Here is a 143,544-nt window from a genome sequence, read left to right as displayed (position 1 = left end):
GGTGGCCTGTTGGCAACCTAGAACCGATCCCTTCTTCCTTCTCCAGTTTATTCTGATTTAAATGGTTAACAACAGTTTCTACCAATGAATTTACTTTAATTCAATCTACTAGCGCAGTCTCTTGATGACAGCATCGAGTGTTGGATCATACACATGACTACATTAACACTAATCTTAAATGTCTGCTTAGTCTTATCCACAGGACCTGTATGTTGCTACATTGACACTACTCTTAAGCTAGCATGTCGTTTTCCTCATTCAAAGGTGATTGACTGATTGTACCTCATCACTTAATTTCCATGTACAACCAGCCTGTGTTTATATGCATACAAAGGTTAATCGACTTCCCAGAGCTATACTGCATACTTTTTAGTTCATCTTTGGCTGCATTTGTGAATATGATATATGTATACCTGTTCCTAAATGTTGACTTTTGCTCCAAATTTTAGTTCAAAATTTCACAACCTTGCAACGCCTGTTACAAGGAAAGTTCTCACTCCTTATTGTAATTTTCTACTAAACTAGAGCACCATAATTGCCACCTCATTTATCTCCTGCACAAAACAAGGCTGGGGATTCTTTTTTGATGTACCAAAATTTATTTCCATCTAAAATTGGGGTTAGGAAACCACTGATTTTTCTGTACGTTGGTATTAAACTATTAATTCTTAACTTCTTTGTGTTCTACAGGATAACAGTGAATGTTGGAGAACATCAGCTACTTTGTCTCTCTCACAAAGGCATAATCCCTCATCTCCTTTGCTTTCTGATTCATTGCCAGATCTGAGGTTTGCAAAGGCAAGATCAGAGTCAACCTCCTGGTGTGGATCTAGACCCGCTGGTTCATCTGACGGAGCAAGGACGAGTGGTGGAACTTGTGCCAAACTTCCCTAAGATGCAAGTAAAATCTTTGCTTCAGTTTTGTTTCACATAAGCAATGTCACTCAAATACAGCTTTGTTTTTTCTCCTTCCCAGTCTTTGACAAGGCACAACCTCCCTCCTCAGAATGCACCACTCCAGCCTACAGGTTCTACTCGAATTATTAGTACCCAGTGAAGTTTTATTGGTACTCGAATTATCACTAGCAATGACTGACAAGACACTGAATAAGTAGGTGGCAGTGCAGATTAAAAGCATGTTAATCAAATTGATTATATTCAGCTTTGAATATATTCTATCAATCATGTCCACATATTTGTTAGCTTCCTCAACCGAGGATTGAAAAAAAAGAAATATCTTATCAGGCATGCTTTGAATATAATCTATCAAATCATTTCCACACATTTGACCAACCTTTTAACAAAAATAGTACATATGGTATTGTATAATCCATACTACTTCATACTTAACATTTTTATTGCCTTTATTTTTTTATGTGCTATCAAGTTGTGTTGGAGCTGCTAGATGATGAAATGTCTGAGCCGCAAGTAATGTCTGAAGGCATAGGTGCTTACATGGCCTCCCATCATATGCAGCATGGAGAAGGGCTGCACCGGAGAACGCGAACCCCTGATAACCTGCCTACCTCACTTTGAACAGATTTCCACGCAAGAAGTGCATACATTGCCTCCCATGATGCTCCTGGCATTGCTTGAACGGTTTGGAACAGAGTAGGTAATTATCTTCTTTGGGGCGTTGTGGCTACAGGAATCAGCTCTGAATTGGTTGTGCTCATGTAGGATTATGCATAGAAGTAGTGCTACTGCTAGAGAAAGAAATTCTTGCACTACTTTGTATTCCTCTTGTGACATGGAGTGTTCCCTTTTGAATGGCGTGTGTGCAGGAAGGAGCTAGAACGTGGTGTGCTTTTTTAAGGCAAGATAGCTCCTCTGAGTTTTCCTCTTCCTAACCATGTACTACTTCACTCTGAACTTCCTAACCAGTTGCTGACAGAGTCCTGCATCACTTTCTTTTGTTATTTGACTATGATATGGTTCTCATTTTGGACATGACAGGATGGCTTACTGGCTGCTGCAGTTCATGGCTTTGAGAGTCTGAATCAAAATGCTAGTAAAGTAGTATTAGTTCAGCTTAGTAAGACCATGCTGATGTTATGTATGTTGCAAGTAATTTAGTCTATGTGATATATCTGTTAACTTGTTAATGGAATTTTTGCTATTGTGTGGGTGCACGTGCATTATATATATTACTTATGATTTTTTTAGTTGTGCCTCACTAGTCACTGCATTGTATGTATACTCTACTGAACGTGACACCTTCATGTTTTGGAACCACTTGAAAGCTAAGCACCACTAGAACAATGAGGTGAGCCAACCTGAGGAAATGCAAATAAATTAATGATGATATGACTGGTCTATTTATGTTCTGTGACTGTGACTGCCCAAAAATGTGTCTGTGCCATGTGCTGCTTCTTTTAAGTACTTTGAGTTGGAATTTGGGCTTTTTTGGAGCGATCAAATGATTACTTTAAGTGATACATATGCATGTTGTTTTACTTGATATCTGAAAAGATATTTGTTACCAACATTATCCGCACCTGACTGGTTCCATAGCAATCGAGACAATCCATAGCCATATAGCAATCGAGACAATCCGTAGCCGTATATGTATGTACCGAAGGAAAATATAAAAACATATGTGCAATGGTGTTCTACCCATTGCAACCAAATTGGTAGAATTGCAACGGTGCCTCTTCGTGATCGAGCGAAGAAGGGTTGCTCACGTATGTGCTAATGTTGCTGGGCCTTAGGCTGTCTCCAACGGGAGACCTATCAGGAGACCCAAACCAAAAATGAGTGTCCAAAAGAATACCTATAACTTCCAACAGAGTATTTATATGGAAGATCCATTTTAGGTATCAGGAGAGGTATAATCCAAATCTGAGTATCCTCTCTCCTAGAGGCCCATTTGTAGAAAATGGTTCTCTTTTGGGTCTCGTTGTTGGAGAAGACAAAAAATGGGTATTGAACATTTTACCTGTAGCGCTACCCAAACGTGAAATGGGTCTTGTATTTTAGGTAACGGTTGTTGGAGACCGTCTTAGACACCGAACAGCGGTGTCTCGTGGCTATCGAGCAAAGAAGGGATGCTCGCGTACGTGTTAACGTTGTTGGGCCCTAGATAAAGAAAGGCCCACCAAATACATTAGTCTATAGCAACACAAAAAAACCGTGGCAATAGTAACATGATATTGCATCAACTTAGAATTGTAGTTGCAATAAGTACCTAACAATTACAACCTATACAGTGGTAGGTTAGTGGGTTCGCGCAACAACATAAAAAATATCAATATTACACACATTTATTTACACATTTTTGTTTTTCAGTTTTTCCCTTCTCTGTTGTACTTGTTCTTCTTGTGATCTGGCATCTAGAGTGTCTTGAGCTTGGCCTAATAAAGTTACAACAGACTCTGGCATCGGACTAACCTTTTTAATCGCTTACTCATTGCTACTTAGTTCTCATGTGATGACCACGATGTGATTGCCTAACAGCCTTGATGACACCTAGGTGCGATGTTTGTGTCGCCTATGAATAGGAAGGTCCACATGTATATGTTTCTTTGTAACACTTGGACTGTAACATTATTTCGTGTTACTACATGACATATATTTGTAACATATTTTATATGTTTCATTTATGTGTTACAACATAGTACGCTTTTGTAACATTTTGCTTGTAACATTAATTTTGTGTTATTGTAATTATTGTTAGTAACACATTTTTATAAAAAAAGTATTTTGTGTTACAACCGAAGTCTGTAACACACTATTTTATGTCACTATAAAATTTCACTAGAACACGTTGATGAATATGTTACAAGAAAGTGATACAATATCCTTGTTTTGCGTCCTTTGTTTACTTGCGTTCAGCTCAACCGCCATCAGTTCGAGAAAAAATAATTAAATATATAATGGAATTGTGAGGCGAAACTGATGGTTGGGAGGTACGCGTTGCTTGCCTTCGTTTTTAGCGATTTCGCGTGAAGCATAGTAACATCGTGATCGTGTGACTACAGAACAGCACTTGTGCGCACACAACAGACACGATGCGATGACAAGGACAACATCTTTTCAGGGCATATGTTTTCCATGACTGTATGGTATACTGTGCCAGCCTAATTCATCTTCCAAGTGTAGGGTGCAGGTGCTTCACATGGTAGCATAGTTCAGTTACCAAGTTCATCTTTTATCGAGTATATATGTGTCAACGTGTGCAGTTCAAGCTACTCCTGCCAATCCAAAACAAAAAAAATAGTTGTCAGGAGACTATAAAAATGATTTAGGGCATGTTTGGTCGGCCTCGTCTTGTGCCACTTCTTCGCCGGAGGGCAGCCAAACACGTCCTTAGATTAGTGAATGCTGAATCGTCTTATATTCTTATGTACTCAGAGGTCAATGTAGGATATATTTGTGTTTCCTCATCCTCCATGAGGTTCAGAAAATTCGTAAGTAACACGGCTTAATAATGACAGAGAACATGAGCGTATGGGCACAAGTACCTTGGGGCAAAGTGACTATAGTTGCATTAGTCCATTAGTGCTATATACACACACATGCTTAGCACACCAGGGCATTGAATATATTTATTCAACACACCAACCAACCATGTGTCACTCAGTAACGGTAAATAAAATCTTACATTAGAATCACTGCAGTACTAAATAGGAGCCAACTCGTGAGAATCAAAATAATCACTGCAGTACTAAATGAAGGATCGAGCAGGCGATCTAATGGGGTGAATAGGAGCCAACTAAAATTTCTCCAATAAAAAACTGGCCACCGTCCCAAATCTGTCATGGAGCTCTCTCAAACCCCAAACCCTTCATGACAAGTACACATAGGCTAACCGGTGACTAGATACACTCAAGACAGTCCATGTAACACAGCGGAAAAGACAGAAAACAAAAACAGCGAAAGACGCAGCAAGGGAGGCGAAAACGTACACAGTGTAGTGACAATACCTCCTAGGAAAACCAACCTAGCCGGTTTTCGAATTGGCTTGGCCGGTTCTGCAGCTGCCAAACTGGTTTGGCTGATTTTATTACGGCCCGAAAACCTCTGCGAAAAAGCCTAGAAATGTCGGATTTGATCCAAACAAACTCCAATTGACCCCAAAATTTGTGGAGATGATTCTAATGGTGTTTTGAAGGTAACCATGGAAGATCAAAACCAAACTCCCTTAGAATCAAAGCTGGTCTCAAAATACATCTACCGGAGCGGGGTTTTCTCAAATTTTCCTCCAAAACTCAATCTATGTGCTCGTGAGGAATCTGCCAAATCTGGTTGGTAGAAAGGTTCTTCAGGGGTCATAGCACATATTGATCCAGCCCAAACACCTGGAAGAACTCAGAACAAAGAAATCAAAGAAAAGCTACAAAAACCGGGCACCGGAAAGGGAAACCAAGAGATGCAAACCAATAACTCATATTTTCAGAGGACAACTTAGCTTTATTTCTCGCAAGATCTAGTTCTTACAAGGAGTCTTCTCTCAGATGGGAAAACATAGACAATGACGTGTGCGCTGGCTTCCGCAGAAAGGTGAGGAAGAGAAAAGCGAGGCACGTGAGAAGATCAGAAAGGGGCTGATGCATGGCTGAGGAAGAGAGAGAGAGTGGGGATTGTGGGGTGGGCCAGGGTTTCATTCTATTTATATACTATATTACCTGATTTTCGGGCTGATGACTTTTCTAAACACTAGTGGGCTCGGCCACATTAACATAGACGGGCCTTTTAGGAGGTCTACCTCCGAAAATGGGCTCCATTTTTCGAGGCGGACCACTTAAGAGGGCCACCTCCGTAAATCTATTTTAGGAGGCGAGCACTGTTTGACCACCTCCATAAATCCATTTAAGGAGGCGGGCTGTTGTTGACCGACTGCATAAATAAAACGCCCGTCTCCAAAAATTCTCAGATATTTTAGGAGACGGTTGAATTTGTGATTGCCTCCGTTAATGATTGTGCAGTGTCTTCGAAATCATTGATTTAGCAGTGAATGTTGACCTGCATGAAGGACTCGGAGTTAGGCAAGCAAAGAGCATAACATGTGAAAGGTCCTAATGACTAGAGGGGGGTGAATAGCCTATTAAAATTTTCTACAACAACACTTAGCAAACCGGTTAGACAAATATGAGGCGAAGCGAGTGTTACGCTAGCCCACTAAAAATATAAGCCACCTAACACAATTCTAGTTTCTATAGTCTCTATCCACACAATGAAGTTAGTGTGCTCTCAAAGGCTAACTAAAGAGCCATACTAACCAAACTAACAAGCTCTCACGACTAGCTACACTAAAGAGCTTGACAACTAGTCTACGGTAATGTAAAGAGAGAGAGAGCAAGATGGTTATACCGTCGAGTTGAGGAATGAACCAATCAATCACAAGAATGAAGACCAATCATCTCAGAATCAAATGATGACACAATGATTTTTTACCGAGGTTCACTTGCTTGCCGTCAAGCTAGTCCTCGTTGTGGTGATTCACTCACTTGGAGGTTCACGCGCTAATTGGCATCACACGCCAAACCCTCAATAGGGTGCCGCACAACCAACACAAAATGAGGATCACACAAGCCACGAGCAATCCACTAGAGTACCTTTTGGCTCTCTGTCGGGGAAAGATCAAGAACCCCTCACAATCACCATGATCGGAGCCGGAGACAATCACCAACATCCGCTCGATGATCCTCGCTGCTCCAAGCCATCTAGGTGGCGGCAACCACTAAGAGTAACAAATGAATCCCGCAGCGAAACACGAACACCAAGTGAAACGACCTGATTTCCGCGAAGGGAAATCCATAGAGTCAAAGTGTAATAAGACCGTTGAAGATCATATTACCCAAATTCCAGTCGAATACCACATCCATACAACGATAATATCAGAGTGCAAATAGTGTGGAATTACATAATTTATTACATCGCCGCATTGGCGGAATCAAAAGTAGCATTCATTCAGAACAGCTTGAAGATAAGATCGCCAAACTCGAGCGTAGGCACGAACCCCTTATCCGTCAAACTCCTCGGAGCTATACTCCTCCGCAGAACCTGTGTGCCAAAATTTATCAGTACGATTTGTACTGGCCACTCCCACCCTATGAGCATTGCTTTGAGGAAATTGGATGCAAGTTGGATATAATCAAAAGGAACCTATAAGACTGGAGTTTTCCTATGTTTTAGCCTATCAAGTATATAATAATAGTTGGTCAAGTTTTAACACCATTTCCACACACATTACACCCCATCCCCTTTCTAGAGCCAGGTTTCGATCCTGGGATCGATACACCATCTCCACATCATCACCACATCACCACCATATCATCGCTCAGTCGATAGGCCAACTCCCTCTTGGCACTGTCTCATGGCCCGTAGCCCCTGGCTACGACCGACACTCTCTCACGGGGAAGGAAGAGAAAGACTCATCTCACTATCTAGTTTAAGCGAAACCCATATCGATCGATCAACCATACACTCTGTAGAGGTTTTATATAACCACCAGATCTGCCTTCCTCGCTGACAATCGTCAACTGGGCTGATTCCGGCCGCTTGCTAGCCTAGGATAATGCCACTCTACCATTCAGCCCTGGTACACCCCAAGTCTAGTCTGGGGTGGCTGAAACTGTGAGTCATGAGCCGGGTCCACAAGGTCTCCATGAAGTCTTGGAAGGGTGTGGGGGAAATCCTCTGTGCCCCATACCTCCTTACACTGTCTGCTATCAACCTAGCAGTAGTGGCAATATCCTACCAAGTAGTCCGGCCGTCCCGCACCATATAGGGCGAGTGGTATGTAAGGCTTCCCGGTGAATCTGAGTACTAGTAAGTCCTTAGGGTTGACCAAGCCAGAATGTCTCCATGAGGGTTTCCATTTACCGTGCCACCACAACGCCTCCATCCCGAGCTCCTCCCATCACAGGTTCACACCCAAGACCACCTCATATACCATTTACCCACCACAGGTATCCATTCCAGGGGTGCCCAGGTAGCACCACACAGCAAGACTTGCCCCAGGCTTGTCATATACTCCAACTTGGTCGACACAACCCTCACCCTCCACACACCCAAGTCACACACGCAGCACCCTCCCCGTAGTCCAGATAACACGAGTTTCCACCACGCATTAAAGTAGTATAAGCGTAGTAGAAGTATAAGCAATGAAATTTAGCAGCAAGCGTGTGTCTAGACTAATAGCAGGGTATGCAGGGGTAAGGTTGCGTCAAGGTAAAGGCCATCAAGTAAGCATACTACCATGCAAGTCCTATCATAGTATGTTTATAACAGTAAAGTAAAGCAATAGCAGTTCTATATTAGCCATGCGTAATAGGTGCTACGAGATTGGGTGGGATGTGGCACCTTCAGTGTAGTCGTCTCCATTCTCCTCACGGTACTCACGATCCTCATCCGTTAGGTTCTCCTCCGAGTCTGCAACGTTCTCATTTTAGTTACGTTAGCGACGTCTATAGAATAGCACAAAGAAGCAATAAAAATTCAAAAGAGCCAAATGCACTCAAACATGGGTTCATTGCATAAAGCACTATTTTAGATGAATTTTGGTCCTGGTTTCGTATTTTTTCGAGGTCGTATGAATTAGTTATGAATTTCTGAAGTTTAAATCATTTTTGAAAATGGAAAAGGCCGAATTAATCCTAGGCTGACTCATGTCACGCTGTGACTGGTCCACGTGGCATGCTGACGTCAGCATGATGTCATCATCTCGGTTCTGAGCTGATAGGTGGGGGGTCCAGCTAACGTCAGCATGACGTCAGCAACGTCATCAGTTCCGCCAGGTGGGTCTAGGGACTCTTGGGTCACTGACATGTGGGTCCGATCAAAGTCAACATCAGTCAATGGGCGAGTCAACAGTCAACGGTCGATGGTTAATGGTTAGGGTCACTGACATGTGGGGCCAGGGCTGCTGACATCAGCAGTTGATGTCATCATGACGTCACCCCGACTGTGTTGGCTTCTGACATGTGGGTCCCATGTGATGTCAGCATGACGTCATTATCTGACATGTGGGTCCAGAGTGTCTGTGCCACTGACATGTGGGGCTAGGTCAATAGTCAACATTGATCGGTCAACGGTCAACACAGGCTGGGTCTCAAACGGGCTCTGGTGGGCTCGGGTTGGACCGGTCTGGGTCGGGCCAGCCTGGACACGTGGCAGGCTGTGATGTAGCCACGTCACAACCTTGGGCCTCCACTGGGCTGTGGTCTACGGCTGTGGGCGTGAGCGTGGCTCACGGTGGTCCAAGAGGCGCTGGTCTATGGACCTAAGGCAGGGTGCATGGTGGACCAAGTCTACCTCTCTTTCCTCAAGCATGGTCTATGAGCACCGGGTTCATGCACAGGAGGGCCGGCGAGGAAGAATCCTCTGTTTCCTCCCTGGCGTGCTCCTGCCGGCGATGAGCGCCCGGCGAGCCTTGCCAGCGGCGCTGGTACCCAATTGAGGAGGGGAAAAGCTCCCCCTTGCCATGGCGACTGCGACGGTGGGGTCAACATGGTGGCCAAAGCTTCCTAGGTCTCTGGCCACGGCGAACGGCGGCTTGGCGTGGCAGTGCTCGTTGGCGAGCCCCTTCTAGCGGCGTGGGTGTTCAACTAATGTGGGTAATAGCTCGGCCTTAGCATGGCGGGTGCCCTGGTGAAGCTAGCAAGGTGGCTGGACGGCTCCAGTTGGCTGGCCACGGTGGCGGTGCATGGTGGAGCTCCGGCCAAGGTCTGGTGCTCGTGGCCAGGGCGCTGTGGCCGGCTATTGGGGTCTTGGTCTACGCAGCAGTCCTCTGGGCGTCATGATATTCCTCTATGGCTGCGTCCTAGTCCAGCGAGGCAGCTGGGTGCACCAGTGGTGGCCGCGCCATGGTGGCGGCGCCATGAGCGCGGTGTGCGCATGCTCTGCTTCGGCGTCTGTGGGGCTAGGAGGGGTCTACGGTGTGGTCGTGCGCATGAGTGTGCTATGCTTGTGTAACCTAGAGGCTGGGGATGGCCTTGGCCTACGTGCTCACGGTATGGAGCTCCATGGCCAGAGTAGCAGAGTCCGGCGGCAAGCAGGGGAGAGTCGGGCGCTCACCGTAGGTGTCGTGGAAGATTGGATGGTGACGCAGTGGCGAGTTGCAGCCATGTAGCTCCAAAAGTAGCGTAGTGCCGTCCAGCGTCATGGCGTCGGCTCCTGCTCCAACGACATCGGAGGTGTTCCAATGGCGCCTTCTTCTTCCTCCTCCCTCTCCCTTCCTTCTTCCTCGCTTTTCTCTGGCTCGGGTGTGCACGGGATGGCCACAAAGTGGCGGCGGGGCGTTGAGAGCTCAGGGCACCAGGGCCGGGGCTTTATAGCCGAACTCCAAGCTCCAATGGCGGACGGCTGGTGATGCGCTGTTGGCATCGAACGACATTGCGGGCTGGGGTGGTTGGCGCGGAGGTTGCGTGGGCGCGGCGCCAAGGGGGAGACAGGGTCATGCTCCCGGCGTGACCCCTGGCCTGCACCTGCCAGCGCTATCGGGGCTTGGTCGGAGGCGTGAGCGATCGGGGGAGGAAGACGACACTGTGGCTGTCGTGTGGCTAACATGCGGGGCCCGTGTGGCAGCGGCTGCAGGCGAGGTGAGAGCGGCATGCGGGCGTGAGCGGCGTGCAGGCTGGCTGCTGGGCCTACGTGAGCTCGTGGGCCGGCCTGCTGTGGCTGTGCGCGAGTTGGGCCAGCTGCGCGTGAAGCAGGGCTGGCCAGTGAGCTGAGCAGGCTTCTTCTTCTTTTCTTTTTCTTTTTTCTGTTTTCTTTTTCTTCTTCTTTATTTTGAATTCAAATTTGGTTTGAAATTTGATTTCCAAATTGGTGTACCTTTTAGATTTGATGCCCATATCATTTATATATATATATATATATTAGGAATTTATTTATCTATTTTGTATAACAAAAATAGGTGTAGTTTTGTTATACAAAAATAGAAATAGTTTTCTTTTTAAACATTTATCCTTTGGTTTGAATAATAATTACTTTTATGGTGTGTTTCTTTAAAGGAGTTGTTAAACATAACATAAAGCAAATGGAAATCCAAATCACAATTTGAGTTAACAATGTATGCAACACTTTATTTATCAGTATTTAAATAAACAAGATAACAAATGACATGCCATGCTCATGAAATTGTCTGGTTGGGTTACTTCTAATGCAACACTTAGGGTTGGCTCCTACAATGTCACTCATAATCTCATGGGAGTTTTTAAGAAAAAAATTTGTAGTTGGTATTTTTAGTGTATGAATTTTTGGGTTGTTACAGTCCTACCCCCTTAATAGAATCTCGTCCCCGAGATTAAAGCATGACGTACTCTTCGAAAAGGTAAGGATAGTGTAGCCAGAGGTCAGACTCTTTCTCCCATGTTGCTTCTCTTTCTATGTGATTGCTCCATTGGATCTTGCACATAGGAATAGTCTTGCTTCGGGTGTCTTTGGTATCTCTGCCTAGAATTCTGATGGAATGTTCTTTATACTCAAGTGTATCTTGTATGTCAAGTGTATCAGTTGGAACTACTTCATCGGGCACTCTCAAACACTTGCATAGCTATGAGACATGGAACACGGGATGTACACCCATCAATTCCTCGGGTAGCTCAAGTTTGTAGGCGAGCTTTCCAATCCTCTTGCAAATCTTGTATGGGCCAACAAATCTAGGGGCAAGCTTTCCTTTCACATGGAATCTGATAGTTCCACGTAGTGGGATACCTTGAGATAGATAAGATCTCCCACATTGAACTCAAGTTCTCTTCTCCTTTTGTCAGCATAACTCTTGTATCGACTTTGAGCAATTCTCAAATTCTCCTTTACTTGCGCAACTCCTTAATCTGCATCTTGAATCTTAGCGGAATCAAAGAACGATCTTTCTCCCAGTTGGGACCACATCAAAGGTGTCTTACAAGGTCTACCATACAGGGCTTCAAATGGCGACATCTTGATACTGGCTTGGTAGCTGTTGTTGTAAGAGAACTCTGCATAGGGTAGGCATTTCTCCCAATCAGAGCCATAATTTAGTACACTAGCGCGAAGCATGTCTTCTAAAATCTGGTTTACTCGTTCTGTCTGTCCATCTGTCTGTGGGTGATAAGCGGTACTGAAATCAAGTTTGGTTCCAATGGACTTGTGCAGGGCTTCCTAGAATCGGGACACAAACTGAGGACCACAATCAGATACAATACTAGAGGGAGCTCCATGCAGTCTGAGAATATGCTCAACATATAGATCTGCTAATTTTTCGGCATCAGTGTTGGTCTTAACTGGTACAAAGTGAGCAATCTTGGTCAAACGATCAACAATCATCCAGATAGAATCATTGCCTTTCTGTGAACGGGGCAATCCAACTATGAAATCCATGGATATGCTCTCCCACTTCCACTTGGGAACGTCAAGAGGCTTAAGCAATCCTGCAGGCCTTTGATGTTCGGCCTTGACTCTATTGCAGGTGTCACATCATGCCACATGTCCTGCAAAGTCTGTCTTCATGCCTTTCCACCAGAAGTGTTTCTTCAAGTCTTGGTACATCTTTGAACCTCCAGGGTGAATATAGTACTTGGAATCATGAGCTTCTGACAGAATTTCCTCTCGTAGTACTGGGTTAGATGGAACACAGATTCTGTTCTTGAACCAGATGGTTCCTTGTTCATCTTCTTGGTGGTTGGTCTTGTAGCCTAGTTTCATTAGACCACAGAGATACTCAATCTCTTCACAACTTTTCTGAGCTTGACGGATGCGATCTGTCAGATCATACTGTATGCGGAGCTCATTCAACAAGTCATGCGGTAGTATCTCAAGTTGGAAAACATCAATCTCTTCCTTGAGCTCAGGTGGTATGGATTTAGTGATCAAAGTGTGACAGTAACTCTTACGACTGAGAGCATCTGCGACTACATTAGCTTTTCCCGGATGATAGTGAATTTATAGGTCATAGTCCTTGATCAACTCTAGCCATCGGCGTTGCCTCATATTTAGATCTTCCTGAGTGAAAAAGTACTTCAAGCTCTTGTGATCCGTATAGATATCACACTTGTTGCCTATCAAGTAGTGTCTCCAGATGTTCAAGGCATGCTCAACGGCTGCTAACTCAAGATTATGGGTTGGGTAATGGTTCTCATGTTCTTTCAACTATCAAGACGCATATGCTATCACTCTTCCATCTTGCATCAGTACACAACCAAGTCCTTGACGGGATGCATCATAATAGACTACGAAATCTTTACTGATATCAGGCAATGCTAGCACAGGAGTTGTGGTAAGCTTCTATTTTAGTTCCTGGAAGCTTTGTTCGCACGTGGGCGTCCATTCAAACTCCTTAGTCTTCTTCAAAAGGCTGGTCATTGGACGGGCTATCTTGGAGAAGTTTTTGATGAATCGGCAATAATATCCAACCAATCCCAAGAAACTTCTGATTTCTGTCACATTACGGGGTTGATCCCACTCTTTCACAGCCTCAATCTTGGCCGGGTCAACTGTGACACCTTCAGCTGATAGTACATGGCCCAAGAAGGCAACTTTCTGTAGCCAAAATTCGCATTTGCTGAACTTTGCATAGAGCTGATGTTGGGCTAGTTTCTCAAGCACCGTTCTCAGATGATGTTCATGTTCTTCAGCGATGGGTGAATAGACAAGGATGTCATCAATGAATACTACCACAAACTTATCCAGTTCATCCATGAAAACCTTATTCATCATGTTCATGAAGTATGCTAGAGCATTCGTGAGTCCAAAGGACACCACGGTGAACTCAAACTGCCCATACCTAGTCACGAAAGCTATCTTCGGGATGTCACTCTCTCGAATCTTCATCTGATTATAGCCGAATCTGAGATCAATCTTGGAGAAATACTTAGCACCTCGAAGCTGATCATCAATCCTTGGTAGGGGGTACTTGTTCTTGATGGTGACTACGTTCAAGTTTTGGTAATCAATGCACATTCTCATTGAGCCATCCTTCTTCTTAACAAATAGAATAGGGGATCCCTAGGGTGAAGCACTGGGTCTGATATATCCCTTCGAGATGAGCTCATCAAGCTGTTTCTTGAGCTCGGCTAGTTCATCAACTAACATGCGATAGGGTCTCTTGGCAATGGGTCCTGTTCTCGGCAAAAGATCAATGATGAACTCTACATCACGGTCTGGTGGCATACCCGGTAATTCTTCAAGGAACACATCGGGATAGTCTCTGACCATAGGTACATCATGAACTGTCTTCTCCTCTTTCTGTGATTCTGAACTCGCTTTATGGGCACACAAGATAAAGGTGGACTTTCCGGACTGGGGTTCACATCTAATGGCTTGGCCTGATGGGTGGGTCACTTGGACATATCTAGGTGAACATGATATGATACCTCGGTGAATGGTTAACCAATCCATACCTAAGATGACATCTAGGTTAGTGGAAGGTAGCAGGGTTAGGTCGGCTTTAAAGATAAGATCCTCAATGGTAAGACTCACTCCCTTACAGATGTGGGTGCATTTTAGGTCTCCTAAAGGTGAACTGGTGATGATAGGCTTTTCACGTGGGGTTACAGGCAGGTCATGCTCTCGTGCAAACTTAGATGATATGTAAGAACAAGTTGCTCTAGAGTCAAATAGAACTGATGCAGTATTGCCATTAACTAAAAACATACCATACATAATGTTAGGGGCAGCCTATGCTTCCTCGGCATCCAGATGGTTGAGACATCCATGGATAGCAGATCCCTTGAACTGAGACCTCTGAGCAGCTAAGTTCTGTGGGCACTCAGTGACTTTGTGACCTAGTTGGCCATAAGCAAAGCAGGTGAAAGGCGTACCGCCTATAAGGGTTGGCGTGGGTGCCTTCCAGTTTCTAGTGCTTGGTGCAGAGCAGTTCTGTGCTGGGCGTTCATTCACAGAGTGGGGACGGTTGAAACGGTCCTAAGCATAACAGTCTCGGGTGTAACAATCCTGAGCAGGGCGGGAGTATTTAGCGGTGTAGCCTCCACTACCCCTACTTGATCCAGGGTTGTCATCCCTGTTGTGGTGAGAGTGTTCCCTAGATGGTGCATCTCTGCGGAACCTCTTGCGATCACGACCACGGAAAGACTCCTTAGGCTTACGCTTCCTCTCCCTATACTCTTCTCTAGCTTCAACACGGTCCTTCTCTATCTGGATGCAGCGATCCACTAGAGCACGTAATGTGTTACTCTCAATACCGCCAAACTTTAGCTTGATGTGCGGGTTAAGTCCCTTGCGGTAATAGTACAACGTCTCCTTCTCAGAGTTCACAACATAGGAAGGTGCATAGCGAAGAAGATTGGTGAAACGAGTAGTGTACTCAGTCACCCTGTCCTTTCCCATCTTGATGTTGCGAAACTCCTCAGCTTTGGCCTCCATGATACCCTTGGGAATGTGATACTCAGTGAATGCTTCGGCGAACTCATCCCACGAGATGTTGGTAGGGTCTTCATTGGAATCACTAAAACTGTCCCACCAGGCGCGTGCTGCACCTATGAGCTAGTGTGCGGCTGCTCCAACACACTCATCATCGGTGAAAGTAGTGAGGTCAAGCTTCTTCTCCATCTCCTTGAGCCAGTCATCGGCTACAAGCGGGTCAGGGTCGGTGCCATCATAGATAGGTGGCCTTAGCTTTAGAAATCCTTCCAGCTTCCTCTGGAAGAAATTCTGCTGACCTCCCTAGCATCGGTTTGCTCCGTCAACAATAGCTGCGAGAAGCTGAGTCTGCTACGCCATCACTTCTGCCAGGTTTGGTGGTGGTGGTGGAGGTAGGTTCTCCTCAGGCGGTGGGGTATTCTCTAGGTTGAAGGGTATCCCTCCTCGTCCACGGCCACGGCCATAGTGGTTGCCACCATGCCCCCCATTTGGTTCAACTGGTTTAGGGGTGGGCGCACATCCACGGTTCATTAGGCGATTAGATCGACGGTTCGGCATCTGCAACACGGATCATAGAGAATTTTAGTGTTTGTGCCATAAGTGCTTATAATTCCATATGATTACATGATTTCAACGATTTAAAGAAAACATTTATTCTATCCAACACTCATCACAAAGAAGCAATAAGGTCCATAAAATGCAGTATGATCCAAAACATTCATTACATGGGTTTTATTACATAGCATCATCTTCAGTAGTTACACTAGAAGACGTGCGAGAATCGTACTACGCATTAGTGTCTCATAATACATCTCATAAGGGGTACATCATGGGGTACAACTTATGGAAGCTACTGTCATGACTCATGACCATGCATGGTCATTCTACTCTAACTCATACACCGCAGCTGGGATACGACTGTTCTCGATCTCAATCTCCTCGTCAGACTTGTGAAGTCGGGACACATACTTCAAGGCCTCGACGAGCTCCTTAGTAGGCTTGGCTCTAGGTAGGGTAGGGCAGGCATCTAGGTTGAGGCAAGTCGGGGCTAACTCAAACTCCTCTATCCTAGGCTTCATCTTGCTGCGAATCTCCTTGGGTAGCTGATCCCACATTCCCTTCATCTCCCTGAGGCGCTTCCTGTCAGACTTCTGCCAAGCCTACCATGTCCTCTCACACTTGTCCTGTAGGTACTTGGTCTGCCTGAGTGCCTCGATCAGGTGACCCTAGTTATGAACGGCCTTCTTCCTGAACTCCTCTAGCTCTTGAGTCATGGTCTTGTTCCGAGATTGGATCTTCAGCATATCAATCCCCTTGGATCTCTCTCTGTCTCCTCTGTGGTTGAACTCGGCCTTCTTGTCGTCCAACTCTCTCTGCAACTCCAAGACCTTGCTGTCGGGGTAGCAGTTCCTGTTGCCTAGGTCAGCGGCTTTGTCCTATAAGTCTGTGACCTTGGTTCTGTGGACTTCTTCATGACGGTTGAGCTCGTCCTATAGCTTGGCAACTGTCTCAAGTAGACTAGCTCGCTCCTATGCTCCCTGCAAGTCTCACTCCTAGTACTCCCATAGAAGGGCCTGGTCCTGATGTCTCCTCTGCTCCAGCTAGGTCACGTACCTATCCTGCTCCAGTAGGTGGATAGCTGAGATGTGAAGGCATCGGTCCTCCTCAGCAAGGATAACTCTACCGGCTACGAAACTCTGCTCACTAGGGGTAAGGCTAAGGTCAAGGGCCTAGGGAAGTAGATGGAACTCTATCATCATCAGGTGCTTGTAGTGGTCCCTCATCACTCTGCAAAGTGCCTTGTGTGAGATAGCTTGCAGTCCCTCCTCGACTGTGTCCTCTATAGTTAACTCGGTGAAAGCTGGGATAGAGGGTAAGATAGTGCTAGCTAGGAACTCGACTGAGGTGACAATCGGTCCTTCGATTCCTCCTTCCTGAGCTAGCTTCCCGGTGTAGGTGACCTTGACAAGCTCGTCGGGGACACCTAACGTGACGAGAACTCGGCAGAGGGTCTATGCAAAACCCCTGAGCTCACGTAGGTTGAAGGTAAGCTTGGCGTGGTCTAGAGGTAGCGGTCCTAGAGGCGGTCAGTCGACGTTCGTTGCCATCTGCATGTTTTAAGGAACATGTGTTAGCAGGTCAATAATAGATAAGCCTTGCATAAAACTAAATGCAGGGTCGGTATATAACCGAAAGAAGGGCTGTTCACGTCCTATTCTATCGTCTATTTCTAAGGGTTTCGTCCTATGGTCAAGTATGGCTCTGATACCAATTGAAACGACCTGATTTCTGCGAAGGAAAATCCACAGAGTCAAAGTGTAATAAGACCGTTGAAGATCATATTACCCAAATTCCAATCGAATACCACATCCATACAACGATAATATAAGAGTGCAAATAGTGCGGAATTACATAATTTATTACATCACCGCATTAGCGGAATCAAAAGTAGCATTCATTTAGAACAGCTTGAAGATAAGATCACCAAACTCGAGCATAGGCACAAACCCCTTATCCGTCAAACTCCTCGGAGCTATACTCCTCTGCAGAACCTGTGTGCCAAAAGTTATCAGTACGATTTGTACTGGCCACTCCCACCCTATGAGCATTGCTTTGAGGAAATTGGATGCAAGTTGGATATAATCAAAAGGAACCTATAAGACTAGAGTTTTCCTATGTTTTAGCCTATCAAGTATATAATAATAGTTGGTCAAGTTTTAACACCATTTGCACACACATTCCACCCCATCCCCTTTCTAGAGCCATGTTTCAATCCTGGGATCAATATACCACCATCTCCACATCATCACCACATCACCACCATACCATCGCTCAGTCGACAGGCCAACTCCCTCTTGGCACTGTCTCATGGCCCGTAGCCCCTGGCTACGACCGACACTCTCTCACGGGGAAGGAAGAGAAGGACTCATCTCACTATCTAGTTTAAGCGAAACCCAGGAAAGGTCCATAGCCGACAAGTCGGCATATGTATCGATCGATCAACCATACACTCTGTAGAGGTTTTACATAACCACCAGATCCGCCTTCCTCGCTGACCATCATCAACTGGGCTGATTCCGGCCGCTTGCTAGCCTAGGATAATGCCACTCTACCATTCAGCCCTGGTACACCCCAAGTCTAGTCTAGGGTGGCTGAAACTGTGAGTCATGAGCTGGGTCCACAAGGTCTCCATGAAGTCTTGGAAGGGTGTGGGGGAAATCCTCCGTGCCCCATACCTCCTTACACTGTCCGCTATCAACCTAGTAGTAGTGGAAATATCCTACCAAGTAGTCCGGCCGTCCCGCACCATATAGGGCGAGTGGTACGTAAGGCTTCCCGGTGAATCTGAGTACTAGTAAGTCCTTAGGGTTGACCAAGCCAGAATGTCTCCATCAAGGTTTCTATTTACCGTGCCACCACAGCGCCTCCATCCTGGGCTCCTCCCATCACAGGTTCACACCCAGGACCACCTCATATACCATTTACCCACCACAGGTATCCATTCCAAGGGTGCCTAGGTAGCACCACATGGCAAAACATGCCCCAGGCTCGTCGTATACTCCAACTTGGTCGACACAACCCTTACCCTTCACACACCCAAGTCACACACGCAGCACCCTCCCTGTTTTCCAGATAACACCAGTTTCCACCACGCATTAAAGTAGTATAAGCGTAGTAGAAGTATAAGCAATGAAATTTAGCAGCAAGCGTGTGGCTAGCCTAATAGGAGGGTATGCAGGGGTAAGGTTGCGTCAAGGTAAAGGCCATCAAGTAAGCATACTATCCTGCAAGTCCTATCATAGTATGTTTATAACAGTAAAGTAAAGCAATAGCAGTTCTATATTAGCCATGCGTAATAGGTGCTACGAGATTGGGTGGGATGTGGCACCTTTAGTGTAGTCGTCTCCGTTCTCCTCACGGTACTCACGATCCTCGTCCGTCAGGTTCTCCTCCGAGTCTGCAACGTTCGCATTTTAGTCGTGTTAGCGACGTCTATAGAATAGCACAAAGAAGCAATGAAAATTCAAAAGAGCCAAATGCACTCAAACATGGGTTCATTGCGTAAAGCTCAATTTTAGATGAATTTTGGTCCTAGTTTCGTATTTTTCCGAGGTCGTATGAATTAGTTATGAATTTCTGAAGTTTAAATCATTTCTAAAAATGGAAAAGGCTGAATTAATCCTGGGCTGACACGTGTCACGCTGTGACTGGTCCACGTGGCATGCTGACATCAGCATGATGTCATCATCTCAGTTCCGAGCTGACAGGTGGGGTCCAGCTGACGTCAGCAACATCATCAGTTCCGACAGGTGGGTCCAGGGACTCTTGGGTCACAGACATGTGGGTCCGGTCAAGTCAACGTCAGTCAACAGGGCGAGTCAACGGCCAATGGTTGACGGTCAATGGTCAGGGTCACTAACTTGTGGGGCCAGGGCTGCTGACGTCAGCAGCTGATGTCATCGTGATGTCAGCATGACGTCACCCCGGCTGTGTTGGCTTCTAACATGTGGGTCCCGTGTGATGTCAGCATGACATCATTATCTGACATGTGGGTCTAGAGTGTCTGTGCCACTGACATGTGGGGCCAGGTCAACAGTCAACGTTGACCGGTCAACGGTCCACACGGGCTGCGTCTCAAACATGCTCTGGTGGGCTCGGGTTGGGCCAGGCCGGCCCGGACACGTGGCAGGCTGTGACACAGCCACATCACAACCTTGGGCCTCCACAGGACTGTGGTCTACGGTTGTGGGCGTGAGCGTGGCTCACGGTGGTCCAAGAGGCGCTGGTCTATGGACCTAAGGCAGGGTGCATGGTGGACCAAGTCTACCTCTCTTTCCTCGGGCTTGGTCTACGAGCACCGGGTTCATGCGCAGGAGGGCCGGCGAGGAAGAATCCTCTGTTTCCTCCCCGGCGTGCTCCCACCGGCGACGAGCGCCCAGCGACGCTAGTACCCAATTGAGGAGGGGAAAAGCTCCCCCTCGCCATGGCGACTGTGTCCTAGTCCGACGAGGCGGCTGGGTGCACCAGCGGTGGCCACGCCATGGGGGCGGTGTCGTGAGTGCGGTGTGCGCATGCTCTGCTTCGGCGTCCGTGGGGCTAGGAGGGGACTACGGCGTGGTCGTGCGCGTGAGTGTGCTGTGCTTGTGTAACCCAGAGGCCGGGGATGGCCTTGGCCTACGCGCTCACGGTATGGAGCGCCATGGCCGGAGTAGCAGAGTCCGGCGACAAGCATGGGAGAGTCGGGCACTCACCGTAGGTGTCGTGGAAGATTGGATGGTGACGCAGTGGCGAGTTGCAGCCGTATAGCTCCGGAAGCAGCGCAGTGCCGTGCAATGTCGTGGCGTCGGCTCCTGCTCCGGCGGCTTCGGAGGTGTTTCGATGGCGCCTTCTTCTTCCTCCTCCCTCTCCCTTCCTTCTTCCTCGCTTTTCTCTAGCTCGGGTGTGCACGGGATGGCCACAAAGTGGCGGCCGGGCGTTGAGAGCTCAGGGCACCAGGGCCGGGGCTTTCTAGCCGAACTCCAAGCTCCAATGGTGAATGGCTAGTGATGCGCCATTGGCATCGAACGACATCGCGGGCTGGGGTGGTTGGCGCGGAGGTTGCATGGGCGCGGCGCCAAGGGTGAGACATGGTCATGCTCCCGGCGTGACCCCTGGCCCGCACCTGCCAGCGCTGTCGGGGCTTGGTCGGAGGCGTGAGCGGTCGGGGGAGGAAGACGACACTATGGCTGTCGTGTGGCTGACATGCGGGACCCATGTGGCAGCGGTTGCAGGCGAGGTGAGAGCGGCGTGCGGGCATGTGCGGCATGCGGGCTGGCTGCTGGGCCTACGTGAGCTCGTGGGCCGGCCTGCTGTGGCTGTGCGCGAGTTGGGCCGGCTGCGCGCGAAGCAGGGCTGGCCAGTGGGCTGAGCAGGCTTCTTCTTCTTTTCTTTTTCTTTTTTCTGTTTTCTTTTTCTTCTTCTTTATTTTGAATTCAAATTTGGTTTGAAATTTGATTTCCAAATTGGTGTACCTTTTAGATTTTATGCCCATATCATTTATATATATATATTAGGAATTTATTTATCTATTTTGTATAACAAAAAATAGGTGTAGTTTTGTTATACAAAAATAGAAATAGTTTTCTTTTTAAACATTTATCCTTTGGTTTGAATAATAATTACTTTTATGGTGTGTTTCTTTAAAGGAGTTGTTAAACATAACATAAAGCAAATGGAAATCCAAATCACAATTTGAGTTAACAATGTATGCAACACTTTATTTGTCAGTATTTAAATAAACAAGATAACAAATGACATGCCATACTCATGAAATTGTCTGGTTGGGTTACTTCTATTGCAACACTTAGGGTTGGCTCCTACAATGTCACTCATAATCTCATGGGAGTTTTTAAGAAAAAATTTTGTAGTTGGTATTTTTAGTGTATGGATTTTTGGGTTGTTACACCAAGTGCCTCTAGATGCAAACACTCAAGCAATGCACTTGGATTCTCTCCCAATCTCACAAAGATGATGAATCAATGATGTAGATGAGTGGGAGGGCTTTGGCTAAGCTCACATGGTTGCTATGTCAATGCAAATGGCCAAACTTCAGAGCTAGAGCTGGCCACACACCTTAAATAGGACCCCAACAAAATAGAGCCGTTGGCTCCTCAGTCCTCTGAAATTCGGGCTGACCGAACGCGCCAGTCAGATTGACCAGTGCACTTAAGTTGTGACCGGATGCACAGGCAAGCTGACCGGACGCACCACGCCCGTGTCATGTCCTCACGTGCCTACGCAACAACACCCGGCGACCGGACGCACCGATGGAATGACCGGACGCTCCAATAACATGGAGTCCGGTCACTTCCAGAGAGCATCTAGAGCCGCATTTTCTCGATCGGACACGTTCGATCATAGGCGACCGGACGCGGACCAGAGTCCGGTCCTTACTGGCCTGTTCAGATGCTTTCGTCAGCGTACGTCATCACCTGATCGAACGCACCTCCTGCGTGTCCGATCCTCTTTCTTCTCACCGCCCAGTTAAAGGACCGAGGGCGGCCTTCACTGCGTGCTACTGACCGGACGCGGGGTCAGAGTCCGGTCACCGCCCAAGGCAGAGTCCGGTCAATACGAAACTCCTCCTTTTGACCCAAACTTTACCACCCTTGATCAAATGTGCTAACCACCAAGTGTATCATCTTGTGCACGTGTGTTAGCATATTTTCACAAACATTTTCAAGGGTGTTGGATTTCCACTAGATCCTAAATGCATATGTAATGAGTTAGAGCATCTAGTGTCACTTTGATAACCACATTTCGATACGAGTTTCACCCCTCTTAATAGTACGACTATCGATCCTAAATGTGATCACACTCACTAAGTGTCTCGATCACCAAAACGAAAAAGCTCCTATCAAGTTTTTATTTGCCTTGAGCTTTTTGTTTTTCTCTTTCTTCTTTTCAAAGTCCAAGCACTTGATCATCACCATGGCATCACCATCATCATGATCTTCACCGTTGCTTCACCACTTGGAATAATGCTACATATCACATGATCACTTAAATGAACTAGGTTAGCACTTAGGGTTTCATCAATTCACCAAAACTAAACTAGAGCTTTCTAACATGTTGTGGAGAACCATGAGTCAGAAAATTCCTTCAAGAACCTATGACTTGATCAAGATGCCGCTGCTGGGGCTGGTGACTGAGTCTAACTCTGTGAGTGTGAGACCAGTGTGATTCAGTGAGTGTGAGAGTGATGTGGCTGTGTGTGTGAGTTTGAGTTTGAGTGTGATTCAGTGAGAGTGAAAGTGAGTGTGAGAGTCATTCTAAACTATGGTTAAGTTTGTAATAACTTTGAACATTTGAATTTGTGAATGAGTTGGCCGTACTCATTTTTCCTTTCTAGGGTTTCTTACGAGGCGTAAGTTTTACCTAGAAAGGTTTTTAATAAGGTTGCAATGCACAAACAGCTCAAAATTTGCTTCATCTTGGCTGCTTCCTGCTTGGTTTGATGGTTTAATTTCCTTTTGTTTTAATAACTTGGCAGTTGGCACATTGTGTTGAGGCTTTCATCTTTGAAATATTGATCTGGTGTCTTGGTGATCTGGTCGCATTGTGTTATTGAAGAATTGTAGTTCGCACTTGTGCTGTTGTAGTTGTAGTGTTGTAGCCTTCTAGACTTACATATTTGTATGATCATTTGATCTGTGGCTGAATGAGGGGTTTTTATGACTACGGGCCTGACCTTGTATTTTGCCCGTTTTTTTTGGGCTGGCCCGGTCTGGAAAACGGTCATCCGTTTAATAACTATAAAGTAAAGACTTTATGATCCTCCCAAAAAACCCCATCCTTGGATTCAATACAATTAAAAGCTTGTGACGACGAAGTTATAAGAAACCCATTTCGTCCAAACACTTCTTCAGAGTAAACGCGGTGACTGCCGGAGATCCTTGGCGACACCTATCGCCTAGCGCTGCATCTGCATCAGCGGGCCATCTTCCGGATGCTCAGATCGTCCAGAGCGCATCCGCAGGGCAACGGCGGCTCATCAGTGGACAAATTCTACTAGCAAAGCTACCAGTGAGTTTGTAGCGTGGCGCGGTGCACGAAAAGGAAAATAACAAATGGTGGTCTTACCAGTTTCTACAGGGACACGAAGGGCGCGTGAAAATTGTAGCACAAATTCAAAAAAAAAATGCCTGGTAGAAAAGCTTTGTTGAGCTCATTGTTGAGTGGGCACGCGCATGACCAGTTCAGATGTCGTTCTGTCGATTGTTCGCATCGCCCACATAAACAGATTTGCTCTCACATTATACTACTACTGTAATAAAGTCCTTTATATTGCTGTAAAAGAGGATTGGCTAACCGCTAACGGTCCATGTGGTGGAAATGGATGTCTCAAAATCATAATTATCCAAATCTGTATCCATTAAAATATGAAATATAGATATATGTATTGGTATTCATTTCTAATGGGATACATATATTCGAAACCATTTTTTTCATTCTCTGACTAATTCCACATCCGTATTCAGGAAAATAGATGTATATTTATCTGTATCCATCAAGAATGTGGTACTAAGTGAAAGTTTGTAAACCTTATTCATATACATGACTAATGATTAAATATACTAATTTTAGTATTAATTATGTGCACAATGAAGCTATTTAAAAGTAATTATTAATGACATTAATTTTAATACTACTAATTATGTACCCATTAAAAATATTTAAAAATTAATGATTAATTATATTAACTCTAATATTATTAATGATAAATACTACACAATTAATTAATTTTAATATAATCAATTCATTAGTGTTAATATGGAAAATTTTATTAACTTTAGTTCTCTTTGAAATAAAAGATAACTTTAATTAACATGACAATGTTATATAATTTTGTTTTCCAATAACTTTCATTCTCAACGTTTAAAAGTTGAAGAACAATTTAAATACAACTCAAATTTTAACTTCTTCCAGTTAAAAAATACAATCACTGGTGCATACAAAAGGCTAGAAACTGAGTCAATTGAAACCAGGATTGAGGCGCTTTACGCGCCTAGTTTAAAAGGGAGAATCGTTTCTCCTGGATTGGATTATAGAACGAAATGCTCAGCCTAAATTCGTTTGGCAACGAAATTCTTGCATTCTAGAGAGGAACCCGAACTGTTTCACCTTACCAAACGACCCCTAAATTGAATATATATTCAAATGTGAATCTGAATCCGAGCTATTCTTTTTATATTCGTATCGAAAATATTTATATTTTTATTCATATATAGGACAAGAAATAATGATAAGTACTGATATTTGTATCTGATTACATGCGTATTCATCAGTCCGTTTTCCACACCTGTGTCTGTGTGTAGCCGGTTGGATGATGGTTGGTGGCAGCCGGGGCAATTGCACGCCATGAGAATAGTAACAGCATTGGTGGATGTTATTAGCAGAGACACTTGGTAGTTGGGGGCAGTCATGATCGATGGCGAGATAGCAACAGCAGAGGTAGTCAGCCTCAAAACTGAGAAGCATAGCAGGAAGGAACACGGAGAAAGACAGCGCTTCTGCTGAGTTGTGAGGATGACACAACAGGCGCCGCCACCGCCCGCTTGGTTCTTCCTGTTGCTCGCTTTCGTTGGCGGCGCCTACTCGGCGTCGCTGTCGTTCCGCCTCCTCTCCTACCTCGCGCTTTCCATGCGCCGCCCGAGGGACCTACACCGCCGGCACGGCGCGTGGGCCGTGGTCACCGGCCCGACGTCAGGCATATAGGCCGGTCCGTGGCTCTGGAGCTCGCGCGCCGTGGCCTAAACCTCGTCCTCCTCGACCTCGACGCCGCCAACCTCGAGGAGACCTCCGACATGCTCGTGTCTCGCCACGGCGTGGAGACCAAGTTGTGGCGTTCGACCTCTCACTCGTGGGCACCCCTCAAGGTAACGACACCTCTCAGTACGTAGCGCGAGTGCCTGAGCGTTTGGGGCCAAAGGGCATTTGCATCAGCTTCATTCTCTTGGTTGTTGTCAGGCGACGAGTCCGCGAGGCGGCTCCGAGCGGCGATCGAGGGGCTGACGTCGGGGTGCTGGTGAACAACGCCAGGGTGTCGAGGCCGTCCTTGGTGTACCTGCACGAGGCCGACGTGGAGGCGTTGGTGCGTGTGAACCTGTGGGCCCTGACGGAGGTGACGGCCGCTGTCCTGCCCGGGATGCTGGAGCGCCGGCGGGGAGCCTGTTGGGGTTTAGTCCCACATCGTGTAGCGATGGTGGGAGAGCACAACATATAAGGCGGAAGAAGCCCCCACCTATAAGGCTAGTCTTTTGGGTTGAGAAGGCCCAAGGCCTTATATGTTGTAACTCCGGTGGACCTAGGACCTGTGGGAGCGCAGGCTCGTGGTAATGAGCCGGGCCGACTGTAAACCAGCTCCATGATCGAGAACTTGGTGGTGACCACCGGTTCCAACAATTGGTATCAGAGCCGGTACCCATGGTCAGAAAAAGCTAAACCTGATAAAAAAATCTCGAGCATCACATATTTTCGCTGCGACAAGGATGCAGTCACACGTCAAAGTTTCGTACTACCTCCATCCCATAAAACAGTGTGAAGTTTTAGAACTTAAGTTTGACCAATTATATAGATAAAAAATTATCAATGTTTGTAATACCAAGTAAATACCATTAGATTAATTACGAAATGCATTTTCATAATAAATTTTAGACTCTGTTCGTTTCGTTAAATTTGTCTTATGCTGATTTGTTGCGAGAGAAAAACACTGTTTGTGCGCTGAAAAATTCTGCTGAAAAGTTCTGCGGCTAAGAGTGGTGATACAGCGAATGTGGGCGGCGAGGGCGTCGAAAACTGTTAGGCAATGCGGTAGATAATCATAGATTATACTTTCGCTCGTCACGCGTCGTAGCGGAAGTCTTGATGAAGCATGAGTAGTCGATCCGATCAACATCGAGGAAGTAGTCGTACGATCTGACGAAGTGCGCAACCTAGCGACACCTCTACGACAGTCCACACGTACGGGATGGGACGACGAACCGGAGCGTGCTAGCACTCCACGACACGTACTCGAAGATCCTCACGATCAACCTTTGATCGGGGGGAAGACTGCAGGTGCGACGGCGGCGGCAGGAACCTTGGCCGACAGCTGCACTGGCAGGAGCCCTGCGGCAGCAAGCCAAGCGGCGTGCGTCAGCAGGGATAAAATTCTAGGGTTAAAAGCTGATTAGCATTTATAGACTTGCTAATTGGGCCAGCACTAATTGGGCCAGGCCCCTCTTGGGCATTACCAGCAGTCTTCCACTTGCACGAGAGTTAATTATGCAAGTATCCATGTGTTCCAATCCCTTAAGTGTGTGACCCCGTAGGTTCATGCAACCTACGGACATGACTCGGAAACCATTTCCGATCAATAGCGTGCATTGGCCTCTAGCAAGGCGTACTGACTCCCGAAGGTTCATGAAGATCAAATCTTGCATAACCTATAACACTTGCCAATATTATATCCTTCTGCCGCACGACACCTAGCCAAGTGTAAGGCGAATGAAGTGCTACCCTTATTCTTAGCCATTTCTCGCTCAGTGAAGAACTTTTCTGATCGACTAACCTTTAGTCGAGGCATGACCATGCGCTTCTAGTTCATCACATCGAGAGGGCCCAGAGGAGTCTCTCCCTGAAACGGGAGGGGCAGATTCCTTCTTGACTCGGTACACTCTGCGGCTTGCTTCAACCACATCCGAAAGCTGCTTTTATAACTACCCAGTTACGGAATGGCGTTTAGCAACCCCAAAATATGATGCTCCACAATCCGGGACTCTGTACCGATCTCAGGTCTAAGGACATAATATGCGTGTCGTTACGAGATTCACCGATAGCAGTGTATTCGCAGTGTCTCGTTGTGGGTCCATCCGGCACCGTGTTCCTAACACGTGCCTACATTGTTGGCGCAATATCCCATATTGCCAGGACCTGTGAAACAAGATCATCCACCCAACACTTGTACCAGCTTATCTCTATGTCACAATCCCGCATGACGGATGGAAGCTAGGGACCATTTTTAGTACAATGTCAATGTTGTATCATGGAGTTTCACTAACGAATCACGTATTCGCTAATCACATATAATGACAAAGTCATGGAACATATCACTGAAAAATGCAGATTACAAACGTTGACATGATGTCATCATCTTATGACTACCTTTATGGAATACATCATCATAAGCCTCCCACTAGTGCTAGTCAGTTATCCTAGCATCTCATACCCATTGACTTCGTATGCATCTCATGCTTTGCTTATCGGAGTGGCTTAGTCAACGGATCTGCAATGTTCAGGTCGGTGTGCACCTTGCATATCTTCACATCTCCTCGATCGATGATTTCTCGAATCAGGTGATATCGCCGTAGTATGTGTTTGGACTTCTGGTGCGACCTAGGCTCCTTTGCCTCTGCGATAGCACCACTATTGTCACAATAGAGTATAGATGAAAATGGTACGGATATTTATCCGACCGTCCGTTCGACCGAATAAATATGAACACTTAAATGGATAATTATGTGGATATTCGGAATTTTTTCCGGATATGGATACTTAAATGGATAGTTTACACGGATATCAAATACAAATATGATATCGTCGGTATCCGGCGGATACGGATAATCCGAGTAAAAAAACGGATATATCCGTCCGGATACTATCCGTTTAAGTTGAAACGACCTTGGATGGAGAAATGATCAAAATAAAAATTGTAGATCTTGATGATCTGAACAAACTTGGTATTCAAAACTTTTCAATTTGAGACAATCTAGGGTTCCGAAAACTAGTTTGTAGGCATCGAAATTTAAAAATCACAAATTTGAACCGTCCAAACTATCTCAAATGGAAAGTTGACCAAAACAACAATTGTAGGTCTTGATGAGTTTAACAAACTTGGTATTCAAAACTTTTCAATTTGAAGTCATTTAAAGTTCATAATACTAGAGTCAAAGTGTTTTTTTTTCATTTGACCAAATTTGACTTGGTCAAACTTGCTCAAATAAGACACTAAATGACCTCAGATGAAAAATCTCTGAATACCAAGTTTGATCATCTCAGCAAGATCTACAATTGTTACAAAACTCATTTTCCCATTTGAGAAAGTTTTATCAAATACTAGTCACAAATTCTTGAATCTCATATAGACTTTCTAAAACTATGTCACACACTTGTGAAATTTGAACTATATTTTATTCAAACTTTCTCAAATAAAAAAATGGCCTATATAATGATTGTATATCTTGATGAGATGAACAAACTTGGTATTCAAAACTTTTCAATTTGAGACAATCTAGGGTTCCGAAAACTAGTTTATAGGCGTCAAAATTTAACAATCATAAATTTGAACATTCCAAACTATCTCAAATGGAAAGTTGACCAAAACAACAATTGTAGATCTTAATGAGTTGAACAAACTTGGTATTCAAAACATTTCAATTTGAAGTCATTTAGAGTTCATAATACTAGAGTCAAAGTGTTATTTTTTCATTTGACCAAATTTGACTTGGTCAAACTTGCTCAAATGAGACACTAAATGACCTCAGATGAAAAAACTCTGAATACCAAGTTTGATCATCTCAGCAAGATCTACAATTATTACATAGCTCATTTTCTCATTTGAGAAAGTTTTATCAAACACTAGTCACAAATTCTTGAATCTCATATAGACTTTCTAAAACCATGTCACACACTTGTGAAATTTGAACTACATTTTATTCAAACTTTCTCAAATAAAAAATGGCCTATATAAGTATTGTAGATCTTGATGATCTGAACAAACTTGGTATTCAAAACTTCTCAATTTGAGACAATCTAGGGTTCTGAAAACTAGTTTGTAGGCGTCGAAATTTAAAAATCACAAATTTGAACCGTCCAAACTATCTCAAATGGAAAGTTGACCAAAACAACAATTGTAGATCTTGATGAGTTGAACAAACTTGGTATTCAAAATGTTTCAATTTGAAGTCATTTAGAGTTCATAATACTAGAGTCAAAGTGTTGTTTTTTTTATTTGACCAAATTTGACTTGGTCAAACTTGCTCAAATGAGACACTAAATGACCTCAGATGAAAAAACTCTGAATACCAAGTTTGATCATCTCAGCAAGATCTACAATTGTTACATAGCTCATTTTCTCATTTGAGAAAGTTTTATCAAACACTAGTCACAAATTCTTGAATCTCATATAGACTTTTTGAAACCATGTCACACACTTGTGAAATTTGAACTACATTTTGTTCAAACTTTCTCAAATGAAAAAATGTCCTATATAAGGATTGTAGATCTTGATGAGCTTAACAAACTTGGTATTCAAAACTTTTCAATTTGAGACAATCTAGGCTTTCGAAAACTAGTTTGTAGGCGTCAAAATTTAAAAATCACAAATTTGAACCATACAAACTATCTCAAATGGAAAGTTGACCAAAACAACAATTGTAGATCTTAATGAGTTGAACAAACTTGGTATTAAAAATGTTTCATTTTGAAGTCATTTAGAGTTCATAATACTAGAGTCAAAGTGTTGTTTTTTTTATTTGACCAAATTTGACTTGGTCAAACTTGCTCAAATGAGACACTAAATGACCTCAGATGAAAAAACTCTGAATACCAAGTTTGATCATCTCAGCAAGATCTACAATTGTTACATAGCTCATTTTATCATTTGAGAAAGTTTTATCAAACACTAGTCACAAATTCTTGAATCTTATATAGACTTTCTAAAACTATGTCACACACTTGTGAAATTTGAACTACATTTTATTCAAACTTTCTCAAATGAAAAAATGGCCTATATAAGGATTGTAGATCTTGATGATCTGAACAAACTTGGTATTCAAAACTTTTCAATTTGAGACAATCTAGGGTTCTGAAAACTAGTTTGTAGGCGTCGAAATTTAAAAATCATAAATTTGAACCATCCAAACTATCTCAAATGGAAAGTTGACCAAAACAACAATTGTAGATCTTGAGGAGTTGAACAAACTTGGTATTCAAAACTTTTCAATTTGAAGTCATTTAGAGTTCATAATACTAGAGTCAAAGTGTTGTTTTTTCATTTGACCAAATTTAACTTGGTCAAACTTGCTCAAATGAGACACTAAATGACCTCAGATGAAAAAACTCTAAATACCAAGTTTGATCATCTCAGCAAGATCTACAATTGTTACATAGCTCATTTTCCCATTTGAGAAAGTTTTATCAAACACTAGTCACAAATTCTTGAATCTCATATAGACTTTCTGAAACCATGTCACACACTTGTGAAATTTGAACTACATTTTGTTCAAACTTTCTCAAATGAAAAAATGAACTATATATATGCTGCTTTTACTCAATATCTGAATAGATATTTGTATCCGACCTTCTCCGAATCCGATTCATACCGTATTCGATACTCATTATTCATATCCGTAACCGAGTCAATCCGTATTCGTATATGTATCCGAACGCTATCCGTGTCCGAATCCGAATCCGAACAAAAATATGAAAACAAATATAATATGAGTGATATCCGTTCATATCCGATCCGTTTTCATCCCTACAATAGAGGTCTATCGGACTGGAGCAACTAGGGACCACGCCCAACTCAGAAATAAATTTTCTGATCCATACAGCTTCCTTTGCAGCTTTTGAAAGCTGCAATATACTCGGCTTCTGTTGTCGAATCTATAACTGTCTCTTGCTTGGAACTTTTCCAGCTTACTGCACCACCATTGAGGCAGAAGACATATCCTGATTGAGATTTGCTATCGTCTTGGTCAGTTTGGAAACTAGCATCGGTGTAACCCTTTACAACGAGCTCCTCCAAACCTCCATAGACTAGGAACATATCCTTAGTTCTTCGGAAGTACTTTAGGATATTTTTTACTACAACCCAGTGACCATCACCCGGGTTGGATTGGTACCTGCTCGTAACACTTAGAGCATACGAAATGTCTGGGTGCGTGCACAACATGGCATACATGATCGAGCCAATAGCTAAAGCGTATGGCACCCGACTGATCCTTTCTTGCTCATCAAGCGACGACGCACACTAGGTCTTGCTCAAGGTTACACCATGTGACATAGGTATGAATCCTTTCTTGGAATCATTCATGTTGAACCTATTCAACACCTTGTCAAGGTACATGCTCTGGCTTAATCCAATTAAGCGTTTGGACCTATCTCTATAGATCTTTATCCCCAATATGTAGGCTGCTTCTCCAAGGTCCTTCATAGAGAAACTCTTTCTCAATGAGGCTTTGACATCCTCCATAAAGAGGAATATCATTTCCAATCAATAGTATGTCATCCACATACAAGATTAGAAATACGAGTGTGCTCCCACTAGCCTTCTTGTAAACACATGACTCTTCTTTATTCTGTGAGAAGCCAAACGATTTGACTACCTCGTCAAAACAAAGATTCCAGTTCTGGGATGCTTGCTTTAGCCCGTATATAGACTTCCTAACTCTACACACTTTTCTAGCATTTTGCTGGTCGACAAAACCTTCAGGCTGTGTCATGTACACATGCTCACTTAGGTTTCCATTAAGGAAAGCTGTTGTTGACACAAAATGTGACGTACTGTGCCTCACACACAGCAAGCCGAAAAAGCGTGGCTTCAATCGGGTTCCCGGGCGTTTCGTGATCCGGAAGCGTGCCAGTCAGTTTGACCTGAAAAAACTAACAAGGGATAAAACAATTAAATGCCAAACCGGAACATGTCGGGTAATACCGGATAGTTCCACATATACGGCCCTGAAGCCACTTACAACGACATACGGCTATAGAGAGCTGTCTGCCAACAAGTTCATAAACCATTCAGCTAATCGTAGGGTAAATGCACGTAAAGACCTAATTGCCGAATGCATGTGCATGGGAAGACATGTTTGAACAAGTGAAATTAATTATGAGTTAATGCATAACCAAGCTCGGCAATCCAGCCGAATTGGGATCCATGAAGAAGGAACGTGCAAATAAAAGCGATTAAACTAAACTAAAACCTGCATCTGCCGCACGACACCTAGTTTCGTTAAAGCTTAAACGTGATTAACATGCATGAACCCGCAACATGTGACAATCTAGATCAAGACAATTCAGCCACTATGAGTATGTTATCTATTTTGCAAGGGCAATATAAAAATAAACAATGATCGTTGAAGCACGAATAAAACCACAAGAGAAAGAAGGCCGAACAATATCAATCTAGATTGGGCAGAAGTGTGTTACAAATATATAAGAGGTTTAAAACATGCAACACTGGATAACTTAATGAATCTATTTAGATTTTCCATATCTAATATAGAGCCGATAACTATCTCGCTTTCACTAAGCATATGAGTAAACGCCTGCCGCACGGTATCTACTCATAAACGAAGCATAAGCAAAGACTTCTTGATTGTCAAGCAAAGATCCGCCGCACGACCATTGAAAACAAACAAGACTACTTGCACCATGTCTAAATCCACCGCATGATACTAAACATGATAATAAGGTTGTCGGAACTTACGGAGGTCGACGGATCGATGATTCCTCTCGAAGAACTCGACGACACGACAAGAGGACTCGAAAGTTGGCACGGGGCCGGTTGTATTGATTTGGTTGTGAACCCTTATTACAATGGTCGAGGGTCAATATTTATACCCTAGACAAAATGTGAGTCCTAAAGGACTACGATTTACAAAGGAACTTCTAAACAAACTTGGAAACTTACGATTCCTTACCCTAAACTTATAGATTCCTTTATTAATACAACTCTCATCTTTCCGATCGGTCTTGCCTGCCATCTTCTGTTTTCCCGAATGGAGTTACCGCCTTCCAGAATAACCGACCGCACAAGCATTTAGCCGACCGCTTGCGTTGTTTGCCGAACACCCTTCTTCCCGCATGTGGGTCTACCTGTCATCTTCCAGAATCGACCAAAATCTAGTGTTAACACATGCCCCCTCAATTTCGGGATAAAAGTTGTTTTATTCTGAAATTGACCACAAGCTCTTTCATCCTCCTAGGTCATCACCGTTCAAAACCGCAGCCGCTGCCCAAAAATTCAAACTTTCATCGCAACCTCGGACCTCCTTCAAATCTTCAATGGCGACCCAGGATGAAATTCCAGAGGTAAACTTTATTTATATTCGGCAACTTTCATCTCATCTTTCCGCTCCTCTTTTGATTTACTCCCCTCTGATTTCAATCATCTTCTAAAGGAGTACAAGAGCCAGATTTTGATCCCTTATGCTGCCAACCCCGACTCCTATTTCCTCGGCCCAATGGGAAATCCTGACCCTTCCAAAATCATTGAGAAGGAAACCCAAAGAATTCCTTTCAAGTCTGGGATTACCTCACCAAACCGTTGGCCAAACACGTTCAAGAATTGGCCATCCCCCCCAATCACCGGATGGCGCAACTGGTACAGGAGAATGTTGGAGAAGAGCAGCAGCCACTGGGAAAGTCAGGACATCAGTCATTGTCTGGAGTTATCTTTAGCAGAGACACCCAGGAATGATTCCCTTCTGATAGCAGCTTCTCATTTTTGGTCTGACGCTACCAATGCCTTTATCTTTGGTCATGGTATTATGACCATCACTCTAGCCGACGTATTCATGATGACTGGTTTGAATGTGTCATTGCCAGTATATCCTTATAAGTACAAGAGCAAGAGTAATCAAAGAGCCGTCAGTTCTGGATGTGGATGGGTCAAACATATCCAGAACTATATGAATGCATCTGGCACCGTTTCTGACAAAGAGTTGAAAGCCTTCATGAATATGTGGCTATGCAGATTCATCTTCTGTGGAAAATCCAATGAACCAACCCTGAATCACATGGTAATGGCTGAAGACTTAGCTGCAGGCACCCAGATCCCATTAGGCAAATATCTTTTAGGGTCTGCTTATCATATGATGCATCAGATCACCCTTCAGATGTGCCAAGGTGGAGAAATTTCTTGTGTGAATGGTCCCTGGTGGCTAATTCAAATGTGGCTCCTGCTATATATGCATTAGATAACCCCTATGAGCCTCTTCAACCTAAGTTTCCCCTTAGTTAACTATGCTGAAGGCAGCACAACAAAGGTTAAGGCTTGTCAGACTTATGGGGAAGCAGCAGCATCTATAAGCATTGATATAGACATTGGTCATCTCTTCAAGCTATTTTTCAAAGGATTCGGCAATGTGCTCTGGTTTCCTTACAGAGAAAATGAAGATCTGACTTTGCCCTGCAAGTTTAGCTATGAAATTGGTTGTTCAGGCGAAGAATCCATAGAGATTTTCAACTCCTTTATCAAACCTTGCACTTTGCCAGCCGAATTTCATCATGGGAGATTAGTACAATCCACCTATGAATTCTATTATCCAAACATGGTGGCTAGACAATTAGGATGCGGCCAACTGCCTCCAAAATTCCTCTTCTCAACAATCATAAAATCAAGGGAAGTAATAACAGAAGGAATGGAAGTTAAGAAGGTCTTTGAATTAGGATGGGAATTACCAATATATGAACCATCTCCATTTGGGCTAATAGATGCTGCTCATCCCCTCTTTGTCTCTTGGTGGCAAGAATGGCATGCTCATATCTTCAATATATCAGTTCATTCTTTATGCAAAAACTTGCAACCCGATTTTGCTTCTGACAGTGAGGTAATTTCATTATACCCATCATTTCTTGTTCTTGAATCCACTTCTTATTTTAACATCTGGTCATGCACAGGATCTTGAGTTTACTCCCCCTGCCAAAGCAATTCAGTACTATCCGGCTGGTCCCAAACCTGCTCTGGGGTTTGATGCTCCAAACTTAAAGGAATTCATGAAAACTTCCGCAACCTTGGATTCAGCACCTCTAAAGGCACTCATGAGAACTCCTGCTACTTCAGCTGCTGCATCTTCTAGAGGAAAAAGCAAAAGGAAAACACCTGAAAGTTTTCTCTTACCCAAGAAACCAAGGACCAAGAAAGCCAGATTATCCCTTAAGGCATGAACCTTTTGTTTTCTTATCAGGTTAACCATCTCATTTAGCAGTAAGCCTGACTACCTCTACATTCACTTCTTCCATTGCAGCCACAAGTCGAAATTCCCATACTGGGTAATACCTCAGCGCCTGCAGAACCAACCCCTGAAGTTTCTACTGAAGATGAAGAAATCCATGATAGCGAAATTTCAGAGACCCATGAAGCTGAAGGTTCAAAGGCTCATAAACCTGATGAGACTATAGGTAACATTGTTCAACCAATTCTCCTCTCCTTTCTCTTTAACAACATCTATCTCTTATGCTCATTATCATTTACTTTACTGAGAATAGATGAGATCTTAGATGAACTGGCAAGGGAAACTTCTCCTGATCAATCTCCAGACCCGTCTCTTCTGAACCTTCAATCAAGTCCTCCAGCAAGCCAGGGTATAACCCATCCTGATGACCAATCAGCCCAACAGGTAATGCCTTGTCTCATACTATATTTTAGCAAAATTACCCAATCGGCTAACACCTTCTTTCTTCCTCTTTGTCTAGAAGAACATCACTAAACCGACCACCAATTACTCCTTCTCTATTGAGGACTACATTATTGAGAAAGGTGAAGAGATCACTTCTCATCAAACTTTATCACTGGAGAATCAGGCTCGACTAAAAGAAGTGATTATTCTGCTGAATAAGGATACCATTAGTCTGGTTCAGGATGCAGACCAGATAAAAGACCTTCTTGAACTCATTGATCAAGATATCCCTTCTGCTCTCAAGGCTCCCCTAGAATCTGCAGCCCATCTTGATGATCACTTTGCTATGGTGAGAAGGGCAACCAAGAACATATCTTCGAGGGCCGCTCTGCAGAAGGATAGATCTTTGAAAAAGCTGGAGATTAAAGATCTTCACTCTCATATCCAGACTACGAGAAATTCCTTGGCAACCTTGGAGCCTGAACTGAAATCCATGGAGGATGAAAAAATCAGACTAGAAGCTCAACTAGCCGAACTGAATGCCAAAATTCAGTCTCACAGGGCCCATATAGCCAATCTGCCGAAGAACATAGAAGCAACTTCACTAAAGATAGCTTCGACCATCAAAGAAGACCAGCAGATCAAAAATAAGTTATCCAGCATCCAGAGTTCTGAAGATGAAGATCAAAAAGTGCTAGATAATGTTAGCCGAATCAGGACCGAGGCCATAGAAGCAATCAATCATCTTCTGAACCAGTAGACATTAGGCTTGTAATAAACTTTAAGTGTGATACCCTTTTTTCCTTGATTAAACAACTTTATGTTCACTTATTTTCATTCGTTCGGAAAAAAGCAATCGGCCATTTTCCCTTAAATTACTCGATTAGAATGTAGCCGATTGTCTCCATTCTTCCGATAGCCGAACGAATCCAATCCAAATACTGTGAGGGTATAGCCGAACAATGTTGGCTCCAATAAATCATGGAGATATTCAAGCGACGTTCGACTTAACTCAGGCCTGGCCCAATCCAGTAACGGCCCAGCCGAAAGGGAACAAACCTACTCCGCCGTTCGGGATTCTTGTCCCACAACCCCGTGGAATTCGCCACGATCTTTCGCTTCGGCTTATAAATAGACCTTTCCATTGGCCTTCATCACTATCTTTGCCTCAGCGTTCTCACATCCGTCTCTTCCACTTCCTTCATTCGATTCATTCCAGAAGGAAACCCTAACCTCCATCAAAGCAAATGACGAACAGTGGCAACCGTGGCAAGCGTCCTGCCGACGGAGAGGCTGAAGGAAGCAGAGCATCGCGCTGCCGGCGTCGTGGGTATGATTCGGTTCTTTGCCCCCTTTGCAATTTCCTCGTTCATCTATTAATTCTGATTTCTCCTTCCTCATTCATCAGGATAAGAGTCATCAGCTCCAGCCAATACCATCTCCTTCCTCCGGTGTCGGCAGCTCAACCAGGAACTCCATCATCCGGCTCCTCCGGGTCTTCCAGCTCCTCAAGCTCTTACCATTCCAACCCTTGGGGTTCGGCAGAGCCAGCAGATGCACACCATCCATACTCCCACGAGGAGGCGCTCAAGTTTCGCCAGGAGAGGGATGAAGCCCGGGAGGAGCTAGGCGACGTCTCCAAGAAGTTCGGCATTGATCAAGCCAAATGGGAGGATCATCGGAAACAATTCTGCGACGCCATCACCGGTTTGATATCTTCATTTAGTTTTATCATCCTGACTTCCTTTGCTTGCCGACCCATTTTTTCTTTCATGCCCAGCTCTTTCCGCGGAGAATGACCGCTTGAAGACGGCGGCGAACAAGATTGCCGACAAGGTGAATGCTCAGGGGGAGACATCCGAGGCACGCCTTGATGCTGTGGACGGCCGCATTGATCAGGCCGTCATCCAAGGTGTGCACCTCGGCGCTTCTCTCGGGCTGGCGGCAATGACCTCCCAAACCAACGAGGACTACTCCTCCCAGCCAGTTGGCTTCGTTGGAGGACGCCCGGACGAAGTCGACGACATCGATGAGCGTCTGGAGGCCTACGACGATCATGCTGCTGCCCTTGCCGAAATCACAAACCCTCAATCCGTCCTCAACAAGTTATTTGAGGAGTAGTTTGTATTAGGATGAACTTTTATAAATAATCTCGTCCTTTGGAATAATATTTACTTCTTTGATTCTTTTCGGTAAAATTCCACTTGCGACTGTCAGAAAAAATGCTGAAAACAACCCAGTTTCAGATAAACATTTTTGTGCTAGAGGCGATGCAAACTGCATCGGCTATTTTGTGCTAAAGGTGATATAAATGATATCGGCTATTCTCAGTCTTGTATCTGATTTTTAGGCTAAAGGCGATATGAACAATATCGGCTATTCCCAATCTTGTATTCGATCTTTAGGCTAAAGGCAATTTTTTCCTTGTCGTTTTTTCTGATCTACATTCACGAACCAACCTCAACACTGGGGTAGTATTTCTTAAGAAATCTTCCATTGATAGCTCTGGTAAACTCTTCCCCAAATAAAGTCTTCAATATGTATGCATTGCCAGGTACACACTCTACTATTCGGAAAGGACCTTCCCAATTTGGAGACCATTTGCCGAACGCTCTATCCTTTGTTCCAACCGGCAATACAGTTTTCCAAACCAAATCTCCTTTTGCGAATTGCTTCAGCCTAACCCTTTTGTTATAATACTTGGCGACGCGTAATTTATTTTTCTCAATATTTTCTAATGCCTTAAGACGAATCAAATGTAAATCTTCCAATTCATCCATCATCTGATTCTTATAGTTTTCTTCTGCTAATTCTTTCTGTAAAATAACTCGCCTTGACCCTGACCGCAGTTCCCATGGTAACACAGCATGATGTCCATAAACCAGTTCATAGGGAGACGTTTGAGTGGACCCATGACAAGCCATTCGGTAAGCCCACAATGCTTCATTAAGAACCAAGTGCCATTTCCTTGGTTTTTCATCAATCTTCTTCTGGATAATTTTAATCATAATCTTATTTGATGCTTCTGCCTGACCATTAGCTTGTGCATAATAAGGAGAAGAATTATACAACTTAATCCCCATACTTTTGGCAAAATCATAGAATTCTGAAGAAGTAAATTGAGTTCCTTGATCAGTTGTTATAGTCTGAGGAATCCCAAATCTGTGAACTATATGTTCCTTAACAAAACTGATCATATTCTCTGACGTTACCTTCTTCAAAGGGATAGCTTCAACCCACTTGGTGAAATAATCCGTGGCCAAGAGTACAAATTTGTGTCCCTTACTAGAAGGAGGATTGATCTGACCAATTAAATCCATACCCCATCCTCTGAACGGCCAAGGCTTGATTATAGGATTCATAGCAGACGCTGGAACTTTTTGAATATTGCCGAATTTTTGACAATTGTGACACCCTTTGTAATATTCAAAACAATCTTCCAACATAGTTGGCCAAAAATAACCAGTTCTCCTAATTATCCACTTCATCCGATAAGCCGACTGATGTGCACCACACAATCCTTCGTGAACCTCATACATCACTTTCTTGGCCTCTTCTTGACTTAAACATTTGAGCAATACTCCATCGATGGACTTGTAATATAACTGATCATCAAGAAACACAAATCTGATAGCTTTATACCTGAGTTTTCGGGAAACCTTTTGAGATGGGTCTTTCAAATAATTGGTAACTTCGCATCTCCAATCACCATTTACTTGATCAGTATTTAAAACACCTTCTTCTATAGCAAAAATTTCCCGACTCTCTCGATATCCAGAAGCAGCTTGAGCTAACTTATTTGCTTCTTCATTGCACTCTCTAGGGACATGATGCAAGGTTACTACCAGAAAATTCTTCAAAAGTTCTCTACACTCCTCATAATATTCTCTTAACACATTGTTCTTGCATTCATACTGACCATTCAATTGATTAATCACCAACTCAGAATCCCCAAAGATTTCGACAGCAGCGGCCTTTACTTCTATAAGAAGCCGAAGCCCTCTAATCAATGCTTCATACTCTGCCTGATTATTAGTAACATGAAATTCAATAGGAACCGCGTATTCAAAAGTTTTTCCTTGTGGGGAAATCAAGAGAATACCAGCACCACCACCTTTGTTACAAGATGATCCATCGAAGAACAAAGCCCAAGGCACAATGCTTACCACTTCAACAGAAAGATCCCGATGTTGGGTAATAAAATCGGCAACAATTTGACCCTTTACCGCCTTTGCCGATTCATATCTTAAATTAAATTCCGACAACGCTAAAATCCATTTGCCAATTCTTCCATTCAAAATCGGCATTGATAACATATGTTTGATTACATCAAAACTAGAAACCACCACGCATTCGGAATTCAACAAATAGTGCCGAGATTTGGTACATGAGTAATATACACATAAGCAAAGTTTTTCTGCAGCCGAATACCTTGTTTCCGGGTCTAACAACTTTCGGCTAAGATAAGCTATGACTCTTTCTTTTCCTTCAAACTCTTGCATAAGGGCCGATCCTATCGTTAGGCTATCGGCCGCCACATACAACTTAAAAGGCTTGTCAAGTTGTGGAGGTACCAGCACAGGTGGTGCTTTCATATATTGTTTGATCTCATCAAAAGCCTTTTGTTGTATGTCACCCCATACAAATTTTTGATCTTTCTTGAGCTTCAATAAAGGGGAAAAGGGTAAAACTCTTTCTGATAGATTGGATATGAATCTTCTTACAAAGTTGATTTTGCCTAACAATGATTGCAATTCTGTGAGATTAGTTGGCGGTACAACTTTGTCTATTGCTTCCATGCTCTTCTTACCAACTTCAATTCCTCCTTTATGAACTAAAAATCCCAAAAACTCACCAGCCGAAACTCCAAAGGCACATTTGTTTGGATTCATCTTCAAGCCATGCTTTCTTGTGCACTCCAGAGTCTTTCTTAAATCGGCTAAATGTCTTTCATGATTTCTAGACTTGACTACTACATCATCGATGTAGATTTCTACAATCTTGCCGATCAGCTCGTGAAAAATATAATTCATAGCTCTTTGATAAGTTGCACCGGCATTCTTTAACCCAAACGTCATGACTATCCACTCGAACAAACCAATATGACCAGGACATCTGAAAGCTGTTTTCGAAATATCTTCTATTGCCATAAAAATTTGGTTATAGCCAGCATTACCATCCATAAAACTAATGACCTCATAACCTGCTGCTGCATCTACCAGCAAATCGGCAACTGGCATTGGGTAACCATCCATGGGAGTTGCCTTATTAAGATTTCTGAAATCTATACAAACTCTCATTTTTCCATTTTTCTTGTATACCGGTACTATATTCGAAATCCACTCTGTATACTTGCATGGCCGAATGAAGTTTGCTTCTATTAATCTTTCAACTTCCTTCTTTACATCGGCCAATACCTCCTCTTTGTATATCTTCCGTGGAGGTTGTTTGTAAGGACGAAATCCAGGTTTAATGGGTAATCGATGCTCAACAATGGAACGATCCAATCCAGGCATTTCCGTATAATCCTAAGCAAAACAATCTTTAAACTCTTTCAACAGGTTTATCAACTTTGATTTATATTCTGGGTCTAACTTCGCACTAATATACATCGGCCTTGGCTTAGAATCATCACCAACAACATCAATTTCTTCCAATTTATCAGCCGACATAAAACCACGTCCCAACTTTCCTTTGTTGCCATCGACAGGATTTCCCATTAAAAATTACTATGAGAACCGACTGCTTGGATCGGCTGTTGGTCCTCGCTGAAAACATTCATAGGACCTTCTTTCCACACTTTTCCGAAGAAACAATCAACGCCTTCATATTCCCAATAGGTAGACTCTGTGGCAGCAACACTTACCGAATCATCAGCATGTACAATTTCAACATCATCTCCAATCCATTGAATGAGAATTTGATGCATGGTTGAAGGAATGCAACAATTAGCATGGATCCAATCTCTGCCCAAGAGTAGACTATATGCCCCCTTGCCATCAATGACAAAAAGGTAGTAATCAGAGTTTTCGATCCAATGGTCAACTTGACATGGATAGCACCTCGGGTATCGGAAGGATTGCCAGCAAAGTCTCTGAGCACCATGTCAGTTTTCAACAATTCTTCATTAGTCATCCCAAGTTTCCTGAAGGTAGTATAAGGCATGATATTGATAGCAGCCCCTCCATCGACAAACATCTTAGTTAAAGGCTTGCCATTGACATATCCCTTCAAATAGAGTGGTCTCAAGTGACGATTCTTGATTGGTTTATCAAAAACAGCCTGCTGTGTTAATACAAGCTGAGCCATCAAATCCTGACATTCACTTTCATCAAAATCAGAGTACACCTCTTCTTGGACATCTTGGCTTTCGGGAGCTATAAACTCTGATGGGAGGAAGAAAGCCATGCAAGCATTAGCCGAAGGACCACATCCATCAGGCTTCTTTTTAGGACGCCATATTTGCTTTGTTTCGGCAACTTCCAATTCCAGCTCCCTATTCCTCAACCGTTGCACTCTTCTTTTCTGACTTTTCCTCAGGCCTGGAGGACACCACTGTCCTTTTTGCCATACGTATTTATAGAAGTCAGCTTCCTCATCATGCACTCTATTATGAATCCAACCCGAACCTGCAACTCTTTTCCTTTGCTGATTCTCAAAGCCACCTATCTTTAAGCGCCGATCATCTTCAGGAACCTTCGTTCCAAGTCTTTCATAGACGGGACGGCGGTTGACTCGAGATTGCCTATACTCGGAGTACTGAACACTACACTCCGGACAATTATTTCTTGCAGGCAACCTCAAACCTTCATTCCAACAATGCCTAAAGAACGAACAACCCCAATGAGACTGCTCCTGTTCTGTCATGTATTCTTCTTGCTCCCTTCGGTATACTTCTTCCTCATACCTCCGGCATTCTTGCATAAACCATTGCTTCTTACAATATTCCTTCTCTTGTTCCCTCTGCCACTTGTTTAGCAAAATACGTGATGTAACTCTGGGTTTGGAAGTTTGACCTTTCTCGGTTTGGCTATTCTGAAACCGAACTCGTTGCTGCAGCTCTCTACTGGTGACTTGCCGATCCGGATCAACAGCACCACTCTCCTTTGCTCTATCAGAAGTCAACACCTTCACCTTGCCCTTACCCTTGAGATCATTGGCAGAGACCATATTCACAGAGAAAGAAATCATATTTTGTGGAAAAGGTTGATCATCAATTTTCATCTTACCATCAAACCTCAAATGTCCCTCTTGGATAGCTTTCTGGATTCGTATTCTGAACACTCGGCAATCATTAATAGAATGAGAATTAGTGTTATGAAAACCATAATACTTTTTGTCCTTCACTCCTTCAGGACGTAGCATAGGATGTCCTTCTGGTAGCTTGATGCGTCCTTCCTTTATCAACAATGCAAAAAGTCTGTCTGCCTTAGTAACATCAAAATCATAGGTTCCCTTTTGTTGTTTCAACCAGCGTTGACTAACTTGAGTGGGTTCCTTTGCCCAATTTAACTCAGCTGCAGCTATCTCATCTTCATCAATATACTCAGTCGCTTCATCCAGAAAGCCTTGATACACCTCATTAGTGGCACTGTTCTTCTGAAAGCGATTATCTCTCCTGAATCCTTGGGCTTGATTACTCATAGCTGCTAAACGCTGTGCAAGTTGACCAAGATCATCAAACTCTAAACTGAACAACTTCTCCCTGATATTCGGCAACATTCCTGCTATAGCTATTCCAGGTAGTTGATCATCTGGTAAATTTAGAGAATAACACATATTCTTGGTCTCCCTAAACCTGCGAAGATACTCCAATGGTGTCTCATTTGTTCTCATCCTCAGACTCATGAGATCAACCAACTTCTTCTCATTAGTACCCGTATAGAAATATGAATGAAACTTCTGCTCTAGTTCTGCCCACGTACCAATGGAATGAGCTGGTAGAGACGTGAACCATGTGAAAGCTGGTCCTGTAAGAGACAAAGGAAAATATCGAATCCTCCAAGCTTCATCTGAAGCAGCTTCTCCAAGCTGCATTAAGTATCGACTGACGTGCTCTATGGTACTAGTATCATCTTGACCAGAAAACTTAGTTAAATCTGTTGGAGGCTTCACCCTTGGAGGTAACGCCACTCTGTTGTACCATTCTGGATAAGGAGACTTGTATGAATAGGATTGATTCTTTGGCTTCAAGCCGAACTGATTTTGCATCATATCAGCCATCCTGTGCATCAAAACATCAATGCCTGGATCCTGATTTCCTTGTACTTGCACTCTAGAAGGCAATCCTGAAACACTTCTATACCCTGGATTTGGCACAGCATTGATAGCACTGTAATCAGTAAATTCTTGATACCCATCACCATACATATTCTTTTGCAATCTATTTGATATTGGAGAAACTCTATAAGCTGAAGGTGGCACTTCCCCTGTGGTACCAAATGTCATCTGGCCATAGGTGGGATGTGATTGCTTTTCAGTATGAGTCAATCCACCTATATTTGAAGGTGACGCTACTTCTTTCCCAACAGGCTTCTCTTGATGCTTTGGAACATTGAAAAGCGTCGGCCCACTGAGTGGTCCAATATTTTCTTCGAAGTATTTATCAACCATTGGACCAAAAGTACTGATCATGATCGCCCGAAAGGTATTCAGAAAAGCTGTGTGATGGTTTGTCATGGTTTCTCCCATGGCTTTATAGACCAGGGCTGCCATCTTCTGAGCATCTTCTTCTTCAGTGTAATCAGTTTGATGCGGAAGAAGAACCCTTGGCATTGACTGCTTTTGAAACACTTTATTGCTCTTGTTTTTGGAAAAAGACATCAAACACTTCCGTTGGTATTGCTCACATGCTTGAAGCACTAAATCCTTGTAATTATCTAGCAATTCTGCCATGCTTACATCCAGAACATGATCATTGTTGATCTCAGATGCCATCTTGAACTAACAGATGGTCCCACCGGGCGTGCCAAAAAGTGTGTTGACACAAAATGTGACGTACTGTGCCTCACACACAGCAAGCCGAAAAAGCGTGGCTTCAATCGGGTTCCCGGGCGTTTCGTGATCCGGAAGCGTGCCAGTCAGTTTGACCTGAAAAAACTAACAAGGGATAAAACAATTAAATGCCAAACCGGAACATGTCGGGTAATACCGGACAGTTCCACATATACGGCCCTGAAGCCACTTACAACGACATACGGCTATAGAGAGCTGTCTGCCAACAAGTTCATAAACCATTCAGCTAATCGTAGGGTAAATGCACATAAAGACCTAATTGCCGAATGCATGTGCATGGGAAGACATGTTTGAACAAGTGAAATTAATTATGAGTTAATGCATAACCAAGCTCGGCAATCCAGCCGAATTGGGATCCATGAAGAAGGAACGTGCAAATAAAAGCGATTAAACTAAACTAAAACCTGCATCTGCCGCACGACACCTAGTTTCGTTAAAGCTTAAACGTGATTAACATGCATGAACCCGCAACATGTGACAATCTAGATCAAGACAATTCAGCCACTATGAGTATGTTATCTATTTTGCAAGGGCAATATAAAAATAAACAATGATCGTTGAAGCACGAATAAAACCACAAGAGAAAGAAGGCCGAACAATATCAATCTAGATTGGGCAGAAGTGTGTTACAAATATATAAGAGGTTTAAAACATGCAACACTGGATAACTTAATGAATCTATTTAGATTTGCCATATCTAATATAGAGCCGATAACTATCTCGCTTTCACTAAGCATATGAGTAAACGCCTGCCGCACGGTATCTACTCATAAACGAAGCATAAGCAAAGACTTCTTGATTGTCAAGCAAAGATCCGCCGCACGACCATTGAAAACAAACAAGACTACTTGCACCATGTCTAAATCCACCGCATGATACTAAACATGATAACAAGGTTGTCGGAACTTACGGAGGTCGACGGATCGATGATTCCTCTCGAAGAACTCGACGACACGACAAGAGGACTCGAAAGTTGGCACGGGGCCAGTTGTATTGATTTGGTTGTGAACCCTTATTACAATGGTTGAGGGTCAATATTTATACCCTAGACAAAATGTGAGTCCTAAAGGACTATGATTTACAAAGGAACTTCTAAACAAACTTGGAAACTTACGATTCCTTACCCTAAACTTATAGATTCCTTTATTAATACAACTCTCATCTTTCCGATCGGTCTTGCCTGCCATCTTCTGTTTTCCCGAATGGAGTTACCGCCTTCCAGAATAACCGACCGCACAAGCATTTAGCCGACCGCTTGCGTTGTTTGCCGAACACCCTTCTTCCCGCATGTGGGTCTACCTGTCATCTTCCAGAATCGACCAAAATCCAGTGTTAACAGCTGTTTTGATGTCCATTTGCCAAATCTCATAGTCATAATATGGGGCAATTGCTAGAAGGATCCGAATAGACTTCAGCATTGCGACGGGCGAAAATGTCTCGTCATAGTCAACACCTTGAATTTGATGAAAACCTTTCGCTACCAGTCATGCCTTATAGATGTGAACCTTTCCATCAGTGTCTATCTTTTTCTTGAAAATCCATTTACACTCAATGGCTCTCACGCCATCGTGTGGATCAACTAGGTTCCAAACCTAATTCTCTCTCATGGACTCCATCTCGGATCACATGGCATCAAGCCATCTCTCAGACTCTGGTCCCATCAATGCTTCTGTGTATGTTTTAGGCTCCTCATTGTCCAACAATAGGATGTCCTTCTACCTCTAATTAGTAGCATGTACTTATCAGGTGCGCGACATGCCCGTCTTTCTCGAGAAAGACAACGTTTGGAGCAACAAACACTTTGTTCTCTTGACGATTATAAAAATAGTATCCTTTGGTTTCCCTAGGATACCCCACAAGGACACATTTATCAGATCTGAGCTCGAGTTTAGTGGGCGTCAAACGCTTCACATAGGCTTTGCAGCCCCAAATCTTCAAGAACGACAAACTAGGACACTTCCCAGTCCATATATCATATGGTGTCTTCTCCACAGATTTAGATGGTACATGGTTTAGTGTAAACGCAACAGTCTCTAGTGCATAGCCCCAAAAATACAATGGAAGATCAGTCTGACTCATCATAGACCTCAGCATGTCCAACAAGGTTCGGTTCCTCCGCTCGGACACACCGTTCCATTGTGGTGTTCCTGGCGGAGTCAGTTGTGGAACAATTCCGCAACTCTTTAGATGATCGCTAAACTCATGGCTCAAATATTCTCCACCACGATCCGATCGTAGGAATTTATTTGTCTTGCCAGTATGATTCTGTACTTCATTTTGGAATTCTTTGAACCTTTCAAAGCATTCTGCCTTATTCCTCATCAAATAGATATAGCCATATCTACTCAAGTCATCAATGATGGTAATAAAGTACTAAAAACCACATCTTGTGACCAAGTTCATTGGACCACATACATCAGTATGTATTAGGCCTAATAACTCGCTTGCTCTCTCACTTTGTCCAACAAAGGGAGTCTTAGTCATTTTTCCATGTAGGCATGACTCGCATGTCTCAATCGATTCAAAATCGAAAGAATCGAGAAGACCATCTTTATGGAGCCTCAATATGCGTTTCTCGCCTATATGGCCTAAACGACAATGCCACAAGTAAGTAGGATTTGAGTTATCTACGCGAGTTCTCTTAGTACTAATGCTATTAATTTCTGCATCTTCTAGATCAAGAACGTAAAGCCCATTCACAATAGGACATCTCCCATAGTACATGCCGTTCATAAAAATGGAACAACACCTGTTCTTTATTATGAATTCATAACCATCATCCTCTAAACATGAGGAGGAAATAATGTTCTTATTCAATGTAGGAACAAAATAACAATTATTGAGTTCTAGCACTAATCCAGAAGGCAACGACAATGGATAAGTGCCGACGGTGAACGCAGCAACCTTTGCTCCATTCTTGACGTACAAATCCACTTCGTATCTCGCAAAGCGTCTAATTATTTTCAGCCCCTACAACGACTTGCAAGTGTGAATCATTGCACCAGTATCAAATACCCATGCATTATTAGAACACGTAGCAAGATTAATTTCAATAACATTAATACCTTGAGCGGAGGTCACACCTCCTTTCTTCTTTTTATCTTCCAAGTACTTCTTGCAATTCCTCGACCAATGCCCCTTTACACCACAGTGAAAGCAAGCATCGTCAGGGGAGGCACCAGCTTTCTTTTCTTTGGCCTTGGATGCCTGCCCGGAAGTCCCACTTTCGGTAGGTTTCTTAGCCTTCGCTAGGCGCTTACGCTTCTTACCCTTCTGGACTGTCATCACATGACCAGGAGTCTTCCTAAGACTCGCCTCTGCCGTCTTAAGCATCCCATGCAACTCCGTCAACGATTTCTTCAAACCATTCATGTGATAGTTCAAGATGAACAGTTCAAAGCTAGCAGGCAGGGACTGCAGTATCACATCGGTGGCGAGATCGTCATCGAGGGGAAAACCTAGTCTCTGCAAACTCTCAATGTACCCAGTGATCTTAATCACATGAGGGCTGACTGGAGCACCTTCAGCAAGCTTGCAACCAAATAGGGCTTTGAGGTATTAAATATGTCGACCCTCGCCTGGTTTTCGAACATGCCACGTAACCCCACGATCATATCGTACGGGTTAGTGCTCTCAAATTGCTTCTGCAACTCAGAGTTCATGCAAGCAAGCATCAGGCACTGCACATCCACCGCATCATCAGTATGCTTCACATAAGCACGATATGCACTAGTGGTGTGTGCGACATTCTGAGGCTCTTCTGGGTAAGGCGTATCGAGAATGTACTCCTTTTTTTCTTGTCTGAGAACAATTCTCAGATTCCGATTCCAATCAACAAAGTTTGTTCCGTTTAGCTTTTCTCTATCTAGGATCGATCACAGATTGAAGTTTGATGCACTCAACATTTTCTACAATAGTAAGATACGCAACTGTTAACACTTCTTTTATTAACACCTTTAATAAAAGAATTCCTGCTATGTTGTGCGAACGTCCCCCGGCGTTGCATAGCAGGACGAGATCCAACGCTACCTGTGATACTAGTGAGCTTTGGCATCACCGCTAGCATCATAGTGAACAAGGTAGGCAACACTTGCCAATCGCATCCAATGCAACTCTCGTTTGTTGGGCGACATCATATGTCTTGGCTCCCAACACTTATGCCCCAAAGCCGAAGTCCGACTTGATAACTCTGTCAAGTAAACCAACACTATGCTGTGGTGTCCGACACCACCCAATAGATCAAGGTAGAAGATGACACCCTGCTGTTGGAAGGGCATAAAATCCTAATTTTTTGTGAGGGATTCATCATTCGCATCACATGCAGTGCATAATATTAATCATCACAGATAATCAAATTATTGTGATAGTATGGCCTTTTCTTTGTCCAACGAAAATCAGCACATGTCGACGACCGCCAGTCCGCACGCCTACACCGAGACATCGCATCTTGGGCGCCTTCTCCAAGGTACGACGGTCGCCGAGTCACTTCGCTCGTGTCGATGAATTACATAATCTAATTCAGCTAATACACGCTAGTAGCTAAATTAAAATTATAAATTACATTACAGGACTGGCACGCTGCCGAAAATGAACAACCTCAACCCGGCTATAATAATTTGTGACACGTAGGCCACACAAATTTATTACACACAGATCATCACATGATTTTGAGGCCATACCATCACATCATTCTCTGCAAAAAACGAGTTAGGCGTTTCTACGAATTATGCAATGCGTCCCCATTTTTTTAATTAAAAACATGATCTGGTCCCGTCACCCGATAACGGATAGAACAGATTTTTCGCATGCTACCAGCAAGCTAACAGGCATGACGTTCTAGCAGACATAGCCGTTCATGCCGCGTATTGACTGTTTCGCTACACAAACTCACAACCTCGTGGTCAGCCGCGCGACGCTCACGCGCCGTCGTAAAGACGGCCAGTCAGCCAGTCACATAATGAGGAAGCAAGAACGGAGTAAAACAGTTCAATTCGCGCGTAACACTATTCGCCAAAACGATCTGATCTACAACCAACCATGCAAAATATTTAATCTAGATAAAAAACAACACAAGCATAGCTCTGGTACCATTATTAGGCAACGCGGTATGCTACTCGCTAGCACACAAAGAATTAACCGCGTAAATAGGATCACTTGTGAGTAGATAGTCATAGATTATACCTTCGCTTGTCGCGTGTCGCAGCGGAAGTCTTGATGAAGCGCGAGTAGTCGATCCGATCAACGTCGAGGAAGTTGTCGTACGATCTAACGAAGTGCGCAACCTAGCGACACCTTTACGACAGTCCACACGTACGGGATGGGACGACAAACCGGAGCGTGCGAGCACTCCACGGCACATACTCGAAGATCCTCACGATCAACCTTTGATCAGGGGGAAGCCTGCAGGTGCGGCAGCGGCGGCAGGAACCTTGGCCGACGGCTACACTGGCAGGAGCCCTGCGGCAGCAGGACGTGCAGCAACAAGCCAAGCGGCGTGCGGCAGTAGGGATAAAATTCTAGGGTTAAAAGCTGATTAGCATTTATAGACTTGCTAATTGGGCCAACACTAATTGGGCCCGGCCCCTCTTGGGCATTACAAGCAAAAACTAGGTCGGATGCAAAGTGACTTTTCTTAAGCATTATTTAATTTCTCCCTAAAACTTTGCGAGACCAATCTTTTAAGCCTAATTAGTCAATGATTTGACAATAAAGTGCTACAGTAACACATGTGCTAATGACGGATTAATTAGGCTTAATAAATTCATCTCGTGGTTTACTAATGGATTCTGTAATTTGTTTTTCTATTAGTATCCGAACACCCTATGCGACACCCCCATGTAACATCCAACGTGACACCTAAAAACTTTACACCCTGAATCTAAACACCACCTTAGTTATTATCTACTATCGCTCTGTTCGTTTGGGCTTGTTTGGCTTATAAGCCATACTTTTTCAGCCAACAAATAGTACTTTTATCTCACACCAAATCAGCCAACAGTACTTTTAGACATGGCTTATCAGCCAAACAAGCCCAAACAAACAGAGTATATATATAAATATATATATATATATATACCACCTAAAAATATGGATAGGTTTCGTCCAACTCCTCCTTCGGTGTGCGTGCCTGCTCGATTGGCCTCTGTGTACGCGTACGCGCCTAGCTCTATCTGAATACGTACGTCCGCATCTCCTCCGTGTACGTGCGGGCCATTGTCCTATTCGCTTGGCTGATAATCCATGGCTGAAAGTACTGTTGGCTAATTTGTTGTGAGATAAAAATATTGTTCGTTGGCTGAAAAAGTATTGGTTATAAGCCGAGCGAACAGGGCGATGTTTATGATTTTCCTAATGGTAATTTTATTTGAGGCTTAGGATTTAAGTTTGAATTAGATACCCAATTCATCTCCCGCTCAGAGTACCTTTGAATGTTTCGGTGAGTGATTTTAATTTTTCTGATGTGCGGGTTATTAGACAAAAGGCAACCAATACTCCTCGTTATCATTGTAAGAGCGTATGGTTCTCTTGTTACAGCTAAAATAAAACCACACCCTATGAAAGCTACCCACTCCCTTCAAAATGTATGGAGTTTTTCTTTTTTAAGTGCGGCATGTATGCCTCCTCCTAATAGAAGAACGGGTGTGTCGAAGAATCAACCCATAGAGAGCACTTGATCCTTGCGTGGATCAAGGGGGAGCTACACCCTTGAGCGGGTGCTCCAACGAGGACTAGTGGGGAGTGGCGACTCTTCGATACCTCGGCAAAACATCACCGCGTTCCTCCTTCTCTCTTTACTTTGAGCATTTACCTTGAGCATTTACTTTGAGCATTTACTTTGAGCAATTCAATACTTGTCTTTACATTCATAGAATTGCCATGCTAGAGTAGGATTGGAACTTAGGTTGTAAGACTTTTGTGCGATAGAACATTAGAAACACTTTCTAGGCACAAGGGGTTAATTGGGCTAACAATAGGACTTAATTATTACAAAGAAATTTAGAATTAGCTCAATTCACCCCCCCTCTTGGGCATCTTGATCCTTTCAATTGGTATCGGAGCCTCGTGCTCATGTATTTAGACATAACCGCCTAGAGAAATATATCTCACAGGGATGGATCTCCTCCTATATTTGAGGGGGATGACTTTCCATATTGGAAAATTCACATGGAGGCGTACTTAGAAGCTTTAGATGTTGGAATACTTAGAGCCGCCTCACATGGCTTCCCAAAACCTCAGGATGCTACTCACCTACAAGGCGATGAGGTAAATTACGAGAAATAGAATGCAAAGGCTTGAAACACTATCTTTAGAGGCCTTTGCAAAGATGTGTTTAACCAGGTGAGGAACCACAAATACGCCCATGCACTATGGTCGGACGTTTGTGTGCTCCATGAGGGAACAAAGAGTGAGCATGAGGAACGCTATCATCTTGTCATGAAAAAGCTTAACTCTTTTGAGATGCTTCCTAAAGAATGTGCTAATGAAATGTATTCATGCTTGAATGTTCTTGTAGAGGAAGTCAATGGGCTTGGATTCACTCAAATGCAACCATCCGATGTTGTAAGAAAGATCTTGAGTGTCCTCCCCATTGACAAATATGGGCATATTGTGACTGTGCTTCATCAAGGTGATCTTTCCACCGCTACATTGACACAAATCTTGGCAAAGATCAATGCTCATGAGATGTATATGCACATCACACCACAAGATGGCTCATCCTTTACCAAGAAGAAAGACAAGGACTTAGCATTCAAAGCTAGCCAAGAGAAGGGCAAAGCAAGACTTGAGTATGAGAGCTCAAGTGATGATGAAGTTGATGCTGCAAGTCTTGCCCTCATGGTGAGAAAAACTGCCAAGATGCTAAAGAAGCTCAACAAGAGTGGCATCAAGTTCGATGGCAAGAAGAAGTTCTTCACTAGCTCTAGAAGGAAACCAATCTCTGAGATGGATTGCTACAATTGTGGAGAACTTGGTCATCTAGCACACCAATGCACCAAGCCCAAGAAAGACAAGTTCAAGAACAAGTACAAGGGCAAGAAAGATGACTCAAGTAATGAAGAAGAAGATGAGAAGAAGAAAAACAAGCCATACAAGAGGTGAGATGGCAAGAAGAAGGACTTCCATAAGAAGAAGAAGAATGGAAAGGCATACATCATCAGTGATTGGCTCACAAACATTGATTCATCAAGTTGCTCATCCAATGATGATAGTGACAATGAGAAGGTGGCCGCCATTGTCATTAACTCTTCATCATCTTCATCGCCACCACCACCATCATCCCCTACACACCTATGCCTTATGGCCAAGGGTGATCGCAAGGTATCAAATGATGATAGTAGTGGTGATGAATATGCTAGCAATGATGATAGCGATAGTGATGATGATGAATATGAGTCACCTTCCTATGATGATCTTGTTAAATTGCTAAATCAATACACTAAGATCATTAAAAAGAGTAGAGCTAAGAATGAAAAACTAGAGGCTAAGAATGATTCACTCTTAGCAAAATGTGATATAGCCGAAAAGACTAGTGTTGAGCTTAGAGAAGAAAATAATGCTATATCATCCAAACTCAAGGAGCTAAAATCTTCTAAGAAAGAGCTTAAAGATAAACATGATAAACTTGAGAGGATACACAATGAGCTCATCACTAGCCATAACAAGCTAAAGGGAGAATATACAACTCTAAAGATCAATCATGATAATCTTGTTATTGCTCAAGAGTTCTTATCCAATGAGCCACATGATGCTACTAACGATGTTGTTAAGATTGATATAGCTACATCATGTGATGATTTGATCATTGAGAGCATTGAGCAAAGTTCTAGTAGCAAGGGCAAGCAAGTGGTTGAGGCCGATGATTATGATGAGTTTGCCAAGCTCAAGAATGACAATGAAAAGCCCAAGAAAGATCTTGAAGAGATCAAAAGCCACAACACTATTGTGCAAGAAACTCTTGATCATGATGTTGACTTGATCCTTGAGAATGAGAAGCTCAAAGAAGAGAACAAGAAGCTCAAGGAAGAGAAAAACAATGATGCTCTCAAGGAAGAAAACAAGAAGCTCAAATTGGAGAAAGAGTATCTCAAGATTGGATTGAGCAAGTTCACAAGAGGCAAGCATCTACAAAGTGAGCTACTTATGAACACTGTCATGAAGATGGATAGAAGTGGCATTGGGTATTTGGCAAACCAAGAAAAGAAGGCTCAAGCTCAACAACAACACAAGTCAAAGCCAAAGCCAAAGAGATGCTTCGAGTGTGAACAAGAAGGTCACTTTGCCCATGAGTGCCAAACTCCACCACCACAACCCTTGCCCAAGCATGCTAGACCTTTTGCCTTCATTGCTCACTACATGCTTAGAAAGGATTCTAGTGGAAAGATGAAAGTCATGTTCTTAGGACCTCCAAACAAGAATAGGCCTAAGAAAATTTGGGTTGCAAAGTCACTTGTTGAGAAGGTGAAGGGCCTCAACAAGTTGGGTGTCATTGGGTTATTGATAGTGGTTGCACACAACATATGACCAATGATCCTCGTATGTTCACTGCACTAGATGAAGAAATAGATGGACAAGAAAGAATCACATTTGGAGATAATTCAAAGGGCAAGGTTAAAGGATTGGGCAAAGTGGCAATATCAAATGATCATTCTATCTCAAATGTGCTATATGTTGCTTCATTGAGCTTCAACTTGCTATCTGTTGGACAATTGTGTGATCTTGGCTTGCAATGCTTGTTCACCGAGAAGGAAGTTATTGTATCTAAGAAGGATCATGATCAAGTGATATTCAAAGGATTTAGATACACCAACCTATATCTAGTGGATTTCACCTCCGAAGATGCAAATTTGAAGACTTGCCTATTCACCAAAACAACACTTAGGTGGCTATGGCATAGAAGACTTGCTCATGTTGGGATGAGCTCACTCAAGAAGCTAATGAAGAATGATTTGGTGAGAGGGTTGAAGGATGTGAACTTTGAGAAGGACAAGCTTTGTAGTGCATGTCAAGCCGGCAAGCAAGTTGCAAATACTCATCCAACCAAAGCTTTCATGTCAATCACAAGAGTGCTAGAACTCCTTCACATGGATTTATTTGGACCAACAACATACAAGAGTTTGGGAGGAAATCTTTATTGTCTTGTGATTGTTGATGACTATTCAAGATATACATGGGTATTCTTCCTTCATGATAAATCCAAAGTTGTATCTTGCTTCAAGAAGTTTGCCAAGAGAGCACAAAATGAATTTGAAGTGAAGCTCAAGAAGATTAGAAGTGGCAATGGGAAAGAATTTGACAACACAAACATAGAAGCCTATTGTAATGAAGTTGGGATCAAGCATGAGGTCTCCGCAACATATACTCCTCAACAAAATGGTGTAGTTGAGAGAAAGAACCGGACATTGATCACTCTTGCAAGAACAATGCTAGATGAGTACAACACCCGCAAAGCTCTATGGGCGGAAGCTATCAACACCGCATGCTATGCATCCAACTGCCTATTCCTTCCAAAGTTCCTTGGCAAGACACCTTATGAGTTGCTCAATGGAAAGAAGCCGGACGTCTCCTTCTTTAGGGTATTTGGTTGCAAATGCTATATTTACAAGAAGCGGCAACACCTAGGGAAGTTTCAAAGACGTTGTGATATTGGTTTTCTTGTTGGTTACTCATCAAAGTCCAAAGCATATAGAGTATTTAATCATGCCACCGGCTTGGTTGAAGAAACATATGATGTGGAATTTGATGAATCTAACGGATCCCAAGGAGCACATGAGAATCTTGATGATGTAGGTGATGAACCATTGAGGGAGGCTATGAAGAACATGCCGGCTAGAGACATCAAGCCTAAAGATGATGAAGATGATGTACAAGTGATTGATCCACCTTCTTCACCAAGTTCACCATAAGATGGTGATAAAGATGGGAGAGTATAAAATGAAGATACTCATGTCTCCCATGATCAAATGGTGGTACAAGCACAAGATGTTGATGCTCCACAACCTCCTCCTCAAGTGGTCAATAGAAGAAATACACCTCTACTACAAGATCATCCACAAGATCTCATCATAGGGAGTCCATCAAAGGGTGTAATGACTCGCTCACAAAAACTTGCTTCATTTATTGCTCATCACTCTTTTGTCTCTTGCTATGAGCCTACCAAGGTAGAAGAAGCTCTTCAAGATCCGGACTGGATAAATGCCATGCATGAAGAGTTGAACAACTTCACCCGCAATGAAGTTTATACTCTTGAAGAGCGGCCAAAAGGTGCAAGAGTCATTGGAACAAAGTAGGTGTTCCGCAACAAGCAAGATGATCAAGGCATAGTTGTGAGGAACAAGGCAAGACTAGTTGTAAAGGGGTTCTCTCAAGTTGAAGGATTAGATTTTGAAGAGACCTTTGCACCAGTTGCAAGACTAGAAGCCATTCATATCCTCCTTGCATATGCATCACATCATGAAATGAAACTATATCAAATGGAAGTGAAAAGTGCATTTTTAAATGGCTTTATTAATGAACTAGTCTATGTTGATCAACCTCCTAAATTTGAAGACCCTAGATATTCTAATCATGTTTATAGGTTACCCAAGGCATTATATGGGCTTAAGCAAGTCCCAAGAGCTTGGTATGAGTGCCTTCGGGACTTCCTCATTGTGAAGGGCTTCAGCATCAGGAAGGTCGACACCACACTATTCGCCAAGAAGCTTGATGGGCACATCTTCATTTGTCAAGTGTACGTTGATGATATCATCTTTGGATCATCAAATGAAGATTCTTGCAAAGAGTTTGGTGAATTGATGTCAAAGGAGTTTGAGATGTCAATGATTGGAGAGCTTACATTCTTTCTTGGTTTTCAAGTCAAGCAAATGAGAGAAGGGATTTTCATCTCTCAAGAGAAATATACAAATGATCTTCTCAAAAGATTCAAGATGGATGAATGTAAGCCAATCAAGACACCAATGCCAACTAATGGACATCTCGACCTAGATGAGGGAGGTAACATGGTTGATCAAACTCTCTACTGCTCTATGATTGGTAGCTTGCTATATTTAACCGCATCTAGGCCCGACATCATGTTTAGTGTGTGTATATATGCTAGATTTCAAGCTAATCCTAAGGAAACTCATTTGATTGCCGTTAAAAGAATCCTTAGGTATCTTAAGCACACACCAAGCATTGGCCTTTGGTATCCCAAAGGAGCTATATTTGAATTAGTTGGCTATTCTGATTCAGATTATGCCGGTTGCAAAGTTGATAGAAAAAGCATATTCGGAGGGTGCCATTTGCTTGGTAGATCACTTGTGTCTTGGTCCTCCATGAAACAAAATAGTGTGGCCTTGTCCACCACCGAAGAGGAATACATTGCCGCGGGTGCTTGTTGTGCACAAATACTTTACATGAAGCAAACTTTGCTAGACTATGGTGTAGTTCTAGAAAAAGTACCTCTTTTATGCGATAATGAAAGTGCCATAAAACTTGTAAATAATCAGGTTCAACACTCTCGCACCAAGCACATAGATATCCACCATCACTTTCTTAGAGATCATGTTGCTAAAAATGATATATCATTAGAAGGTGTAAGGACCGATGATCAATTGATGGATATCTTCACTAAACCACTAGATGAGGCGACTTTTTGTCAATTGCAGAATGAGCTCAATGTTCTTGATTTTAGTAACTTCACTAAAAGATGAGCTTGTGTTGTCCCATGCATTACATTGTAATATACAACATGTTTAATTTTTAGTAATGCATATAGGGCTTGTCTAACATGGTTAAGATAACCGCCGTAAAGCGTGTGAAGAAGCTTAACCTTGGATCAAACTTGACAAGCAACTAGATTTACTTTCAAGTATTGCATTGCACATGCATGAATGTTATTTTGTCGTTTATCTTCAATTGCCCTCTTATTGCCTATTTTCTTAAAAAGAATTATAGCCTAAGGCAAAATATTTTGAAAAAAAAACTTGAGAGTTTGAGAGAGGTCACTCACATCAGTCCCAATTGGTGTTTATTTGGATCATATTGGAGTTGGGACTTGATTGAGAATAGGCAGCACGAAGGACTTTGAAGATTTGCTAGAAAAGGGGTGACCGGACGCTGCACCGGACTCTGATGTCCAGCATCCGGTCTATTCACAGAGGTGAACTGCTACTGAGAAGGAGTGACTGGATGGTGAAACAGTGTTCTTCTAGTGTCCGGTCAGATGGCAATCCAGCGTCCGGTCGATCGAAGATGATGATGGCAGTTTGCACCAGGCTCTGGCTGCGTCCGGTCGGTGTTCACCGAACACGTTCGGTTGCGATTCCAGGGGATTTGGACCTCTCTGAAATCGATTAGACGCTAGGTGGCAGCGTCTGGTCGCTGCCAATGGAGCGTCCGGTCAGTAGAAAACATGCGGAATTCAATCTCTTATCTCATTTGCTTTTCTATGGTCGGGGGACCCCCATATAACGTAGCGCCGTGTCAATGCCCTTGCCCAAGAACTGTCGCCGCTCCCTACGCCCTGCCCGCGCCGCTTCATGCCCGCTCCATTGCTAACTGTGCCGAGCCTGCACCGTACCAGCGCCGCTGTTCCCTGTGCTGCACCTACACTGCCACTTGCCGCTCCACACCACGCGCCACCGCTGCCCGCGCCGCCGCCCGCGCTGCTCCACGTCGCACGCTGCCACTGCTCGTGTCGCCGCGCGCGCCACCACACTTGCCCTAGCTACGCTACCGTCTTGCTTCATGCCACCGAGCTCCCACCCTAGCCGTTGATTCACTATGCATTGCGAACCCTAATCTCCAGTTGCCGACCCGGTGGTTCCCCGATGCGTCTCTCTTCTCGTCGTTTCGCCGGTTGGTCAGGTAGCAAGCCCTCATTTTCAATTTTCGTACCTAATTGCTTGCTTCCTAGGGTTTTGTATCTCTAGATGAATAATTAATATTATCTGTATATCCTCTATTCTATCGTGTAGTGAGTCAGTGCCGTTGAGGTCCTATTTGTAGTTGTCTGTCAACTCGGGGCCAAGCTCGCGAGTACGGATCGAGGCCAAGCCTCGGAAGTGATAGTTGGCAGTTGAACTTCGTCAGGGGCAGTTGCTCTTTTCAGATCCATAGGATGGTTCATGTCAACAATGTTGGAGGTGGTCCCGGTGATGAGGATCCGAGACCCCTGCCTTGCCTGCCTGCAGATCCAAAAGGCAAGGCGATGAAGAAGCTTGCAACAAAGAAGTGGAAGTATCCAGATGCAGATACAGCTAGAGCAGCCGCAGTTACAGCAGCAGTAGAGCGTGTAGAGGTAGGAGGTGCTAGGAGTGGAGTCTAGATCATAGATCAGCTCTCTCCATCTACGAGGGCTGCACTAGAGCAGGTTGAGCACCATCATGGTGGTCTAGCTGGGACTGTCATGGTTGCGGGACGACGAGTTGTCTTGGATGAGAGTTAGCCCTAGGGGGGTCACAGTAGGAGCCACAACCAGCAGCGTAGACTTAGGAGGGAGAGTAGGCCGTGGAGACAGAGTAGGCACCTCAGCCATAGCTTCACCGCTCTGGACGTACCCGTGTGCCAGTCACTCTGAGGTCTAAGACTCAGCGGAGGGGTTCATGTCCACTGCCTAGAACAAAGGGTCCGCCCCCAGTGACCCACTTGGATTTGAGGGCCACCACGGCCAAGCAGGTTCAGCAGCTCAGATTCATGGACTTTGAGCAGTGGTTTCCACCGAGGTGGGATGAGCGTGCTTCAAAGGGTTTCTACACATCTCTACAGGAAGATTTCTATAATGCATATCTTAACAGTGGGGTTGTATTCAGATCTCAGAGGGTGTGCAACATTGAGACTATTGTTGCAGCAGCTGGAGAGCACATTCGCCCCTACCTATCTTACCTGCCAGGTCTGACAGATTTACTTAGACAGACATGCTTATATGTTCCATCTTGGGTCCGTCAGTTCTATGCTTCTCTCTGGATTGACCCGTAGCACAGATTTATACACTTTGCATTTAGTGGCAGAGATTACAGGCTGACAAGCACTAGGGTTAGAGGGATACTCAGGCTTCAAGAGCAGCCTATCTGGCTACATGAGGTTTGCTATGGACAGACAACGCCCCCCAAACATCCTCATGGTGGTATGGTGCCCCCTACAGATCTAGTCCACCACTACTTCATAGAGCCATTCGGCGAGGGGTCTAGTAGGACACCCAGTGATCTCACTCCCACTGTTAGAGTGCTTGATGCCATTATGAGGAGGACACTACTTTCGAGGATAGGTTATCGTGAGGGCTTGACTCGCATACAGTTGTGGTTACTGAACTGTCTGATGCAGCAGACAGTGTTTGATATTTGGGATCTTCTTCTGTCAAAGATGGAGGATACTATTGCAGAGGGATTCAGGGGTCATAGGAAGCTGTCGTATGCTCACTGGGTTACATTCTTGATTCATAGGGTAGTTACAGTGAGGCCACCTGAGATGCTAGCTGAGTATAGTGGTGCTACTACAGAGTTTCCTGCATATAACCTGACTCAGATGATCGGCCATAGTACACCGAGTGCACCTAGCCAGCCACGTCGTTGTCTAGAGGTGCCAAAGACTGCAGCCCAGTAGGATGATACTATCAGGGGACTAGCAGCTATAGAGGAGGAGCAGCTTGACGCTCAGCAGGAGGGGATGGTCGAGAGCAACCCCAGTGACAGCTTAGATGAGGACTATCGAGATATTCCTTAGATGCCTCCACGTTGACATGACTATGAGGCTGGTAGCTCTAGTTCAGCTCCACCTGCACCACAGACAGACCTCGCTCTACTTACCATATGTGAGCGGATGAGGTAGGATCAGGCTTGCCAGGTTCAGGAGATTGCCGCTACTTTTGCATAGTTCCAGACTCGACAGGATGAGCTTCAGCGGCAGCAGCACGCCATACAGCAGCAGCAGCAGGCCATGCATCAGTAGCAGCTTCTCATACAGTAGCAGCTCCTTAGATTTATGCAGCATGTACTGACAGCTATTGGGGTTCCATCGCCATAGCCTTCACCCTAGCTTGGTCAGCCTGCCACCACTTCTATGACTCCAGCATTACAGCCTAGTGGGCTTCAGAGTCAGGGATAGCCACCAGCATAGTTTGCTTCACCTATAGAGCAGGTGTCCTAGTGGTTTGCTTCACCCGTGTTAGCCCCACAGTTTCCACCTCTCCAGATGGGTTTCACACCGGCTCAGACTTCCTCCTTCCTCGCTACTAGTGCCAGATACTTCAGTCTCTAGGAGTCTTGGAGCGACATTTAGTGAGTTGATAGGGCAGCCTACTCCGCCATATTTGCATGTCCCAGGTCCTTCTATAGTTGCACCTTTTACTGGGACTATAGAGACGCTCCCTTCCTCAGTGGCATCATCAAAGCTGGCTTCTCCAGTCATACCTGCACAGTCTACAGCAGCTCCAGTTGTTGATCCGACCTAGACCACTTCAGTGTCGCTTCTAGCTACAGAGGGTCAGACAACTCAGAGCACAGGGTCAGATGATGATGGCACTCAGTTCTAGCTTGCTCCTCGTACCTCAGCGCCCGACTCGTCTGCTGCAGCCCTACCAACTGACCCTTAGGTTTTGGTGTTTGACGCCAAAGGGGGAGAGGGATCAAGTATGTTAGTCTTAGGGGGAGCAACATATCTATGGGGAGCTTAGTTTATCTATTAGATTATCTATTACATTTGGAGTTTTATGTGTGATACACTATTATGCATTCGTGTGTTTACTTTTATGCATCAAACTATATTTATGTGATAGTGATATCTACGTGACTACGTGACCATGATATATGACATGTGTGCTCTCTATTTTGAATTATTTATATGTCATATCACTTATGCCATGTTCATTTGCTTTGCTTCCGTGTTTTACTCCGATGCAAATAAGCTTTATTACTTGTACTCATGCTTATTTCATATCTTTTGAGTACATCATGTTGGCTTGGGTCATATAAGCTTGCCTAACTCTTTTGTTCTTATTGTCAAAAGCTTATATAAACCAAGCATGGTAAAAACCTCAACTCTTTCACATACTCGAGGTGGTATTGTCATCAATCACCAAAAAGGGAGAGATTGAAAGCATCTAGGCTCCTAGTTGGGTTTCGGTGATTAATGACAATACATGATTACTATGACTAACGTGTGTTTTGTAGAGGCAATTAAGTTAGGTCATGGTAATGAAGATCAATTAGGCTATCATGGTGGTCATGCCCCTACGATGGAAATCATTTCGGTTTTCAAATGATGGATGACAAGGTTAAGGATGGACTAGTTCTAAGTGTTGCTTGGTGTTGAAGAGACACTTAGAGTAGTTTAGGACTTTATTTTTCCTTTGGCCATACTATTAAGGGGGGGTATGGACGGGTAGCTTGACCTAGGTGAGTCTAGTGGGTTAGGTGTGGTGCACACTTGCTAAACCTAGCACTAGGTAGCTCCTAAAAAGCCCATAGATCTATTGGAGCAAACTTCATTCACGTACGTTCGAAAGTTGGAAGTGAATGGAGGGTCAAATACTAACTGGACGCTGGCTTCGGTGTGACCGAACGCTGGCGTAGTGTCCGGTCAGTTCATTTGATCAAGGTGAAGTCATCTGGAAGTGACTGACGCTGAGAGGTGAAGTGACCGGACGCTGAGGGCCAGCGTCTGGCCAACTCCAGTAAGGTTCCAGAGATGGAAAATCACGACCGGACGCGTCCAGTCAGTGCTGACCGGACGTTGGCCAACGTCCGGTCACACTTTAAACACTGGAATTCAGGGTGAACTGACCGGCGCGTCCGGTCAACATGACCGGAGCGTCCGGTCACCCCGCAGAGGCACATAACGGTTTGTTTTTCAGCCGACGTTATAAATACTTCCTCCATTCGTGTGTGGGGGTACTTTTGCTCATTTCAACAGCTGAGAAACACCTTTGAGAGTGCCAAGAAGAGCAAGGTCCTAGTGAGGTTATTGAGATTTGAGAATCGCAAAGAGAGCCCTCATTAGTAAGATCAAGAGTAGCAAAGTGTGCATCCACCCTTCTCATTAGGCTTGTTGTGATCAAGTGAGAGTTCGTGCTTGTTACTCTTGGTGATCACCATCACCTAGACGGCTTGGTGGTGATTGGAAGCTTGGTGATCATCCAGCGGAGCTTGTGGATGACCCAACTCAAGTTGTGAGCGGTTGTGGGTGATTCACCACGACCGAGTGTCGAAGAATCAACCCGTAGAGAGCACTTGATCCTTACGCGGATCAAGGGAGAGCTACACCCTTGCGTGGGTGCTCCAACGAGGACTAGTGGGGAGTGGCGACTCTCCGATACCTCGATAAAACATCGCCGCGTTCCTCCTTCTCTCTTTACTTTGAGCATTTACCTTGAGCATTTACTTTTAGCAATTCAATACTTGTCTTTACATTCATAGAACTGCCATTCTAGAGTAGGATTAGAACTTAGGTTGCAAGACTTTTGTGCGATAGAACATTAGAAACACTTTCTAGACACAAGGAGTTAATTGGGCTAATAATAATACTTAATTATTGCAAAGAAATTTAGAATTAGCCCAATTCACCCCCCTCTTGGGCATCTTGATTCTTTCAATTGGTATCGGAGCCTCGTGCTCGCGTATTTAGGCTTAACCGCTTAGAGAAAGATGTCTCACGGGGATAGACCTTCTCCTATATTTGAGAGGGATGACTTTCCATATTGGAAAATTCGCATGGAGAAGGGTGCAATTAGCATGTCAGCACACAACAATAGAGACCATAGACTAAAGAGGCAGGCAGGCAGCACTCCAACAGTAGCAAGTAAATTCCTCATCCCAAACCCCAAATCCATGCTCCATTTTAAGTTGGAACTTGGATTTCCGGATCTAGGGATCCTCAAGACACTTGTCATTTGCCAATTCCATGAATGAATTAATAATTGTGTGTTTATGGATTTTTGGAGAGTTGTAGAATTACACAATAAAGAGGACTAAGACATGGAATATTTTTTTCTTATATGCTTAACCAGTTATACAACCACTGTCATGAAACTAACATTCTGTACAGGCACAATCAAAACTAGTAGAAGAATTAGCTAGTGATGCAAATGGCTTGCAAAATGTTCACATGTATACATAAGTCCTTGGATAGCGGCCCTAGGTGTGAAAATTGACGAGCTCTGCCACTGGCTGCAGACGACATGAAGTCGCTTGCCAAGGATCTGCCTCCACCACCACCGCCAAGTTGCCTACGGGAGAGAAGAACATGGGGGACGGAGAGAGGGAGGGCCTCCCCTATAGGGAATACGAAGGAAGAAACAAGTCGTTTTTTGCTAAAAAGACCGACCAGTCCATTGCTCACATACGCTTTGCTACACGTGACCTCTTCTCTGAGTTACCGGCCAGGTTGTACAGATGACTGTTATAAACACAAAATGGAACCAGTACAGACTATTTGTGCACCACTTAAAATGTTTTGGACTCAGAAATGAAAATTCAAAGTTAGAGGACCTAATTGATATAAGTAGACAAGTTGATAGGCGAACCATGCATTTTACTCTAAAGTTAAACAGAGTACACTCCGCCCGTATGAATGAGGAATTAATTAATAGCTTAGCCCTATCAGTTAGTTGGAGAGCTGGTAGCTACGAGCTACAGTCGACCATATGGGCACATAAACGGACAGTGCAAATGCCACCCACATATTAATTAATTCCTCTTGCTATTACTCTGGCTGGTTTATGGATTCCTCCTTCTCTTGCTCTGCTTTTTTTTCACGGGATGGTCAACTTTTTTTTCACGGGATTCTCGGGACTGTACTGATTCCCAAACATTGCTTGTGTGAGTGTTCAGCCTGGGCACATTGAGACCGAAAACCGAACCCCTAACCGAACCGAACCGAAACCGAACCAAACTGTCAGTTTTTTGGTTTTTCGGTTTCGGCTTCGGTTTTGTATTCTGGGAACTTCGGTGTTCGGCTGGGGTGTCGGTTTTTGACTCGAGTGGAACCGAACAACCGCGGAACCGAAGTGAGCAACAATCTCCGCTTCCCCAATCTTGGATGCAGCCCACCAAGGCCCACAACGCACCGCTTTGGGCACTTGGGCAGGCCTGAGGCCTCTCCTGTCCGACTCCCTCTCCAGTCTCCCTCTCCCTCGATTCGCAGACGTCATCGGTCTGGGGCCGGGACCCGGGATGGGGGGCGCTCCTTTCCAGGTCCTCTCAGTCGCAGGCCGCATCAGCTCTCCTCGCCCCCTCTGCTCGGCAGGGCCTTGGTTCCTGTGCATCCGGACCTCGCCCGCTCCGCTCTGCAGGTTCGTCGAGTCCTCACCCCGTCTCAGATCCGAGTCCCTCTCTCTCCCACGGTCCCACCCGACTCGGCGACTCCCCATCCGAAACCCTAAAACCTGACGGCGGTGGCGGCGCGACTAGGAGTCGGTCTGGCAGAGCGCGGAAGTGGCAGCGGGCGCCGGGCGAGGCGAGGCGCAAAGAGCCAGAGACGCAACTGCTGTGAGCTGCAGCGGCCCGGGCCCAGCATAAGGAGGAGCCGCGGAGGGCGGAGGCATGCTTGGTGGTTGCGCCATGGGGCTGCTTCACGGCGCGTCGCTGATGCGAGCAGGTGGCGATGGCGGTGCTGCACGAGTGGAAGGTGGCGCCGGCGACGCATCCGCTTCTCGAGGCGGAGTTCCGTGCATCACGGATGCGTGCGACTGTGAGGCAGTGGAGGTAGACTCGGTTTTCTCGGTTTAAACTGAAAAACCAACGTAAAAAACCAAAACCGAAATGGTCGGTTTTGCATTCTCTGATTAACCGATCGGCTTCTCATTCTTGAAAACCGAACTTTTGAGGAACCGAAAAAACCGAACCGAAGTGTCGGTTTAAACCGAACGCCCAGGCTGAGTGAGTGTGACCTTCAAGGTTTGGAATAGCACGAAACAGGATCTCCTTTTGGGGTGTAATTCCTCTGCCACGATGAAATAAGAGCTTTGGTAACTGGTAAGTTACAGTATTTCATTGTTTTTTATGGTAAGTTCCGTAAGGCTCATAGAAATTCAGCAGCATGGTGCGTCCACATTCATGGAAGAGGCGATGACGTGGACGGGCTTGACGTGGGGCAGATGATGGTGTGCTAAACATTTGGCAGGTGAAGAGGCGATGCGGCGGCTCCGCGAGGTCGTGGACGGGCTTGACGTGGGGCTCCTGGTCAACAACGCCGGCGTGGCGAAGCCGTGCGTCGTGTACCTGCACGAATTCGACGTGGACGCGTGGGTGAAGATGATACGGGTGAACCTGTGGGCGCTGACCGAGGTCACGGCGGCGGTGCTGCCCGGGATGGTGGCTCGCCGGAGGGGCGCCATCGTGAACATCGGATCCGGGTCAACGGAGGCCATCCCATCGTTCCCCCTCTACATGATCTATGCCGCCACCAAACGGTAATAATTTACTACGTATTTAACTGGCATCTTTTGTTTTTTCTTTGGTGAATTTTATTAGTCCTAATTATTGGTTGCAATTCATGTTCTCTTCCCTCCCGAGTCCACCAAACGGTAATAATTTACGTTTACACCTTTCTCAAAAAACACGCTTGGAATCATATACTCCAAAATAGTGTTTGAGCTAGCCAGAGCTGTGTCAATATTATCCAAAATGCAAAGTATTCATAATAAGCTTTACGATAAGTGTCTAATCTTTGGAGTAAAAATTTCAAGCAGGTATGTTTCTCAATTCTCGAGGAGCCTCTACGTTGAGTACAGAAGCAAAGGGATTCATATCCAATGTCAGGTAACTCAGAACATTAAGCATTTTTATATATTCATTAGTATATACTCCTTTCGTTTTAATTATAGGTTGTTTTGCTTTTTCTAAATATATAACTTCTATTATAAGATGGCCATATCGTATATATATCTAGGCGTATAGCAAATGCTATGTATCTAGAAAAGACAAAAATAATCTATAATTTCGAACAAAGGGTGGTAATATTTAACACAAATAACCGTAGAATAGTGTCATGTTTCAGTACTACAAATTTGATACTATTATATATTTTTTATTTTAAGATTAAAACATATTTTTATAACATAACATTATATGATCTGTTATACTTGTGCAAAGAAAATTATTTTCTTCCTTATCTTTTGGGATAACCTTAAGGGCTTGTTTAGTAGAGCTTCATCTAATTCTGATTCTCTAAGAAAGCTGATTCTATGAGAGAAGTGATTCTGTGGCTGAAATTGATTCTTTTAATTTTTTAGCATAAACTCTTGAAATCATGATGGAGAATCATTTCATGGAATCAGGAGAAGCTACTTTTTTCAGCTCTCAGCCGCCTAGTTCATTTCAGAGAATCTCTTCACGAAATCAGCAGAGAATCATTTCTCTCAAAAAACTGTTTGGTAGAGCTCCTGCTGGATTAAGCAGAGAATCAGCTCTGGAAGCTCTGCCAAACGGGGCCTAAGTACAGTTGCTTGCAAACAGTAGCTCAAGTTACAGTTACACATCCAAGACGTAGAGTCTTTGCCTTTATAGCAGTGTTTTCCTAAACGCTAAACGGTAAATAGTCAGTCATCTACCGTTTAGCCATTATTCGGGCAAAATATCCCATTAAACGGGCTAAACGGCTAATTAAACGGGCTAAACGGGTGATTAAACGGAAACGGTGGACCACCGTGTAGTGTTTACACGGTGTTTAAATGGGCTAAACGACCGTTTAGGCGAACAGTGCTTTATAGTACGTCAATAATTTAACGCTTCTGTTGCAAATAGGTAGAGGCTGTTTAGATACATTCGTCATATTCGTTTGGGCTTGTTTGGCTGATAAGCCATGGCTCAAAGTACTGTTGCCTGGTTTGGTGTGACAGAAAAATACTGTTCGTTGGCTGATAAGCCATGGCTTATAAGCCAAATACGACTAAGCGAACAGGCACATTAGCCATGGCCAAAGATTTGCTCTTAAACTTTTGCCGCTAAACTTTAGCAATTCAAACTTTAGCTTGAGGTGTTTAGATCCCTGGCAAATGACACTGTTTCCATGAAAGACTGATTTGTCCTCATTTAATGACAGATTTGGTTCATTAATTGTGATCCATGCACAGTAATCAATGCTGCGTGCTGGGCTTCTTGCTGCTGCACGCCGGTGATACTGCTCGCCGGGCTACTGCACGCTGGTGTTGCACGTTCATTTTCAAACAATAAAAAATTACACTTTATTGCATAATTATTCAATAGTTGAAGTACACAATTCAATTGTGCTCAACCATACAAATCAATCACACACGTTACAATTCAAGTACACAATTCAAATATTCATGATCTATTTAACAAACCAATGACTATTTGGTCACAAAAACCATTTATGTATGCAGATTCATCCCTTGGCGGTGGCTGACCAATACATGTTTGAGAGGTCGATGCCTCAGGTGGAACATAGTTCTCATCACGATCACAACGATTAAAGTCCCTATCCACTATTCCACTCGATCAAATGAAGTTATGGAGTGCCATGCATGCTACGATTATTTGGCTTTGCTTATGAGGTGCATAACTTGGCATATGCAACAAAATCCTCCAGTTCATCTTCAGAACTCCAAATAACCTCTCGATGACATTTCTAAGAGATGAATGTGCGAAGTTGAAGATCTCTTTTTTTACCTTATAGCTCCGGGCCTTCTCGATACTCCGGAAGATGGTACTTCATTTCCTTGTAGGGCGCAAGATAACTCGGACGGTTCGGGTACCTAAAGTCCACCAAGTAAAATTTTCCTACATAATAGAACATTTTTGTAAGTTTGAACTAGTTGGACTAGAAGCTGTGATTGCAACATTGGAAGTTGTTTACCTGTCGGTGGATGTGGAAACATGTCGCCGTACTTGGTCATAGCATCCGTGAACACTCTCATGTCATGTACAGAACCAGGGCATCCAGCAAGAACAAATGTGAACCTCATGTCAAAGTCACAAACTGGCAGCACATTCTATGTTATCATGCCCTTGCAGCATGTGTGCTGAACCACCTTATCACTTGGCACCACACGTGGTATGTGAGTGCCATCTAGTGCTCCTATACAATTGTTGAAGAAGGGATGGAACCTAGGATTTCTCAATTTATGATGAATTGTTCTGAATTCTAGGTCAACTAGCTTAATTATGTCTGCAGCTAGCTTAACCACACATTGCAAGACTTTCTCGAAATTGTTGTGAACTGTGCCTAGTGATCTCTCAAATCCATCCTCAGCTTGCCTAACTGACTGTGGTGCTCCTAGCATCCACAGAAAACAAGACTAAAGCCTCCACCGAGGTACTCTTTGTGCCTAATTTGAGGCCATATGACTCAACCAAAAGATCATGAAGTCGATCAAACATAGTTGGGCTCATTCTAAACATGTTGTAGGATCTGTTTCTATCTCCTAGAGTTCTCTCTACCCATTGCAACCCAATTACCATTGGTTTCCTTCTCTTAGCCTTATTGCAGTATCTGTCATAGTGATCAGCAAACAAAAACATACCGTCCAGGAAACCTTTGTCATCATCATCAACAAGAAGTCTGAAGAGTTCCTAATCACTTGACTCATCTGGATTGTCCCCATCCCTTGCTGAATTACCATCCTGTCACATAAATGCATCACAAACTCAGTTACATGTTAAAATATTGCAGTTGAAATGACAAACAGGCTCACATCACAATCATAATTCAAAGTCATCACATTCATAACAGACATAGTGCACATTCATAACAGATATAGTTCAAATGACAAACATAGTTCAAATGACACACTTAGTGCAATGACAGACATAGTTCAAATGATACACTTAGTTCGAATGACACACTTAGTTCAATTGACAGACTGAAATTAAGATAATAGAATCTAGATCAGGTTGTTGACCCTGGCATAGTGCTTCAAGAAGGCCAACCTTCCTTCTGTTGTAGACATTCCAATGAAGAACTCCATACTGTTTTCTTCATTGCAGATCCTATGTATAGCAAACCACTCAGGGACAGTCTTAGATACCCCACACTCTCTAGCCAACTGCTGCACTAGCCTAATCTTTTCACTGTTGCCATTCTCCCTCTGTTGCTTCACACTCAAATGTTGCTTGAACATGTCATTCCTCTCAGCTTGAATCTTAGTGTTGTCGCTCATGTACTTGTTCGTGGCCCTAAGTGTTGGGCTCTTCTTGTGAGAACTAGAGCCAGTGGTGTTTGTGCTGCTTGCTCTCTTGTGGCTATTGATGTTAACTGGAGTATGTACTTGTTCAAGGTCATCAGTTGCATCCTCCTCTTCCTCATCCATAGTTCCAGCAACAAATGAGGTTGAGCCATCAACAACTACACCATGGAACATTTGGTCCATTTGATCCAAGTATTGTGGCCACCCCCACTTGCATTTCTTCCATTCCGAGTGGCCCTGTAGAACATGTGCTTACCATAGTGAGTATGTGATCAACTAACTTGTGGTCAGATAGGAAACAAGCAGTTTTGCAAGTACCTTGGTGTTGTCATTCCACCGTTGATCTGTTGCATCAATAGTGCCATCCTCTCTATAGCCTAAGACAGTATCATTCTGCAGTCTTCTTATGAATTGCCATAGTCCCTTCAGTTGCCTAATCCTGTTAGCGATCTGCTTCTGATCATGCACCAAATTGGTTGCAACATTATACCTAAGTATAATCTCCCTGTACCCTCTCTTTGACATGTTTCCTTTGATGCAGTTACCCTTGTCAATTTGGTCAACCCACAAATTACACAATATTTTGTTATGTGGTTCTGACCAATTTGCCTTGTCAGTTCTAGCCTAAACCATGGATAAACAGAATACGCAGATACATTACGAACATGGCAAAATCCAACACCAAGCATATTTTGCAAGGTCTTAAGCATTTGGAAATATCTCTTCGATGTCGGTGTCTTCAGCAGCATCTTCAGGGTTGATGTTGAAGTTGTCTACTGCAATAGCACTCGTCGCGGCTCCTCGATGTCCACCGCAGCTCCACAAACCGGTAGGCATGGCGGAGGTAGATCCATGCATGCCACAAACGCCAACATTCACAGGAGGCAAGGGAGGACCACGGCCACCACCGGAGGATGACGACATGGCACGACCGGCCATGGTGCCTCCTCCACCGCCACTTCGAGCTGCGCGTAAGCCAAGGGTTCGACTGCCGCTATGGACGTGAATGGGAGGGGGACCCATGCCGCCGCCGATGCCTCCATCTTACGCGCCAGAGCAAAGGAGGCCCTCATAGCCTACCATTTCGGGCCACCCTTCGCCATGGGAGTTGAGGTCGAGTGCCGCCATGCCCTTCCGGGGAGCATTGAGGACACTCGAGCCTAAAAACGGATATGCCGCGTCGGAGAACATGTCGAAGCCGCCGGCGAGGGAATACAGATCAGGCTGCGACAGAAAGTCCCTAGTGCGGTCACCGTCGCCGTAACCGTCGCCGTAGACATCGCCATCGTGAACATCGGATCCAGGTCAACGGAGGCCATCCCATCCTTCCCCCTCTACACGATCTATGCCGCCACCAAACGGTAATAATTTACTACGTATTTAACTGGCATCTTTTGTTTTTTCTTTGGTGAATTTTATTAGTCCTAATTATTGGTTGCAATTCATGTTCTCTTCACTCCCGAGTCTACCAAACGGTAATAATTTACGTTTACACCTTTCTCAAAAAACACGCTTGGAATCATATACTCCAAAATAGTGTTTGAGCTAGCCAGAGCTGTGTCATTATTATCCAAAATGCAAAGTATTCACAATAAGCTTTACGATAAGTGTCTAATCTTTGGAGTAAAAATTTCAAGCAGGTATGTTTCTCAATTCTCGAGGAGCCTCTACGTTGAGTACAGAAGCAAAGGGATTCATATCCAATGTCAGGTAACTCAGAACAGTAAGCATTTTTATATATTCATTAGTATATACTCCTTTCGTTTTAATTATAGGTTATTTTGCCTTTTCTAAATTTATAACTTCTATTATAAGATGGCCATATCGTATATATATCTAGGTGTATAGCAAAAGCTATGTATCTAGAAAAGACAAAAATAATCTATAATTTGGGACAAAGGGTGGTAATATTTAACACAAATAACTGTAGAATAGTGTCGTGTTTCAGTACTACAGATTTGATACTATTATATTTTTTTATTTTAAGATTAAAACATGTTTTTATAACATAACATTATATGATCTGTTATATATGTGCAAAGAAAATTATTTTCTTCCTTATCTTTTGGGATAACCTTAAGGGCTTGCTTAGTAGAGCTTTATTGGATTCTGATTCTCTAAGAAAGCTGATTCCCTGAGAGAAGTGATTCTGTGGCTCAAAGTGTTTCTCTTTAATTTTTTAGCATAAACTCTTGAAATCATTATGGAGAATCATTTCACGGAATTAGGAGAAGCTACTTTTTCAGCTCTCAGCCTCCTAGTTCATTCCAGAGAATCACTTCATGGAATCAGCAGAGAATCATTTCTCTCAAAAACTGTTTGGCAGAGCTTCTGCTGGATTCAGTAGAGAATCAGCTTTGGGAGCTCTGCCAAACACGGCCTAAATACAGTTGCTTGCAAGCAGTAGCTCAAGTTACAGTTACACGTCCAAGCCACAGAGTCTGTATCTTTCTACGTTGCCTTTACGGTACATCAATAATTTAATGCTTCTGTTGCAAATAGGTAGAGGCTATTTAGATACATTAGCCACGGTAAAAGATTTGCTCTTAATCTTTTGCCGCTAAACTTTAGCTATTCAAACTTTAGCTTGAGGTGTTTAGATCCATGGCAAATGGTACTGTTTCCATAAAAGACTGATTTGTCCTCATTTAATGACTGATTTGGTTCATTAATTGTGATCCATGCACAGTAATGCATGCTGCGTGCTGGGCTTCTTGCTGCTGCACGCCGGTGTTGCACGTTCATTTTCAAACAATCAAAAATTACACTTTATTGCACAATTATTCAATAGTTGAAGTACACAATTCAATTGTGCTCAACCATACAAATCTATCACACACGTTACAATTCAAGTACACAATTCAAATATTCATGATCTATTTAACAAACCAATGACTATTTGGTCACGAAAACTATTTATGTATGCAGATTCATCCCTTGGCGGCAGCTGACCAGTACATGTTTGAGAGGTCGATGCCTCAAGTGGAACATAGTTCTCATCACGATCACAATGATTAAAGTCCCTATCCACTATTCCACTCGATCGAATGAAGTTATGGAGTGCCATACATGCTACGATTATTTGGCTTTGCTTATGAGGTGCATAACTTGGCATATGCAACAAAATCCTCCACTTCATCTTCAGAACTCCAAATGACCCCTCGATGATATTTCTATGAGATGAATGTGCGAAGTTGAAGATCTCTTTTTTACCTTATAGCTCTGGGCCTTCTCGATACTCCGAAAGATGGTACTTCGTTTCCTTGTTGGGCGCAAGATAACCCGGACGGTTCGGGTACCTAGAGTCCACCAAGTAAAATTTTCCTACACAATAGAACATTTTTGTAAGTTTGAACTAGTTGGACTAGAAGTTGTGATTGCAACATTGGAAGTTGTTTACCTATCGGTGGATGTGGAAACATGTTGCCGTACTTGGTCATAGCATCCATGAACACTCTCATGTCATGTACAGAACCAGGGCATCCAGCAAGAACAAATATGAACCTCATGTCGAAGTCACAAACAACCAGCACGTTCTATGTTATCATGCCCTTGCGGCATATGTGTTGAACCACCTTATCACTTGGCACCACACATGGTATGTGAGTGCCATCTAGTGCTCCTATACAATTGTTGAAGAAGGGATGGAACCTAGGATTTCTCAATCTATGATGAATTGTTCTGAATTCTTGGTCAACTGGTGTTGTGTTCATAAACTCGGGGTCCCTCGCGGACCGGCTTCCCAACAAAGGCTTTGCTCAAGTAGACAAATGCTCAACTCGTGGGCCGGCCCAAGTGTCTAAACAATAGGTCTGGCCGAGGATGAACGACACCCGGCTTCTAACTCCGGCCCACCTCTCCGACCGGAATGCCCGCTTCAGTCTCCAGCCCACCTCCGGACGGTCTCTCCGACCAAAAGGCCTGGCAAAGCACTACCTCTGACTCCGACCCCACGTCTTCGACCGGGGTATACAAAGACCCTGCTCACTGCTCTTCTTCGACTGGCTCAACCAGAGCTGACTAGGACCAGCCGACCGAGGACGCCCGCTCGAAAAAGACCTGGCAACGGACAGAGAAAGCAAGGCAAGGCGCACAAGTCAAACCATGATACCAGGGACCGTACCCTGTACACCTGTAGGAACAGTACTCTGCAACCGCCCTAACACAAACAGTGTTGTAGGCGTCGATATTTTCCCTATAGTATTGTGGGCGCCATTAACTCCCATACGGTAAGGCCCCCACATGCCTCTGGGCATCGACAGTGTTGTGGGCACTGGCATTTACCGTACCGAGTGAACATGGTGAAACTCCTCACATGCCACTGGGCTTCAACAGTATAGTAGGTACCGACATCTGCCATACCCACACAAAACGACATAGCCTCCCACGTACATCCGACAATCAATAGTATTATGGGCGCCTACCATCATCCTGTACCCGCCGACGTGGGCAACAAGGCTTAGAAGCATACGTACTCTCTCCCTCTCACTTGTAAGGCCATCACCTTCACCTATAAAAGGGGATGCGCTCTCTCCCCGGAGACTAAGTTAAGCCAGGTCATCTAAGAAAATCCAGATTCATTAGATCGACCAAGTTCACTAGTTCACAACCACAAAACCGCCAGGTTCGAACCACAAGCACATGCTTGAACACTTAGCTCATAGCGGAGCTCTTGTCACTCTTGGCCCTTCCGACCAGAGCCCGGTCGGACCTCTTGTACCCCAATCTTTCTCCTTGTTTGTAACCCCACAACAAACTTCGAGCACCTGGGCTCAGGAATAAAGTCATCGACCGACTCAAACCGGACGTAGGGCACGTTGCCTGAACCAGTATAAACCCTATGTCATTGAGTGCTAGGCCACCTCCAATCACAACATACGGCAAAACTACAAATATTTACTTGTTGGTCACTTTTTGCACCGACAGTTGGCGCCATCCATGGGGAAGATGTTGTACGTTCAACACTTTTTGGTCATCGGATGGCCCACTTTTTCGCCACCTTCGCCATGGTGGGCTCTAGAGATACGATTCGCTTCGGTCACTGGAGTTTCCCACGCTCCCACCTGTTGGGATGTGGGTTCCACCCATCTTTGAGCCATCCCAGGCTTTCCTCCTTAGAAGCCTGGACTTCGTCGCTGACCGGCTCGATGTACTACACCTCCGCGAGGAGGCACTCATTCTGGCACCCGTTGGAGGGGCGCCCTCCATTGACTCCAAGATGCATGACTCCGACGATGTGGCATCCGCGCTTCATTCCAAGCAAACTCTCTGCTCAAACCCCGCTGTGAGTAATGTACATGCTGTTATTTACTTACTATTCTTTATCTTTCGCCGATTACCCGGAGGGACCCCGTTGTCCCCGCCGCGACCACCATACAACCGGTTCCCGTATGGCCTCGGGTCTCCCATGGACGCGTATGCTCGGGGGCTCCGAAGGATGCCGGCGTTGCCCCCTCTCATGTCCGAAATCATGGGGATGGAAAGCTATGCTCCCACCTGTTTCCTCGACCTCATGGATGATGATGTTGAGAGTGACGGCTCCAGCATCGGCGATGTGGCGCCTAGCCACCATCCATCCTAGGAGTGCGCTATGGCGGATGCTCTAGGACAGCCATCGGTGGTAACGTAGTCCTTGCAGACTCATGCCCCTTCGGATCCTCATGCGGAGACCCCCGAGCTCGCATGGGAGCATGGCGAGGAACCATGACAACAGTGGCTGCACCAGCCACCGACTGCGCCAGTGTGCTCAGTGCACCACACTGCGCCTCATGCGCATAGACTAGCGAGCGCCGCCTGGGGTCATGCCCGTTGGGTCCAGCACAACACCATGGACAGGGGGGAATGATCCCCCACAATTTGCTCGAGCCAATCAGAACATCGCCGCCATGGTAATACTTCTGCATGGCCTCCTCGAGCCAGATGACCCTCAGGAACAAGCGATGCACCGAAACCTCCAGGCACTATTGGAGACCACCGCCATTCAACATGTAGAGAGCTCTGTATCACGACATCGACTCACAGCCTCTCTCCCCACCAGGGGAATGGGGACGCAGCAGATGAGTCGCTCCACCCGCTCACCGCTACAACTGCCGAGTATAGCACAAGAGGTCACACCCGCGCCTCGTCTTGACTTGACAAATGCTCTGCACCAACCGCCTGCATACGTGCAGCTCGGGCCGAGCTGAGACACAAGCAGCAGCGACCGGAGTCCCAGCCCTGATGGCCCAGGACCACGGACCTTTGTCCAACACCTCCAGCAAGCACCACTCCCGCCATGCTCCAACGGAGGCCGGGGCAGAGGCAAGGCCAAGTGCTAGGATCAGGATGAGGGCCCCTCCACGTAGAGGGGAAAAAGAACAGAAAAGATCTCCGCCGACCAGCCAACTCTGCGCTGGTCACCACGGCTGATCACACAGGCAAGCAGCCCCAACAGGACCCTCTGGGCCACTTCCATGATCTCATGGAGATCCCATGCACCAACCACGACTACCCCGTCAAACACATCTACAAGGACTGTGAGCTCCTCAAGCGCCTTCTACGGTAGGCCGACGGGCCAAAGGAAGAAAAAGGCGAAGAAGCAGTGACCAAGAAAGGGGGCAAAGCAGGCAAGGATCCGGACGACTAAAGGACGACAACAATGACATTCTCACCAAACACTTGGAACAGCTATGTCGTTTTTCTTCCCGTTGATGCAAAAGTGGATCTGCAAACACAAAGGGCTAATACCCAAATCGATATCCAAAGCGTGCCAGTCGATTTGACCTGTTAATCGACAAGGATGAAGATACGAGCACTTTGGTCCTGACAACAGCGATACGCCCAGAAGTCACGGCCAAGAGGTACTCACACGGAACTCGAGAATCGTCGAAGGTCGCACTGAAGCGATGCAACTCGCCGAATCAATGAGAACTCGTAAAAAGGAAAAATATGCAAATTGACGAAGTCGCCGCAAAGTAAGTAGATGCAAATAGGAGTAAAAATTGGTTTTGATATTGATTCATTTTTCATTACATTGCCCCTCAATCTATATTTATACCCTGATCTAAAGAGACATAACCAAATACGACTAGGACACCAAGTCCATATTTAAGGAAACACGTGACTCTTACATGAATCATACTCTAAATATAGAAAAGGAAATCAACTCCTATCTATTTCCCTGTCCGCCTCAATTACGATGGAATTCTCACCGACCTCCTTTCCATCGGCATACTTCCTGTTTCATCGGCAGTAGTTTTCAAGCCTTCCTTCATCGGCATCGACAATAACATCTCCAACCTTATCGGCAACGCCCGAGTCTAAATCAACCTTTCCATCGATCACCACCATTCATCGGCAACCATCTTTACAAGCTGATTTTCATCGGCCGTCAGCGTATACAGTAACTTTCCTCCTGCCGATTAGCCCACTCTGATCATTTTGACACGTGCAAAAAATGGTGTCAACACATGCCCCCCAATTTCGGAGTATAAAACCATTAATGCTCCGAAATTTACTCCAGATAACGTTTGCCTTCGCCCAATTACCGTAACTCATCCTCCAAGCCAAAACTTGATCTGTTATCAAATCTAGTCCTGATTCACGCACCTTAGTAAATATCGCACAATTTCCAACCACTCTTGCCCTGATTATGGTTAAGATACCGAAACAATAATCCATCGGCAAGATCCTAACATAATAATGCCACCATTTTTAGAATTAAAATATCCTGTACCGAGATCTCTTCCAAGTCATGATTACTTGCCATCAAATCATCTGTACAATCCCTTGATTACCGTGCGAATAGTTACCATATCCATCTGAACCACCTCGACCCACATGCACGTGGCATAGAGATAAGTCCAAAATACCCCTACTCCGAGCGGCTTATAAATAGATTTCTCCAGAACGCTCATCCTCTACCCTCAGATTCCAATCTTTGGCATTCTCTCTTTCCGGCAGCGACTCCAACGAACAACTGCGTGACCTCAAGCAACAAGAACTTTTCTACAGCGTCAACCTCGAGTCTCCAGCTCGTGCCCCCATCTACCTCAAGATAATGGCAATCAACTTCGACGTCCCTGCGGTTCATTCCACTTCCGTTACTTTTTACCTCGATTCCTGTGGTCTTTGCGAGTTCATACAGTTGGTAATTTTTCTCTTTTTCTTTGTTCTTCGGATCCTCTAAACTTAGGAACTTCGCAACAAATTAGTTATTCCAACCGATCAACCGCATTTCCAATGCCTAGGACCAATGGGCAACCCAGATCCAACTGATCTGATTAATGCAGAGGTTAACAGAATCCCTTTTAGAGCCCAAAATTTCTCTCTGAATTTATGGAAAGATACATTCTGATCTTGGCCCAAAACCACCAAAGGGTGGAAAGATAGGTACTTGAGGGTCAATAGGTTGATGCAAGTACACTGGGCAGAATGGAAGCTAGACCAATGCATTAGGCTATCCATTGCCGATATGCAAAAGAACGAGTCAATGATGATTGCAGCTGCTTACTTCTGGTCAGACACAACAAACATTTTCATGTTTGGACATGGCCCAGCTACTCCCACACTTGCCGATGTCTACATGCTCACTGGCTTGGACATTTCAACTACCGATGAAGGCTCCATCTATGGCAGAAAATCTGAATATAGGGTGAATACCCGCAACATCGGCGGTTGGACGGGATATATTCAAGAATGCCAGAAGATCGGGACAGTTAACCAGAGGGAACATGCCACATTCTTGAATATGTGATTAGAAAAATTTATCTTCTGTGGTCGATCAGTAGGACCAACCAATGCCTTCCTCCCCATGGCTGAACTCTTGGCCAATGGTGTAAGGTTCCCTCTTGGCCGATACCTTCTGAGCTCCACTTATCATCTTCTTCATCAAGTGTCTCAGAAACTTTTGCTTGGCGAACCCATCGGCAACTTAGGAGGCCCGTGGTGGTTTATCAACATGTGGCTGAATGCCCATATGTACAAACGTTTGCAATGGGACTTCTTTGCCCAACAATTCCCACGAGAAATTGCTGAAGACCACGTGCTTGGGGATGAGGAATCGGCAACACGCTCACCCCTCAATTTTGGTGAAGCCATAATTGTCCTCCCTGGAACAGAGGCCAATGAAGACCAGATCGACAGATTCTTCCAAAGCTTCTACAATGGTCTTTCTCGTGATCATAGGGCCTGGGTACCTTATATTGACGAAGAAAACAGATTTCCCCTTCTTTTCAACTTTGCCGATGACACTCTGAATCAGGATAATGAACTCATGATGGCCATCATTACTCCCAGGGCAATCCCAGTAAACACATTCGGTAGCAGGAAAAACACCAATATCACGTATGAATTTTACAATCCATCGACAGTATCTCGTCAATTGGCTTTTGGGCAACTACCAATCAAACTTTGTTTTGTCGATGTGATCAAACCCAGAGAAACAATCACCTGCGGAACAGATTGGAGCAGGGTAGTGCGACTTTCCCCCGATGCCGATACTACAGGTGTCGATATATCCATCTGGATGCCAACATCTTTCATCACCGAATCATATAAGCAATGGTGGCGAGAGTGGAGGGAACAACTGTTTGCAACATCTGCTCACACATATCGGCACATGATCGACCTTGAATACGCCATCCCCGATGACGCGGTAAGTTTCTTTTAACTCCCTTCTGCTTTTTCCTTTCATATATCGGTAACTAACTTTCTCGTGATAGGTTAACAACCCAGCACCATCTATGAGCAAAAGTGGGAAACCCTTCGATCTTCGGCCTGTTTCCCTGATATCACCAATCGGCTACAACGCCCCCACCTTAGCTGCTTTGACTCACCAGAAGACCCGTGCCAAGACCATCACCTCCAAGTCCAAATTGGCTACAGCTAGGGCCACTCCATTGGCTGCTGCTACAACCCTGATCAAGGCATTCAAGGTAACAACCCTGTTTATTTCTACTCATACCGATCACAGACTGTATTAACATTAATCATCAGGGTGTAAGAGCCGCTGCTGGATCGTCATCGGCAATTCCTCCGACATCAAGCACCACTACCTCTGACAAACCTTCAGAGGTATTCCTTTGATTTTACATTTTATCTGTTAAATATCATACCTTACACTTGTTTTGTAGCAATAAATGGGTACATCGGCAAGCGTACCAGATGTTCAAGCTCCACAACCAACAAGTGCCGATGCCCCCCAGCCAACCGTTGCTGAGGCCCAAGCAAAGCGCAAAGCCTTAACAGATGCCGAGGCACAGCCAAAACGACAGAAGTCCATGCCGATCCCCACATCTACCCCAATGTCTGCAAGTCGGCAAGAATCAGTCGATGCAACTGAGCAAGCAGTTAATCCTCCTGTACAGGACATACCATCGGTCATCATACCCCAAGGGCCAACCACCGATGAGGCCACAGAGGATATCCCATCGGCAAGCTCAGCCGATCCTCCACACAGCATACTCCAGGCAGCTTCCTCCAGCCAAGTACAGGAAATTGCCTTGAAACAGGTAAGCCAATTGACCTAGTCGATTTATAATATTCATACTTATCCTCAGCTGACCTCTTTTTCTTTTTCTCAGGAACAAGACTCTCCAAACAGCCTATTTTCCTTTGCCATTGACGTTTCTGACGATGATGGAGAGGAAACAAGTTCTTCCCTTACACTGGGAACAATATCGGCAGAAATTAAGTCCAAGTTGGAAGCTCTCCTGGACTTGTTACAGCAGGATACCGCCCAACTGGTAGATGACTCGGACCCCGCAAAGGCAATTTTCAAAACAATCCGTGGCCAGGTCCCTGCTGATGTTGAAGAAGCACTCTTCCCAGCAGCCCATTTAGAAAGCCGCCAACTGCAATATCAACGGGCTGCTCAATGCATTGCCGATAGAGCAGCTCAGGCTCAACTCAAAGAAGAGATGCTACAACTGAAATAGATTGCCGATGAGAAGCACAAGGGCATCGGCAACTTGCAGACTTCGGGCGCTGAACTTAAGCAGAAAATCTTAGATTTATCGGCAAAGAGGATGGCCCTATTGGCTAAATTGAAAGAAGTCAAGGCAGCCTTAATTCATGCCCAACAAGAAGAAAGCCAGCTACCCAATGCCATCAAGGCCCTTCAGCAAGAAAGAGACATCCAGGCTCGCAAAGCCTTGGCCATGAAGAAAAAACTCAAGCCTGTGGAGGGTGCTGCCGATGAAGACATCAAAGAAATGAAGGAAGCCGACCAGATTCGCCTGCGTGTGATATTGGCTATCCAATCCTTGTTAAACTTGTAACCCTTGTCTATTGCATCGGCACTTTATGAGACATTGACATCCTTGTATAATTCTAGCCGATAGGACTGTTATCGGCACTTATACTTTTATGCATCCATCCAGATACTAGGGTAATATTTCTTTAAATATTTTCCATTTAATGCTCTAGGAAACACAACCCCTTCGAGGGTTTCTAGAATATATGCGTTACCAGGAACAGACTGATTTATCCGATATGGACCTTCCCAATTAGGAGACCACTTTCCAAACTTTGAACTTTTAGTCCCAATCGGTAAAATCAATTTCCAGACCAGATCTCCATTGGCAAACTCCTTTACCTTCACCTTCTTGTCATACCATCTGGCTACTCTTTTCTTATTTTCTTCGATGCTAACTAAAGCCCTTAACCGATGACCCGCCACATCTTCCAACTCATCCTTCATAAGAGTATCATAATCATCGGCTGTCAGCTGATTTTGAGAACGTATTCGCCTAGAGCCAGTTTTAATTTCCCAAGGCAATACTGTGTCGTGTCCATATACTAACTAATAGGGCGTTACTTTGGTTGCACCATGACATGACATCCGATATGACCACAAGGCTTCATTTAATACTGTATGCCACCTCTTAGGATTTTCTTTAATTTTGCGCTTAATGAGTTTGATGATCCCTTTGTTAGAAGCCTCAGCCTGACCATTAGCTTGAGCATAATATGGAGAAGAATTTAAAACTTTAATTCCCATACCTACAGCAAACTCATCAAATTCTCCCGATGTAAACATAGTACCCTGATCGGTAGTGATAGTTTGAGGAATACCAAATTGGTAAACAATATGCTCTTTCACAAAATCGATCATATTAGCCGATGTCACCTTTTTTAAAGGAATTGTCTCAACCCATTTTATGAAATAATTGGTAACAACCAGAATAAATTTATGCCCTTTGCTCGATGGCAGATAAATCTGACCGATGAGATCGATAGCCCATCCCCGGAACGGCCAAGGTTTAATTATAGGGTTCATAGCCGATGCAGGCGCTCTTTGAATATTACCAAACTTTTGACACTCCTGACATCCTTTAGAATATTTAAAACAATCTTCAAGAATAGTTGGCCAATAGTATCCATTCCTTCTGATCATCCACTTCATCTTGAAAGCCGATTGATGCGCTCCACACACTCCTTCATGAATTTCACCCATCAAGCTTTTCAATTCATCACTGCTAACACATCTGAGTAAAACTCCATCTATAGTTCGATAATATAATTCATCATCGAGGAGCACATACTTGGTAGCTTGGAACCTTATACATCTTTCAACCTTTTTATATGGATCCTTTAAATAATCGACAATCTCCTTTCTCTAGTCATCGGTATCAACTGCCGATGTTAGCACTTCCTGAATAGGCTGATACCCTGAAGCATGCTGAGCTAGTCGATTAGCCTCTTCATTATGCAGTCGAGAAATATGTTCAAGACAAAAATCTCTAAACCCTTTCAACAATTGCAAACATCTTTCGTAATACGAAATTCAAACTTCACTTCGGCATTCATAAATCCTAGCCAATTGATTTATAACTAGCATAGAATCACCAAAGATTTCAACAGCATCGGCATGTATCTCCTTCAGCAATTCTAACCCTTTTATCAAGGCTTGGTATTTAGCCTGATTGTTTGTCGATGTAGCAACAATCGGCAATGAAAACTCATACTTCCTTCCTTGAGGTGAAATCAACACAATGCCAATACCTGCTCCTTCACCACATGTGGACCCATCGAAGAAAAGTGTCCAAGGACCAACCTCCAGAGAGTCCACTGTATTATAATGTTGAGTGACAAAATCAGCCATAACTTGCCCCTTAACTGCCTTAGTCGATTCGTAACGTAGTTCAAATTCTGATAATGCTAACATCCACTTGCCGATTCTACCACTTAATATCGGCATCGACAGCATATACTTGACTACGTTGTCTTTGCATATGACCGTACATTCGGTAGATAACAAATAATGTCTTAATTTGACACAAGAAAAGTATAAACACAGACATAATTTTTTGATGGCCGAATACCTTGTCTCAGCATCCACTAATCTTCTGCTCAAATAATAAATAACACGTTCTTTCCCTTCAAATTCTTGAATAAGAGCTGAACCGATAACGGTATCATCAGTTGACAAATACAACCTGAAAGGTTTCCCGTGTTGAGGTGGAACTAGCACTGGAGGATTTGTTAAATATTTCTTAATTTCATCTAGGGCTAACTGCTGCTCAGCTCCCTATACAAATTCCTGATCGGCTTTCAATTTAAGTAATGGACTGAAAGCCTTGATCTTACCCGACAGATTAGATATGAATCTTCTAATGAAATTAATCTTACCGATCAAAGATTGCAATTCAGTTTTATTGGTAGGAGCAACCACCTTGTTAATTGTATCAATAGACTTCCTACTGATTTCGATGCCCCGCTGATGCACCATAAAACCCAAGAATTGACCTGCCGATGCACCAAATGCACATTTATTAGGATTCATCTTCAATCCATGCTTCCTTGTGCACTCTAGTATCTTTCGTAGATCGGCTAGATGTTTTGTGATATCTCCAGACTTAATCACTACATCATCAATGTAGATCTCCACTAATGTGCCGATGTATTCATGAAAAATAAAGTTCATAGCTCTTTGATAAGTAGCGCTGGCATTTTTCAAACCAAACGTCATGACTATCCACTCAAACAACCCTACATGACCTGGACATCTGAAAGCAGTCTTGGGAATATCTTCTTCAGCCATGAATATTTGATTGTAACCTGCATTACCATCCATGAAGCTGATAATTTGATGTCCGGCTGCAGCATCAATCAACAAATCAGCAATCGGCATTGGATAGCCATCCATCGGTGTGGCTTTGTTAAGATTCCTAAAATCAATACAAACACAAAGTTTTCCATTTTTCTTATAAACAGGAACCACATTAGAGATCCACTCTGCATATCGACACTGCCGAATAAACTTTGCCTCAATTAATTTAGTTATTTCAGCCTTAATGTCAGGAAGTATATTAGGGTTGCATCAGCGCGCTGGCTGCTGATGTGGCCGAAATCCAGATTTGATAGGTAACCGATGTTCAACTATCGATCGGTCTAATCCAGGCATCTCAGTATAATCCCAAGCAAAACAATCTTTATACTCTTTTAACAAATCAGTTATTTGCTGCTTACACTTGGAATCTAACTTAGCACTAATAAAAGTAGGTCTTGGCCTATCGCCATCGCCAATATCTACTTCTACTAAATCATCTGCCGATGTGAACCCTTGACCTAATTTTCCATCATCGGCAAACCTATCCATTAAAACTCTTCTTCAGAACCGACTGCTTGGATCGGTGGAATTTCATAATTAGCAACTCTAAGGAACTCTTTTTCCCAAACTTCTCCTGATATGCATTTAGTTCGCTCATAAGTATCTGATTCTGCCGATGCGATGATATAAGAAGAATCACCAGGGACAAACTCAATCTTATCCCCAATCCACTGTACGAGGCATTGATGCATTGTAGAAGGAACACAACAATTAGCATGAATCCAATCCCTCCCTAAAAGCAGATTATATGCACCCTTGCCATTAATGACAAAGAACGTCGTCGGCAAGGTTTTGCTGCCGATGGTCAATTCAACGCATACTACCCCTTTAGCCGGTGACACATTGCCTTCAAAATCCTTCAGCATCATATCGGTTTTGGTCAAGTCTTGATCTCCCTTACCAAGTTTCCGATACATCACATAAGGCATAATATTAATCGCAGCCCCTCCATCGATAAGTATCTTAGATACAGGCTGCCCATCAACTCTGCCTTTCACAAACAAAGCCTTAAGATGCTGTCTCTCGTCATCGGTAGGTTTCTCAAAAACAGCCATCATTGGATCTAGTGTCAACTGAGCTACTTGATCAGAGAGAACAACTTCTTCCTCATTATCAGATAGTGCCAAAAACTCCATCGGCAACATGAATACCATATTAACATCTACCGATGGACCCTTATTTTTGTGTTTTACCTGCCACTGCTGATGACCGGACCTCTCATTGGAGGAATTTTCCTCTCGGTATAAATCCTCCTGATGCTCACGTTGCATCCTCCTTTTCTGTGTCTTTGTCAGACCCTCCGGGCACCATTGAGGAAACTTGGTTTTCTAAACCGGCTAATAACAGGTCCTAGTTGATTCTACATGGCGTATATTAGGGTCCCTGTAGAATATTTCTTCATCGGGAACTCTTGCGTTTGCCATCTCCTCAAGCTCCTCTTGATTCCTTGGAAAATATCCAGCGCGTTTACCAAGCCTTTCATGTACACTAAGTCTGCCCCCCAGCCAATCATGCACTGATGCTCTGCCTCTGATCAGCTCATTGATAAATAAACCCTGATTGCCAGGTTGAAACCTCCTTTCTGACCGATTGACCCCATAATAACCATTGCACTCAGGGCAATTTTCAATAGTTGGCAATTTAATACCTTCTTCCCAGCAATGGATGAAAAACGGGCACCTCCAATGATTTTTATGTCGATACCATTCTTCCCGACGTCTCTCTTCTTGCTGTTGTCGATATCGGTCCTTATGCTGATGCCAACCCTCCTGCTGCCTTCGATGGGTAATCACAATGCCAGGTCGAGGAGGGTTTTTGGAAATACTGCTTTCTCCCAGCAAACCCTTAATTTTTGCATCATCGGTAGTTATCCGATGTTGGGGATCCACTGATGCATTTTTCTCAGCAGCCTTTGACGTCAATACCTTGGTCTTCCCTTTGGCCTCCAACATATTTGCTGGAAAAGGGTGTTGATCAGTTTTTTCATCGGCTTCTGGGCCTTGGAAGTACCAAACTTAATTCTCCCAGATTCAATAGCCGATTGTAACTGTTGCCTGAACACCTTGCACTCATTTGTACTGTGTGAAGTTGCATTGTGCCATTTGCAGTACAAGATCTTCTTCAACTCTTCTGCCGATGGGATCACATGATTAGGTGACAGCTTAATTTGGCCCTCTTGAAGCAGAAGATCAAATATCTTGTCGGCCTTGGTGATATCAAAGGTAAACTTTTCTGGTTCTTTCTGACCAAAGGGACAAGATATCGGCTTTTTATTCTTAACCCACTCAGCTAAGCCGATAACTAGTTCTTCATCAGAATCAGAATCTCCTACTTCTTCAACAAATGATACTTTTTTACTCCAATTCTTTTTAGGTTCAAAAACCCTAGTATCTTGATCAGAGATCCTTTGCACAAGATGACTGAGGCTTTCAAACTCTTGAGAAGCATATCTATCTTTAAGATGTGGCAATAACCCTTGGAAAGCGAGATCGGCAAGCTGCCGATCATCCAGCACTAGACTATAGCACTTATTTTTTACATCTCGTAGCCTTTGCACAAAGCTTTCTACCGATTCATCATTACGCTGTCTCAATTTTACTAAATCGGTAAGCTTCTTTTCATGGATTCCAGCAAAGAAATACTTATGAAATTGTTTTTCTAGATCAACCCAAGTAATAATAGAATTTGGCGGTAATGAAATGAACCATGTAAATGCCGATCCAGACAAAGATGATGAAAATAATCGAACTCTTAATTCATCTCTGCTAGCTGCCTCTCCACATTGAATAATGAAGCGATTGACGTGTTCCATTGTTAATGTATCATCTTGCCTAGAGAATTTAGTAAAATCTGGTACCTTGTACCGATTTGGGAGAGGAATTAAATCATATGCAGGAGGGTATGGAGTCTGATAAGAATAAGTATTGACCTTGGGTTTTATCCCAAACCGATCATTCATAATTTCTGCTATCTTATCGGCTCAAAAAGCATCAGCCTCCTGCTGACAAACTGGCTGAATTTCTACAGGAGGTGCCTGCTGATATCCCTCCACATATCTTTGTGGCCCACAATCTCTAGCAATCGGCATATTTGCCGTTACTTGTGGTCCATTAACCTGCTGGAAAGGATTCATCAGCTGAGCTGCCGATGCTTGATTCTGGAAACCAGCTTGCATATGACCTTGTTGAATCCCTGCAACCTGCTGATTTTGCTGAACTGTATGCTGAACAGGTAACTGTCCTGACCAACCATTATTAGAACTCATTGGTACAAAACTTACCGATGGCTGGTAATTTGCTGACATTGTTGGATAATTATAACCAGCTTGAGGCATGAACTGAACCCTAGTTTGACTCATAGCAAGGGCTTTCTGCTGCATCGGCAGTAAGCTTGCCGATGGACTTGAATTGGGTGTTTGAACCAAAGGCATCTAGAAACCTCCTGGAGTTGGTTGCACAGTAGTTGCTGTGGCATATTGAGGCACTTGAGCCATCGACGAAACAACCGATGGTATAGGAGCTTTTCCTACTGCATCAAACACTTGAGGTAACCCAGGATTGAAAGCAGATGACTCCGGAGGCATACCATATCCCCACCAATTAGCAGGAATCTAGCTATTCTGAGACACAGGGCCTGACATAGCTGATGCCGATAGATCTGTATTAAGCTGAACTCGTCCTCCTGGTAGTACCGGATCTGATCATATCGGTGTAGATTGAATATTAGGTAAGCCTGCCGATACTGGAGGAGAAGTAACTTCTGTACCCACAATGGCCGAGGGAGCCGATGGAGTATTGATAGATGCCGGCTCTAGTTGGTGATAGGCAGGCCCAACGTAATGCGGTGACGCTTGTCCTTCTTTGAGAGTTCGAACCACAGTATTATGAACAGTATTGGACAGCACATTGGAATGATTAATCAAAGCATGATTTACTGCAGAATTAACCATCTCTTGAAGTTTACCAGGATTGGAGTCAAAGGTGACCTGCCGAGGCAATGGCAAATCTTGCTTCTGGATGACTTGTCCACTCTTGTTCAGGCTAAATGATTTCAGACAAAGCTGCCTGTATTCTTCTACAGCCTTTTTCCATAGCCTGCCTCTGCTCTTCCTTAAGATCTTCTTCTGATACCGCGATAATGTTCCCTGAATCGATCTCAGAATTGAACATATTGATCGGATTGATTGGTCCCACCGAGCGTGCCAAAAGATGTGTTGATGCAAAAGTGGATCTGCAAACACAACGGGCTAATACCCGAATCGATATCCAAAGCGTGCTAGTTGATTTGACCTGTTAATCGACAAGGATGAAGATACGAGCACTTTGGTCCTAACAATAGTGATACGCCTAGAAGTCACGGCCAAGAGGTACTCACGCAGAACTCGAGAATCGTCGAAGGTCGCACTAAAGCAATGCAACTCGCCGAATCAATGAGAACTCGTAAAAAGGAAAAATATGCAAATTGACGAAGTCACCGAAAAGTAAGTAGATGCAAATAGGAGTAAAAATTGGTTTTGATATTGATTCATTTTTCATTACATTGCCCCTCAATCTATATTTATACCCTGATCTAAAGAGACATAACCAAATACGACTAGGACACCAAGTCCATATTTAAGGAAACACATGACTCTTACATGAATCATACTCTAAATATAGAAAAGGAAATCAACTCCTATCTATTTCCCTGTCCGCCTCAATTACGATGGAATTCTCACCGACCTCCTTTCCATCGGCATACTCCCTATTTCATCGGCAGCAGTTTTCAAGCCTTCCTTCATCGGCATCGACAATAACATCTCCAACCTTATCGGCAACGCCCGAGTCTAAATCAACCTTTCCATCGATCACCACCATTCATCGGCAACCATCTTTACAAGCTGATTTTCATCGGCCGTCAGCGTATACAGTAACTTTCCTCCTGCCGAATAGCCCACTCTGATCATTTTGACATGTGCAAAAAACGGTGTCAACACTTCCACTAAATTTCAGTCTTACCATTGTTTACTTAGCGTTTGCTCCTATAAGAGCACCCCGACCCGAACACTTTTTGGCCCGGGTCGCCGAAAGGTCCTAATATGGCTAGAGGGGGTGAATAGCCTATTTAAAAACTACAAATCAACTAGAGCAATTTGATAAGTATGACAAATGGCGAATTGCAAACTTGCTCTAGCTCTACAAGGGTTGCAAGCCACCTATCCAACAATTCTAGTAGCAATGATCACTTGACACACCACTTGCAATCCTACTCGCTAGATGAACTTGAATAACAATGCAAGCTCGCAATTCTAATTACACTAAAGAGCTTGCTACAACTAGTTTGCAAGAATGTAAATGAGTGAGTAGGATGATTATACCGCCAAGTAGAGGAATGAACCAATCACAAGATGAAGATTAAGCCAATCACCGGGAGAATACAAATGAAAAGAGACAACCGATTTTCTCTCGAGGTTCACATGCTTGCCAACATGCTAGTCCCCAATGTGTCGACCAACACTTGGTGGTTCGGTGGCTAAGAGGTGTTTCACAAACCTCGTCCACATGATTGGACACCACAAGAACCTACCCACAAGTGAGGTAACTCAATGACATGAGCAATTTACTAGAGTTACCTTTCGGCACTCCGATGGGGAAGGTACAACTCCCCTCACAATCATCGGAGACAGCCACGAACAATCACCAACTCATGCCGATCCTCCACCGCTGCACCAAGCCGTCTAGGTGGTGGCAACCACCAAGAGTAACCAACGAAATCCGCAGCGCAACACGAATACCATGTGCCTCTAGATGCAGTCACTCAAGCAATGCACTTGGATTCTCTCCCAATCTCACAAAGATGATGGATCAATGATGGAGATGAGTGGGAGGGCTTTGGCTAAGCTCACAAGATTGCTATGTCAATGAAAAATGTGCAAGAGAGTGAGCTTGAGCTGGCCATAGGGCTTAAATAGAAGCCCCCATGAAATAGAGCCATTGTACCCCTTCGCTGGGCACTGATCGGGGTGACCGGACGCTCCGGTCATATTGATCGGACGCTGAACCCCGTGTCAATCTTCATTTAACTATGATCGCCAGATCGCAACGGTCGACAGTTGACCGGATGCTCAGGCACAAGTGACCGGACACTGAACCCCCAGTGTCCGATTGTTTATAGTAAGGTTCCAAAACTGGTTTTCTTCGACCGGACATGTCTGGTGGCACTTGACCGGACACAACCAGCGTCTGGTCAGTTACCCTAATTTCTTTGCAGCTACGTCAGCTCTGACTAGATGCTGCCTCCCAGTGTCCGGTCAGTTAGAGGCCCAGCATCCAATCACATGACCGATGCCAGGTTATCACTGCCATGCCTAACCGGACACGCCGGTCCCCCTGAGACCAGCGTCCGGTCAGTTGTAAAATAATGAGACTAACCCTCTTTCATTTCTATCTCCTTCACCCTTGCTCAACTGTGCCAACCACCAAGTGTATCACCTTGTGCACAAGTGTTAGCATATTTTCATAAATATTTTCAAGGGTGTTAGCACTCCACTAGGTCCTAAATGCATGTGCAATGAATTAGAGCATCTAGTGGCACTTTGATAACCGCATTTCGATACAAGTTTCACACATCTTAATAGTACGGCTATCTATCCTAAATGTGTTTACACTCAATAAGTGTCTTGATCACTAAAACAAAATGGCTCCTACATTTTATACCTTTGCCTTGAGCCTTTTGTTTTTCTCTTTCTTCTTTTCCCAGTTCAAGCCTTTGATCATAACCATGCCATCACCATTGTCATGATCTTCATCATTACTTCATCACTTGGAGTAGTGCTACCTATCTCATGATCACTTTGATACACTAGGTTAGCACTTAGGGTTTCATCAATTAACCAAAACCAAACTAGAGCTTTCAATCTCCCCCTTTTTGGTAATTGATGACAACCCTTATACAAATATATGAATTAAAGTTCATTTGAATCCATGTTGCTTGCCCAAGCATATTTACCATGTGTATTGAAATCAACCAAGTATAGATTCTCAAATCTAAATCCTTTGAATATCAAGTTAGAGCCATCTACACTTATAATCTCTACATCATCCACACCAAATATGCACTTGAAACCAAGATCACACAATTGAGCTACCGACAAAAGGTTGAAGTTCAAGCTCTCTACTAGTAGCACATTGGAAATGCTCAAGTCATTGGATATTGCAATCTTACCAAGCCCGTTGACCTTGGCTTTCCCATTGTCACCAAATGTGATACTATCAATCCCATTGCTCTTGTTTTCATTGATTGAATTGAACATTCTTGGATCACCGGTCATGTGTTGTGTGCACCTACTATCAAGCACCCAATGCCTTCCTCTGGCTTTATAATTGACTTACAAAAGAAGATCAATTCCTTTTAGGTACCCAAACTTGCTTGGGTCCTTGAAGGTTAGTTACCAAAGTCTTTGGTACCCAAATAGCCTTCTTCTTTGGGCCCACAATTGGTGTACCGATGAATTTAGCCTTCACACCATTGGCACCCTTAACAAGCATGTAACAAGAATCAAATTTGATTGAGGATACATTATGTAGTTTGTTCTTGTTAGTCTTGCAATTTTGCTCTATATGCCCAACTTGCTTGCATCTATTGCAAAACCGACCATTGCTCTTCACAAAGCTAGCTTTGGGAGTGACAAAGGTCGCCTTGCCTTTCTTGGGGGTATAGCCTAATCCCTCTTTGTTGAGAGAAAACCTTTGTCTACCCAAGCACTTTAGCAAGTGGGCCTCTCCACCATAGGCATTGCCTAAGGCACGAGTGAGCTCATTCACCTCTTTCTTGAGGGTCTCATTTTCCACTTTTAGTGAGGCATCACAAGTGATTCCATCACTCAAAGGTGAAATGGAAGTGGTAGTGCTACAAGAGGGGTTAGTGGGAGCAACTAAAATGGACTCATGAAAAGATTCATTAATAAGATCACATGTTAGTCCCACATCACATGATACGATCACTTGCTCCTTCTCAGTTTCCTTCACTTTGACTTGCTCAATGAGAGATGAGTGAGCTTTGCCAAGCTTCTCATGGGCTTCCATTAGCCTCTCATGAGTAGCATTAAGCTCATCAAGGGATTGCTCAAGAAATTTTACTTTCTTGCGCAATTCTTTGCAATCCTTTCTCTTCATCTCATTGCAAGCGTGCACTTGCTCACACATGTCCAAGAGCTCCTCCTTGGTGTACTCCTCATCCTCATCATCATCATCATCATTATCATTCCTACATGAGTCACTTTCACATTCATCATCATCACTCTCATCATATTTTACCTTAGTAGGCTTTCCATGAGACATGTCGATGGAGTGTCGAAGATGGAGGGCTTGTTGTTGATGGCGATGCTTGCTAGTGCTTTCTTGATAGATTTCTTGCCATCATCACTAGAGTCATCACTATCCGATGAGCCATCACTATCCCAAGTGACTACATAGCCTCCACCCTTCTTCTTTTGGAAGGTCATTCTCTTCTCCTTCTTCTCCTTCTTCTCCTTCTTTTCATTTTTACCTTTCTTGTGCTTCTTCTTCTCATCCTCATCATTATCACTATTGTAGGGACAATTTGCTACAACGTGATCAGGGCTCTTGCAATTGTAGCATATTCTCACATATTCTTTGCTTTTGGTGTGATCTCTTCTCTTTCTTGCACCATAGCCCTTCTTCTTCATGAATTTTCCCATCTTGTGGACAAAGAGGGCCATAGCTTCATCATCAATATCACTAAGATCATCATCATCACTTGATTCTTTCTTGGACTTGCCCTTGTTCTTGGATGATGATGAGCTAGCCTTGAATTCTATACTCTTCTTCTTCTTGTCTTCTTCCTTCTTGTCATCCTTGTCATCCCCCTCCCTTTCCACACGGTATGTTCTTGGGTCATAACATCACCTAGTACTTGGTTGGGGGTAATCTCCTTTAATCCTCCTCTTATGATGAGCAATCTCAACATCTCAAATCTTGGAGGTAGGCACATCAAGAACCGATGAGAGACATCATCATCCTTGATCTTCTCTCCCAATGCTTTCAAATCATTGACAATCACTTGCAAACGATGGAACATCTCCGGAATGCTCTCATATTCCTTCATCTTGAAGCTTGTCAATTTATCCTTGAGGATATACAACTTGGCACTCTTCACCACCGGTGTGCCCTCATATGTTTCCTCCAATCTCTTCCACACCTCATTTGCTCTTTCACAATCCTTGATTTGCTCAAACACCTTGGAATCAATGGCATTGTATATGGTGTTGAGAGCCATTGTATTACATTGCTTGTTGGTCTTGTCTTGGTTGGTGGGGTCATCGGGATCAATGATAGCATAGTCATTCTTGGTCACCTCCCATACTTGATCATTTATTGAACCAAGATACATCCTCATCTTTCTCTTCCAATAATCATAGCATGTGCCATCAAAGAACGGTGGTTTGCCCCCCACATGGTTGAACACAACTTGAGCCATAATTTGACACCGAGGTTGTTAAGCCTTTAATCAAACGGTGACCACGGCTCTGATACCACTTGAAAGGTCCTAATATGGCTAGAGGGGGGGTGAATAGCCTATTTAAAAACTACAAATCAACTAGAGCAATTTGATTAGTAAGACAAATGGCAAATTGCAAACTTGCTATAGCTCTACAAGGGTTGCAAGCCACCTATCCAACAATTCTAGTAGCAATGATCACTTGACACACCACTTGCAATCCTACTCGCTAGATGAACTTGAATAACAATGCAAGCTCTCAATTCTAATTACACTAAAGAGCTTGCTACAACTAGTTTGCAAAAATGTAAATGAGTGAGTAGGATGATTATACCGCCGAGTAGAGGAATGAACCAATCACAAGATGAAGATTAAGCCAATCACCGGGAGAATACAAATGACAAGAGACAACCAATTTTCTCCCGAGGTTCACGTGCTTGCCAACATGCTAGTCCCCGTTGTGTCGACCAACACTTGGTGGTTCGGTGGCTAAGAGGTGTTTCACAAACCTCGTCCACATGATTGGACACCGTAAGAACCTACCCACAAGTGAGGTAACTCAATGACACGAGCAATTTACTAGAGTTAACTTTCGGCACTCCACTGGGGAAGGTATGACTCCCCTCACAATCACCGGAGACGGCCACGAACAATCACCAACTCATGCCGATCCTCCACCGCTACACCAAGCCATCTAGGTGGTGGCAACCACCAAGAGTAACAAGCAAAATCCGAAGCGCAACACGAATACCAACTGCCTCTAGATGCAATCACTCAAGCAATGCACTTGGATTCTCTCCCAAAATCACAAAGATGATGGATCAATGATGGAGATGAGTGGGAGGGCTTTGGCTAAGCTCACAAGGTTGCTAAGTCAATGAAAAATGTGCAAGAGAGTGAGCTTGAGCCAGCCATAGGGCTTAAATAGAAGCCCCCATGAAATAGAGCCGTTGTACCCCTTCACTGTGCACTGATCGAGGTGACCGGACGCTGAACCCCGTGTCAATCTTCATTTAACTGTGATCGCCAGATCGCAATGGTCGACAGTAGACCGGACGCTCCGGCACAAGTGACCGGACGCTGAACCCTCAGCGTCCGGTCATTTACAGTAAGGTTCCAAAACTAGTTTTCTTTGACCAGACACGTCCGGTGGCACTTGACCGGACACAGCCAGCATTCGGTCAATTACCCTGATTTCTGTGCAACTACGTCAGCTCTGACCGGACACTGCCTTCCAACGTCCGATCAGTCAGAGGCCTAGTGTCCGGTCACATGACCAACGCTAGGTTATCATTGCCATGCCTAAGTGGACGCGTCGGTCCCCCTGAGACTAGCGTTCGGTCAGTTGTAAAATAGCGAGACTGACCCTCTTTCATTTCTATCTCCTTCACCCTTGCTCAAATGTGCCAACCACCAAGTGTATCACCTTGTGCACATGTGTTAGCATATTTTCAAAACTATTTTCAAGGGTGTTAGCACTCCACTAGATCCTAAATGCATGTGCAATGAATTAGAGCATCTAGTGGCACATTGATAACCGCATTTTGATACGAGTTTCACTCCTCTTAATAGTATGGCTATCTATCCTAAATGTGTTCACACTCACTAAGTGTCTTGATTACTAAAACAAAATGGCTCCTACATTTTATACCTTTGCCTTGAGCCTTTTGTTTTTATCTTTCTTCTTTTCCTAGTTCAAGCCTTTGATCATGGCCATGCCATCACCATTGTCATGATCTTCGTCATTGCTTCATCACTTGGAGTAGTGCTACCTATCTCATGATCACTTTGATACACTAGGTTAGCACTTAGGGTTTCATCAATTAACCAAAACCAAACTAGAGCTTTCAATCTCCCCCTTTTTGGTAATTGATGGCAACCCTTATACAAAGATATGAATTAAAGTTCATTTGAATCCATGTTGCTTGCCCAAGCATATTTACCATGTGTAAAGGATATGGACAAGTTACATGAACTCCATATGGTAGCAATTGCTCCCCCTACATATGTGCTAAGAGTTTGGATTGTAGCTTCGCACATATGCTTAGATAGGAAATATAGGAGACAATTTCTACCAAATGATGCTAAGGTATAAGAGATGGACCTTTGAAGCGTGATACCAATCGGAGTGCACCATTATACCATCCTTAGCACCATTAGTAACTAGACATACATAAAAACTACAAAACCCCATGAGATCAACATTACAAGCAAGGGTCTAGTTTTCATGAAATGAACATAAGTCTAGTTACTTTAGTTAGATACCACTTGATAGCTAGATACCACTTGTAAATACATAGGAATGAAATCATTAGATTACCTATGCATGCTAGATTTTTATTTCATCATTCAAATCTACAACTAGCATACACCACACAAACATAGATATTGAAATTAAGAATTTGTACCATGCAAGCAAATATATGTAATGCACATTCAAATGCACCATACAAGTTCATGAGCTTGCTCCCCCTATTTGTATGCTCAAAACTTTAATTGATCCCCTTCCTTTGTCATATTTTATCTCACCCTTATCTTTTCATCTTTTCTTTTCACTATCTTTGTACACTATTTCTCCCCCTTTGTCATCAATGACCACAAAGGTTTAAAGTAGAGATAGGTTGAGATTATTAATATCAACAATTAGCACAAAAGGTGAGCTCAAATTATAGATAGGTTGGGGTGAAACCATGTGAAATGAGGATCATTTTCCCAATTTGGTTCAATCTAGATTACTTGCAAAAGATATTTAACTCGGTTTGATCCAAGGACAAGCTTCTTCACACCTCCAAATAAGGGTTATCTTGTACCATGTTGAGTTAAACACTTATAGCTCATTTTATAGATCAAGCACTAGGTTTACAAGCCCACAAATATGTCATATGCTACCACTAGATCATTTCAAACATACAAGCAATAGTGGTACCATACATGCAACAAATTCTTTTGATTTTAATGAATGAGCCTATTCAAATGTGAAATATGTCTAGATGCACAAATCATGTCCTTAGCAAGGATGTATGCCATGCCAATCAACTTTTACCTTGGATTGCTCGAAGGAGAGGCATGTCATATAAATTTGGGGGTGCATCAACACATATTGGAGAAGTCAAGTATGTTCAATTCATTCCTTAGCTTGCAAAACCTCTTTTCATCAAGTGGCTTGGTGAAGATATTGGCAAGTTGATTTTTGGTGCCCACACTCTCAATGCAAATGTCCCCTTTTTGTTGGTGATCTCTTATGAAGTGATGATGGACATCTATATGCTTTGTTCTTAAGTGTTGAACCGGGTTGTTGGTGAGCTTTACGGCACTCTCATTGTCACATAGCAATGGCACTTCCTTGAATCTAATTCCAAAGTTACTTAAAGTAGCCTTCATCCAAAGTAATTGAGCACAACTACCGACCGAAATGTACTCCGCTTCGGCGGTTGAAAGTGCTACACTATTTTGTTTCTTTGATGACCAAGACACAAGTGATCTTCCCAATAGTTGACATGTGTCCGATGTACTCTTTCTCTCAACTTTGCATCCCGCATAATCGGAGTCCGAATATCCAATCAACTCAAATCTTGCTCCTTTGGGATACCACAATCCAACATTTTGTGTATGCTTCAAGTACCTCAATATTCTCTTTGTTGCCTTCAAATGACTTTCTCTTGGTGAGGCTTGAAATCTAGCACACATGCATACACTAAACATCACATCCGGTCTTGATGCGGTCATATAGAGTAGGCTTTCAATCATAGACCGATACATCTTTTGATCCACCATGTTGCCACTAGCATCACTATCCAAGCTTTCACTTGTCCCCATTGGTGTACTAATAGCTTTAGTAACATCCATTCCAAACTTCTTGAGCATGTCCTTGATGTACTTGCCTTGACTCACAAATGTGCCATTCTTCATTTGCTTGATTTGAAGACCAAGGAAGTAACTAAGCTCTCTAATCATGGACATCTCAAACTCACTTGCCATCATCTTGCCAAACTCTTCAGAAAAATCTTGATTTGTTGACCCAAATATGATATCATCAACATAGATTTGCATTACAAACAAGTCATTTCCAAGCTTCTTGGTGAAGAGAGTGGTGTCAACCTTTCCCATTTTGAATCCCTTAGAGAGTAGGAAATCCCTCAATCTCTCATACCATGCTCTTGGTGCTTGTTTCAATCCATACAAAGCCTTTCTCAACTTGTAAACATGGTTGGGTTTCTTTCCATCTTCAAAATCAGGAGGTTGCTCAACATACACAAGCTCATTGATGTACCCATTGAGAAATGCACTCTTCACATCCATTTGGTACAACTTGATGTTGTGGGCACAAGCATAGGCTAACAAGATCCTAATTGCTTCCAATCTTACAACCGGGGCATATGTTTCTCCAAAGTCAAGACCTTCAACTTAAGTGTAACCTTGAGCCACTAATCTTGCTTTGTTCCTTATTACTATCCCATCTTGATCTTGCTTGTTCCGAAAGACCCACTTGGTTTCAATCACATTATGATCCTTAGGCCTCTCAACTAACTCCCATACTTGGTTTCTTGTGAAGTTGTTTAGCTCTTCATGCATGGCATTGACCCAATCAATATCCCTCAAAGCTTCATCTATCTTTTTAGGTTCAATGGATGACACAAATGAGAAATGCTCACAAAATGAAGCCAATCTTGATCTTGTTTGCACACCTCTTGAAATATCACCAATGATAGTGTCCAATGGATGATCTCTTGCAACATTGGTTGGTTGAAGCACTTGCACTTGATTGCTAGCATAGGATTGATCACTTGGTTGAGATGATGAACTAGCCACTTGTTGTTGATCTTGCACATTGCCATCACTAGTGCTTGCTCGGATTTGATCATGAGAACCACTAGCTTGCACATTTGAGTTAGAAAGCACTTTATTCTTGTTATCTTCAATATCAATCACCTCTCTAGGCCTTAACTCACCAATGTCCATGTTTCTCATTGCCTTGACCAATTGAGTGCCTTTTACATCATCTAGATTTTCACCTTCCTCTTGGGAACCATTTGTTTCATCAAACTCCACATCATGAACCTCCTCAAGAGTACCACTAGCCAAATTCCAAACTCTATAAGCCTTGCTAGTAGTGGAGTAACCAAGCAAGAAACCTTCATCACATTTCTTTTCAAACTTGCTTAATCTAGTGCCTTTCTTTAATATGTAGCATTTACATCTAAAAACCCAAAAGTATGCTATGTTGGGCTTTCTTCCATTCAAAAGCTCATAAGGTGTCTTCTCCATCATGGGGTGACAATAGAGTCAGTTGCTATAATAGCAAGACGTGTTGATTGCTTCGGCCCAAAATGAATGACTCACATTATACTCACTCAACATTGATCTTGCCATGTCAATCAAAGTTCTATTCTTCCTTTCAACTAAGCCATTTGATTGAGGAGTATACTTGGCCGAGAATTGATGTCTAATTCCAAACTCATCACACGCTTCATCAATTCTTGTGTTCTTGAACTCACTTCCATTGTCACTTCTTACTTTCTTGATGGTTGTTTCAAACTCATTGTTAATGCCCTTGACAAAGGATTTGAATGTTGCAAACACATCACTCTTGTCAACAAGAAAGAATACCCATGTGTATCTAGTGAAATCATCCACAATCACAAATCCATATTTATTTCCACCAATGCTAGTGTATGTGGTTGGTCCAAACAAGTCCATGTGCATCAACTCAAATGCCTTAGATGTGCTCATCATGCTCTTCTTAGGATATGTGTTACCAACTTGCTTTCTGGCTTGACATGCACTACATAGCTTATCTTTCTCAAAAGTGACATCTTTCAAGCCTCTAACTAAGTCATGCTTGATTAACTTGTTTAATTATTTTATTCCAACATGACCAAGCCTTCTATGCCATAACCAACCCATGCTAGATTTTGTGATCAAACATGTTGACAATTGAGCTTCTCTAGTATTGAAATCAACCAAGTATAGATTCTCATATCTAAATCCTTTGAATATCAAGTTAGAGCCATCTACACTTATAATCTCTACATCATCCACACCAAATATGCACTTAAAACCAAGATCACACAATTGAGACAAAAGGTTGAAGTTCAAGCTCTCTACTAGTAGCACATTGGAAATGCTCAAGTCATTGGATATTGCAATCTTACCAAGCCCTTTGACCTTGCCTTTGCCATTTTCACCAAATGTGATACTATCAATCCCATTGCTCTTGTTTTCATTGATTGAATTGAACATTCTTGGATCACCGGTCATGTGTTGTGTGCACCCACTATCAAGAACCCAATGCCTTCCTCTGGCTTTATAATTGACCTACAAAAGAAGATCAATTCCTTTTAGGTACCCAAACTTGCTTGGGTCCTTGAAGGTTAGTTACCAAAGTCTTTGGTACCCAAATAGCCTTCTTCTTTGGGCCCACAATTGGTGTACCAATGAATTTAGCCTTCACACCATTGGCACCCTTAACAAGCATGTAACAAGAATCAAATTTGATTGAGGATACATTAGGTAGCTTATTCTTGTTAGTCTTGCAATTTTGCTCTATATGCCCAACTTGCTTGCATCTATTGCAAAACCGACCATTGCCCTTCACAAAGCTAGCTTTGGGAGTGACAAAGGCCGCCTTGCCTTTCTTAGGGGTATAGTCTAATCACTCTTTGTTGAGAGAAAACCTTTGGCTACCCAAGCACTTTAGCAAGTGGGCCTCTCCACCATAGGCATTGCCTATGGCGCGAGTGAGCACATTCACCTCCTTCTTGAGGGTCTCATTTTCCACTTTTAGTGAGGCATCACAAGTCATTCCATCACTCAAAGGTGAAATGGAAGTGGTAGTGCTACAAGAGGGGTTAGTGGGAGCAACTAAAATGGACTCATGAAAAGATTCATTAATAAGATCACATGTTAGTCCCACATCACATGATATGATCACTTGCTCCTTCTCGGTTTCCTTCACTTTGACTTGCTCAATGAGAGATGAGTGAGCCTTTTCAAGCTTAGAGTGAGCTTTTCCAAGCTTCTCATGGGCTTCCATTAGCCTCTCATGAGTAGCATTGAGCTCATCAAGGGATTGCTCAAGAAATTTTACTTTCTTGCACAATTCTTTGCACTCCTTTCTCTTCATCTCATTGCAAGCGTGCACTTGCTCACACATGTCCAAGAGCTCCTCCTTCATGTACTCCTCATCATCATTATCATTCCTACATGAGTCACTTTCACATTCATCATCATCACTCTCATCATATTTTACCTTGGCAGGCTTTGTCATGAGACATGTCGATGGAGTGTCAAAGATGGAGGGCTTGTTGTTGATGGTGATGCTTGCTAGTGCTTTCTTGATAGATTTCTTGCCATTATCACTAGAGTCATCACTATCTGATGAGCCATCACTATCCCAAGTGACTACATAGCCTCCACCCTTCTTATTTTGGAAGGTCATTCTCTTCTCCTTCTTCTCCTTCTTCTCCTTTTCATTTTTACCTTTCTTGTGCTTCTTCTTCTCATCCTCAACATTATCACTATTGTAGGGACAATTTGCTATAATGTGATCGGGGCTCTTGCAATTGTAGCATATTCTCACATATTCTTTGCTTTTGGTGTGATATCTTCTCTTTCTTGCACCATAGCCCTTCTTCTTCATTAATTTTTCCATCTTGCGGACAAAGAGGGCCATAGCTTCATCATCAATATCACTAAGATCATCATCATCACTTGATTCTTTCTTGGACTTGCCCTTGTTCTTGGATGATGATGAGCTAGCCTTGAATGCTATACTCTTCTTCTTCTTGTCTTCTTCTTCCTTCTTGTCATCCTTGTCATCCCCCTCCCTTTCCACACGGTATGTCTCTTGGGTCATAACATCACCTAGTACTTGGTTAGGGGTAATCTCCTTTAATCCTCCTCTTATGATGAGCAATCTCAACATCTCAAATCTTGGAGGTAGGCACATCAAGAACCGATGAGAGACATCATCATCCTTGATCTTCTCTCCCAATGCTTTCAAATCATTGACAATCACTTGAAAACGATGGAACATCTCCGGAATGCTCTTATCTTCCTTCATCTTGAAGCTTGTCAATTTATCCTTGAGATATACAACTTGGCACTCTTCACTGCCGGTGTGCCCTCATATGTTTCCCCCAATCTCTTCCACACCTTATTTTCCCTTTCACAATCCTTGATTTGCTCAAACACCTTGGAATCAATGGCATTGTATATGGTGTTGAGAGCCATTGTATTGCATTGCTTATTGGTCTTGTCTTGGTTGGTGGGGTCATCAGGATCAATGATAGCATAGTCATTCTCGGTCATCTCCCATACTTGATCATTGATTGAACCAAGATACATCCTCATCTTTCTCTTCCAATAATCATAGCATGTGCCATCAAAGAACGGTGGTTTGCCCCTCACATGGTTGAACACAACTTGAGCCATAATTTGACACCGAGGTTGTTAAGCCTTCAATCAAACGGTGACCATAGCTCTAATACCACTTGAAAGGTCCTAATATGGCTAGAGGGGGGTGAATAGCCTATTTAAAAACTATAAATCAACTAGAGCAATTTGATTAGTATGACAAATGGCGAATTGCAAACTTGCTCTAGCTCTACAAGGGTTGCAAGCCACCTATCCAACAATTCTAGTAGCAATGATCACTTGACACACCACTTGCAATCCTACTCGCTAGATGAACTTGAATAACAATGCAAGCTCTCAATTCTAATTACACTAAAGAGCTTGCTACAACTAGTTTGCAAGAATGTAAATGAGTGAGTAGGATGATTATACCGCCGAGTAGAGGAATGAACCAATCACAAGATGAAGATTAAGCCAATCACCGGGAGAATACAAATGACAAGAGACAACCAATTTTCTCCCGAGGTTCACGTGCTTGCCAACATGCTAGTCCCCGTTGTGTCGACCAACACTTGGTGGTTCGGTGGCTAAGAGGTGTTTCACAAACCTTGTCCACATGATTGGACACCGCAAGAACCTACCCACAAGTGAGGTAACTCAATGACATGAGCAATTTACTAGAGTTACCTTTCGGCACTCCACCGGGGAAGGTACAACTCCCCTCACAATCACTGGAGATGGCCACGGACAATCACCAACTCGTGCCGATCCTCCACCGCTACACCAAGCCATCTAGGTGGTGGCAACCACCAAGTGTAACAAGCGAAATCCATAGCGCAACACGCATACCAAGTGCCTCTAGATGCAATCACTCAAGCAATGCACTTGGATTCTCTCCCAATCTTACAAAGATGATTGATCAATGATGGAGATGAGTGGGAGGGCTTTGGCTAAGCTCACAAGATTGCTATGTCAATGAAAAATGTGCAAGAGAGTGAGCTTGAGCCGGCCATGGGGCTTAAATAGAAGCTCCCATGAAATAGAGCCGTTGTACCCCTTCACTGGGCACTGGTCGGGGTGACCAGATGCTCCGGTCATATTGACCAGATGCTGAACCCAGCGTCCGGTCGCCCGATGCTAGCCACGTGTCAATCTTCATTTAACTGTGATCGCCAGATCACAATGGTCGACAGTTGACCGGATGCTCCGGCACAAGTGACCAGACGCTGAACCCCCAGCGTTCGATCGTTTACAGTAAGGTTCCAAAACTGGTTTTCTTCAACCGGACATGTCCGGTGGCACTTGACCGGACATAGCCAGCGTTTGGTCAGTTACCCTGATTTTTGTGCAGCTACGTCAGCTCTGACCGGACGCTGCCTTCCAGCGTCCGGTCAGTCAGAGGCCCAGCGTCCGGTCACATGACCGACTCCAGGTTATCACTACCATGCCTGACCGGACGCACCGATCCCCCTGAGACCAGCATCTGGTCAGTTGTAAAATAGCAAGACCGACCTTCTTTCATTTCTATCTCCTTCACCCTTGCTCAAATGTGCCAACCACCAAGTGTATCACCTTGTGCACATGTGTTAGCATATTTTCACAAATATTTTCAAGGGTGTTAGCACTCCACTAGATCCTAAATGCATGTGCAATGAATTAGAGCATCTAGTGGTACTTTGATAACCGCATTTCGATACGAGTTTCACTCCTCTTAATAGTACAGCTATCTATCCTAAATGTGTTCACACTCGCTAAGTGTCTTGATCACTAAAACAAAATGGCTCCTACATTTTATACCTTTGCCTTGGGCCTTTTGTTTTTCTCTTTCTTCTTTTCCCAATTCAAGCCTTTGATCATAACCATGCCATCACCATTGTCATGATCTTTGTCATTGCTTCATCACTTGGAGTAGTGCTACCTATCTCATGATCACTTTGATACACTAGGTTAGCACTTAGGGTTTCATCAATTAACCAAAACCAAACTAGAGCTTTCAGTCGCTCAGGGGCTCCACAAGGGTGCACTACTACCTATCTTTTTTGTTGGCTATCATATGGTGAAACTCCTTCCTACCTGAACAAAAGGGTAGTTCATTCCTCTAATTTACCTACGTAGCTTTGTATCAAAACATTCCGACCAATCGCACCCTGTCTTTACCAATGGCTACAAGCAGCTGAGCCTCATGGGCCATGCCCTGGGCTCCCAAGGTTGTAGCCTATGGGACAAATGGGCAAGTACGAGAAAAAAAGAATAAAAAACAAAATTATGCTAAGGGAAAACTAAGGAACGAAAGGGACAAGCTTCCCCGAATGGAGTGACCCCATCACAAAAAACAAAACTGACTGTAGTCATTAAGTACACAAGAACATTTACACGGGGGCTCCCCACAAACTTAAACTTTTTACATCTACTATACTACTTATACTTTACAAGCTATTGGGGCGGCTCGGCGGCATCTGCTGTCGGTGCGACCGGCGAAGGATAGGGCTGCTCACCCCCCCCCCCCCCGGCGGGAAGACATTCCGCTCGGTCAAGGCCGGGGCGATGTCCACCTCCGACCCAGGCTCCGTGCCATCTGTAGGTTGGGCAACGTCCCACCGACGTACGCTTCTGGCCATGTCTTCACGGTGGACGTCCATCACCCACTACGTAGAGACTTGCTCTGCCACCAACCTTGCATGCGACAGCAAGCTCTCCCCGAGAGATTGGATGTCCTCCGTGCTCAAGCCATCAGCATACCCACTACAGATAGTGGTGAAGTCCAGGTTCGAGTGGTATGTCGCCACCGAGGTCAACACCCCCGAATCTCTGTAGAACAACCCACTTGTGATAAGGTCTCAGACCGCATTGGGGACCTCCACCAGCTGGACGGTGGGCGCGCTAGTGCTTGGTGCTGACCCAAAGACATCTGAGACAACAAGCTGGGCAACGTTGCGGATCTAGTCAAGTTCCCCCTCGAGAGCACGTCGCTCTACATGGGACTTGGCTAGCTCCTCTGCATTACGGCTGAAAGTCACCTTGACCGTCTCTAGGTCCCGCTCCAGCGATTCACCTTTCTACCTAGCTCTAAAAGAAGGGCGACAAGCTCAGAAACAGGCTGAAGGAAGAAACCAACACAACGAAAAGCAGAAAAGGTATGTACCAATGTGGAAGTTCTCAAGGGTGGAGAATTCCTCCGCCTACTGGGCCACTAGCTCGCATAGCTAGGCGCTCGCCTCCTCTGTCCCCATCACCTAGCCCTGAAGCGCGAGCATTTCTCGGTCTGCCTCCGACTGGGCCTTCCATTCTGACTCTAGGGCCTTCCACGCCAACTCTAGGGCATTCCGCTCTGACACCAAGGCGCTCCGCTCCGACTCAAGGGTCTCCAAGGATTTTTGGAGCACTGCCTCGGTGTTCGCTAGGGATGTCTGCAACCCTGCCTAGCAGGCCTTTACTGCCTCAAGCCCCCACTCGGCGGCGGTCACCCTCTCTACTACACGCTGCCCCTCCGCCCGCACCACGGTCACCTCAGCTGCCCAGTCCTAGGACTCATGGCGGGTGGACTCTAGCTAACGCTCAAGCTCAGCCACCCGGGCATGCTCCATCCAGAGGAAGCGAGACTTGCGGGATGACATCTCTTTTAGACCCTATGAAAACAAGCATGCTGAGGAAACCAACAAGAGATTCAGAGGTCAAGGACAAATACAGGAAACTCACCTCCGTGGCGAGCTACAGCTCGACCTCGACTAACTGCTAGGCGGACTTAACCCGCTCCTGGGTGTCCTCGAGCTTCACAGATAGGTTGGCGAGCTTAGACATCGTGGTGAGCCCTTTCCCCCCAAGGATATCCTAGAGCTAACACTCCTGGGAATCCCAAAGGATGAACCACACCTTTGTTGGGTCCTCGGGGCAGGGCCACTCTAGGTCACCATCCGGTAGCCCACCGGTGGGCCTAGCCTCCAACTGAACTTCCACCAGCTCCTACGACGATGTCATCAACCTCATCGTTGGATGGGATATCCACCACCTCAGTTGCGTGGGCCACCGCCGAATGTTTTGACTCCGTCCTGGCCATGTGTCCCCCTAGCGTCTTTGGCTTCGACCACAAGGGTGAGCCATGTAGCCCTCCATCTGGCGAGGTAGGGAGCTTGGTCTCCCTCTCCTCTTCCACCATAGCTGGTGGAGGATGGGCTACGAGAGTTACCTCCAACGCGACCTCCGCTGTCAGCACCAGGATCGTTGCCAATGTCGACACCGCCGCTGCCACCATACCAGCAACCGACCCGGGGGGCACCACCCCTGGAAGGGAAGGGTTCACCGCCGCCACCCTATCCCCCCCCCACCACTCACCGCGACACACTACAAGGTGGGCCTCCAAGTCTCCTACATGGGAGTTGGGGCAATGCTCAACCCTGTCATCGCCCGGCCACTAACAAAAAAGTGCAGGTAAGTCACACTCCAAAAAGACTCAACAGCAAAAGAAACAAAGAAAAATATACCACAAGGTAAGCGACATGACTCTGAAGGCAAGACCCGACATCAACGGGCCTGCAGGTCAAGGACCGCAACAAGGCTACGACCCGCGCCCCATCACTTCAGTCGAGGGCGGAGTCGTCCCAATCGGCTCCTGCCCAGCCTACGGGTCACCGCGACCCTCGGCTCAGGACTCCCCGACCAGGGCAACAGGTGGGGCATCCTCTGGCTACGAGTTGCGCGTCAGCACCGGTCTCAGCGATGCATGGGTGCCAGCCCGCTCCTCGGACCATCTGGCTTGCTCGGTCGCGTCCATGGCAGGCGAGGACGGGACCAACAATGCCACCAAGGGGCACGGTGACCGCGTCCGCTTTGCCTCCTGTTCATCGACGACGTCTATGCTCACCGCATGCTTCCTCAGCACAGGAACCACAGCGTGCCTCTTCGCCTCCTGCTCATCACCAGCGAACATCGACACAGGGTCGCGATGCTCCGCCAAGGTCACAACGACCTCCCGACTTTCCTCCTCCTCGGAGAAAACCATGTCATCCACATCGTGGGATCCTCTGACGCGAGCTCCGACTCGACGTCCCTCCTATGTTACCCGGCCTTCACACGCCGGGTGATCTTCTGCTCCTTCTCTCGCTTCTGTCGAACCTCCCTAGTTCTCTTCTTCTTCCTGGCATCTGCTGCCTCCTTCTGGGTGACCTGCCGGGCCATTCCCTCTGGTCCCTTGGGAAGGTGCGGCCGGGACTTATAAACTCCAAGCCCCTATGGAACGAGTGGCTCAAAATAAAAAAAATGAAAGCAGAGGAAGAAGCACGGACAAAATAGAAAGGAGCATACCAATCTGGACACGATCACAGAGTTGAAAGGTGCGGGCTTCCATTCGACCCTCTCTTTGGGCTTCACCTGCAGCACCCAGCTAAGGCAACTCCAGACCTCATCATCTGGTAGCTCCTCTAGCGATGCACGGTCTAGGTCTGATGGGCCATTGTACTTCCACATAGGTTGCGTCCTCTCCGCCAACGGCGCAACCCGATGGCGGTAGAGGGTGTGGAACAACCGCACCCCGTCAAGGCCGCACTGCATGAGCTTCTGGAGCTCCTCCTCGATAATCTCCACCTTCTTCTTCTCCCAACGGGCACAACCCCACGACCAACTATCCTGCTTCTCTGGCCTCCCACCAGTGAACGTCGGGAACGACACTTCTGCCAGATTCCTGATATAAAACCACTCCCCGTGCCACCCCTGGTTGGAGTCGCAGGGGATGTACGTGGGATACGAGCCTCCCGTGCTCCGTTTCCTCTGTAGGGCGAAACCCCCCACCGGCACGACCTTGGCCGGATTCCCTGCCATCAAAGCTCTCCTAGAGAATAGCCGCTGAAAGACGTCCGCGTGCGGCTCCATCCCAAGGAAAGCCTCGCAGACGGTGACGAAGCCGGCGATGTGCAGCACCCCCATCGGATTAAGGTGCTACAGCTCTAGACCCCACTCATTGAGGAGCCCATGCAGGAACCAGTGTGCGGGGTATCCTAACCCATGCTCATTGAAGGTGAGAAAGGAAACCACCTCATCAGGCCAAGGTTGTGGGAACTCCTCTCTCCCGGGAGCCCTCCAGTGCGGCACCTCCTTCGGCGGTAGAAACCCCTTCGTGGCGAAGGCCTTCAACATCGACTCCCTCACAGTGGACGACCTCTAGTCTGACATTTCGCTCTGGGATCACAAAAGGATTTGTGAGTTTTTCTCTTCTCCCTTGCTCTCTCCCTTTTCTTTCCTAGAAACTGTCGTGGCTCTCAAGAACGCTTTCGGCAAGAAGGAAAAGGAAAGGAGGCGGCAGATGAGGAATAGGCAAAAGAATAGGGCAAACCCTTCTCCATTCTCCTACTTAAGGAAAAGGGTACACCAGTTAGGGGAGGGCACGCCGATCAGGAAAGACGAAATGGTGGAGCGAAAAACCCTCTCTCTTTCCCATTTAATGCAGATGAGACGCGCCCTGGCCGATGAGACGTGCCCTGCCCGATGGAAAGGCTCTATCCTAGGTATGGCCCACCACTACCACACGCCAGCCACTACCACACGCCAGGCACAAGAACCAAAGCACTACCACACACAAGCACCCCCCGCATCCCTAGGCAGGACTTAGGAAAAACCCAAAATGAGATCTCCGCCAGGAGAGACCGTTGGGCTTCTTAAGTCGATCAAATGGCTTAGGAAACACACCGAGAGATAGGTAGGGAGTGAAAGGATGCCCCATGTAGGCCATGCCAACTCCATCATGAACGACGAGCATGGGTCCCATTCGAACATTTTTGACTAGAGCTTTTCAAACCCTATCACTCGAGTCATCAAGGTAACACTACCGACCCCCGCTATTTTCTTTATAATCATTTCATACATCCATACGCGCATCCATTCCATATGCCCGTGCCCCCCGGACGATTTGGGTCCTAAACCGTCCGGGGGCTCGGGAACTAAGCATCGCACATGCAGCGAGATGCATCACAATGCTCCGTGTTGCGTCACAAAGTGGCAGTTGCCTCATTCGACATGAGCAACAATTGACCGAGGTTTGAAGGCTGGCCCATGAAGGGCTCGAGGCTGCCCCACGTCAAACAGAGCCAGGGGAGAAAAATGCAGATGAGCCCCGTGTGGCCCTCGCCCAGTCTGGCAGACAGGGTCATCTCAACCTTCTCATTCGATCCTAAGCCTCTGCTAAGCCCATAGAATCTCCATCGAGGGGAGGCCATTAGGCCACCCGGGTCGGTCTCCAAAATGACCCAGGCATCTGTCGGGTTGTAGGTAAAGGAGCAGTGGAATGTCACAAGAGGGCTATGCCGACCCTGTCATGAACGACGGACCCAGATTCCACTCGATCATACCTGTTAGCAAACTCACCGAGCGTGTCACTCGAGCCCGAGCGATCGGGACAAGTGACAAAACTCAGCCCCTTCGGTTGTGAGGAACCGAGGACGGGGTAATGCACACAACTCAAATCGACCCCTACTAAAGCCCAACGGGGCTGGGGGGCTCAAGACACAAAATGCCTGGGTCTACGACCCCGAACTCGCCCCATCCGGCTATGCTTTGATTGCACTCCAAAACTATCTAGGTCTGTGACCCTGAACTCGCCCCATCCAGCTATGCTTCGACTGCACTCCAAAATGCCTGGGTCTGTGACCCCAAACTCGCCCCATCAGGATCCACGACTCCAACTCGCCTGGTCCCATGGCACACACCGACGCTAGGATCAGCGAGCTCCATCTCAATTGATCCCTAAACTAACTAACTAACTACCTCAACTGCATAGACTACACCAAGGATAAGATCAATGACTCCGACTCGCCTGATCCTATGGCGTGCACCAACGCCAGGATCAGTGAGCTCCATCTCATCCAATCCCTATACTAAACCGCCTTAGCTGCACAGGCAGCACCAAGGCCAGGATCCATGACTCCAACTCGCTCGATCCCACGGTGCGCACCTACGCCAGGACCCACGAGCTCCATCTCATTTAATCCCTTAACTATCTGCCTCACCCGATCCCACGGCGTGCATCGATGCCAGGATTCGTGAGCTCTGTCTCACCCGATCCCCAAAAAGCTAAATGCCACGACTACGCAATGATGCCTTGGTTGACAATCCTGTCTCGACTAAAAAGCACGCACACACGCCCGTTGACAAAACACCCCCAGACGATTCTGCCCAAATCACCCAGGGGCTCGAGGGCTACACCCGTGGACAAAACAAAAACCTCCCCCACTGGCAACACGAAAAATCCCATAGATAGTTTTTCCCGAACCGCCCAGGGGCTCGGGGCCTACACCCGCAGGTGCACTCGCGCGCACCCACCATCGAGGAAAAAATCCCCCAGACGATTCTACCCAAATTGCTTGGGGGCTCCTGTCGTGTTCATAAACCCAGGGTCCCTCGCGGACCGGCTTCCCAACAAAGGCTCGGCTCAAGCAGACAAATGCGCAACTCATGGGCCAACCCAAGTGACTGAACAATAGGCTAGATAGGCAATCCAATCAACGACCGGAAGGTCTGGCCAAGGAGGAACGGCACCCGCCTTCCGACTCCGGCCCACCTCTTCGATCGGAGCGCCTACTTCGGTCTCGAGCCCACCTCCGGACGGTCCCTCCGACCGAAAGGCATGGCAAAGCACTACCTCTGACTCTGACCCCACGTCTCTGACTGGGGTATACAAAGACCCTGCTCACTGCTCTTCTCCGACTGGCGCAACCAGAGCGGACTAGGACCAACCGACCGGGGACGCCCGCTCGGAAAAGACCATGTAATGGACGGAGAAAGCAAGGCAAGGCGCACAAGTCAAACCATGGTACCAGGGACCGTACCCTATAAACTTAGAGGAATAGTACTCTACAACCGCCCTGACACAAACAGTGTTGTAGGCGCTGACATTTTCCCTACAGTATTGTGGGCACCATTAACTCCCATACGGTAAGGCCCCCCACATGCCTCTGGGCATCGACAGTGTTGTGGGCATCGGCATTTACCATACCAAGTGAACATGGTGAAACTCCTCACATGCCTTTGGGCGTCAACAGTATAGCAGGTACCGACATCTGCCACACCCGCACAAAACGACGTAGCCTCCCACGTACATCCGACAACCAATAGTATTGTGGGCGCCTACCATCATCATGTACCCACCGGCGTGGGCAACAAGGCTTAGAAGCATACGTACTCTCTCCCTCTCACTTGTAAGCCCATCCCCTTCATCTATAAAAGGGGACGTGCTCTCTCCCAGGAGACTAAGTTAAGCCAGTTCATCCAAGAAAATCCAGAATCATTAGATCGACCAAGTTCACTAGTTCATAACCACAGAACCGCCAGGTTCGAACCACAAGCACACGCTTGAACACTTAGCTCATAGCAGAGCTCCTGTCGCTCTCGGCCCTTCCGACTGGAGCCTGGCCGGATCTCTTGTACCCCCCATATTTCTCCTTCTTGTTTGTAACCCCACAGCAAACTTCGAGCACCTGGGCTCAGGAATAAAGTCACCGACCGACTCAAACTGGACGTAGGGCACGTTGCCTGAACCAGTATAAACCATATGTCATTGAGTGCTAGGCCACCTCCAATCACAACGTACGGCAAAACAACAAATATTTACATGTTGGTCACTTTCTGCACCGAAAACTGGCTTAATTATGTCTACAGCTAGCTTAACCACACATTGCAAGACTTTCTTGAAGTTGTTGTGAACTGTGCCTAGTGATCTCTCAAATCTATCCTTAGCTTGCCTAACTGACTGTGGTGCTCGCAGCATCCACAGAAACAAGACTAAAGCCTCCACCGAGGTACTCTTTGTGCTTGATTTGAGGCCATATGACTCAACCAAAAGATCATGAAGTCGATCAAACATAGTTGGGCTCATTCTAAACATGTTGTAGGATCTCTTTCTATCTTCTAGAGTTCTCTCTACCCATTGCAACCCAGTTACCATTGGTTTCCTTCTCTTAGCCTTATTGCAGTATTTGTCATAGTGATCAGCAAACAAAAGCATACCATCCAGGAAACCTTTGTCGTCATCATCAACAAGAAGTCTAAAGAGTTCCTCATCACTTGACTCATCTGGATTGTCCCCATCCCTTGTTGAATTACCATCCTGGCACATAAATGCATCACAAGCTCAGTTAGATGTTAAAATATTACAATTGAAATGACAAACAGGCTCACATCACAATCATAATTCAAAGTCATCACATTCATAACAGACATAGTGCACATTCATAACAGATATAGTTCAAATGACACACTTAGTGCAATGACTGACATAGTTCAAATGATACACTTAGTTCAAATGGCACACTTAGTTCAAATGATAGACTGAAATTAAGATAATAGAATCTAGATCAGGTTGTTGACCCTAGCATAGTGCTTCAAGAAGGCCAACCTTCCTTCTGCTGTAGACATTCCAAGGAAGAACTCCATACTATTTTCTTCATTGAAGATCCTGTGTACAACAAACCACTCAGGGACAGTCTCAGATACCCCGCACTCTCTAGCCAACAGCTGCACTAGCCTAATCTTTTCACTGTTGGCATTCTCCCTCTGTTGCTTCACACTCAAATGTTGCTTGAACATGTCATTCCTCTCAGCTTGAATCTTAGCGTTGTCGCTCATGTACTTGTTCATGGCCCTAAGTGTTGGGCTCTTCTTGTGAGAACTAGAGCCAGTGGTGCTTGTGCTGCGTGCTCTCTTGTGGCTACTGATGTTAACTAGAGTATGTACTTGTTCAAGGTCGTCAGTTGCATCCTCCTCTTCCTCATCCATAGTTCCAGCTACAAATGAGGTTGAGCCATCAACAACTACACCATGGAAAATTTGGTCCATTTGATCCAAGTATTGTGGCCACTCCCACCTGCATTTCTTCCATTCTGAGTGGCCCTGCAGAACATGTGCTTACCATAGTGAGTATGTGATCAACTAACTTGTGGTCAGACAGGAAACAAGCAGTTTTGCAAGTACCTTAGTATTGTAATTCCACCATTGATCTGTTGCATCAACCGTGCCATCCTCTCTATAGCCTAAGACAATGTCATTCTACAGTCTTCTTATGAATTGCCATAGTCCCTTCAGTTGCCTAATCCTGTTAGCGATCTGCTTCTGATCATGCACCAAATTGGTTGCAGCATTATACCTAAGTATAATCTCCCTGTACCCTCTCTTTGACATGTTTCCTTTGATGCAGTTACCCTTGTCAATTTGGTCAACCCACAAATTACACAAAATTTTGTTATGTGGTTCTGACCAATTTGCCTTGTCAGTTCTAGCCTAAACCATGGATAAACATAATACGCAAATACATTACGAACATGGCAAAATCCAACACCAAGCATATTTTGCAAGGTTTGAGAATGTACCGGGTCATAAGCATTCAGAAATATCTCTTCGATGTCGGTGTCTTCAGCAGCATCTTCGGGGTTGATGTTGAAGTTGTCTACTGCAATAGCACTCATCGTGGCTCCTCGATGTCCACCGCAGCTCCTCAAACTGGTAGGCATGGCGGAGGTAGATCCATTCATGCCATGAACGCCGACGTTCATAGGAGGCAAGGGAGGGCCATGGCCACCACTAGAGGATGACGACATGGCATGACCGGCCATGGTGCCTCCTCCACCGTCACTGCGAGCCGCGCGTAAGCCGAGGGTTCAACTGCCACTATGGACGCGAATGGGAGGGGGACCCATGCTGCCGCCGATGCCTCCATCGTACGTGCCAGAGCGAAAGAGGACCTCATAGCCTGCCATTTCGGACCACCCTTCGCCATGGGAGTTGAAGTCGAGTGCTGCCATGCCCGTCCGGGGATCATTGAGGCCGCTCGAGCCTAGAAACGGATATGCCATGTCGGAGAACATGTCAAAGCCACCACCGGGGGAATACGGATCAGGTTGCGACAGAAAGTCCCTAGTGCGGTCACCGTCGTCGTAGCCGTTGCCATTGTAGCCGTCCATCTGCGCCACGCGGATCTGGATCTGGATGGGGGGAGGAGAAGCTGGAGCTGGACGGCAGGGAGGAGGAGCTAGATCTGGGTGCCGGGGAGGAGGAGCTAGATCTGGGCGGCGGCGGAGGGCGGAGCTAGGGTTGGTGCAGAGGGAGAGAGGACGAGAGCGGCGGGCGGTGCTAGGGTTCGCGCGGAGGGAGAGAGCGAGAGCGACGGGGGCAGTGGAATGGATAGGGTACCGAGTGCGGGGTGGGTGGGTGCGGGGGTAGTGGCCGTCCGGCTCGCGCCCCCAGGCGTTTTAGCCTAGTTTTGGGCCTCTTCGGTGCTAAATGGCAAAACTTTAGCCCTCCCCCTTTTGCTCTATTTGCCCAAAAGATGGGCTAAAAGTTTTGCTCCACCTGTTTAGATCTATTTACTCCTAAAGTACATGTGTTTTAATTGCTTAGCTTGTACAACTCACCTCCTCGCAGGGCTTCAATGTACTGAAATGAAAGGATTTCGGTCAGTGCGCCAGAGGCATTATTGATGACTTCAATAATGTGCTGTGGACAAAATCACAATTTTTGTGTCCCACAGAAAAAACACAAATAGTAGAGCTATTTGATTGTATTTACTCCTCCTCCCAAAATAAATGTTTATAGCATTCAAATTTTGTCAAAAATACTTGATCTTCTCACTTCTCAATGCATCTTTCTCTTTTCCCATTGCATCTCTATCTCTACTTCTTGAAATATATTTTGGTCTTTAAGCTTGAGCGTTGGTTCCCATGAGGGATTTAAAACATCATTTACTTTGGGACGAAGGAAGTATACTAATTTCCACATGCTGGTGAGCAACCCTTTAAGTGATCATTGGTACTCCATGATCTATCATATTTCCTATAGATGTTACCCCCCTTCACCCTTAAATATAAGGCCTGCACATATTTTAAAGTTAAGACTTTATTGTCTATAATAAACAATTGTGTAATCACATACAACTGGCTATGTAAGATTTATATTCTGTACTATATAAAACCGGCTAATCAACTTTATACAGAAGAGTATTAATATTTGTGGTCCCAATCAAATACAAATGATAATATATTTTATGGTGTATACAATGAACGTAGATGATTTAAATTAGAATAACTCTATAAGTTAATTTATTTCGACAAACACTACTGATGACGGACGCTGCAGCCCCCGGTGTTCGTGGACACCAAGATGGCGTCGAGCGTCGCCAAGGCCAAGCGCTTCTCGCCATTTGTGCCAACGTCCGACGCGTACGCGCACGCGGCCGTGCGCTGGATCGGGCACGGCGCGCTCTGCGTACCCAACGCCGGGCACCGGGTCCAGCGGTGCCTCACTGCCGTCATGCCAGACTGCATTCACGACTGGCTCCGCCTCCGTGAGCACCTCCGGCAGCGGGCACTCTTCCAGCGGCTCAGGTCGGCACGGGCTGCACCGAGCACCCCGACGATTGGGACGACTTTTCGGGAGAAGAGTTAGCAATGTGCGTGGCCAGTGGCTAGTGGCCACTGTCCTCTATAAACTGCGTCCTACTAGCATTGGGCTATGTGGTTGGAACGTGTAATCTTTATTGGCTTTGTATTCGCTTTCCCAGAGGATATTATTGTAGCGTGTTTGGTGGATCGCGATATGATATATGCATGCCATTCTAACAGCCAGTTTGATAAGGTTATTAGCTCCATTCCGTGACGACCTATCTGTTTTTTTCAAGGAAAAAAATTTCGGGCACTTGGGCTTTTATCTAACTTTCAGTTAGATTTGAAGGCAGAAAGGGATCCTTGGAAGAGCATGGAGCCAACAGATATCAAACTGGGGATATGCATTGCTTAGTGCGAACACATGGTGCATATGTGCTTATGCGTGTGAATGATGAACGATTGCCAAGAGATGACCAAGCTTTGATTTAGTGTTGAGATTAGTAACCAAGGCTTGAGTAGTGATGTGTGTGCAACATGTCTCTTGTCTTGTGATGTGCAGGTGTTGAACGTTGAGATGGTTGATGACAATGGAGAAGGTCAAGCGAGTTGACGATGGACTCGGAGCAGTGAAGGTCGAGCATAGAGGCATGGACTAAGGGACTGAGGGCCGGAGAATGGACCGCGTGGACGGCTAGCACTTGGCGACATCGGCAAGTAAGTGTACATGCGATGGAGCGTAGATAGTGTTGAAGGATGTCAAGACGGAGTATTTATTTAGTTAAAGTTAAGATCTATTAACTCTTCAAAATACGACATCTGACCGCTCCTGGAGCCACTTCACCATGCGACCAACCAAACGGCAACACAGCCAATGGCTCCACCAAAAAAGGTCTCGCCCGTCGACTGGAGCTAAAACACCATGGAGGAGCTGAAAAGTTTGAGCTTCAACCAGCTCCATCTCGCTCTCGTGGACCCTACCTTACTGACACTCCGGAGGAGCCAAGGAGGAACCACCCACAACTCCGGCTTCCTCGTGCGCTGCACCTAGCGACAACATAATTTGCACTCCGCCACAGCGCCATATGGTGAGGGGCCAACGCCGGTGGAGGAGTCTAGTGCCGATGGAGGAGGGCCGGTGCCGGTGTGGTTGCACAGGGATTGGGGATAGCGAGAGAGATCTATGAGAGAGATGCTGGCGTGAGAGATCCATGAGAGAGATGCGGAGAGATGAGAGATATAGGGGAATAAAAGGGTGAACCCAATGACAGTTGGGTTCATGTATGAAGTGGACCCAATAAAAAATTGCTCCACTAAATAAGCAGAACTATTTTAGTTAAAATTGTAGCTCTACCAAATGAGCCACTCTGTGAGGGAGGGAGTATGCTGTCGCCTACCAAGAAAATAGACCAAGCAGGACACATGCCCATGCCAAGGATGACAGCAATCGGCAACCACTACTCCCTCTGTCCCCTTGTAAGTGCCTTTCTCACACATCGAGAGTCAAACCTACACAACACTTATCAAATATAAGTCGCTCTGACTTTTTTTTGGTACATCTATTTGCTAACATTTATAGTATATACTCCTTTTGTTGTCCATCCAGATATAATAATATGTTTAGATATATAGCAAAATGGATGAACCAAAAAAATTAAAACGATTTATAATTTGAAACGGAGGGAGTAATAAGTATCATTAGATTGTTCATTGAAAATATTTTTGTAATACACTTATTTGGAGATACAAATGTTACTGATATTTTCTATAAATCTAAAATGTAGGTGATCCTTGAGAAGGGAGGGAGGGAGTACACCTTATTGCTTACTCGCAAAAAAAAAGAGGAGAGAATTCCTTATTTGATACTGGAAAAATGAGTCGTTCCTTTCTTAGCCCTGAAATTTTCTTCGTTCCCTATTTGACACTCACTTCAACTTTCATCCCTAATTTGACACTAACATCAAATCCGTTAGCTAACGGTGTTAACTGGCTGTTAAAAAGACATTTTTGCCCCTAGAAAAAAAAGCAGCGAAGCAAATTTGAGAGGAAAAAAATCTACGCCCGCCTCTGATGCATGCGCCCAGCTGCAAAAAAAAGGCACAGGTTTTTTTTCCTCTCAAATTTGCTTCACCGCTTTTTTCTAGGGGCAAAAATGTCTTTTTAACCGCCAGTTAACACTGTTAGCTAACGGATTTGACGGTAGTGTCAAATTAGGGATGAAAGTTGAAGTGAGTGTTAAATAGGGAACGAAGAAAATTTCAGGGCCAAGAAAGGAATGACTCATTTTCCCAGTGTCAAATAAGGAATTCTCTCAAAAAAGAGTACACCATATTGCTATTTGCTACGGCCTGCTGCTAGCGTCGGCCATCGCCCTTGTGGGCTGGCCCCATCTCCATGGCGAGGTTCCGAAAGACAACCGTTCGGGGCACCATGTACTATAGCATGTGCTCCCGGCACCACGCAGTGATGTCGGCCGCGGTCACTGTGCCCACCGCATCGTCCTTGAGGCTGACGAACGCGCACAGTGTCTCACCTCGTAACTCGTCTGGTCGTGCCACCACGGCTGCCTCGTTCACTGCCGGATGACTATAAAGCTTTGACTCGACCTCCACGCTGTTGATGTTCTCGCCAGCATTGATGATCACGTCCTTGGAACGGTCTCGGATCTCTAGGTAACCGTCCGGATGCATCACGCCGATGTCCCCCATGTAGAACCACCCATCCTCACGTATTGCTGCCTTTGTCGCCTCGTCGTCATTGAGATAGCCGAGCATCACACAGCCGCCGCGGAACATGATCTCTCCCATCGTGGAACCATCGCGGGGCACACTGCTGCTGGTTTCCCTGTCGATGATGTCGACTTTGCCCGTGCTCGACGTGCGCACGCCCTAACTCGCCTTCAGTTGTGCACGCTCCGACGCTGGGAAGCTGTCCCACTCACCCTTCCAAGTGCAGGACACCGGCAGGCCCACGGTCTTGATTAGCGCATACCCATGGCTGATATCGAAGCCAATGGCCTTTGTGCGTAGTATCACTGCTGCCGGCGGTGGCACGCCGGCCGTGCGGATGCACACCTTTCCTAGGAGCGGTCGTCGCATGCCCTCAGGCGCGTTGGCCAGCATGTTAAGCACCTAAAGGATCAAGATGCTCAAGAGAAGGTGAATTAGGCTAATTATAAAATTCTTTGCAATAATTAAGCCCTACACTTAGCCCACTTCACCCCTTGTGCCTAGAATATGATTCTAATGATCTACCGCACAAAAGTTTAGCACCCTAAGTTCCAATCCTACTCTAGCACGGCAATTCTTAGAATGTAAAGACAAGAATTGAATTGCTCAAAAGTAAATGCTCAAAGTAAAGAGAAAAGAAGGAACGCGGCGAAGTTTTACCGAGGTATCGGAGAGTCGTCACTCCCCACTAGTCCTCGTTGGGGCACCCGCGCAAGGGTGTAGCTCCCCCTTGATCCGCGCAAGGATCAAGTGCTCTCTACGGGTTGATTCTTCGATACTCCATTGCGGTGAATCACCCACAACCACTCACAACTTGAGTTGGGTCATCCACAAGCTCCGCCGGATGATCACCATACTCCCAATCACCACCAAGCCGTCTAGGTGATGGTGATCACCAAGAGTAACAAGCACGAACTCTCGCTTGACCACAACAAGCCTAATGAGAAGGGTGGATGCACACTTGCTACTCTCCTTGCACTAATGACGCCTTAATCTTGGATTCTCAAATCTCAATCACCTCACTAGGCTCTTGCTCTCCAAAGCACTCTCAAGGGTGTTTCTCAGCTGATCAAATGGGTAAGAGACCTCCCTTGGATGAATAGAGGAAGTATTTATACCCCCTCATTCAAAATGAACCGTTAGGAGGTTGTGTCAGCGTTCTGCGGGGTGACCGGATGCTCCGGTCAGTTATCCCCGCCATAGAGCCATTAAGTTGTGACCGGACTCTGACCTGCGTCCGGTCAGCACTGACCGGACGTGTCCGGTCACAAAAACTGCTCTCTGGACCCTTACTGATGTTGACCGGACGCTGGCACCTAGAGTCCGGTCACTTTGTTGTTCAACGTCTGGTCAGCAACCGAAACCTGACTAGCGTCCGATCAGCACTGATCGGACGCGTCCGATCAGGATTCTCCCTCTCTAGAACCTTACTGGAGTTGACCGGACTCTGGCACCCAGCGTCCGGTCACTTTTCACTCAGCGTCCGGTCGCAACCAAATGACTTCTCCTTGATCAAATGAACTGACCGGACTCTACTGTCAGTGTCCGATCACAACCGGTTCAGCGTCCGGTCAGCATTTGACCCTCCATTCACTGTCAACTCGAAATCATATGTGAATGAAGTTTGCTCCAATTGATCTCAAGGCTACTTTCGAGCTACCTAGTGCTAGATTTGACAAGTGTGCACCACACCTAACCCACTAGACTCACCTAGGTCAAGCTACTAGTTCATACCTCCTTTAATAGTACGGCCAAAAGGGAAAACAAAGTTCTAAACTACTCTAAGTGTCTCTTCAACACCAAACAACACGTAGAACTAGTCCATCATTAACCTTGTCGTCCCTCCTTTGAAAACCGAAACAATTTCCATTGTAGAGGCATGACAACCATGATTGCCCAATCAATTGCCATTACCATGACCTAACTTAATTGTCTTTGCAAAACACACGTTAGTCATAGTAATCACGTAGTGTCATTAATCACCGAAACCCAACTAGGGGCCTAGATGCTTTCAAGCACGACGGGCGCGCTACAGAGGTGGGTGACCCCATGGCTCGTCATGGAGGCGTACACGGTGGCAGCGTTGACGCGACGGAGGCAGATGTTGGTGGCATCCACCACAGCCATCCCCCACGGGAAACTCCAGTTGTTGGCGTGGAACATGGGGAGCGTGCATAGGTACGTCAGCCTCGGCAGAACCACCCATTCAATGAGCGAGTCAAGTGTGAACAAGAAGGTCCTGCGGTGGCAGTGCACGATGCCCTTGGGCTGCGACGTCGTGTCGGAGGTGTAATTTAGAACAATCATGTCCCACTCGTACGTTAACGTGTCCGCAGGGGCACCGGGGATCACACACGGGATCGGGTGCCCCGACGGGAGTAGCCGGAGCGCGTCTCTGATGAGCATTAGAGACGCTGGGTCAACAAAGACGAGCTTGGAGCCAGAATGGTGAAGCAGGACGACGACTGTGCGCGCGTCTAGGCAGGTGTTGATGTTGTTGAGCATGGCGCCACTCATGGGCACGCCAAAGTGCATCTCGTACATGGCCTGGACGTTCGGCAACAGCAAGGACACCTATATATGCAGTCCGATTCATGGCCTTGTTAATTCCATGTTCCATCGAAGCAAAAACTTGCATAAACAAGGAGAATCTCGACGGAGGGTGGCTTACGATGTCACTTTGGGAGATGCCGAGAGAGACAAGCGCAGAGGCGAGCCAGAGGCATCGTCGGTGTGTCTGGGACCAGGTGAAGACCGTGTCGTGGTACACAACGGAGGGGCAGTCGCGGAAGACGGTGGCCGCACGTTCCAGGAAGCCCAGCAGCATGAGCGGGCACGGGTTCGCCATATTCGCGCCGAGATTGCGCATGCCATGGGGTGCCCCGACGCGGCTTGGCTTGGCCTTGTGTTGTGTGAGCGGTGATATCTTCACCTCTCTAGAACCCGGAGGTTTGTTTCCAAGGTTGGCCACGGTGAACATGTTCCCCTTTTCCATGCTTACAGTTACAATAGCATCGTCGTCTAGTATCTTTCACAGTCAACTTCAGTCTACAAAGGCACAAAGATACGGAGTCTGTTTACTACACAACCATGTATTTTATATAGTTTTAACACATGAATTTTTTTTCACCATAGGATTAAGATCCAATAGCCTCCATCCTTCTTCTACCTCCAGCCTCCAGCCTCCATAGATCACAGATCATATATCACAATTTTTTTCTATGGAAAGACAAATCACAGATCCGCCACCGCGGGCGCCGGGGCGAGCTCGCCGGTCATCGGCGCCGACACCGGTGGTCACCGGTGAGAAAGAGAGAGGGAGAGAGATAAAAAAATCCATATGTTTTTTTACGCTAAAACACATGTGTTGTATAGTATTTCCGAAGATATAATATTAGAGGATGAGAATGGGCCGACCCGGCCCTGGCTTTTGACTTGGCCCCGTGGCCAAGGCATACAATGCGTTCCTATTGTGCCATGTTTCTGCTGAGAGTTCTGACCGTACAATAAAATGCATCATATTGCCCCTGCGCCCGTATATTATATACTTGTTACTGCTGCCGAACCTCTTTCATTATCTAGTTAACTAGTATCGTTGCGAGCCCGTGGTGAAGTAATGGTAGACATGCGAGAATAAACATATGTTATTGTTGGTACCAGTCTTAGGTTCATTGGTCCATTAGTATAAGGGGCGCGCCCGTTCTGGAAAGCGTGAAAGCGTGTGGACTCTGTTGTCAAGTAGCTAAATAACGTGGTTTTGCACCTGGTATTTTTTTTTGACTATTTGATAAATGGAATAATCTCGATATCCATATGACAAAGAATAGATGTGACTCGAAGACATAATATTTGTTGGTGGCACATTACAATGATATATAATAGATTGACATAAACACATGTTACATCAAAGAAAACAGAACATACATAAGCTGCTTAGAGCATGGCTACATTCTTTTTCGACTTAGAACAAATTCTACATCTTGTGCATGACTACAATAACCTTTAGTTTACGGTCTTCAAAGGGCCGGAAGAGGTAGAACTTTCATTTATTTCATCTATTTCATTTATATAGAGATAGGATTATTATCCAAAAAAAACCACCATAGTCCAAGCATCCTGTTACAGGAAGTTCTCACTGAACTGAAGCTTCTCTTGGCCATCATAAGTGCTTCAACAGGTGTGGAAGTGCATTGAGTTGGGTAACTGGACAGAACTGCTATGAGCAATATAAAATAATATCCTAGAATGGAAAAAATAGCAACAGCGGTTGAATAAAATTAAGAAACGAGCTTAAAAAAGTGAAACAACATATAAAAAAACGAGCAGATAAATGTCTTAAGCAGAACAATGAAGGAAAAATGGTATACCATTTGTTCATGTAGTACACAGGTAGCATGTATGGAAGTACTGACTGACCTCCTAAAAGAAGTGGTAATCGCAGAGGTTAACAAAGGTTTTCCCATCGCTGCCCTATTTCATTAATTTTCTCACAATCGTTGAGGCCATGAAAAGCCCCTGAAGTGATTTGAGCAAAATAATTGTCTCATCCATGTCCCATATGTAACTTTGATGACATCCATTTTGCTCGTATTAAAAGACCAGACAGCTGTAATCCAAAATTACAGGCAACTACCTAAAATTACATGAATTTTATTTAGCATATAATGAAAACAAGGCCCCTCAGGATCATAAAGAATACTATTTTTTGGCAACATATTATTGGTTGAGCATGATAGAGCTGCTAATACCTTCCTTTCCCCACTATTTGCATAGGACTGCTACATGCAGGTGCTGGTGTTTAACCACCTGCCATAACCATAGTTTCTAACAACTAAAAGCAGTCTCGCAATAAGCAAGGACCAATTTGCAGTAAATACTAAGGGACAGGTAACTACATGAATATATGTAATCTATAAGATCACGATGATATTAAGATGAATGACAAAAACGAAGTACAATTAATTTTAGGAGTGGCTGGTGGAAGAGACACCTTCCAACATAGCTCAGTTTCATATTGGATACAATTTACTTACATAGGGTGCTGTCATACTATAATTATCTTGGTGGATAACTTGCATGAAACTGAATAATGATGAGTAACTATGTAGGCAACCTCCTTTCGTAAAAATTCCTTCCAACAACCAACCAATGCAAGATGAGTCCAAATTGTTTCTACATGCAATATTTTCCAAAAGGCCACCCAAGTACTATAACAATGTATTTTTCTCACAAATTGCTCAGAAATCAATACACTTAGCACAAAGCATGAAAAGTAATGTGGGACAAGCAAAGGTAAAATGCATAAATAATAGTAGACAAAGGAAACCTACGAAAACAACACATGCCGCAACCTACCATGAATTATATAACAAATTGAAATTAACCAAGGTGGCAAGTGGACATTGCCAACACCGAGGGCTCTCCAACACCGCTGGTCATCCCAGCTATTTCCCCGAGGGGGTCCTATGAAGCTACGACGGGCCGAGAAAGAAATGTTATTTTGTAAGAAGGCCAAGTACTGATAGCAGTATCTGACACATTGTCCATGTCTCCATCCCTAAGAGATATACTCCTAGACTGTGGAGTGCAGAAATAATTTATTCAATGCAGCTCAAAGTAGAAGTATTATCCCAAACTTTCTTCTTTGAACGACAACAACTATTTGGCAGCTCGCTTCCCAATGCCAAGATCATGGTGATAGAATCAGCAACATTCAGCAGACACACCTATGCAACTGCTGCTGGGGAAGCAGCTGCCTAAATCAGTAGAGAAGAAATGCTGATCAGACTAAACGCTTGGAATGAAAAAGATGGTAGATGCACTAAAGAGAAACTGTAGGGTCAGAAGCACATTACTGAGGGATACGTTGGCTTAGAATATAAGGAGAACTTTCTTGGTTGCCATCTAAACTTGCGAAAACTACCATAATTCCAGTCAGGAAAAGATAGTTCCTCTCAAACTGCTGAGAACTTGAGATTGCTAGGTAGCACATACTAAATTACTCAAATCGACAACAACGGATAATAATAGAAATCTGTAAAACCTATGCAATACGGCATGCCAGGGATCTTCAAAGATAATTTAAAATTCAATAGAGAAACTGATACTGAGGGTGTCAATGTACAAATGCAATGCATTTGGAATTATAAGTTCATCAAGGAAGCGAACAGGGCAGCAATGGTGTAGTACCTTGTAAGCATTATTTTTAGCCTCGAAGATAGCGCACCGAAAGTAGACCAGGTAGGTAACCAAGGTTGACGTTGGAGCTCAGGCAAATCTATAGAGAGGAAGGTAGCTCCACTTATCAAGATCATATCCTGCATAGCAATAGGGAAATGAGAAGTACAGTAAGGGAAAACCGACATTGAATAGCGCAGATCCAAATTAATTTGTGATCAAGCACTCTAGAAAGCTCTTTTTCATCTTGCATGCCTTTCAAATGAGAACACAGTGTGAAAGCATTAGTAAATCTGAGTAAAGAATGCACCATGTTTAGGCCAAGCCAAAAGTATGTCAAAAAGATGATTCAGTAGAGACAGGCTGAGGCGGTTCCATGTGGAGCAGCTGATTTACCTGAAAACCAATTTGGCTAAGCTTTTAAATGGAAGCGTACTTGTACCACAAGAATGACCGGTGCTTTTTCACAAAAGCGCAGCTTGCAAAATAGTACGTAACACCCCAAAATTATCAAGGGAACATGAAAAGATGGAAGACCGGGAGTAACCCAGACATCCAATTATTAACTGTAAATGTGTGCTCACTAAATATTTGTCAGTTGAAACAACCAATTAGCAGGTAAAGGTGGCATGAGGATATAGACATAGAGTCTTCTTCCCAGAAAAATATTTTTTTTATAGTTTTTGATATCTGATAGAGCAGAAGGAATGGAATAAGCTGTGTAGACCCACTTTAAGTTACTATAATATAGCATGGGGCATGAATTAGGAACCCCAGAGCCATCAACATGATTTAGAAGCACAAGATGGAAGCGGCAAACAATATAGTAGTAATGATAACAAAAATATCTCCACAACATACCTTGCAATGTGCTGCTCAGCTGAGTCGCAAGAAGTTTGGGGGTTAAGATGTTTACCTGCAATGCAGAGAGGAAACCTGCATTATGCCAAGCAATGAGGTAACTGCAGTAAAGCCAAGCAGCTAACAGAAAAGGGAATCGCCCATCAAAATGGAAACTAAAAAGCGTGAACCACAGCCTCTTTTTTTTCTTACAGAAACATAGCAATATTATCACAATCCATGAAACATCTACTCAAATGTAATTTTGCAGTAACAATATTATTTGTTCACAGAAACAAAAGGTGTGTTGGCTTATTTATTCAAATGTAATTTTCCAAGATATCAGGGAAAACATCTATGGAAGAGATGAATTTGGAATTAAAATACAAGGAAACCCGAGTCTGCAAGACAGGGTCAGACTGGAATCTGAGAATTTAGCTGGGATATATGGAACTAAACTTATAATTTAGAATTAAAATAAAAGGAAACACAAGTACGCAATACAGGGTCAGACTGGAATCTGAGAATTTACGTGGGATATATGGAACTAAACTTACATCTGATCTGTAATGGACTGCTATAAGACTACCCAACCCAAAATTCCTTTCTGTACACACATCTGCACCTTCTAGAGATCACTGCACGCTGACCTGAATAGTCACCAAACTACATGCAAACTGTAAGCTATCTCAGTTAATGCACTTCCCACTAGTTTCTGTAAATATTTAAGAATCTAAACCAGTTTGATGTCTAATTAGACACCAATACGACTATGGCTTCTCACACACTGTTCTTCTAATCCCTCTTTGATACAAATTACCATAGCAGAAAAATGCTCGCAACAACATAAACACTAATAATAAAGAATAAGACAGATGGCTTGTTAATTTAGTTTATCTGCAAACACACTTCAAAGTAAAATATAGACGAGACAACTGCACTTAACTACAAGAATAGAGATATGTATATCAGGTAGGGTGATCACAAGATCAGGCACAAACCTTGAAACATTATGAAAAATTCAGGTTTCAATTTTTTAGATCCAATAGCTATTCAGAGCAAATTGAGCAAGGAAGACATTTCATCATGAGGGACGGTAGTATGAGCCCATCGTTCTCTGCAGTTAGCAATAATTTGGGACATCTTAGATTGGAACCCATGACTATGGAAAATCATAAAAGGGTTAATTCAAAATTTCCAACAAAGCCTATATATCTATTGCAAAAGATGAGGAGGGCCTCAAAATCAATAACAGATGATGCTGCTTGTATACCTTTACTTACGCATAATCTGTCGCTGCTGTAAGTAGGTATTCCTGCTCCTTCTTTGCAGCCTTTGTTTTGACCAACGCAGGACCAAGATTTGTGCCCCATGGGGTTCCCAGTTGCTGTTACGAAATTCATCAATTACTCTCAGCAGTTTCGCATCCACTTGTAATCATGCTTGTTCCAACCTGAATGGAAAAATGGCAGGTCCATTCTAATTAATAGATATCCTCATGGCCAACCAATCAGGCTAGAAACACATGCTATAGTTTTTCATTCTTCATACGAAATTGTTCGCTGCTATAGAGTACACTGGAAAATTTGGTGGCAGACAAATTGTTTACCGACTTCTTTTGGAAGTTGTCAAAATTAAACAGGAACATAATACTTGGAGCTATGTGAACCGTGGTGTGCATTTTATCAAACACGCAAGCAACTATTGTCCCATTCTTACGCTACAAACAACAAAATATGCAGAACCATGATCTCAAAGAACCAGGCCATAGCATAGTGCTTCATTGAATCATCAAAAACATAAATGGCTCACATCTATACTGCAGATGAACTCTAAATATTTGTGAAAAAAGAGCTCGAATTGGTTAGTACCTGGAGAGATAAGGCCATTGAAGAGTCGCTGAGCATGTATGACGCAATTTGTGCGCTAAGCTGCCTTATCAAAAAATTAGAGAAGTTCAAGGTTTGGGTGCTCGGTTTCGCGCAGCAGGAAGGGAAGCGAAGGGGCCGGCGTACCTGGATACTTGTCATCGGTGAAGGGCGCGCTGAAGAACAGGACGCCGAGGAGGTTGCGCAGTGCCTGAACGCCGTCTGGCCGTACAGACAAAACCTAGGTTTTTTTCGGGCACAGGAGAGCGCATGGAACCCATCTGAGGAGTCATTGAGGAGTCCTCGCGGAGGATGGGGGGGAGGAAGGGAGCCGCCGGGCTCCAACCGCGACAGCACGCCGCCTGCAGGCAACCGCCGGCGTCATGCGCCCGCCACCGTCTCGGGAGGGAAGGGGAGAGGGGAGGAGGAGATGGATGAGGAGGAGGAGGAGGAGGGAGGGAGGGAGGCCGCGGCGCGGCACTGGCCCCCGGCGCCATCGTCGTCGCCCCTGTGCGCGTCGGAGAACGAGGGAGAAGAGAGGGAGGAGTTTTTTTTCCCCTTTTTTTTATGGATGGACCAGTAGGGGCAAAGAAATATCTGGACATTGGAAGAGAAGGGAAGCTGAGCATATATTCGTTTGCCCAGATTCTGACAAGAAGCAAGAGTAGGTTGATTCTTGCGGAAGAGAGAGCGGGTAGAAGCTGTACAGTAAAAGCAGAAGCTGATTCGGTAGAATCTCGCGGGAGCAACCTAAGCCATCGGATTGCAAGATCCAACGATCGAAAAAATTACGACGACGTGGACGGCGCTTCTGTCGGAGGAGCAGGCCCGGCTTGTCTAGGTAAACTGGTAGATCATGTAGTACACTGTAATAAGGGTATAAGGGCTGACCAAATGTAGTTGCTCATGAATTGGCCAAACATGCCATACGTGTAAACAACATTTTGTTCAAAATATAGTCCTGCGTACAAATATGTTCAAAACATGCCAAATATTTCCTTTAGTTTTATCTACTTTTACTTTTAAAATATATTATTCTTCGCTGTACTTCTAAGCATAGATACGATCACAAATTATCACCAATTGTGCTTATTCAAAAAAAAAGAGATTAACAAATTAAAGAAAAATATTATTATATGATATGTGTATCGATGCATCGTACCCATTAAGTCAATAGATTCCAGCTCTATTAACCTATTTTAAACTATGAGACCACCGGCCCGCGACCATTTGTCTTTATTTTGTGAGTCAGGTCAACTACCCAGTGGGTCGACCCAACCCATTCCCATTCCTTAGACCGGGAAAGCATTCCATGGCTTCCATTTTCAACTAAAAACACTTTAAGAAGGAAATCTGTGGTTCTGAATGTGCATTCAGATGATGAAACTTTCGAGTTTCAACTTTCAAATCCAAAACTGACACCTACCACTATTAATATTGCAGTTTTTATTTCTGACATGTTTTCTTTACTCAAACAGTTTACAACGGTTGCAAGGCATCATTTTGGAACTCCAAGGCTTCATGGCCAAGCCCCATCATGGCTATTCACTTGCCTATACAAGCACGGGCAAAAGAAAGAACTGAACGGTGAAAGAGGCCATCACGGGACAAGTCTGGATTAGGGACATTGCCTACAATCTGGACCACGACCTACTGAGAGAATACTTGAGCCTTTGGAACGCACTACAGTCAGCCCGGATCAACTTGGAAGATACCTATAAAGATGTAATAGTCTGGACCTTTGAAGGATCAGGACAATACATGGCCAGCTCTACCTACAACATTCAAATTGCGGTCAGACCCCCTCGAACTTCCCAAAACTTGGATGGAGAGTCTTGGCACCTCCACGATGCAAAGTTTTCGTTTGGCTACTCCTACAAAATAGGCTCTGGACAATGACTTGCCTCCAACTACGCGGCTGAAAAAACAACTACTTCTGCGCGCTATGTGAAAGGAACCTAGAGAAAGTCACACATCTATTCATTGAATGTCCCTTCTTGCGAAAAGTTTGGGATCTTGTAGCAACCTGGAGCAACGGTCAAATCTTATTTCCATCCAATTGGACGACTGAGAATGATATGGAAGATTTGTTCTACCACATGACGGGTCAAGGTACGAAGATGGCACACACGTTGACAGTTCTGACCCTATGGTGTATACGGAAACAAAGAAACGCAATGATCTTCAGAGACTTTAGAGTAACAGCACAAGAGCTTTTTTCTCATAAATTAAGGATATATGCTCCACCTGGTCCTTCGCGGGGGGAAGGTCCTCTATCCTTTCATGGAGTATACAGAAAAGCTAAAATGTCTTATAATTTAGAATGATTGGAGTATATGTCGTAGCTACAAAGTTATGTGCGATATGACCATCCAACATGCAAATTAAAGGCCATAAAATTGCTCTGGGTTGGTTCTTTGAACCATTAGTTTCAAATTGCATAACTCTTTGTACTGAAAAACTGTACTATGCAAACATGTTATTTCAGGTGAACAAAACGATAAAAGTTTTTAAAGCAAGTTTATCATGCATCTACATATTAGGTTTTCAATGTTACAAGAAAAAGTCATGTCACCGACTTATCACATTATTAATCACGCAGAAAAGCTAAATCTAATAAGATCAAGAATGGAAATTATATCAATGCGATGTATGTTAGGTCTAGCTAATAGATACCTTGCCTAATATTTTTCTTATCTTTCCTATTTCTCAAGAGAGAGATAATAAGTATATATATATTTTTTTCTATTACCTCATATAAGATAATATATGATAATGGTCATCTAGATCGACGATCTGCAGTCATTTCAGTGTACATAGCTAGCAAAACAGGTTAATAATTGGCTTTTAAATATTTGCATATTTTCTTATAAAATTTGATCCACAAAAGTTAGACTTCAGATGGAACTAAAACAACTTATGATTTGGACCCCATAAAGTGTATCTAGGTGTAAGTTTTAATAAAGGTGGTGCAATGAGGGTGTTGGAACCTCCCATAGCGACTGATTTTGTTAGCACAATTTATAGATACAATCAGGCCAATATATTTATAGGGTAGATGGTTGAAAAAAAATGAAATATTGAAATTCAGTGGTCGGATAGATTCTTCCAGGTTTTAACATAAGAAAGTCCTAGCATTCAGGGTGTTTTTTTAACGAATCAATCAGCTTGATTTCTTGTATAATTTTCAGATGAAAAAAAAATACAAGACCAAACATATTTTTAAGAAAAAATGATTTCAATGTCTTGCAGCTGATATAGAGTTTTTGTGTTAGATACTTGGAACCTTAATTTCTTTTATAAAGAAATAAATAACGTTTGAAACTTACCACCTGAAACTTTGAACCTTCAAGTACTACTAGTGTAAATAAGGAAGAAAGCAAAGTTAAATAATTTCAGGTTTTAAATGAGTTATTTCTGGATGAAGTCAATGCAAGACTTACCTAAATTGTGACGGGGACGAGAGAGAAAACCACGAGGCGGCACTGCTTAGCATGTCGGGCAACGTTATCCGTAGCTCACTACTGATCTCGCCACTTGAGCGCGATATGGACGGCCGGTGCCTTCTCTCTCAGTACCAACGGCGGTCTCGTGGATCTGCGTGCGGTCTCGAAGTGGCGATAGTATGTAATAAAGCAGCTGACAGGGATAACGAATTACCGCTGTTGATTTCAAAGCAACGACAGCTTATCACTTCTAGTAGTTTTGATACAAGCTGTAGTAATAATGTTACTGGCAACAATGATAATAAACCACATATGTAGTAGCCTTCTCTCATAGTAAGTACTTCATCTGTCTATAAAAGAATGTAACTAGTTTGATCAAGTTTATAGTACTCCCTCCATACTAAAAAATGAAGTCTTTTTTATAGCGACACGGTCCTCAAAGTATAACTTTGACTACTTATTTTTATAAATATATTTATCAAAAAGTGATATATGTAAATTTTTGTGAAAGTATTTTTCAAGATAAATCTATACATATGATTTTCACATTTCCAAACTCAACAACTTAAAAGTTATTTATGATTTATATTCCCAATGTTTGACTCAAGCCTTGTCTAAAACGACTTCATTTTTTTATTATGGAGGGAGTAAATAGTATTAGCATTTGTGTCTCCAAATAAATTTATTAATTATAAAAATATATTCTATAACTAATCTAAATGATACTTGTTTTGTATGATGAATGTTAATACTTTTTTATATGAATTTAGTTAAAATTTAAACCGTTTAAGTTCTTGAAAAGGAGAATTGTATTTTTTCTAGACGGAGAGAGTACTATAGGCTAAAAGCTTGTCTTAATTTCAAAATGAAAAAAATGCTTTTTAATTACAAACAAATCTTTGAACGAGGAGCCACCGGCTGGTCACTACTACGAGTAGCAAAGTAATTGCACATTGGCCGTCCTTTGTTTACTTGCGTTCAGTTCAACCGCCATCAGTTCGAGAAAAAATAATTAAATATTTAATGGAATTGTGAGGCGAAACTGATGGTTAGGAGGTACGCGTTGCTTGCCTTCGTTTTTAGCGATTTCGAGTGAAGCATAGTAACATCGTGATCGTGACTACAGAACAGCACTTGTGCGCACACAACAGACACGATGCGATGACAAGGACAACATCTTTTCAGGGCATATGTTTTCCATGACTGTATGGTATACCGTGCCAGCCTAATTCATCTTCCAAGTGCAGGGTGCAGGTGCTTCACATGGTAGCATAGTTCAGTTACCAAGTTCATCTTTTATCGAGTATATATGTGTCAACGTGTGCAGTTCAAGCTACTCCTGCCAATCCAAAACAAAAAAAATAGTTGTCAGGAGACTATAAAAACGATTTAGGGCATGTTTGGTCGGCCTCCTCTCGTGCCACTTCTTCGCCGGAGCCAGAGCCAGAGCACCGGAGCTGAAACCCTTGGCTCCGCCTCTGTATACCAAAAAGGGCTCTGGCTCCTTTGTCTGTAGCACAGAAACACTCCTCCTGTGGCAGTTTAGTGCCGCTTTGGTACCAGAGCCGGAGGGCAGCCAAACACGTCCTTAGATTAGTGAATGCTGAATCGTCTTATATTATTATGTACTCAGAGGTCAACGTAGGATATATTTGTGTTTCCTCATTCTCCATGAGGTTCAGAAAATTCGTAAGTAACACGGCTTAACAATGACAGAGAACATGAGCGTATGGGCACAAGTACCTTGGGGCAAGGTGATTATAGTTGCATTAGTCCATTAGTGCAGCGACGGAGCCAACGGTGAGGCTAGGGGGCTCTAGCCTCCCCTACCGATCATGGGCACGTGGAGCCCTCCTAAGCTCTTTCTTAAAATTTTATACATATATGTATTTGATAGGAAGGGCTAAGGTTAAGAGAAGATAAAAAAGCCTCTATTCTTTTGTTCAGCCCCTCCTAAATTTTTTTCTAGCTTCGTCACTGCATTAGTGCTATATACACACACATGCTTAGCACACCAGGGCATTGAATATATTTATTCAACACACCAACCAACCATGTGTCACTCAGTAACTGTAAATAAAATCTTACATTAGAATCACTGCAGTACTAAATAGGAGCCAACTCGTGAGAATCAAAATAATCACTGCAGTACTAAATGAAGGATCGAGCAGGCGATCTGATGGGGTGAATAGGAGCCAACTAAAATTTCTCCAATAAAAAACTGGCCACCGTCCCAAATCTGTCATGGAGCTCTCTCAAACCCCAAACCCTTCATGACAAGTACACATAGGCTAACCGGTGACTAGATACACTCAAGATAGTCCACGTAACACAGCGGAAAAGACAGAAAACAAAAACAGCGAAAGACGCAGCAAGGGAGGCGAAAACGTACACAGCGCAGTGACAATACCTCGTAGGAAAACCAACCTAGCCGGTTTTCGAATTGGCTTGGCCGGTTCTGCAGCTGCCAAACTGGTTTGGCTGATTTTATTACGGCCCGAAAACCTCTGCGAAAAAGCCTAGAAATGTCGGATTTGATCCAAACAAACTCCAATTGACCCCAAAATTTGTGGAGATGATTCTAATGGTGTTTTGAAGGTAACCATGGAAGATCAAAACCAAACTCCCTTAGAATCAAAGCTGGTCTCAAAATACATCTACCGGAGCAGGGTTTTCTCAAATTTTCCTCCAAAACTCAATCTATGTGCTCGTGAGGAATCTGCCAAATCTGGTTGGTAGAAAGGTTCTTCAGGGGTCATAGCACATATTGATCCAGCCCAAACACCTGGAAGAACTCAGAACAAAGAAATCAAAGAAAAGCTACAAAAACCGGGCACCGGAAAGGGAAACCAAGAGATGCAAACCAATATCTCATATTTTCAGAGGACAACTTAGCTTTATTTCTCGCAAGATCTAGTTCTTACAAGGAGTCTTCTCTCAGATGGGAAAACATAGACAATGACGTGTGCGCTGGCTTCCGCAGAAAGGTGAGGAAGAGAAAAGCGAGGCACGTGAGAAGATCAGAAAGGGGCTGATGCATGGCTGAGGAAGAGAGAGAGAGTGGGGATTGTGGGGTGGGCCAGGGTTTCGTTCTATTTATATACTATATTACCTGATTTTCGGGCTGATGACTTTTCTAAACACTAGTGGGCTCGGCCACATTAACATAGACGGGCCTTTTAGGAGGTCTACCTCCGAAAATGGGCTCCATTTTTTGAGGCGGACCACTTAAGAGGGCCACCTCTGTAAATCTATTTTAGGAGGCGAGCACTGTTTGACCGCCTCCATAAATCCATTTAAGGAGGCGGGCTGTTGTTGACTGACTGCATAAATAAAACGCTCGTCTCCAAAAATTCTCAGATATTTTAGGAGACGGTTGAATTTGTGATTGCCTCCGTTAATGATTGTGCAGTGTCTTCGAAATCATTGATGTAGCAGTGAATGTTGACCTGCATGAAGGACTCGGAGTTAGGCAAGCAAAGAGCATAACATGTGAAAGGTCCTAATGGCTAGAGGGGGTGAATAGCCTATTAAAATTTTCTACAACAACACTTAGCAAACCGGTTAGATAAATATGAGGCGAAGCGAGTGTTACGCTAGCCGACTAAAAATACAAGCCACCTAACATAATTCTAGTTTCTATAGTCTCTATCCACACAATGAAGTTAGTGTGCTCTCAAAGGCTAACTAAAGAGCCATACTAACCAAACTAACAAGCTCTCACGACTAGCTACACTAAAGAGCTTGACAACTAGTCTACGGTAATATAAACAGAGAGAGAGAGCAAGATGGTTATACCGCTGAGTTGAGGAATGAACCAATCAATCACAAGAATGAAGACCAATCACCTCAGAATCAAATGATGACACAATGATTTTTTACCGAGGTTCACTTGCTTGCCGTCAAGCTAGTCCTCGTTGTGGCGATTCACTCACTTGGAGGTTCACGCGCTAATTGGCATCACACGCCAAACCCTCAATAGGGTGCCGCACAACCAACACAAGATGAGGATCACACAAGCCACGAGCAATCAACTAGAGTACCTTTTGGCTCTCCGTCGGGGAAAGATCAAGAACCCCTCACAATCACCATGATCGGAGCCGGAGACAATCACCAACATCCGCTCGATGATCCTCGCTGCTCCAAGCCATCTAGGTGGCGGCAACCACTAAGAGTAACAAATGAATCCCGCAGCGAAACACGAACACCAAGTGAAACGACCTGATTTCCGCGAAGGGAAATCCATAGAGTCGAAGTGTAATAAGATCGTTGAAGATCATATTACCCAAATTCTAGTCGAATACTACATCCATACAACGATAATATCAGAGTGCAAATAGTGTGGAATTACATAATTTATTACATCGCCGCATTGGTGGAATCAAAAGTAGCATTCATTCAGAACAGCTTGAAGATAAGATCGCCAAACTCGAGCATAGGCACGAACCCCTTATCCGTCAAACTCCTCGGAGCTATACTCCTCCGTAGAACCTGTGTGCCAAAATTTATCAGTACGATTTGTACTGGCCACTCCCACCCTATGAGCATTGCTTTGAGGAAATTGGATGCAAGTTGGATATAATCAAAAGGAACCTATAAGACTGGAATTTTCCTATGTTTTAGCCTATCAAGTATATAATAATAGTTGGTCAAGTTTTAACACCATTTCCACACACATTCCACCCCATCCCCTTTCCAGAGCCAGGTTTCGATCCTGGGATCGATATACCACCATCTCCACATCATCACCACATCACCACCATACCATCGCTCAGTCGATAGGCCAACTCCCTCTCGGCACTGTCTCATGGCCTGTAGCCCCTGGCTACAACCAACACTCTCTCACGGGGAAGGAAGAGAAGGACTCATCTCACTATCTAGTTTAAGCGAAACCTAGGAAAGGTCCATAGCCAACAAGTCAGCATATGTATCGATCGATCAACCATACACTCTGCAGAGGTTTTACATAACCACCAGATCCGCCTTCCTCGCTGACCGTCGTCAACTAGGCTGATTCTGGCTGCTTGCTAGCCTAGGATAATGCCACTCTACCATTCAGCCCTGGTACACCCCAAGTCTAGTCTGGGGTGGTTGAAACTGTGAGTCAAGAGCCGGGTCCACAAGGTCTCCATGAAGTCTCAGAAGGGTGTGGGGGAAATCCTCCGTGCCTCATACCTCCTTACACTGTCCGCTATCAACCTAGCAGTAATAGCAATATCCTACCAAGTAGTCCGGCCATCCCGCACCATATAGGGCGAGTGGTACATAAGGCTTCCCGGTGAATCTGAGTACTAATAAGTCCTTAGGGTTGACCAAGCCAGAATGTCTCTATCAGGGTTTCCATTTACCGTGCCACCACAGCGCCTCCATCCCGGGCTCCTCCCATCACAGGTTCACACCTAGGACCACCTCATATACCATTTACCCACCACAGGTATCCATTCCAGGGGTGCCTAGGTAGCACCACATGGCAAGACTTGCCCCAGGCTCGTCGTATACTCCAACTTGGTCGACACAACCCTCACCCTCCACACACCCAAGTCACACACGCAGCACCCTCCCCGTAGTCCAAATAACACCAGTTTCCACCACGCATTAAAGTAGTATAAGCATAGTAGAAGTATAAGCAATGAAATTTAGCAGCAAGTGTGTGTCTAGCCTAATAGCAGTGTATGCAGGGGTAAGGTTGCGTCAAGGTAAAGGCCATCAAGTAAGCATACTACCATGCAAGTCCTATCATAGTATGTTTATAACAGTAAAGTAAAGCAATAGCAGTTCTATATTAGCCATGCGTAATAGGTGCTACGAGATTGGGTGGGATGTGGCACCTTCAGTGTAGTCGTCTCCGTTCTCCTCATGGTACTAACGATCCTCGTCCGTCAGGTTCTCCTCCGAGTCTGCAACATTTATATTTTAGTCGCGTTAGCGACGTCTATAGAATAGCACAAAGAAGCAATGAAAAATCAAAAGAGCCAAATGCACTCAAACATGGGTTCATTGCGTAAAGCTCGATTTTAGATGAATTTTGGTCCTAGTTTCGTATTTTTCCGAGGTCGTATGAACTAGTTATGAATTTCTGAAGTTTAAATCATTTCTAAAAATGGAAAAGGCCGAATTAATCCTGGGCTGACACGTGTCACGCTGTGACTGGTCCATGTGGCATGCTGGCGTCAGCATGACGCCAGCATGATGTCATCATCTCGGTTCCGAGCTGACAGGTGGGGTCCAACTGACGTCAGCATGACGTCAGCAACGTCATCAGTTCTGACAGGTGGGTCCAGGGACTCTTGGGTCACTGACATGTGGGTCCGGTCAAAGTCAACGTCAGTCAATGGGCGAGTCAACGGTCGACGGTCAACGGTCAGGGTCACTGACATGTGGGGCGAGGGCTGCTAACGTCAGCAGCTGATGTCATCGTGACGTCACCCCGGCTGTGTTGGCTTCTGACATGTGGGTCCCGTGTGATGTCAGCATGACGTCATTATCTGACATGTGGGTCCAGAGTGTCTGTGCCACAGACATGTGGGGCCAGGTCAACAGTCAATGTTGACTGGTCAACGGTCAACATGGGCTGGGTCTCAAACGGGCTCTGGTGGGCTCCGGTTGGACCGGTCTGGGCCGGGCCGGCCTGGACACGTGGCAGGCTGTGACGCAGCCACGTCACAACCTTGGGCCTCCACTATGCTGTGGTCTACGACTGTGGGCGTGAGCGTGGCTCACGGTGGTCCAAGAGGCGCTGGTCTATGGACCTAAGGCAGGGTGCATAGTGGACCAAGTCTACCTCTCTTTCCTCGAGCATGGTCTACGAGCACCGGGTTCATGCACGGAAGGGCCGGCGAGGAAGAATCCTCTATTTCCTCCCCGGCGTGCTCCCGCCGGCGGTGAGTGCCCGGCGAGCCTTGCCAGCGGCGCTGGTACCCAATTTAGGAGGGGAAAAGCTCCCCCTCGCCATGGTGATTGTGACGGTGGGGTCAACGTGGTGGCCAAAGCTTCCTAGGTCTCTGGAAGAACTCAGAACAAAGAAATCAAAGAAAAGCTACAAAAATCAGGCACCGAAAAGGGAAACCAAGAGATGCAAACCAATAACTCATATTTTCATAGGACAACTTAGCTTTATTTCTCACAAGATCTAGTTCTTACAAGGAGTCTTCTCTCAGATGGGAAAACATAGACAATGACGTGTGCACTGGCTTCCGTAGAAAGGTGAGGAAGAGAAGAGCGAGGCACGTGAGAAGATCAGAAAGGGGCTGATGCATGGCTGAGGAAGAGAGAGAGAGTGGGGATTGTGGGTGTAACACCTCAGTGTTATGGTTGCACTAAAACACTTGCATCACAAGATAATGTGCATCATCTCATTCATAAGCATCATACCATGATGAATGTTATCATTTCATGTGTGTTTCTATTTGAATTACTTGGTTTTATGCTAGCAATTGTGTGTGCTCATGTGTGGTCTAACCAATTGCAGGTCAAATGACCTCTTAGACAATTTAGCTACACTTAGAATGTCATTAGGAACAATGTTCATGTTGACCATATTGTCTAATTATACTTCTAAGTAATAGTTTGACTTGTGTTGAACCCTGGAGCTCTATTGTTTGACTGTTTAAAAAGTACAACTTAGAGTGTTTGCATGGCTAAGCAACCTAAAGCAAAGTCGTAGCAAATTTTATATGGAACAAACTTTGTTTAGAGGCCAAGTCATGAAAATGTGTGGAACAGTCTCAAACATGGCCCACAAGTCAGTTTTGGGTACTGATTCTACACTTAGAAATTTTCTAATTCTGGCAAATGATTTTCAGTTTCATGTAGCATTGTTTGGAGCTTTGTATCTCCCTAACTAGACCGAACCAGCTCAAGTTCCAATTGGAAAAGTTGTAGCCTCACTTAGATCTCCCACTTTGTCAATTACACTGGAGCCTGGTTCATCACGGATTTGGAGTTTGAAGGCCATCAAGTATCTCTGTCAGGCGTCGGTGGGCTTAACTGAATGGAAGCTACAGTGGTCAACCATTTCAGACTTCATCCGCCCCGTGTACGCCGCGCGTCGCCGCCGGCCTGACCACGCTGGCCACGTCGTGATGCCGCGCACCAAATGAAGCCCCTGAGCACGCCCATGAGTCTCCCAGCGTCTCATTCCATTCCTTTGCCTCCTTTGCTCACAGCAGCATCCGCAGTGCCACAGCAGCAGTGCCAGGCTCGCCGCCGTCGCCATTGCCAGCGCTGGCTTGCGTCTCATCGTCTTCCGCCGCCATAATAGCTCCATCGTGCTTCCGCCGTCACCCTACGCCCACGTTTGCTCACTTGCAGCGCTCGGTAAGCTACCACGCCACGCGCAGCCTCGCCGGAGCATCGTCGCCGTGCCCGTCGTCGTGGCCGGGGCACCTCCGTCCCCCATTCGCCGGGGAATCTCATGCGCTAGCTTCGTCGTAGCTTGTAGACACTTGTCCGAACCCCTGATTGAGCAGTCGCGGTCACCGTCGGCGTATCGCCGTTGGCCTGCTCCGCCGTGCCACCTCTATACGCCACCACCTTGCTTAGCTCCGGCGTTATGTCCAGCCAAGTAGGTCCATAGATGCGTGAGGTCGAGGTGGTCACGCTGGTGCCATCCTCGTCGCCGGAGACGCCGCCGACGGCGAGCTCCGCCGGTCCGCGTTGAGCAAAGCCACCGTGCTCTGCTTCGTCTCACTATCATGCGGGCCCGGCTGACCATTGGGTCCTGCCTGTCAGTCACTTTGAAATGAAAGCCAGTTTCATTAATTCAGTTTTGAATACAGTTTTGTAAAATTGATAACTGGAGTTTGCTAGATCCAAATTGGGTGGTTCAAGTTTTGTTAGGATCATGGTGAAGTGTAGTATTTAGGAAAAATATAACATGAACACTTGTAGTGGAATTTTTGGAAGATTTAAATTGAAACTTGAAATATGTTTTTAAATGAATGCAAACTTGTTTAATTTATATCTTGAGTTTCTTTGCTCCACAAATTATGAAATTTTGTGGGTGGGCTCTACTTGATGAGTAGAAGCTCTGGTAAAAATTTGAGGGCCAATGCATGTATGAGTTTTGAGTTATAAATTTTCCTTTTATTATTGAATGATCTTTGTGTGAATTTTAGTAATTTATCTATGAATCCAATGACCATGAAATTTATTGGAGGATGTCCTAGTACCTTAAGGATGTTATGAAAATATAAAATCTGTTGCTTGACACTTTTCACTAGGGTTTTCTATTTATGTCATTTTAAGCCTTTATGCCTTGTCATTTTTGTGTAGGATGTTATACTTGTTGACATGATGTGAAATTTATACAGTGGTCCATTGGAGACATGTATAAACTACTGTAATTTTTGGGGGAATTTTGTATACACTTTGGTATGTGTTTATTAATTAACCTCATTATCTAAATAAATTAATAAAGGTGTGAAAAGAATTTATTTAGGAATGGCCACTATGTTTTCTGGTGTTCTTTCAACATGTGTGATGAGTAGGTAAAGTTGGTTTTGTCCATTTGTATGCTTACAACATAAGTTAATAATTATTTTCTTGCATTATGTCTTTCTAGACAGTTCTGGGAACTTTGTAAAGTTCACCATGATAATTTGGGTTGCTGGGAAAGTGGTGAATACAAAAGTTGTAGATAACCTATGTATCTATCTCCTGTTAAAATTTGGTGGCATTTGGCCTAGTAGTTTAGGAAATACAGTCGTTCAAAGTTTTATCACAATTTTGTCTGCTCTCTGTCTTGTTTAGAACTGATTCGGTGTTTATGTAAATTCGACTGCTAAACTTGGGAATTATGCTGAGGTGATTAATAATGAATTGTAGACAATTTTATAAGCTTTCCAGATTGTCTTGTTGCATGTCTTTTGGATTAGTACAACTCTAGTTATGGATAAAACTAGTTACTGCTGTTTGCAGCCTCGACTCTATGATTTCAGTGAATAGCTTGTTTGTTTGATATGAGTCGGTATGATGAGTTAGATGCTAGGCTAACTAAAATAACTTGTTAGTTGCAGGTGCTGGATCTCTTACTGAAGATGAACAACTTTATCTTAGGTTGTTAGAGCTTGGTGAGTGTGTAGTTCTTGTGTTCTAAAAGAGATATGCACATACTCAGTAAAATAGATATTAATCTTGTATCATCGTGTCTTTCATGCGTCCATCTATACATGGCTATACATTTCATCATCATCTTCCATCTCTTGTGCATGCATGATTCTTATACTATGCATATGCATGCAATAGGTGTTCCGGAGGGAGTCACGCTTCTAGAATTCGAGCAAGTACTTCCGGAGGAGCAGCAGCAAGCTCAGGAGCAGGAGGTGCAGGCCCCCGAAGAAGGAGCTGACGAAGAAGTTCTTGAGTGTCCTGATCACCAACCTTCGTCTTTTTTGAAAGGCAAGCCCCGGAGCATTCTAAGTCTCCTATGTTTTGAAAATGGTTACTTTGAGTATCTTTATTTGTGATGCATTAAGTGATAGGAATTGGATGTAAACACATGTTGCATATATTTATCTATTCCTTGTCCAGTAAACGTACCCTGAATCCTATTTAGGTCCAGGAGCGAATCAAAGCTTAGCCTTGCTTAGACCGGTAAAAGTCAGGTGATTTCCTATCACCTGCAAGTTAGGAGAGTGTCTGGTCACAGTTGGCTATATTTGCTATCGTGGAAAATAACCATGTGTTAATAATGAATTGTGACTAGGCGGGATGTCGATAAAGAAGCAACAAGGCAAGGAGGTCTTGGGTGTGGATCTATCCCCGTCTGTGTTGGTTAAGGACCGATTCACTGTACGTCCTCATGTCATGTTGAACGCATGCCTATCACTTAGTTGGCTGGATAACTTGTTCCGACCGCGAAGCCGAGTAGCTCAACTCAGGCCGGAAGACCGAGAAGTGAAAGTGCGCACCCTGGCGGTAGTAAGGATGTGCGGGGAGCTATTGGCGTAAGTCCGAGGTGAGATTGACCACCTGGCACAGTGGACTCCCTGAGGGTGCGGCGCTGCTTAGAGCCGCGATTCCTGAGATGTACCAAAGGTGACCTAAGGCTGCCTTCGCGTGGGTATGCCTGGGTTTGTGTTAGGAATACCCCTCTAGCTAGATAGGAATCGATTTGAATCATCGTCTCTCCTGGATAGTGAGAACTTCACTGAGCAGCGGCAACGTAGATGCACTTAATGGAACTTGATGGTTAAATCGATGATGATGATGATACAACATTATACCAGATGTGGTTACTAATGTTTGGAGTTAAATCAATTGCTTGCTCTAGTACATGTGCTAATCTAGTTGATAGGTTAATATTGATAACTTGTTGCTTACTCATAAATTAAATTATGCTCTCATATCACTAAAGCTTTTATACAAAATGGTTGTCAAGCAAGATCCACCGTTAAAGCCTTGCATACTCCTTGGTGTCATTTATTTCTGGTTTTCACTGGGTAAGTCTTCTGAGTACATTCTCGTACTCAGGGTTTATTCCCCCTTGTTGCAGATGATGTGCTCTATAACGGCTACTGCAAGTATTGTCTCCACCCTACGGGGGATGAAGACTAGATCATGGGCATGATCATCTATGTTATCTTATCTTACTGCTTTTGTTGGATATGACTATGGAACTGGCTTGTATTTAAACTAAGTGTGTGTGATGGTCTCAAACTACTTTGCTTCTGCTATTTGTGAACTCGTTTTGTAATAACTATGTGAACTCTGATGTATGAGGTACTTGTGAACTACTTGTGAAATGGATGTAACATGTGGCTTGTTATGTTGAATTACTGTGATCTTGGTTGTATGCAAGTTGGTTTGAAATCCTTCGTGGTTTCAGTTGATTACCGGGTTTATATGGGTTCAAGTATGACGGTTCGATCACTCCGGTGATTGCTTTCGTACTTGTGCTCTTATAAATTGGTCGGTTCTGTTACAGCTAGAATCAGAGCTAGATTCAACATTAAACATGTCATATGTGTATTTAAAACAAAGGTTTTTGTTTGCAAAAATCAGTTTTAACAACTTATAGCCACTTATATATAGGTGGGTTCAAATCTGAAATTTTATCTTAGTGTGCCAGTGGTCATATCCTCTATGCCCAAACAAGGACTTTCAGGTGGCTTATTTAAGTAATGACTTTTGGGGGGTAATTGCTTTCATTTTATTTCGTCGTCCATACGGCGTGCTATTGTATGGATGCCATCCGCTTGGGTGGTAATATATGGATCAATTACCTCTACGCCCAGGTAAAGTGAGTTGTGAGAGCATGACCGTCCAACTGTCGGTCTAGGGGAGAGTTAGTTGTGGTTACCGGAATGTTTACATGTTGCACACATGTACATATAAAGGTACTTAATTGTGGGTGTATCTATCGGGTAGCTTTGGATACCGAAGTATATATATCCGGGGATGTATATATGGAGGGTATCTTAGTTTACTGCTTTCATTGTCTGCTTATTTCTCTTTTGTTGGGATGGGCTACAATGAATTTGTCTGCAGGTACACTAACAACGCAACGTGTAGCTCGACTAGATACGTATATGAGAGAACGTATGTATGCCACCGTCTATGTCGCTAGAATTTTAAATTTTTCTTAAGATTCATGAGGACGTACGGAATGTGCATGCATCATGTTCACTCATTCTGTTACATTTTTACATCGCTCCCTCCCTTATCTTTAATTATTCCGTTATAGATTTCTCATCCTGTAAGATAATTCTCTCACACCCAAGTTGTAATGTTACTACAAATGGTCGCACTAGCACTACCGCCTAGGAGCGACACATTCCTGCACGTGTTTGGCACTCCAACCCTGCTATGGAGAGTGCTACATTCCGT

The 143,544-nt window shown here is 44.4% G+C and overlaps 2 pseudogenes; one reads left to right on the top strand and one right to left on the bottom strand.

The window, feature by feature from the left end:
- Nucleotides 1-25,371: 25,371 nt before the first annotated feature.
- On the top strand, nt 25,372-115,834 carry LOC136521962 (very-long-chain 3-oxoacyl-CoA reductase-like protein At1g24470; annotated as a pseudogene).
- A 2,176-nt stretch (nt 115,835-118,010) lies between these two features.
- Nucleotides 118,011-130,766, bottom strand: LOC136523915 (2-methylpropanoate--CoA ligase CCL4-like; annotated as a pseudogene).
- Between the last annotated feature and the right edge of the window lie 12,778 nt (nt 130,767-143,544).

This window comes from Miscanthus floridulus, chromosome 18 (genome assembly GCF_019320115.1).
Source record: "Miscanthus floridulus cultivar M001 chromosome 18, ASM1932011v1, whole genome shotgun sequence".
Lineage (NCBI taxonomy): Eukaryota > Viridiplantae > Streptophyta > Magnoliopsida > Poales > Poaceae > Miscanthus > Miscanthus floridulus.
The sequence above is the reverse complement of the archived record's forward strand: the minus strand, read 5'-3'. Positions and strand labels throughout refer to the sequence as shown.